Here is a 118,833-nt window from a genome sequence, read left to right as displayed (position 1 = left end):
TACACAGTTATGCTATTAGGTCTAAATATGTTCATACGGAATTAGCTCTAAGACAATTTAGTAATTAAATAGCTTACTAATTTAAATAGTAGAAATATACAAAAAAATCACATGTGATTGTGCTGTAGAGGAAAGTTCATGAAGGAGACCTAAGAAATTGATCAGTGAGGCCAGGCGTGGTGGCTCACACCTGTACTCCCAGCACTTTGGGAGGCTGAGGGGGTGGATCATGAGGTCAAGAGACTGAGACCATCCTGGCCAACATGGTGGAACCCAGTTTCTACTACAGATACAAAAATGAGCTGGGAGTAGGGTGCGCACCTGTAGTCTCAGCTACTCAGGAGGCTGAGACAGGAGAATCGGTTGAACCTGGGAGGTGGAGGTTGCACTGAGCCAAGATCTTACCATTACACTCCAGCCTGGCAACAGAGCGAGACTCCTTCTCAAAGAAAAGAAAAGAACGAAAAAAAAAAAAAAGAATAGAAATTAATCAGTTATGCCTGGAAGAGAGTAGGTAGGAAGGAGCTGAGGGACTAAGAGTTTGATGGGAAGGAGTTACCCTTTTTTTAATAGAACCTATATACATATAGCATTTATAGAACATATGTATATATACATATATATGTAGGGTTTTTTTTTTTTTTTTTTTTTAATCAGAGTCTCACTCTGTTGCCCAGACTGGAATGTACTGTGTGATCTCAGCTCACTACAACCTCTGCCTCCTGGGTTCAAGCGATTCTCATGCCTCAGCCTTGTGAATAGCTGAGACACAAGTGCATGCCACCATGTCTGGCTAATTTTTTGTCTTTTTAGTAGAGATGGGGTTTCGCTATGTTGGCCCAGGCTGGTCTGGTACTCCTGGGCTCAAGTGATCCTCCTGCCTCAACCTCCCAGAGTGCTGGGATTATAGGCATGAGCCACTGTGCCCAGCCTTTAAAATTTTTTTATTGTAGAGATGGAGTCTCGCTATGTTGCCCAGGCTGGTCTCAAACTCCTGACCTCAAGTGATCCTCCGGCCTTGGTTTCCCAAAATGCTGAGGTTACAGGTGTGAGCCACCATGCCTGGCATAATTTCTACTACATTTTGAGAAAAGTAAACATGAGTTACTTATTCTCAACAAACAAACAAATAAGCAAACCCTGTTGCCCACCCCTCACCCCTCTAGACTGAACTCCCAGGTTTGTATTATATGGCTTGGGGACTATTACTTTGTTATGTTTCTTTCTTTCTTTCTTTCTTTCTTTTTTTTTTTTTGAGACAGAGTTCCGCTCTGTTGCCCAGGCTGGAGTACAATGGCATGATCTCACTGCAACCTCTGCCTCCCGGATTCAAGCAATTCTCCTGCCTCAGCCTCCCAAGTAGCTGGGATTACAGGCATGCACCACTACGCCTGGCTTATTTTTAGTAGAGACGGGGTTCCACCATGTTGGCCAGGCTGGTCTCGAACTTCTGACCTCATGATCTACCCGCCTCAACCTTCCAATACTTTGTTCTTTTTCTTTCTTATTTTGTGCAGATGGTGTGTAAACAGAATACTTTGTTATTTTTCTACCACTGATTTCTGAGGTTTGGTGGGAAACTTGGTGAGATCTGGGTTTTGTAATTAATAAAATACAAAGCAAAAAACTGACAAAGCATTCTTGGTCTTTCTCTGTTTTGAGTACACATTCCTTAAGGGCAGGGACATTTGGGGGTTGCCCTTGTCCAGCAGTGGTGAGTTCATGGTGGGTGTGAACAGGTGTTTGCTGAACTAAGCCCAGGGCAGGGAGAAGGGCAAGTGGGTCCCTCACCAGCAAGAGTCCGAGAGGATCTCTTAGCAGTGCTGTCCCTGGCTGCCTGCCCACCTTTTCCAAGAAGCCTTTCCAACTCTCCTACCAGGGCCGGCAGATTCTGTCCCTCCTGGAGCCCACTCGATGGACTTTGGTGAGTGGAGACTTTCCACTCCACGGGAAGTAGTCCAGGCTTGATTAATTATGCCTTCCTGGTCGAGGGATAGAAAACAACATACCCACTCATGTGTGGGCACAGGTGATCCAAGCTGGGGCAAAGACTCTCACAGTTTGCTTCCTGCTTGGTGGTGAGAATGGCCCAGACTCTCAGCCCCGGTGCACACTTGCATGCTCCCCTTGGGGCCACATGGGGTGGGCTGGGGAATCCCAGGAATGTGTCGAAACTGCTGACAGCACTTCATGCCTGTGTGTGATCGGCCCATGTGACTTCCTCAGGGAACTGTGGACCTGGTGGGCTCCCGCACCCCTATCCTGAATCTGCTAGGTCTTCTGAACCCCAGCTTTGGTGCCGAAGAGCAGGATGGGGTTGGGGGGTGATGCAGAGATAAAATTTAATGGGCAAATCGGCTTGGCCGTAGCGACCCCACTTTGTTCTTCATCCAGGGAGGGGTGGCCTAGGCATGGTGGCCAGGGCTTGGCTCTGCACAGGAAGCAGGAAGCCTTGAACGGGAGTGGCCAGGGAAGCGGGTGGCACTCACTGCCTACAGCCGGTATGGCCATGGTGCTGACAGGTCCAGCTTATCAGGGCTGGAGGCCCAGGCTCCAGACGTGCAGGCTGCGGGGCTTTATCAGCCGTTAGAGCGACAGAGTTTGTGGCAATCCTGCCAGCCATGGGTGCTGACAGCCAGGAGCCAGGTGGAGCACAGCTTCCTCCCTTGGCCTCCCTGCTCCCAGTCTCGAGGCCAGGGTGCACATTGCAAGGACATTTGAAGAGAGGAGAGATGGCAGGGAGGAGAGGGAGGAAGAGATGGGCCCAGAAGCTTGTTTCTCCTTCAGAGAGTTTACTTTGATTTATTTTATTTTTTAAGAAAATGTCTCTGAGTCATATATATATAGTTTTTTTGTTTGTTTCATTTTGTTTTTAAAGACAAGGTCTCGCTCTGTCTCCCAGGCTAGAGGGCAGTGGTGCAATCACAGCTCACTGCAGCCTCGACCTCCGGCAAGATTTTAAAACGAGTTTATACTTTTACAAAAGCTGACACTTGCTTACTGCAACAAGTTAAATTATTGTAAAAGGGCTGAGGAGCTTTACAGGGAGAAAGGAGGAGGTGAGTGAGAGCGGGATGGAGGAGTCCTAAAAACAAAATCCGGCCCCTTCTCGCTTTCCCCAGCAGCCTCCTAAGCTGTCTCGAGCTCTCCTGCCTCCGTGTAAGTTTCCTGCAGCTGCTGTGTCAAACTGCTAACATCTCGATGGCATAAAACAAGGCAGATGTATTCTCTTACAGCTCCAGAGGCCAGAAGTCTAAAATCAGTGTCACTGGCTGAAGTCAAGTGTGGCGCCCCCCTGCACCCCGGAGGCTCTCAGGGGAAACCTTTCTGGCCTCTTCCAGCCTCTCGTGGCTCCAGGTGTTCTTTGGCTTGTGGCCGCATCACCGCACTCTCTGCCTCCGTGGTCACAATGCCTTCTTTGCTTCTGTGTGTGGTGGTGTCTCCCTCTGCCTCCCTCTTGTATAAGAAGAACACTTAGCACGCCGCGCCTGCCTCCCAGTGCAGCTATGCTCACAGCCTGCAAGCCCAACATGGTGCTTTAAAAAAAAAAAAAAAAAAAAAAAGAAGGAACACTTAGCCAGGTGTAGTGGCTCACGCCTGTAATCCCAGCACTTTGGGAGGCTGAGGCGGGCAGATCATGAGGTCAGGAGATCGAGACCAGCCTGGCTAATATGGTGAAACCCCATCTCCACTAAAAATACACACACACACACACACACACACACACAATTAGCCAGGCACGGTGGTGCACACTTGTAGTTCCAGCTACTTGGGATGCTGAGGCAGGAGAATCACTTGAACCTGGGAGGTGGAGGTTGCAGTGAGCCAAGATCGTGCCACTGTACTCCAGCCTGGGTGACAGTGTGAGATTCTGTCTCAAAACAAAACAAAACAAAACAACACGCTGTGATCACATTTAGGGTCTATAGCATAATCCAGGATGATCTCCCCATCTCGAGAGCCTTCATTTAGTCACCTCTGCAAAGTCTGTTTATTGCCATGAGGTTCGCAGGTTGCAGGAATTAGGGAGTGGACGTCTTTGCAAGGGCATTAATTAGCCCACCCTACCCTCCCTGCTCCAGCTCCACCGGCCTGCCAGGACTCCTCAAACTGCCTACATTCCTTCCACCTCTGCCTCCTTAAGCCCTGGCTTTGGCTCTGGCCTCTGCTGGGATGCTCTTCCCTGAATTCTGGCTCTTCCTCATTCCCCCCGAGCTCAGTTTAAACATTACCTTTTTAAAGACAACCTCTGGCCCATTCCAAGAAAAGAGGTGTGCCCAGTTACCCTTTGCGACTGGCACATAGTAGTTGCTCAATGCAAAAGTGTTGGTGACTGAGAGGCATAGAAACCCTTTGAACACTCGACATCCCTGCAATGGAGGCCAGGCTCCCTGATGCCTGGAGTATTCCTTGAGCCCTTCCTGGCCCTTTGTTCTCCCACACCTGGGAAAGAGCCTTTGTTGACAGTCCCTGTGCCTCCAGATACCGGTGACACCCATCCATGTTGGACAGAGCTCGAGGTTTATGTCTGTACTGGCCTAGGCCTCAGGGGATGGAGCCTTGGTTTTTTCCCCACCAAAGACTATAGAATGGAATGGGGTGGGGAGGGGAGGTGAAGAGTAGGAAGGGAGGGGAGAGGAGGGACAGGAAAGGTCACTGAAGGGACAGAGTCTCGGGGCCCAGCCCAGCAGCGTCTGTGGCTCATGGCCTGTCTTCCCAGTATGTCCCAGAGGCCCTGAAGGACAGAGTGGCAGGTGACAGCACTGACATTAGTGCCAGACTTCCTGGGCCACTGCCACCCACCGGGAGGGGCTTTGGGGAAGGCATCTGGCTTTTCTGTGTCCCAGTATAATAAAAATAAGAGCCGACTTTGATGGAGCACTCAGCTCCAGGCTCTGCTCGTTCAGTCTTCGCAGCCACTGAGATAATGCCCTTCAGTGTATAGAACCATTCGTGGCAGCAGATACATGCCTAAGAAACACTCTGGGGCACGATCAGCAGCCCCAGTAGCTGCAGCAGATGGGTACAGGGGTGCACTGGAGAAATGCTAAAGGGCTTTGGCCTGGCCCAGGCTGCAGCTCAGGGTCACATGCTCCAAGGGCTTCAGGGTTGAGAATGGGGTCAGCGTGCCGAGGTCCGGCTCTTCCGACACTGAGATCTCGTCCTCCTGGTCCTCAGGGGGCAGCTGGCCCTGATACTCCCAGCTCGGGGGGTCATGCTTCTTGAGAGTGACATGCTGCCGCCCGATGGTCTCCTTGGTGTTCTTGACCAGGTTCCGGGACAGGATTCTGAGGGAAGGACCCTTGTCCTTGGTGAATTGGGGTGGCCGGCCAGGTGTGTGTCAGAGCCCAGGGTGAATGTGAAGGTAGCTCTGATGTCCAACAGGTACCACGGCTCATGCAGCTGTTTGCGGAAGTTGCTCTGGATGATTTTTAAAGTTGCTTTGGCCAGGCACAGTGTCTCATGCCTGTTATCCCAGCACATTGGGAGGCTGAGGCAGGAGGAGCCCTTGAGCCCAGGAGTTCAAGACCATCTTGGGCAACATAGGGAGACCCCATCTCTAAAAAAAAGAAAAGTGAGCTGGGTGTGGTGGTGCACGCCTGTAGTCCTGGCTACTTGGGAGGCTGAGGTAGGAGGATCACTACTTGGGAGGCTGAGGTGGGAGCCCAGGAGTTTGAGGCTGCAGCAAGTTGTGATCATGCCACTGCCCTCCACCCTGGGTGACAGAGCAAAATGCTGTCTCTGAAACAAACAAACAAATAAATAGTGCCCTTCATTCTTGTTTGTTTGTTTGTTTTTGAAACTGAGAACAGTTGAGCTGTCTTGGTGACAGGGACCAGCCCATGGGCATGAAACTTAAAAACTCACCCAGACAGAAGGGTAGGGCCCAGACAGCTCTGCCAGAACTAGGATCTAAGTCAGGCAGGGAGTCGTGTGGTTCTTGAAGGAAAGGCTTGAGTATGACCCTCACCCCCAGAGTCAGAGACAGCAAAGCAGACTGATGGGCTCCTGAGAACGGGAGTCATCTGTTACTTACGATGAATAAATTATACACACATGTGTGTGTGTGTGTGTGTGTGTGTGTGTGTGTGTGTGTATTTGAAACGGAGTCTTGCTCTGTTGCCCATGCTGGAGTGCAGTGGCGTGAACTCGGCTCATTGCAATCTCTACCTCCCGGGTTCAAGCCATTCTCCTGCTTCAGCCTCTTGAGTAGCTGGGACTACAGGTGTGCGCAACCATGCCTGACTAATTTTGGCATTTTTAGTAGAGATGAGGTTTCATAGTGTTGGCCAGGCTGGTCTTGAACTCCTGACCTCAAGTGATCCACTCGCCTCAGCCTCCCAGAGTGCTGGGATTACAGGTGTGAGCCACCACGCCCAGCCTAAAATAGTATTTGAAATGATCTCTACAAGATTTGGAATTCTGTCCGAAACTACTTCACATGCTAGAAAAGTGATCTGATTAAGATAAGCACAGTAGCCGGGTATGGTGGTGCATACCTGTGGTCCCAGCTACTCGGGAGTCTGAGGCAGGGAATTGCTTAATCATGGAAGGCGGAGATTGCAGTGAGCTGAGATTGCACCACTGCACTCCAGCCTGGTGATGGAGCAAGACTCCATCTCAAAAAAAAAAAAAAAAGATAAACACAGTATGTGCTGAGGAGGGAGAAAAAAAGCTCTAACTCAGTTTTATTCCCCAAGTGCTCACAACCCTGGGACATTCCCACCACTCTCCTTGCCCTCCAGAGCTTCCTCTGGGAGCCCAAGCGCTGGACTCTAACCCCCAACGGTGCAGACAAGCTGGGTAAGAGACAAGGATTCAGCCTCGGAGGAATTTCTTTGTAGGGTGAGAAAGCCCTGGGTGTCAGGATCACAGAATTAGAGATTAAAGTTCACCCATTACTGAGCCTGTGTCTTGTGCTCCATAAATGAGAGGTCCTGTATCCTTGTTTCTGCTGTGGTCCCAGTGTCCAGACAGTGCTTGGCATACAGCAAGCACTCAATAAATAGTTGAATGGATGAATAAATGCCTCACTTTCCTCATTTATACCTCCCCCGCCCCCCGCCTTTTTACTGTCTGTTGCTATGTAACAAATTAACTCCAAACTACTTGGTGGTAAAACAACAATCATTTTATTCTCACTCATGATTTCCATGAGTCAGGAATTTGGGATTTTTTTTTTTAACAGAGTCTTCCTCTGTCACCCAGGCTGGAGTGCAGTGGTGTGGTCTTGGCTCGCTGCAACCTCCGCCTCCTGGGTTCAAGCGATTCTCCTGCCTTGGCCTCCTCAGTAGCTGGGATACAGGTGTGTGCCAACATACCCAGCTAATCTTTTGTATTTTTAGTGGAGATGGGGTTTTGTCATGTTGCCCAGGCTGGTCTCAAACTCCTGACCTCAAGTGATCTGCCCGCCTTGGCCTCCCAAAGTGCTGGGATTACAGGTGTGAGCCACCATGCCCGGCCTGCATTTGGGATTTTGTGTGGCTCTGTCTCAGGGTCTTTCATGCCACTGTAGTCAGACGGTGGCTGGAGCTGGAACAGGAGGGGACTGGCCAGGCAGTTCTCCCTCTTCATGGAGTCTCAGGGCTCCTCCAGTGGTGGTGGGGGCGGGGGCTGGGCTTCCTCACACAGTAGTTGACTCATGGTTCCCAGGCAAGTGCTCTGGTGAGGAGAGTGGAAGCTCCTTCAGTGTTATGACCTAGTCTGAGAAGTCACAGAGCGTCACTTATGACAGAGGCCCAAGACCATCCGGAGTGGACTCTGTTTCTGGTGGGAGGAGTGTCAGTGTTCCGTGGTAGGAGCTCATGGGGTGGGGGAGCCATCTTTGGAGATTCAATCTGCTGCCGCTAGTAGGGGGCTGACCTGACATTGGAACCCAGGCAGGCCAAATGCAGTCCCTGACCTCTGCATCACTGCTGCACGGGTGCCCCTGGACAGGCTGAGTCTCCCAAAGACCTAAAGCCAAAATAAGGATGCAGTGAGGCCCACAGCAAACACCCTTTGTAAATACGAGATGGCTGGACTTGCTTACTGTGACTGTCCTAAGGAAGCACCACAGGGTTTAAACAACAGAAATGGTCTTATGATTCCAGAGGCCAAATGCCTGACACCACGGTGTGGACCAGGCCAGGCCTTCGCTGAGGCTCTAGGGGCAGGGCCTTCCTTGCCTCTCCCAGCCTCCAGGGTTCCTGGGAATCGGGGGTGCTTGTTGGCTTGTTGATGCATTGCTCTAGCCTCTGCCTCGGCTTCTACTTGGCCTCACCTGCAGGTCTGTGTCTGTGTCTCTCCTCTTCTTACAAGGACATCAATCGTAGTGGACCAGGACCAACCCTAATCCGGTGTGATCTCATCCTAATGAATGACGTCGGCACAGCTCCTATTTCCAAAAACAGTCACACATGGAGGCTCTGGGAGGACATGAATTGTGGGGACATGATTCAACTCACAAAGCCCCTGTCTGATTTTCCAGTCTGCCCTGCCTATGTTCCCAGCCCCTCATGAGGCTCCGCACAGCCCTTTAAATGGGGGGACGTGGCTCCTGGGATGTATCCAGCCTCGGAGGGCCAGAACGCTGAGGCTGCATGGTAGTGGCCACCTTCACTGGAGAGTAAGGTCAGGAAGGAGAGACAGCCAGAGGGCCTTTGGTGGCCTGCCAGTGCTCCCCTCACTTCTCACATGTCACGGGACTTCTTTCAGTCCAGCCAGCTCTGCTCCTCTGTCATCCCTCCCAAGCACAGTGCGTCCACTCCCGGGACGGCTCTATTAATAACCCTCATGAGGATGTTCTGGGATGGCCATTCATGCTTCCCGTCGTCACGTGTGGCCCCCACTCCACGCCATTCATGAGGGTGACCCCCCAGGCATGGCTGGCTCCCTCCCTTTCTTCCCTGCCAGCACTTCGGCAGGATCCAAGGTGCCGTGTGTTTGCTGTTCACAGTGACCCATGAGTGAGAGGCAGCGGCATTCACACCGTAGTTTAAGTGAGCAACGACTGGCTGGGATGTAAGTGGTGTGGCCCTCCTCGGGGACTACAGTGTGGCAGAAAAAAAACCCTGAGCTCCCTCTATTCTCTTTCTCCCTCTGATATTTTGCTGCCGCTGCAACATTCATTGAATCCAACATAAGCCGTAAAAGTCAGTCTCATGAGTGCTGAGCAGGGGAGGGAAGGATGGAGAAGGGTCTGCAGGGGGGACTAAAGATTCCCAGCACAAAAGGCAACCGCCTGCCACCTATCAAGGATATTCATCCACCAAATGGGAATAATAATGAACCAAAGGGCTTTTGCTAAGGCTGAGCTAATACAGCTAAAGTGTACTAGCAAGGTTAATATCGCCCACCTGAGTTCAAATCTTTGCACACAACCTCACCTAAATGTATAAAGTCAACAAAGAACGCAAGTCAGCAAAGAATGCCTTGACTCAATCCTTCAACATTACTAGGAGGCAGAACACGCCAAACTTCAAATAATCTGCAGGTAGAAAAAAGCCACCAAATTCCAGCAGACTTCCTGCTGCCATTGTAGGTCATGAGCAAGGTCAACAGGGCAAGGGAGGCTTAAAGGACTCAGTACAGGCTGGGTGCAGGGGGACGTGCCCATAATCCAAGCTCTTTGGGAGGCTGAAATGGGAGGATCACTTGAGCTCAGGAGTTCGAGACCAGCCTGGGCAACACAGTGAAACCCCATTTCTACAAAAAAAAAAAAAAGAAAGAAAAAAAGAAAGAAACAAAACCCCTAAAAGCCTGGGTGCGATGGCTCATGCCTGTAATCCCAGCACTTTGGGAGGCAGAGGTGGGTGGATCATCTGAGGTCAGGAGTTCCAGACCAGCCTGGCCAACATGGGGAAACCTCATATCTACTAAAAATACAAAAATTAACCGGGTGTGGTGGCAGGCGCCGATAATCCTAGCTACTCAGGAGGCTAAGGCAGGATAATCGCTTGAATCCAGGGAGGCGGAGGTTATGGTGAACCGAGATCGCACCATTGCCCTCCAGCCTGTCAGACAAGAGTGAGACTGTTTTTTTTTTTTTTTTTCTTAAAAAAAAAATTCCTTCCTGTCTCTGATGTTAAGCACAATTGTCAGCACAAAAGAGGTTTTTAATAACTACTTTTAGATTGCATTCCAGCCTGGGCAATAGAGCAAGACTTCTGTTCTCCCCCTTTTCTCTTTCTCTTTCTTTCATGAAATTAATAAATAAATAAATTCCAATAGTTTCATAAATGTCAAAAAAATTTTTTTACAAGTTTTTCTTTGAGTTGGTATCCAAATAAAGTCTACACTTTGTTATTGATGGCTATGTAAAAAAAAAAGAAAAGAAAAAAAAATTAGCCAGGCATGGTGGTGCATGCCTGTAGTCCCAGCTACTTGGGAGCCTCGTGGGGGAGGATTGCTTGAGCCCAGGAGGTCAAGGCTGCAATGAGCTGTGATCACACCACTGCACTCCAGCCTGGGTGACAGAGCAAGACCCTGTCTCAAAACAACAACAACAACAGCAAAACCTGAACATGGATTTTTAAAACATGGATTAAAATATGTAAATGCCAATATGTGAACATAGTAAGCATTGCTCGGTCAGCACACCTGTGGTATGCTGACACAGCTCCTTCCCTGTGTCCAGTTCTCCACCAGCCGGTCCAAGTACAAAATGGCTCATGCCCTGTGCAGCTTTCATCCCAGAGCAGGAAACAGACAAGCCACTGAATAATGTACTGAACGGTGGCCTCCAAAAAGATATATTCATTTCCCAACTCCTGGAACTTGTGAGTGTGGCCTTATTTGGAACAAAAGTCATTGCAGATGTCATTAAATTAAAGATCTCGAGAAGAGATCGTCCTGGATATAGGGTGGGTCCTAAGCCCAATGACAGGGGTCCTTATAAAAGAAAGGGAGAGACATTTGGGACACAGAGACGCAGAGAAGGCCATGTGAAGACAGAGGCAGAGACAGGAGCAGTGCATTTTTGAGCTGTGGAATGTCTGCAGCTGTCAGGAGCTGGAGGGGCCAGGGAAGATCTCCCCTACAGCCCCAGAAGCAGCGCAGCCTGGACGGCATCTTGATTTTGGATTTCTGGCTTCCTGAATGATGAAAGATGCTTTTCTGTTGTTTTAAGCTGCTGAGTTGGTGGCCATTTATTATAGCAGCCCTGGCCATTTGTTATATGCAGGGGTGAACATGAGGGAAGGCTTTTTCCTTGCAACCAACTTCAACATCATTGCTTAAGGCTAGAGTGAGGACTGATACCAGTAATCCCAGCACTTTGGGAGGCTGGAAGCAGGAGGATTATTTGAGGCCAGGAGTTTGAGACCAGCCTGAGCAATACAGTGAGATCTCATCTCTAACTGCCTCTACCCAAAAAAGACAGAAATTAGCCAGATGTGGTGGCACCTACCTGTAAGTCCCAGCTGCTCGGGAGGCTGAGGTTGGAGGATGGCATAAGCCATGATCACGCCACTGTACTCCAGCCTGGGTGACCGACTGAGTCCTAGAGACAACGTCTTGTTCACAGTTGAAGGTCTACCACTGAGCATGCAGCCAGGGTCCAACAGAAACTATGCTAGTTATTCTAATAGGGAGAACTTAGTATATAAAAGTGTTTACTAGATATCGAAAACAACTTGAAAAGGCAAAGAGAAAATACTAGTGTCGAGGAGAGAGAAACTGCAGTAACTGGCTACTCAATCCTTGGACAAGGGCACTGAAGGGAAGAGGCTGAAGTTATGAAAACTTAGAAGCTTGGAGGAGGAGTCCATGGAGCTGGGACACAGTCCTTTGAAGAGGATGGAAAGAACCAGAAGAAGCCAAATATTGGGGCCAGCTCTCCAGACAGGCATGGCCACACTTAACCAAAGTCAGATCATATTTCTCTTTGGCTCAAAACACTCCATGGGTCCCATCTGACTTGGGGTAAAGGCATGGCGTACCTGCCTGTAGTCCAACTACTCAGGAGGCTGAGGTAGAAGAATTGCTTAAGCCTGGGAGGTCAAGGCTGCAGAGAAACATGATTGCACCACTACCCTCAGGCCTGGGCGACAGGGTGAGGTCCTATCTCAAAAAAAGTTAGGGCCGGGCGTGGTGGCTCACGTCTGTAATCCCAGCACTTTGGGAGGTCAAGGAGGGCGGATCACGAGGTCAGGAGTTCAAGAACAGCCTGACTAACATGGTGAAACCCTGTTTCTACTAAAAACACAAAAATTAGCCAGCCGTGGAGGTGCACACCTGTAATTCCAGCTACTCAGGAGGCTGAGGCAGGAGAATGGCTTGAACCCAGGAGGCGGAGGTTGCAGTGAGCCAAGATTGCGCCATTACACTGCAACCTGGGTGACAGAGTGAGACTGCATCTCAAAAAAAAAAAAAAGAAAAGTTAACGTTAGTATCTCAGAATGTGACTATCAGGCTGGAGTGCAGTGGTGCAATCTTGACTCACTGCTCCAAACTCTACCTCCTGGGCTCAAGTGATTTTCCTGCTTTAGCCTCCCAAGTAGCTGGGACTACAGGGCATGCCACCAGGCCCAGCTGATTTTTATATATTTTGGTAGAAATGGGGTTTCACTGTGTTGCTGAGGCTGGCCTTGAACTCCTGGGTTCAAGTGATCTGCCAGCTTTGGCCTCCCAAAGTGCTGGGATGAGCCACTGAGCCTGGCCTGTTTCCTTAAATATATTTTAACTCTTTGCTCCAAGGTCACCTCCCTAGTGAGCTCTTCCCGGACCTTCCTGCTAAAAACCAAACTCCCAGCAACCCCTTCTTTCACTCTGCTTCATTCTCCTCCTTAGCAAGCATGGTCACCTTCTTTTTTTTTTGTCTTGGCTCTGTCGCCCAGGCTGGGGTGCAGTGGTGCCATCTTGGCTCACTGCAACCTCCTCCTCCCAAGTTCAAGCCATTCTCTTGCCTCAGCTACCTGAGTAGCTGGGATTACAGGCACCCACAATGATGCCCATCTAGTTTTTGTATTTTTAGTAGAGATAGGTCTTTGCCATGCTGGCCAGGCTGGTCTCGAACTCCTGACTTCAGGTGATGTACCTGCCTCCGCCTCCCAAAGTGCTGGGATTACAGGCATGAGCCATTGCACCTGGCCAGCGTGGTCACCTTCTAAGATACAAGACGGGGATTTTATCTCTTTTGTTCATTGCTGTATCCTCAGTATCTAAAGCAGAGTAGACATTCAATAAATCTCTGTGGAATGAATGAGTGAAAATAGGCCTTTCCAAGGTTAAATGAAGCTACTAGGAAAAGAGAGTTTGTTGGGTGCCACCTCTGAGTGGCCCTGCCTGCCCTCCCTCTCCCTGTCAGAACATAGGCCACGAGGGCTGTTCTGTCCTGGAGAGAACTGGAGGCTGGCCAGCTGATCCCTGGTTCAGGGCTATCTAGAGCCTCTGAGCCCGCTCCGGTCCCTCCAGCAGGAAGAAGGTGTGGGGTCCTGATGGCCCAGCGCCAGTGCCACAGGCCAGAGCAGCCAGGCCAGGAAGGAGATCTCGGTGGAAAGGTAAGTGGGAGTCATCCCCCTGATGACTGTTCTGGGACGCTTATGGGAGACCAGCCTGGCCAACACAGTGAGACACCATCTCTACTAAAAATAAAAACAAAAATTAGCCAGGCATGGTAGCCCATGCCTGTAGTCCCTGGAAAACTAAGGTGTGAGGATCACCTGCACTCCAGCCTGGATAACAAAATGAGACCCTGTAACAAAATAAAAAATAAGTAGTCACAGGCAAACCCAGATATAAGAGAGCCGAGGAGTGGATTCTACCTTCAGTGGGGGAACTAACTGGAACTACCTGCGTCTGTAGAAAATGAGAGGACTGGTGGTGACCATCCCGAAGGTGAATCATCAGATTCTCTCCCAGAGGCGATGCGTGACTGAGGCTGTTGGTTTTGAGCCATTCACTTCCAAGCTTCCTTCTTGTAGCTGGCGCTGTGCTGAGGGCCCCCAAGAGCTACCTTAAAATAAGTCCCTAGCAGAGCCATCCTGTGACCATCCTGGCTTCCTCCCGCCCCATTTTTGGGCCTGGGATGCTCCCTTTTTCCCCACCCAGAGGGCTCAGCTCAACCTGACCTGCCCCGACAAACTATGAGAATTGTCCAAACATCAGGCACAGAAAATATAACCAGGAGGAACAGCCACCAAGCTCAAGCTTGAAAACATGGTGGAGGTCATGTTGTTGGTCATGATGATGATGATGATGATGATAAAGGTATCAGTGAGGGTCCTAGCAAAAAACCAGTAGCACACTCACGTTAGAATAGTTCGAGAGAAGTTAATAAAGGGGCTGTTTACAAAGCTGTGGGCATAGTGTATAAAGGTGTGCAGAGGCCAGGCAAAGAAGCTCATGCCTGCTATCCTAGCATTTTGGGAGGCCGAGATGGGAGGATCCCTTGAGCCCTCAAGTTTGAGACCAGCCTGGGCAACACAGTGAGACCCCAACTCTTAAAAGAATAAAAAATTAGTCAGCTATGTTGGTGCATGCCTGTGGTCCCACCTACTTGAGAGGCTGAGGCAGGAGGATCACCTAAGCCCAGGAAATTGGAGGCTGCAATGAGCCAGGATCATAACACCACATTCCAAGCTGGGCGACAGAGGGAGACCCTGTTAAAAAATATATTAAAAATAAAAATAAATAAAAGCATACAGAGAAACCACTAGAAATTGTGCCCAGGGAAAGCAGCAACAGCCCGATTGCCACTCCTAAGTCTGCAGAATTCTGACACAGAAAGAGCTGGGGAAGTGGTAGGTGCCAGTGCTAGGTGGCACAGCAAGGCAGAGCTGGCAGAAAAAACACCCTAAGCTCCCTCTCTTCTCTTTTGCTCATACTTTGCTGCTCACTGTCATTCACTGAATCCAACATAAGCCATAAAAGTCAGCCTCATGAGTGCTGAGGAGGGGAGGGGAGGATGGAGAGGGGTCTGCAGAGGTGACTAAAGATTCCCAGCATGAAAGGCAACTGCCATCTATCAAGGATATTCATCCACCCAATGGGGATAATCATTTATCCTAGGGCTGAGCTAAAGTGTACTAGCAAGGTTAATGGCACCCACCTAAGTTCAAGTCTTTGCACACGTCCTCACTTAAATGTATAAGGTCAACAAATAATACAAATGAAGCCATGACTCATTCCTTCAACATGGCTAGGAGACAGAACACACCAAACTTCAAATAACCCGCAAGTAGAAAAAAGCCACCAAATTCCAGTAGACCTCCTACTGCCACTGTAGGTCATGAGCAGGGTCAACAGGGCAAGGGAGACTTAGAAGGCTCACACCTGTAATCCCAGCACTTTGGGAGACTGAGATGGGAGGATTGCTTGAGCTCAGGAGTTTGAGACCAGCCTGGGCAACCTGGCAAAATCCCGTCTCTACAAAAAATACAAAAAAAATTAGCTGGGCGTGGTGGCACATGCCTGTGGTGCCAGCTACTTGGGAGGCTGAAGCGGGAGGATCACTTGAGCCCAAGAAATGGAGGCTGCAATGTGCAGATAATTGAGCCACTGCCTTCCAGCCTGGGCAACAGAGTAAGACTCTGTGTCAAAATAAATAAATAAATAAATAAAGGTGCAGTATCAAGAGGAAGGAGAAAGGAGCAGAGTTAATAAATGAAGCACAGACAGAGAAAGAGAAAGGCGAGCACGGAGTGTCCAGACACTGAACTCGGGTTTGGGACTCAATGGTTTGCAGCTCCAGCTACAAGAAGGAAGCTTGGAAGTGAATGGCTCAAAGCCAACAGCCTCAGTCACGCATCGCCTCTGGGAGAGAATCTGATGATTCACCTTCGGGATGGTCACCACCAGTCCTCTCATTTTCTACAGACGCAGGTAGTTCCAATTAGTTCCCCCACTAGAGGTAGAATCCACTCCTCGGCTCTCTTATACCTGGGTTGGCCTATGACTACTTGTTTTTTGTTTTGTTACAGGGTCTCATTTTGTTATCCAGGCTGGAGTGCAGGTGATCCTCACACCTCAGCCTTCCAGGGACTACAGGTGTGGGCCACCATGCCTGGCTAATATTTTTGTTTTCATTTTTAGTAGAGATGGTGTCTCACTGTGTTGGCCAGGCTGGTCTCAAACTCCTGGGCCCAAGCAATCCTCCTGTCTTGGCTTCCCAAAGTGCTAGGACTACCAGTGTGAGCCACAGCACCCGGCCCCTTGACTGTTTTAACCAATAGAAAATGATGGAGACGTCAGGCCAGTTCCTAGAAGAGGACTGGCAGCTTCCACTGTGGACCACTTGCTGTGGGGAAGTTCACGACCATTGAAGAACTCAGGCTGGCCACACAAGGCGGCTGCATGGAGACAGACACAAGGGACCACCCTCCATCTGTCCTCACCATTGCAGCCCAGGTAAGAGGCGTGGGGGAAATCTTCAGGTGAGCCAGGTGTGGTGGCTCATGCCTGTAATCCCAGCACTTTGTGAGGCCAGTAGTTCGAGACCAGCCTAGCCAAAATGGTGAAACCCCATCTCTACTAAAAACACAAATATTATCTGGGTGTGGTGGTGGGTGCCTGTAATCCCAGCTACTCGGGAGGCTGAGGCAGGAGAATTGTTTGAACCCGGGAGGCAGAGGTTGCGGTGAGCAAAGATGTGCCACTGCACTGCAGCCTGGGTGACAAGGTGTGAGACTACATTTCAAGAAAAAAAATAAAAAAAGGAAAGAAGGAAAAGAAACCTTCAGGTGACTCAGCCGCCATCTAACTACAACCATATGGAGGACCCCAAGTGACAGTCACGCAGCTGAGCCTCATCCATCCCTAGGACCATGAGATTCAATCAAATGATTTTCTTTTAAGCCACTAAGTTTGGGGTGGTTTGTTGGACATCAAAAATCATCAAAACAATAGAGAGTGTTGGCGCCCCTTGGAGATGTGGCAATGAACAGAAATGAAGAATGAGGAAGTAAGGGGTGTCGTGGACTGAATTGTGTTCCCCCAAACTTGTATGTTGAAATCTGGCTGGGTGTGGTGGCTCATGCCTGTAATCCCAGCACTCTGGGAGGCAGAGACAAGAGGATCACTTGAGCCCAGGACTTCGAGACCAGCCTGGGCAACATAGTGAGACCCTGTCTCTACAAAAATCTAAAAATTGGCTGGGCATGGTGATGCATACCTGTAGTCCAGCTACTCAGGAGGCTGAGGTGGAAGAATTGTTTGAGGCTGGGAGGTCAAGCCTGCAGTGAAACATGATTGCACCACTGCACCTCTGGCCTGGGCAAGGGAAACATAGTGAGATCCTATCTCAAAAAAAGGCCAGGTGTGGTGGCTCACACCTGTAATCTCAGCACTTTGGGAGGCTGAGGAGGGCGGATCATGAGGTCAGGAGTTCAAGACCAGCCTGAATAACATGGTGAGACCCCCCATCTCTACTAACAATACAAAAATTAGCTGGGTGTGGTGGCACATGTCTGTAATCCCAGCTACTCAGGAGGCTGAGGATGAGAATCGCTTGAACCTGGGAGGCGGTGGTTGGTGGCAGTGAGGGGAGATTGTACCACTCACTCCTGCCTGGGTGACAAGGCGAGATTCTGAGATGGACCTCTCTCTCCTCCTTTCCCTGGCAGACTCACACCTGCTGAGCCATGCCTACTTTTGAGAGATGTGAGGAAAGCCAGGCTTCTGATTTTTCTCTCCAGCTCCTCAAAGTTATTGAACACATTTTCTGCTTTTTGTGTGATGACAGGGGACTAACTCACATTACAAAGGGAGAGTTAAATCAGTGTTCAGGACATTCGTTTTCAAAGACTCTGAGATCCCAGCTGTTATCAAGGACTGAAATGTCTTGTTCTCAAATGATTCTAAGAAAAAGGCAGGCAGTTTCTTTTAGAGACTGTCAGTTAAGAATCTTTAGAATGGAAGTGACAGAAATCTAACTTAAGTTGCTTTGGACAAAAAGAGGTAAAAGGGGCAGATTTATTAGCTCACATAACTGAGAAGTCCAAAGTAGATTGACATCAGGCATTGCTAGATCCGGGGACTTTAACGCTGTCACCAGAATGCCAGCTATGGGGATAATATGGGTGCAGCACCATTCTTTCTGGCATTGGTAGGAAGGACAGCGTGGCCCTTTCAGAGTCTCTTGTTCTTTATGAGGCTATAGCAATGAGGGGGAGGGAGGGAGGCAGAGAGGGAGGAAGTGGAGGGGAAAGACAGAGAGAGTGAGCGAATACCTGGTAACACGCAGTCATTTCTATGCTCAGAAATTGCTGGTAAAGCTGGACATGGAGGGTTGGAAATTTTTGGTTTTGTTGTTGTTATTGTTGTTTTAAAGACAAAGTCTCACTCTGTCGCCCAGGCTGGAGTGCAGTGGGGTGATCCTGGGCTCCTGTGCTTAGGTGATCCTCCCATTTCAGCCTTCCAAGTAGCTAGGACTATAGGTGACACCACCATACCTGGCTAATGTTGTATTTTACTTAATTAACTAATTTATTTTCCAGCTAATTATTATTATTTTGGTAGAGATAGGGTCTCACGATGTGGCCCAGGCTGGCCTCCAACTTCTGGGCTCAAGCAACCCACCCGGGCCTTCCAAAGTGCTGGAATTACAGGTGTGAGCCATCACAGCAGACTGAGTGGTGGGAATTAATAACTATTTTATTCCAGGCTGCCAAGCTCAGCCCCCTCTGTTAACCATCAGTCTGGAGATTTACTTCAAGAGCAGAGAAGGTCTACACACCCATGCTGGTTTCCAAAGCACTCCCTAACACACACACACACACACACACACACACCACACTTGCACACATACCTGCATGTCTGCCACAGCTGTGAAGGATCCAATGGGCCTATGCAGTGGTTTCTGGCTTTCAGAGGAAGTCTAAGGGTCACAGCAGAAGACAGAGGTACTACTGGGGGAGTGGGAGCTAGCAAACTGATGTATGAATTGGGGTAAGCTGGCCGGCTGTGATGGCTCACAGCAGTAATCACAGCACTTGGGGAGGCCAAGACAAGAGGATTGCTTGAGCTTAGGAATTCAAGACCAGCCCAGGCAACATGGCGAAACCCCATCTCCACACAAAAATCCTAAAAATTAGCTGGGTGTGGTGGTGCATGCCTGTAGTCTTAGCTACTCAGGGGGCTGAGGCAGGAGAATTGCTTTAGCTTGGCGGGGGGTCAAGACTGCAGGTGAGACCCTGTCTCAAAAAAAACAAACAAAAAAAAAAAGAATAGAATGAGTTGATTTATTACAGTTAGGGATTTTGTGGCTGGCAGAAACCTTAGTCTAATCCTTTCATTCTGCACAAAGGGAAACCATCCCAGAACAGAGAAGCAACCCGAGCAGAATCCCCGGAACAGAGCCACGCAGTGCGTCAGCCGCGGGCAGAGATGAGCCTGCCTCCTGCCTCCTGAGTCCGTGTTCCTCTGCTTCTTCCTTCACCTTCCCCCAGGTGCTCAGTGCTCACATACCACTCACTTTGGCTGCCCAAGACTGGGCTGGAGACTGAGGCCAGAGGGAAGCTACAGAAAAATCTTGCAGCTGGAGTCGTGCTCACTGACCAGTCAAACCTTGTGTTCTGCACAGTTTCTTCTTTCTGCAGAGAACCTAGTGGTGGTAGCCGATCCATTAAGCAGCCCTTCCAGCCTCTGCTTGTGCATCTGCTCTGCCCAGAGTGCACTCCCCATCTTCTGTCTTCCTTCTTTTGGCTAACTCATTCTTATCCTTCAAAGCCTTAGCCCAGTCCCACCTTCTCCAGCAAGCTCCCTTCTCTGCTGCACACTCCTGCTGTGCTCACAGGGCAACCAGGACTCACTGCTGCTGTATCTGTCACTCACTGTGTCAGCCTGGGGAGCCTGTGATGTGCCTACCTTTCCCCCTGCACTGTAAGCTTCTCAAGAGCAGGGACTTTCTTGTCCTTTATGCATCCCCAGCTTCCAGCAGAAATATTAAATTTTCACCTGTGCAGTCTCATTTTATGCTCACAACAACCCTGAGGTAGAGAAATGAGAAAACAAGGAGAGACAGGAAACAACTTGCCCAAGAACACAGAGGTAGCAAGAAATTGATGTGAAATGGAGCCCCAGACTCTGACTTCAGTCTTGGCTGTGGACTACTTTGACCCCAGGCTCTTGATGAAAGTTTGTTGAATGACTTAAGGGTCTTATTTTTTTTCTCTATGGCTAGATTAAGCACTTAGGGTTGGACACTGGTGGGGAACAAATTCTACTACCACAACAACATTTACTGAAGGCTTACCATGGGCTGGACCCTATGCCTGGCATTTGACATATACTATATTAATTTCCCATTGCTGCTGAAACAAAGTCGCACAAGCTTGTTGGCTTAAAAGAACATGATTTTCTTTTCTTCTAATTGCAGACATTAGAAATCTGAAATCTGTTTCACTGGACTAAAACTGAGGTGTTAGCAGGCCCATGTTCCTTCCAGAAGCTCTAGGGAAAAATCCATTTATTTGCCCTTTCCAGCTCCTAGAGGGTGACTATATTCCTTGGCTTGCAGCCCCTTCCTCTATCTTCAAAACCAGCAGTGTAGCTTCTTCCTTCCTCTCTGACCTCTATTTCCACCTAACATTTTTTCCCTCTGACCTTGATCCTCTGGCCTCCCTCTTATAAGGACCCTTGTGATGACATTGAGCCCTCCTGAATAATCCAGGAGAATCTCTCTACCTTGAGATCCTTAACATGACCACACCTGGGAAGTCCTTTTACCATGTACAGTAACATATTCGCAGGTTCTGGGGATTAGGATGTGGACATCTTTTGGGGACTATTATTCACCTTACCAATGAAATCATCAAGTTTAATCCTTGCACATTAATGCTGTGACAGAGGTGGTATGATTAGCTTCATTGAAGAGACATGGAAAACACATAGCACATGTCAGGACCTCTGTAGTGTTGATGGGGCTGATCTGGTGTGAGAGTTGATTGACAACTTGTCTCCTCCCGGGACAGCAGGCCTTGGAGGATTTGTCTAGTCCTATGCCTTCCCTCAAGTCTTCTTCCACAATTCCCTCCACTGGGGTTATATAGAAACTCTGTCAGAGTGTACAACACTTAAACATTTAATTGTCCCACCTGGGGTCACTGTGTCTCCCCAATGAGATCACAATCTCCTTCAGTATAAAGACCAACTCTCATGTATTCTTGATTATTTGGCCCTTTCTGCAGTGCTACGGGCTTTTGCAGAAATTATGTTCTTCCTTTTGGTCCTCGCAAGGACTGTCCATTTTGCTGAAGAGCAAAGTGAGACTCCAGCGAGATGCAGAGTCAGTTTTTGATGGTGCTGGTTGATGAATCCTGCCTTGCTCCCAACCCTTTATATGAGGGGTTCTCTGCAGCCTCACACTCACTGACTCAGCTCTGCACTTGGATGAATTTTCTTACCCCTTTGACTTCCTCTTAGCCTTTTGAGACTCTCCCTGTGGTATGCCCATGCATACACACACACACACACACACACACACACACACACAACTACCCCAGCCCCCAGAACATTTCCAGCACTGGTGTCTTTACACAGCCCTTACCCACCCACCCCCATTTTCATTTCATCTTCAAAATCTCATCTGAGCCACTTCCCATCCTTTCTCCTGCACATACAGTCACCAGACTTGCACATCCCCCACAGCACAGCTCTCAGAGCCTTCACAGATGACCGGGGATTCATCTAAGCTTGCTTTTTGTAGAAACACCTTGTGATCACTCTGGCAGAGATTATAAGCTTCAGGTCTGGAATCAGACTGCCTGGGGTTGGAATCCGGGCTTTATCATGTGCCAGTTGGGTGACTTTTAGAAAGTAGATGTATTCATGAGCGCCATTTTCTGGTCTGAAATGAGGAATATAATGATACTTTTCTCACTTGAGGGGCAGATGCTACTTTTTAGGCAAGATTTGCTTGGAGGTCCCAGTTTCTTATTGCTGTCCTTCTCTGCCATAACCATCTCTCCTCCTAGACAGCGCCACTCCTCCACCCTGCTACTTGTTGGCACAGATTCTCTGGAAGGGGAGTAACATTGGTCATATATGCTTTAGGTGGGTATTTAAGCTGCTGTGATTTTTCCCAGGACCATTTCTCTTCAGAGTCTCATTTCAAATCACAGACAGGAGGCCCAGATCACCTGCTAATGAGAATTAGTTCATGGGTGATCAGATGAAGAAGGCATTGGGGCAGGGAAGCTCTGAATATCTCTGGTGTCCCAGCAAACAGATAACCATCTTTCCAGCCATCCTTCTGTTTCTATCCAGTGTTGGCTTGGTCGGGGAGAGGAGGTGTTGACACCTGAAAGAGACACATATGAGGCATTCCTGGATCACTTCATCATTACTGGGTCCTGTCTCTCAAAATTCCAGTGAAATCTGCTCTTCCCTTTCAGGGGTGAAAGAAGGGTCAGCATTCCAGAAGTTCCTGGTCATACCCAGGCTTTTAATGCATTGCCATTCGGGAATCAGCGTCCCGTTGCTGTAAAGGTTATGGGATGGGGGGTTGTGAGATCATAGGGAAGGGTCTTAGAGGTCTCTTGTTCCTGCTCCATTCAGATCTTTCTGGCCTGGAAATTCGGTTGAAGAGAGCAGCTCTTGAGAGTTTGCACAGAGCACCCTCGGGACTATCAGCACCACGGACAGCGGCCAGGGCGCCCCGGGGACCAGCAGCGGCGAGCAGGTGCTGCGCTACGTGCGGGCCAGGGAACTCTTGAGGGGAGGGGAGACGCGCCGTGGGTGGCGGGGTGTTGGCCCGGGCTGTTTTCGCTCTGAGTCACCCTGTGAGCCCCGCGCTCACGTCTGGCCTCGGAACGCCGGGGTTCTCCCTGCCTTTTCCAGCCACGGTGGGGTGTGGAGGCAAGACGAAAGCGCCAACCTAGGACACCTGGACTTTTGCAGGAAAGGAAGAAGCGTGAGGCTGGGACTTGTCAGTGTCTCCAGGGCGCTCCCGCCCCCGGCCCGGCCTGGCCCACTTCTATACAAGGCCTGCTCTGCCGGATCTCCACCTCCCGCGTGGCAGGCGCAGAGGGGCGCATTCCCGGGCCCTGATCTCAGCGGCCAGGAATGTGGCTGATAAATCAGAGATAACCCTGCAGGGCAGGGCCAGCCGGACAATCAGCTCCAGGATAAAAGTCCACAGTGTCCCGAGGAGCCAGGAGGAGCCACGAGGAGCAGGCTGAGGGTAGGTGGGAAGCAAACTCAGACGCATCGCAGCAGCAGCCTCTGCCAGTCCCTCCAGAGATATGGATCTCCAGACAGCATCTTCCCGGGTGCTCCTGCTCCTGCTCTTCTTGCACCTGGCTCTCCCTGGAGGTCATTCCCACCCGTTGGGTAGCCCCACTTTGCCCTCGGACTTGGAAACGTCCAGGTTACAGGTGAGAGCAGAGGGCAACTCAGGGAGATTGGACAGCAGCAGTGAAAGGGTCCCCACCTGCTGTCCCAAGAGACCCTCACCGTCCCTTTGGAATTAGTGATAAAGGAATCAGAAAATGGAGAGACTGGGTGCCAGGACCCAAGGCAGTCAGTTCACTTGGGTGCCATGAAGGGCTGGTGAGCCCAGGGGTGGGACCCTGAGTCTTGGACTCCCCCATCCATTGCAGGAGCAGCAAGGCCATTTGCAGGACAAACTCTCAGAGCTGCAGGCAGAGCAGACATCCCTGGAGCCTCTCCAGAAGAGCCCTCATCCCACAGCTGTCTGGAAGGCCCGTGAGGTAGCCACGGAGGGCATCTTTGGGCTCCGCAAACTGGTTCTCTCCACCCTGCGGGGACCACGAAGCCTCAAGCCAATGCGAGACACTGGCTGCTTTGGGCGAAGGATGGACCGGATCAGCTTCTCCAGTGGCCTGGGCTGTAAAAGTGAGCACCCCCTTGCCATCTCTCCCGCCTGCCCCCATTCCAGTGTGTGATGCTGTTAGAGTCACTTCAGGGTTTGTTGTCTCTAGGCACCACACTCTTTGAGAAAAGGACACCTGGACATCACTTCCTCTTGTTAACAGCCTGCAGGGCCAAGGGTTGTCTTTGTGGAGTTAGTAAATGTGGGCCTCATTCATTAATATGCCTGCAATACCTTCTCCCCACCTCCTACCTCTCTTATCAAAGGGGCAGAATCTCCCTTGGGGTCTGTTTATCATTTGGCAGCCTCTCAGTGGTGCAGAAAAAGAACCAAACATTTCCTCCTGGTTTCCTCTAAACTGTCTATAGTCTCAAAGGCAGAGAGCAGGATCACCAGAGTGATGATAATCCCCGATTTACAGATGAGGAAACTGAGGCTCAGAGAGTTGGATTAAGCCTCAAACGTCTGATGACTAAAAAGCGTGGCGGGTGGCACACAGTGAGGGAAGCTCAGCCCCTGCCTCCTTTTCTCACCCTAACCATCATCACTTTCTCTTTCCTTGGCAGGGCTGAGGTGGTAGTAAGAGGAAGTCCTGGCTGCAGCTACTGGCTTCTGATTCCACAAAGGGCTCTTTCCTCAACCCTGCAACCACCTTTGAAGTGACTCCTATTTATTTTTATGTATTTATGTATTTATTTGATTGTTTTATATAAGATGGTTTCTTAACTTTGAGCACAAAATTTCCATGGTGAAATAAAGTCAACATCATAAGCTTTATCTTTTGAAACTGACTTGTCTCTGTGCATTACAACGAATCCCTCATTTCAAAGAAACCAACCAAACAAAAACCACAAAGCCCTGTGATCTCAAGGCATGTTCATGGTCGGATGGGGACACGGCCCCGGGAGTAGCAGGCTTTCTTTTCTTTCAGGGTTTTTAATGCTCTGAAATGTTCATATATATTGCAAACACTTGAGGCACTTGGGAGAAATGGCTTTTCAAAGCAGGACAGTTTCTTCCTGGGTGTGCAATGGCCCTGATGTATTTGAGCAACCTGAGGGCAGGTGCCCAGCCATTTTCTCCACTCTTTTTTGCTCTTCCTGGAATCCCACCATTAAAGCACTTACCCTGGGGATTATTGTTTTCGTGTCTCAGCTAAAATGTCAGTGATTGGGGGCAGTGTGTGCGTGTGTCTCTGTGTGTGGCTTATCTGCATTCCTCTATGGGGGTGAGCCCTCCATCCTGCCCCAAATCTCAGCTTTAAACTCCAATTCCTGGTGTCATCCTGCAAAGGAGCCTTCAAAACTCCAACCCACAAAGTGAGAGGGTCTGGCGATTGGCCCAGCTTTCCAGGGTGCTCCTCCCCAGGGCTGTATCAGTTCTTCTCTTTGCCTTAACCAGTGGGGGGCAATCTCCTCTTATGGGTCCTCTTCCCACACACCCTGCAATCCAGGCTTCCCACAGTGCTGAGTTCCTCTGCTTTCAGATTCCTGGGAAGGGTCTCATGCCATTCCCTTTCTCACAATGCCATTTATAATTCCAGCTCAGCTGAGGGGTAAGGCACCATGAGGTCCACTATTATTATGCCCATTTTCCAAATGGGAAAACAAAGACCCAGGAAAAGCAAGCATCCTACCCAAGAGCACACAGCCACTAAGCGCTGGTGCTGGGGACTGAGCAGAGATCCAGGTGACTCTTGAGCCTGTGCTCTCTGACTCTTCAGCCCCACACTCCTGGCCTCGAATTTCACTCTCAAGTCCTTTCTGATGTTCTCATTGGATGTTTCTTTGAATGAAAGGGAACTAGAGGGTGGGTTTTTGTGTTATTTATCATTTTAACTCAGGGTGCAACTGAGGATTTATGAATAGCTAATGACACAAATTAAGATTGTTTAGACCAGGCGTGGTGGTTCCTGCCTGTAATCCCAGCACTTTGGGAGGCTCAGGCCAGTGGATCACCTGAGGTCAGGAGTTCGAGTCCAGCCTCCTGAACATGGTGAAACCCTGTCTCTACTAAAAATACAAAAATTAGCTGGGCGTGGTGCTGTGTGCCTGTAATCCCAGCTACTCGAGTGGCTGAAGCAAGAGAATCAGTTGAACCTGGGAGGCAGAGCTTGCAGTGAGCTGAGATTATGCCATTGCACTCCAGCCTGTGTGATAAGAGTGAAAATCCATCATCTCAAAAAAAAAATTGTTCAAAAATGAGGTTTTAGGCTAAACACAGTGGCTCACACTATAATCCCAGCACTTTGGGAGGTCGAGGCGGAAGGATGGCTTGAACCCGGGAGTTCAAGACCAGTCTGGGCAACATAGTGGGACCCCATATCTTCAAAAAACGAAAACGAAAAAAATTATCTGGGTGTGGTGGTGCATATCTGTGGTCCCAGGTACTCAGGATGCTGAGGTGGGAGGATCGCTTAAGCCTGGAAGCAGGGAGGCTGCAGTGAGCTGTGATTGTACCACTGTAATCCAGCTTGGGTGACAGAGGGAGATCCTGTATCGGAAAACAAACAAAAAAGAGAATAAAATAAATAAAAGTGAGGTTTTAGGGGCAGCTTATTTTTTCACCAACTGTGAGTCATGTCTAATTTTTCACCAACTGTGAGTCATGTCTAACGACCCAGGGAAAGCAATGAATAATTAGAATAGTTAATATTCATAAAGTCCTCATTCATGTACCAGGCATAGTCAGATAGTCCTTACAAAAACTCCTTTTTTTTTTTTGAAACAGGTCACACTCTGTCACCCAGGCTGAAGTGCAGTGGTGCAATCTTGGCTCACTGCAACCTTTGACTCCTGGTTCAAGCGATTCTCCCACCTCAACTTCTGGAGTAGCTGGGAGTAAAGGTGTGTAACACGCCCAGCTAAGTTTTGTATTTTTCGTAGAGATGGGGTTTCACCATATTGGCCAGGCTGGTCTCGAACTCCTGGCCTCAAGTGATCAGCCTGCCTTGGCCTCCCAAAGTGCTGGGATTATAGGTGTGTGCCACCGTGCCCGGCCTCTTGTTATTTTAATCTTTCTAGAAAGTTGTGTCGGTGAATGCAGATCAAGGAGATTTAGTCCCTGGCTTCAGAGATGGAAGAAGTTTCAACAGAGCATGAACTGGCTTTTTCAGGTCTCTAGCACTGAGGTCACAGACATCAGGACCACGTTGGGCCTGAATGCTTCATCTCATGTCAGTGATTTTGCACCTGGGACAGTCTCAAGGAACGCTGAGCCCTTCTCCCTCCCTCTTATGGCTGCTTTGACCCTTCTGAGAATGATTTATGGCAAGGAAAAAAACTGCATTTCTCTTCCTGCAGAGCTGGGTCTAAACCAAGTCATGAACTTGGTCATTTGTCCTCGTTCATGTTGTAGTTCTCAGCCTCTCTCTAGGATTTTTCATCTACTGCCTTAGCTTAAATAATCAATCTTATTCCACCAAGTGATCCATTTCTCCCTTGGATCTGGAGCCTGCCGTGTACAGCTCCTCAGAGCGTTTCTAGAACCAAGCTCAGCATCTGCCCTCGGATGCTGGCCCCCACTCTCCTGCCTCTAGCTCCCCCGTCTCTGCCTCGGCAGAGGCCCACAGCCCCTGACCTCACTGCCTCAACACACATCATTCCTTTCATCCAGCAGCACCACACTTTTCTGCTAAGGACTTTCTCTGGCAGCTGAAGCCCACTCAGCTCCTTGGGGTCGGCAGGAAGCGCAGTGCCCAACCAACATCTGGCAGGAGTCAGCATTTTCTTTCTCTTTCTTTCTTTCTTTCTTTTTTTTTTTTAATAGATACAGAGTCTTGCTCTGTCACCAAGGGTGGAGTGCAGTGGCATGATCACAGTTCACCACAACCTCAAACTCCTGGGCTCAAGCTATCCTCCCACATCAGCCTCCCAAGTAGCTGGGACTACAGTAGCATGCTATGTCTGGCTAATTAAAAGAAATTATTTTTCTGTAGAGATGGAGCGTCCCACTACATTTCCAAGGCTGATCTTGAACACATGGCCTCAAGCAATCCTCCCACCTTAGCCTCCCAAAGTGCTGGGATTACAGGTTTGAGCCCCTGCACCTGGCCAGGAGTTGGCATTTAAAGACCCAGCTTGTACCTGGTGCATCAGCTCACGCCTGTAATCCCAGCACTTTGGGAGGCTGAGGTGGGAGGATCCATTGAGTTCAGATGTTCGAGATCAGCCTGGGCAACACAGAGAGATCTCGTCTTTACTAAAAATCAAAGAAAAAAAATTAGTCAGGTGTGGCGGCGAACATCTGTGGTACTTGTTACTCGGCAGGCCAAGGTGGGAGGATCACTTCAGCCTGGGAAGTCAAGGTTGCAGTGGGTTGAAATTGCCACTTCACTCCAGCCTGGGTGACAGAGCAAGATCTTGTCTCAAAAAAATATAATATGATAAAATAAGTTTAAAAAATGAAAGTAATAATAACAAAATAAAACAGAGCCCCATCTCACTCGAATCACAGGTGGCATATGTCTTATACGTGTTCTGAGTTCTCTGTGGGAGGAGGATTAAGCGCTCTTTCTTGATGGTCACTTCTACTTTTTTGTGGCTGTACCACTCCCAACCCGGTCTCCAACATCATGTGGCCATCTTCCCGCTCTGTGTCTCTCCTCCTCCTCCCACAAGGACCTATAAGGTAATGACTTCTACTTTTCCTGTGTCACTTCTCCACTCTCCACTGACATTTCCTGTGATTGTCTCCGAGATTTGTCACTAATACTGGAATCCTTGTCTCCGGTTCAAGAGAACTTAATCTAAGACACTCCCAAGTAAGCCCACCTTCCTGCAGGGCCCCACCCTTGATGAATGGAGGCCTTGAAATCTTCCTTGATTCTGTTCTCTGGCTGGACCACCCAAAGCAGGCACTATGCCCACCACCTCCTACCTCGTAGCATCTCCTGCACCCCAGCCTTCCCTTCCTGGGTTTGGCCCTCACCACTCCTGCCCACATTGCAGCACCAGATTCCTGACTGTCCTTCCCACTCCAGGCTTCCCACTCTGGCTCTTTCTGCCTCAGGGGACAGAGAAGAACCCATGTGCTTCTCAGAGCATAGCTCTGCCTCCTTGCAAGGGCCTGGGGAGGGCAAAGTGCAGTGATGGGCACTCAGATAGCTATGGAGGAAGGCAAACTCATTGATTCAGTCATTCAGAAAACGTTTTCTTTTTTTATTTTGCAGAGGGAATCTCACTCACTCTGTTGCCCAGGCTAGAGTACAGTGGTGCAATCTTGGCTCATTGCAAACTCTACCTCCTGGGTTCAAGCGATTCCTCTGTCTCAGCCTCCTGAGTAGCTGAGATTACAGGCATGTGCCACCATGCTCTGCTAATTTTTGTGTTTTTAGTGGAGATAGAGTTTTTCCATGTTGGCTAGGCTGGTCTCGAACTCCTGGCCTCAAGTGAGAGTGTTAGTGGGACCCAGAGACTCACTTCTTTTTTTTTTTTGAGATGGAGTCTTGGAGTCTTGCTCTGTCACCCAGGCTGGAGTGCAGTGGCACAATCTTGGTTCACTGCAACCTCCGTCTCCTGGCTTCAAGTGATTCTCCTGCCTCAGCCTTCTGAGTAGCTGGGACTAGAGGCACCTGCCACCATGCCCAGCTACTTTTTGTGTTTTTAGTAGAGACAGGGTTTCACCATATTGGCCAGGTTGGCCTCAAACTCCTGCCCTTGTGATCTGCCCACCTTGGCCTCCCAAAGTGCTGGGATTACAGGTGTGAGACACCATGACCAGCCCCAAGACTCACTTCTAAGGGCCACAGAACAGCACGACATGAAGAATGGGATGTCACTTCTGAGATTAGGTTACAAAGAGACTGTGGCTTCTTCATAACCTCCCTCTCTTTCTTGATGGACCTAATAGAAGACAGTTGCATCTCCATGGAGAGACCCATGTGGCAAGAAACTGATGTTGGCATCAGTCACCAACCAGCGAGGACTTGCGGTGTCTGCAACAGCTGCAGGAGTGAGCCTGAAAGCACATCCTCCCCCAGCCAAGCCTTGAGACCGCTGCAGCCCCAGCCAATGCCTTAATTGCCCACAGGCCTCAGGCCAAGCAGGGCCAGATCCCTGACCCACAGAGCACAGAGACAATGAGGGAATAGATGCGCATCGTGTGAAGTTGCTAAGGTTTGGGGTGACTTGGAACTCCTGGGCTCAAGAGAGCTTCCTGCTCAGCCTCCCAAAGTGCTAGTGTTACAGGTATGAGCCACCATGCCTGGCTTTTGTTTTTTTGAGACAGGTTTTTACTCTGTCACCCAGGCTGGAGTGCAGTGGCTTGGTCATGGCTCACTGCAGCCTCAACCTCTCAGGTTTGGGTGATCCTCCCACCTCAGCGCCCAGGGTAGCTGGGACAACAGGCACGCACCACCTCACCTGGCTAACTTTTTGTATTTTTAGTAGACATAGGGTTTTGCCAAGTTGCTCAGGGTAGTCTTGAACTCCTGGGCTCAAGTGATCCTCCCTCTTCAGCCTCCCAAAGTGTTGGAATGACAGGCCTGAGCCATGGTGCTGAGTCTGGGGTGACTTATCACTCAGCAGAAGTTTACTAAAACATTCTCACTCTTTTCCCCCTCACTCTTGCTTCCTTTGAATAGAAACCCCACAAAACTTCAGCAAGTGACCTTTTGCCTTGGGCTTTGTTTCTAGGGAAACCGTCCCCAAGATTCAGCCCCTAGTGACCTCCATATTATACCAAAGAAACAAAATTTCATTTTCAAAGTCAGCAGTGATCATCCCTAAATATGCACCAATTTCTCCCAACGGGGGCTTCTGCTTTGGACCATCTGGGTCTCAGAGGATCATGCCATGAATGCGTTGGGGTTGTCGTGCCAGCTCTGCACACGGCTGACACTGCACACTCTGGGTTTCCCTGCAGCAGCCCACGGCATAACCCCAGAGAATCATGAAGCCAAACTCTGGGCCGGAAGCTGGTGACACCCGGATTCTGAATTCTCCCACCCATTTGCAGTGCTCCACCCATCATATGACTAAGATGACATCTTTCCAGTGATGAGGAAATAAAGGGCTTTTGAGTTTTCAGTCAGTGGGAGAGGTGGGGATGGGGTGGGCCTGGCTTTCTGTGCCTGTTACTTTTCCTCTCTCTCACTCCCACAAGCTGCTTCTAACCACCTTATTAAATACTAGATCCCCCCACACTCATCCCCCGAGGCTGAGCGGGAGCATAGAAATGAAGAGAAATTTTACATCAAGCCACTTTCTGGTTTGCGCTTTAATAAGATCTGGGGTAATAAGTGCTGTTGAGGATGTTTGTGTTTTTGTGGGGCTCTGTTAGTGCAGGAGATGATGGTTCTATTCAAAGCCCTCAGGGCAGCACAACTGAATGTCCATTTCCTCCCTGCACCCTGCAAAAAAGCCTGGCTAATAGAGACTCAACAGATGACACTCATGTCCCACTCCAGTTTCACTCTGCAAAAGGACAAGTGATTTTAATAAAAGGAGGTGGACAAATTCTGAAATTCTCTTTCTGGAATCTGGGATGGGACTTCCGCTTCTCCTTGGGCTACCTACAGTCTTCAGCAGTGGCTCAGGACAGAGGAGCAGCATCGCCACGGAAGTCCCTGCTCATATCAAAGGCCCATCTCAAAGGGCATCTCCAGGAGACAGGCGGTATGACGCACGCAGCACCAGCATGTGCTTCCCCCACTGAGGGTGCTCGCTGGATCCTCTTCGCTAATAATAACCCTGCCAATCGAGCAATTCAGCTGCGAGCACATTCCAGGGGCTCGTCAGGATATGAGAGGTTTTTGTCCTGCAAGCTCTTGCTTAGAATTGCACCCATTTCAGGCTGGGTGCAGTGGCTCACTCCTGTAATCCCAGCACTATGAAAGGCCAAAGCAGGAGGAATACTTAAGCCCAAGAGTTCAAAACCAGCCTGGGCAATATAGCAAGACCCTGTCTTTATTTAAAAAAAAAAAAAAAAGGATTGCACCCACTTCAGATTTCAAGTTGAGCTTGGCTGACCCAAATCAATTGCCAAATCTGTGTCTGTTACTTTTCTTCTCTCTCACTCCTACAGGCTGCTTCTAACCACGCCGTGAAATATTAGATCCCCCCAAACACACATCCCCCAAGGCTTGCCAAAGAGGGCCTCTTTTATCTTGTCTTAGAATAATATTACCCTGGATACCTCTTGTGACCTCCGGCCACTTGCTGCCCTGATTTCCAACTTTACGGCTGCACAACGCCCTGACCACCTAGTCAAGCATGAGGTCAACACAGCTAGGGACAGATCTGGCCAGGACAGAGCTGGTCACTCAACACATGTTTTCTGAGCTTCCGAAGAGTGGATTAAAACACATTCGGTATAGAAATAGATCAGAAGAGCAGCCGAACAGAAACAGACTTGGTAAGCGCACAGAAAGCTATAGTCCCAGGGACACAGGGAAGGTGAAGGACTTCCCTTGGGGCATCTGAAAGATAAGGAATGAGGGTTTAATTGGGGAATGCAGCTAAGGGATGAGGAGGCTGTACTCTATGTGAAATAAACTAAGATACGGACATCAATGTCAGACCTGGAGTTCCAGTCTTGGTTCGGCCACTTAGGCACTTGGCGGCCTTGGGCAAGTGGCATAGCCTCTCAGGCTCAGTTCTGTGCCTTTGTAAGTAAGGACAATGATATCTATTGCCTGGGGATGGTGATCAAAATAAAATCATTTCCATAAAGCTCTCAGTCATGTGCCGGGCATGTTATAAGCAATCAATAAAGACAACTATCATGGCCATCTTGCAGGGACTCAGCACTGCACACTTGATACGTGTTTACACTTTTTCAGCTGACTTGGGCTCCACAACAACCCTGCCAACCCAAGGTAGGCAGGGAAGGTTTCTACTTTATTTATTTATATTTTTTGAGACCAAGTCTTACTCTGTTGCCCAGGCTGGAGTGCAGTGGTGCCATCTTGGTTCACTACAACCTCTGCTTCCAACAGTCAAGCAATTCTTTTACCTCAGCTTCCTTAGTAGTTGGGATTACAGGCACGTGCCACCGTGCCCAACTGATTTTTAAATTTTTAGTAGAGACAGAGTTTTGTCATGTTGGCCAGGCTGGTCTCGAACTCCTGGCTTCAGGTGATCCACCCACCTTGGCCTCCCAAAGTGCTGGGATTATAGGCATGAGCCACTGCGCCCAGCCGGTTTTTACATTCTTTTTCATTTTACACACAGGAAAATAAGGCCATGAAGATGTAAGCAACTGGTTTGTTTTGGGCTGAAGTGCAGGTCTCTCAACCCTTCAAATTTAGTGTTTTCCCCAAGTATACATTGCATTGAATGGTAAGGGCTAACACTGAGTTCCGTGCTTAGCAAACAGGCCATTCATTAGACATAGCTGGACTTGGCCGGGTGCAGTGGCTCATGCCTGTAATCCCAGCACTTTGGGAGGCTGAGCGGGTGGACCATGAGGTCAAGAGATGGAGACCATCCTGGCCAACATGGAGAAAGCCCATCTCCACTAAAAATACAAAAATTAGCTTGGCATGGTGGTGTGTGCCTGTAGTCCCAGCTACTCAGAAGGCTGAGGCAGGAGAATCGCTTGAACCCGAGAGGTGGAGGTTGCAATGAGCCAAGATCATGCCACTGCACTCCAGCCTGGTGACAGAGTGAGACTCTGTCTCAAAAAAAAAAAACCCTAAAAACAAAAAACAAACACCATAGACAGACTCGCTGCCTGTTATTTCTCTTTTGGGGGTCAGGAAGATTGTGACCTTGGTGGCTCAGTCACTTTCCTAGCCTCAGGGAATGAGGTGGAGGGCACTGAGGGAAACTGACTATACCTCCTTCATTCCCACCTCCCTCCCTTCATTGACCAAGTGGCCATGGGCACAAGTCCAGGAAGGGCAGGGAGCCGTACAAGTCTGAGTGTCTATAAATTGCAAGAGATGAAATGAAATTGGCTGTGTTCTCAAAGCCTATCCCCACTGCAGGTTGGAGGAGGGTCACGGGGGATGTGGAGGAGGAGGAGCTTTAGAGAGTGGATGCTTGTGCTCCCCCGGCTTTTCTTGATATTTCTGTTTGGGGGTTGAATTCTTGGGAGCTTCATCACATTTGGTTCTTGGCTGACTTCATATTCTAACAAATAACTCCTTTTCACCTGACCATGGAGAGGGACAGACGGCCAGGGGTGAGGGCGGCCTTGTTTTAGGCCACGTGGCAGATGAGGCAGGTGTGAGGCCAGCTTGAGCCTCTGGACCCATTTGTCTCAGGCTGCTGGCTGCTTGCCATTTTCTCCTCTCCACCCTTATTTGGAGGCCCTGACAGCTGAGCCACAGACAAGCCTGGGGGAGCTGGGCACCAGCCAAATATCACCCTCTGTTTCCCTGCATGGGTACCAGTGTTGAGGAGAAAGAATCCTGAGGCATGGCGGTGAGATAACCAAGGACTCTTTTTTGCTCTTCCCACACCTTTGAAGTGGGAGCCTCTTGAGTCAAATCAGCAAGAATTCAGCTCTTGCAGCTGAGGGTCTGGGGGGCTGTTGGGGCTGCCCGAGGCAGAGGGGCTGTGACAAGCCCTGTGGGATGATAACTTTAAAAGGGCATCTCCTGCTGGCTTCTCTCTCGGCTGCTTTATCACTGCAAGTGACAGAATGGGGAGGGTTCTATCTTTCCTGCGTGCTTGAAGAGTTGGGAGGACTATAAAAAGAGGAGGTGCTGGGCAGTTTGGAGACAGGGACGGACGTAGGCCAGGAGAGGGGAACTAGAGAGGAACCAGAGGGGAGAGACAGAGCAGCAAGCAGTCGATCGCTCCTTGACTACACCAGCATGGGCTCCTTCTCCACTGTCACCGTGAGCTTCCTCTTCTTTCTGGCATTCCAGCTTCCAGCTCAGACCAGAGCTAACCCCGTGTACAATGCCATGTCCAACGCAGACCTGATGGATTTCAAGGTAGGACCAGGAAAGTGGGTGCAGTCTGGGGCCAGGGGACTTTTGATGCTGTTCTCGTTCCTCTTGATTTTCTCCAAGTCAATGAGGCTTATCCCTTTCCTTGTATTTTTCTTTTGTAAAGAATTTGCTGGACCATTTGGAAGAAAAGATGCCTTTAGAAGATGAGGTCGTGCCCCCACAAGTGCTCAGTGAGCAGAATGAAGAAGCGGGGGCTGCCCTCAGCCCCCTCCCTGAGGTGCCTCCCTGGACTGGGGATGTCAGCCCAGCCCAGAGAGATGGGGGTGCCTTCGGGCGGGGCCCCTGGGACTCCTCCGATAGATCTGCGCTCCTAAAAAGCAAGCTGAGGGCGTTGCTCACTGCCCCACGGAGCCTGCGGAGATCCAGTTGCTTTGGGGGCAGGATGGACAGAATTGGAGCCCAGAGCGGACTGGGCTGTAACAGCTTCCGGGTAAGAGGAACTGGGGATGGAAATGGAATGGGATGAACACTATTGGGAGACACCTTTAGCAGGAATTATTCCCTCCGAAGTTTCTGCCCCAACACCATGAGTGCCCCATAGGTGTCAGGACACACCATCTATCATCCTCAGCTACAGTCTGCTGAGAAAATGCTAAAAAAAAAAAAAAAAAAAGTGACTGCCACTAGCACTAGGAAATTAAAATATCCATAGGTCCAAGTTATCTTTGCATGGCTGATTAGCAGTTCATGTTCCTCTCCAGAACTGTAAGATCCTGAAGGGCTTAAGTGACATTTACTCTGCTGAGTAACTTGCTTATCAATTCATGAAGCTCAGAGAGTCGTCAGGCAGGATGGGGGCTGGTGGGAAGGTGATCAGTAATCAAGGTCAGAGGATGGGCACATTCATAAATGAAGCTGACATTTCCAGTACAGCCAGGTCACCACGCTAGATATGTCTGTGTTCTCTTTGTAGTACCGAAGATAACAGCCAGGGAGGACAAGGAGGGCTGGGCCCTGGGGCAGATGGCAAGAGACTCTTGTCCCCTGGGGTCTCTCCTGCAACTTCGTGTCATCTCATTGCCCTGGAGTTGTGATCATCCAATCCAAGCTGTGGCTTCCTGTCAACACTTCTCATATTTTATGCTAACTGTAGATGAAGTGGTTTGATTGTGGCTTCCTCGCCTCTCCCACCCCATGCATTAAATTTTAAGGTAGAACCTCACCTGTTACTGAAAGTGATTTGAAAGTGAATAAATTTCAGCACCATGGACAGAAGACAGATGCCCACATTGGTGTGATTTCTTCCGTCTCCGGGCAGAGTTCAGCTTGATTTTCCTTGTCATTTTACTCTTTGTCAGAGAAAAACAAATGCTCAACTTTTCTTTTTCCTTTCATTTCTCCCTCCTTTTCTGTGGGTCGTTGGGGAGGCCTCAAATTCCACCCACAGTGGTTTCTGGTTACACGGGTTTTTATTGTTTTTAGAGGGGGACATTCAGAAAATGAAAGTATTTAATTAGATCCTCTCTGATACATTTCGAGAGAGATGCTACAGATAAGTTAATGGTACTTTTTAGTTTTGAAAAGAATAGGCAGAGTGTTGAGTTTAAAAGCTGAGCAGGCCAGGCATGGTGGCTCACTCCTATAATCCCAGCATTTTGGGAGGCCAAGATGGGCAAATCACTTGAGCCCAGGAGTTTAAGACCAGCCTGAGTAATAGAGTGAGACCCCATCTCTATAAAAAAAAATTAAAAATTAGCCAGGTGTGGTGATGTGCACTTGTAGTTCCAGCTATTTGGGAGGCCAAGGTGGGACGATGGCTTGAGCCTAGGAGGTGGAGGCTGCAGTGAGCTGGTATCATGCCACTGCACTCTAGCCTGAGTGACAGAATGAGACTTGTTTCAAAAATATAATAAAAACTGAGCACAGTGAAGACAGGTTTGCCATGCAGACAAACTGAGTTTATGTGCCTTTGTTGTACTAACAAGTATTTAGAAAATAGCCAAAGTCTTTGACTAATTCGGGTCCAAAGGGCCTGGGCTTGTATTTTACTAAAATAAGAACCACTGGAGAAGATACAGGCTTTTTCTATCTGCTCCTGAAAAGGCTATTGTTCTGAGCACAAAAAACCAGGGTTGAAGTTCACCTTAAACAGAGTGACCTGTCTTCCCACCTGTTACCCATGGACTCCACCCTCTCATCAGATTCTATGGCACTCCAACACCCCACACCCACATGTGCCCTTGTGCCCTTATTTCTGTTTCTTTCACCTGGGTTTCCTTCCTCTGGTCCTCCCGAGGACATTGTACTCATTCCTTAAGGCTCATGTGAGCACCACTTCTTCCCTGATATCTCATGCCCAGTAACGAATCTCTTCACAGGCAGCATTTCACATGTAACAGTAATAGTAGCACACAACATGAGCTGCCAGTGTGCAATTGCTTGTCTACGTCCCTAGACTGCAAGCTCTTTGAGGGCAAATGCCTCTTTGGCACTCTGAGTTGATGCCCCCTAAATGTTGGTCAAATTGCCTTGGTCTTGTCGAGAAATTGGGAAAAGAGGAAAGGAAATGGAAATTTGCTCCTTGCAGAGGAAAGTGGGAGGGTCCCCGTGAACTGCTGACAGCGGGTGAAGGTGGGGAAAAAGCTTCATCTAACCACTTCCAATCAAAATGTTCCCTATCTGGGCTTTACACACTGAAGGGCAGAAACTGGGAGGCAGATAGAGAATGAAAAGGATGAAGCTAAGAGCAACAGGAGACAGTGCTGGCCCAAACCTGGCTCCAGAGGTCTGGCACAGTATTACAGTGTTACGAGTTGTCAGCAGGGGAAGTAGCAGCTGGGCCCATTTCCAAGGCGTCTCCGTAACACAGGGAGTTCTCATCGAATAGACATGACAAATACACACACCCCTGGAGTTCCAGAATACTTGGGGCTAGGTGCTAGGCCTGAATTGACTGCAACTGTTTCTGTCTCTGATGGAATGATGACTCGAAGCAGGTCGGAGGGAGACAGAGGCCATGCTTCTTGCAAAACCGAAAGCAACCAAAACACAATGGCAGATAGCAGCGACAGAAGCTGGCCACGGGTCTCCACCTCTCCAGATCCAGCGCCAGTTTCACTTCTGGTTGGACATTAGGGCATCTGCTTGCGGGAAATATTCCTAATAGAATGGATTCCCCATCTGCTGCTCCAGGACGCTGTTGCTAGCAGGAGGAGATGGTTTCTAGAGGACAGGATCGGGAAGAGTGCTCATCAGGGAGAAACAGATACTGCTGACTTCTACTAAGACCCACAGGATGAAATCCGTTCTTATTAAGGTCGCTGCTTGGTACAGAGAAATGGACTCCCATGGATGAAGAGCCCTGCTGGGCAGCTGCATAGGGAGAGCTCTGAGACTATAAAGCCATGTCCTAGTGTAATTTTCACACATCAGAAACAGGGGGAATAAAATAAAAACCAAGTACCCCTTGAAAGAAAGAGCAGCATGGAGACAAAAGGCTAAAGGAGACAGAAGACATTTTATTCTGACATGTTATGGTTACAATGAGAACTCCCAAGTTCCAAAGGTTCAAATAAAAATAGCATTTTACAAATTAAAAAAAATACAATTTATATACACAGTGGAATTAGCTCACATCATACAAACCAACAGTGCAAACAGAAAAAGGAAGCTGCGACGGTGGCAATGGCCAAGGTCCGCAGAGCCGTGGGGCAATACTGCACGTCAATACTGCGGGGCCGGAGAGGCCTTCCTGTCACCCAGGCTCCTGTCAGTGCCTAATTCTGCAGCACAAATGTCATACACAGGGCTGAGTCCAGAAAGTGTCCCTTCCAGCTGGGAACTGTTAAACAAGGTCATGAGCAAATCATCCCACAGCACAAGGTCCCACAGCCAGGGCCGGGGACCCCTCAGTCCTGCTCACCAATCATCTCGCCTAGGAGCCACGAGACGCCAAGCTGGAGACCAAACACAAACCACCACCTCTAGCCACACGCAGGATCTCCATCCAAGGATCTGTTTGACTGAGGCGCCTTATCACTCGGTGATGGGGCTGCTAATGGGTGAGATGCTGAAAGGCTGGTTTCTAATGAACAGAAATGGAAGGAGCGAGGCTTACAGTTTACTGTCACGAGTGGAGAAGTTGTTGTCTTTGGACTTATCTGGAAAGGGCAGATGCAGAGAGAACAGGAAACCATGTGCCTTTGCATGGGGCCTGGGTTTGGGGCCTCCTTGGCCGCCGCCCAGTAAGTTTAGGGGAGGGAGGCATTTGCATTCTACTGCCTATCTCTGTGCTAAACTCATGGGAACAAAATATCTGGTGACTTAAACACAACAGGATGGGCACGAGGGATGAATTCCAACAACATTCACCAGGTCAGCAAGCGGCTGCTGATCCAACCCTCCAGAGGCCAGGGTCCTCCTGCAGGGCGTTAGCTCTGGTAACTCCAGAAAGGGGCAGGGAGAGGGGATGAAGTGTCTGTGACAGGTGATCACACCATTCTCCTGACTTGGACAATTTTTAGTAAAATGAAGAAATAATGTGATCAAGCTCTGAACACTGCCATAAAGCAGTGGCAGCTGGCCAAACACATTTAAATAAGTATTGCCTTTTTGGTCCTTGTGATTTCCTGTACCATTTCCTAGGAGTATCATCCCCCATTTCACATGTCAGGTGCATTCTGGAAGGCAGAAACATTTAGAAGTCAAAGTAATTTTGGTCAAAGAGATAAGAAAATGGGGAAAATGGAAAGGGCCACAGTCAGCTGGAAAAGAACTCGAAGCAGCCCCCTCTCTGGAGTGGAATTATTCCCCAGTGTGCTGAGTGCAAGACCTGAACTGGCAGAGCCAGGACTGATGCCCACCCCAGGGTGAAAGGTAGCCTTGGCCAAGGAGGTCGCCCAGGGCTGAGCCTGAGAGAGCTGTGCTGCCAGGGCCAGGCACTGAGGCCCGTGGGCAACCTCAACATTAAAAAAAAAAAAAAAAAAACTAAACGTAAATGAAGGCCATCTTGAGCCAAAGCACGTCTGCCCCAGGGATGCCGGATGGGACTGAGATGGCAATGTAGAAGGTAGGGGAAGATAAGCCAATGCCCAGATGCTCACTTTGGGTGCCTAGTCAGAGGGGGTGGCCCGCCTGGAGAAGAATGACAACACTGAATGACAGGGGTGGTTCCCACGCTTCATGCTGGCAGGAAGAACCTCCCCACGCACCCTCCCTGTGGCGTGGGAGACTCTCCTGAAGGGCCTGTGTATGTAAGCTTGGGACGGCTAGTGCAGGGAGGAGAGAGGTGTTTGTGGGGGCGGACATCCTCTTCCTCGAATAGGCCACCCGCTTTATCATAGCACGCACCTTTCGGCAGTCACTGGCTCAGAAGTGCTTCCTTTCTATCAATGGTCCATTCCCCAGAGTTCAGTAAAGCTGTTTCATCTAGGAGTGCCCTGCTTTTAGCTAACTTTGGTGGGTGATGCCAAGATCCTCGGTGCTCTGGCTGCTCCATCATGAAGATGGAGATCAAAACTTAAGGAAACGAAAAGCATCAGGATAGAAACATGTTACTCGGAGACTAGGAAAAATCTGCAAATGGAGATAAAGGGGAAATGTTAAGAACTAGGGTAGATGTAAATCTGATCGTAACATCAGATGTATCACCCAAGGGTTATTAGTGTGATTTTAATGCTTTGTGTTTCTGGTGGGTGGTGGTTCTAAGGAGAGTCAAACCACAGGGGCAAGACGGGAGCCTCTGCTCACACCCAGGAAGCAGAACCTTTCCCTTAAAACAAACCAGTAAAGATATGGTGTTAGGAGTCCCGAATAAGGGAAGGCCTCTCTGAAATATGGAGAATTTCCTCAGCGCCCAATTCCTAAATCTGGTCATTAACTGAATGTTGTAACTGGCGTCTCCCCAGCTTTTGCCTTGGCCAAGTCCCACTCATACATTTAAGGCAATAGCCGGAATCTCGAGGAAGGTAACAAAGATGGCCAGGAACACCGCTCAGAGTGCAGCTCAGGGTCCGCCTGATTCCACCTCTGGTTCAAGCTTGGTGGGGCCAGGGGTGGGCCTGTGCCAACACTGGAGGGTGGGAACACGGGGAGCAGGAAGCAGGAAGATCCTTGCTGGGGAAGTCAGAAAAGTCCAAGCTCTGATGGTTCTAAACCACCCCCAGGACCTCTGACCAGCAAGGTTTCTGATGACTCCGGGCTTTCTGAGAGAGTGGGTGACTGGGAATCTTCCATGCCCTGAACAGCCCCAGCCAGCTGTGCCAGTCGGAGCGAGCACGAGCTGCCTCCCCAGGCAGCCCCAGAAGAGGGCGGGCTGGCCTGTCAGATGGTCTGGTAGTGCTGCCTCAGCCTGGCCTGCAGAAATTCATAGGTCAGGTTGTGCCGTGTGATGATCCCCACGATCTAGGACAAGGAGAAGAAGGCCCAAGTCACCTGCAGGGTAAAACCTGCTGCGAGAACAGGAGGGATAGGAGCCACCCTGTTAAGTTTGTCACAGAATGTGGAGAGACAGCGGACCAGGCCTGGACAGTGTGGGGCCAGACACAGCTTGACTGGGATAAACAGATAATGAGGGCTCACACACTGGAGGCCAAGGGGATAAGGTTGGCTCCAAACAGGGCCTGGGTCAGCTAGCATCTCAACTAAAATGTCCTTCTACAGGGCACGTGCTTAACGCTCAGCTCCCACCATGACCAGCCTGCTGCAGACAGGAGCCTTTGAAGTCTCCTAAGATCATGACCCCTGCCACGCCTCATACTCACCATCTTGTAAAGTGACCTATGAGAGTCACAGTCACAGTCATTTGGTCATTAAGTGGTTCCCACGTGTCACTGTTGTTGGGAACCCCAAAGCCACGTCATAAATGACATTAGGACTCTGTCAGTGTGGTTGGCAATTACATTTCAAAGGACACAATTTGACCTGCTGCAATTAAAACCTGTGTAAGAGCACACTACGGATGCCAGGGTCAGGCTGCATAGAAAAAAGACTGAGACAGGGCATGGTGCCTCACGCTGCAACCCCAGCGCTTTGGGAGGCCGAGGCAGGTGAATCACTTGAGCTCAGGAGTTCAAGACCAGCCTGGGCAACATGGTGAAACACCATCACTACCATAAATACAAAAATTAGCTGGGCATAGTGGCGCACACCTGTGGTCCCAGCTACTCAGGAGGCTGAGGTGGGAGGACTGCTTGAACCTGGGAGGTCGAGGCTGCAATGAGCCGAGATCGTGCCACTGCACTCCAGCCTGGGCCACAGAGCGAGACTGCCTCAAAACAACAACAGCCACAACAAAAGACTGAGAGGGTAGCTTTGAAAAGTTACCACGGCTACCATAGGATAGGGACGACGGTTTGGCTTTCACTTGTTTTTTGCTCCTAAGTGTTTTTGTATTTTCCTACAGTGAAATAATATTTGTGTAATAAGAAAACAAATTTCTAAAAAGAAAAAAGGAAAGTTTGCAGCAATAATTACCAAGTGTTTGATCTTTGTAAAGCTCAAAGTACTTTGCTTGAAATACTCTCATCTAATGCGCGAATCCCCACACAGGTGGAGAACCAAGGAACACGTGGTCTGGAGTGAAGACCATTTCAGGAGGAAGACGCAGCCCAGGGGAGGTGGGGCTCTGGCGGGAAAGGACAGCCAGAAGGACGCTGGTGCCATCTGCTGGCAGGCAGGGGAAAGGGTCCCAAGCGCAGAGAAGCCAAGAGGGGTTCAAAGCCACAGTGCTCGGCCATCTTCCCTCCTGATGGGATGCCTTCACTTATGGTGAGAGCCTGGATGCACAAACAACGCCAGGCTGGGGGATCCTTTCTCGAAGGTGGGGGCAGGGCAGGGGCCACTCACCTCTCCCACGGCATTCACCACGGGCAGGTGGCGCAGGCCCATGGTTCTGAACAGGTTGAAGACTTGGGAGACGTGGGTGTTGGGTGAGATGGTGAAAGGTGAAGGATTCATGTATGGGGTGACATCCTGCAAAGAGACCACACGCGTGTCACTGGCTGCCTGAGATGCCAACAGCACAAAGGGGCAGCTCCGCGTGGGACAGGCCGGGGGGCCCTTCTCACCACGATCATGCGGGGGTTGAGCAGCGTGAGGTCCAGGTCGTGGATGTCGGGGTACCGCGGGTAGTCCTCGGCCATCTCGGCATAGGAGAGGCGCGGCTGGCTGGCGCTCTGCAATTCCAACCAAGACACTGTCAAGCTCGGGCAGCAATGGCCAGCAGGGTCAGCCCGGAGCCCCTCCCTTGGTGCCTGCATCTGCCCAGCCTGGGCCCGAGGGAGGTAGGGCAGCAGCAGACACTCCAGTCTGAGAGCTCTCCAGTCACACCCAGTCCATGGCCAGGTCCTAGCTGTGGCACTGTGGGCAAATCCCCTATCTCTCTGTACTCCCTTCCTTCCTTCATGAGATGCAAATGGGTTACCTGGAAGTTTAAGTAAGAGAAGTGCTAAGTGGCTGGGGCGGGGTGATGAACGTATCCCCCCCGAAAAGGTATGGCCAAGTCCTAATCCCTAGTATCTATGAATGCGACCTTTCCAGAAACAGGGCATCTGGAGATGTGATGGAGCTCAGATAAGCCCATGCTGCATTAGGGTGGGCCCCAAATCCAGTGACAAGTGTCCTTAGGGAAAGGAGAGAAGATTCGTGTGACAACAGAGGTGAGGATGGGGCTGCTTTCGGTCAGGAGCACCAAGGACTGCAGGCAACTCCCATGAATCAGGAAGTGGCGAGGACAGCTCCTCTCCCAGAGCCCAGAGAGCGCCACACTGGTGACACCTAAACTTTGTACTTCTGGTCTTGAACTATGAAGGAATAAACTGCTGCTGTTTCTTGCCACCCGGCTGTGGCGACTCCTCCCCTAACTCCACTCTGCACCGCTTGCCTCACATTCAGCTTTCCCCATGGCACTGTCGATGGCCTGCCGGGCAGCACCCAACCTCATGAGCTTCATCAGGCCTGGCCTGGCCGGTTTCTGCATCAGAGAAACTTACCGACTGGCTCTCAGAGTAACAAACTCCTCGGACAAGCAGGGTGACAAGCTGCGACCGAAGGATCAGGCCGTGGAAGGTCAGAGGGCGGAAGCGCTCCTCCATGGTCCAGTCTTCACTCGGGGACTGGTCAGGGTATAGGTTGGGGTAGGGAGTGTATCTGTTACACAAAAACCAGATGCTGCCTGGGATACCCTCAGCAGGAGTGCTTCTCAACCATGTTCCCAGCCTGCTCCCTATCCAATGTTCCCAGGAAGCTCAGGAGCCACCTTACAACATCTGAGCCAAGGGCTCACTCCACCATGTGCAGCCCTGTGGGCAGCTGGGGCCCCCGCTCTCACCTCCTCTCCAGCATCTGCTGCAGGAGGTCCTCCTTCTCGGCTGGCTCCTCGGAGGTGATGTGCTCATCGCACATGTTCCGCAGCTCGCTGGACGGGTAAGACTTCATGGACTGGCTCCGTTTGCGCTGCTCGCCAGCCCGGGTGAGGATGCTGGATTTCTGTGGGTGGGGAGGCCACAGGCTACTGCGCGTGAGCAAACGAACAGAGCAGCATGGATGGAGCTTAAGGATTTGGGTGACAGGGATGGTCAGAGGCAGATCCAGATGCAGGAACTTAAAGGGGCTGAGGTTCAAAGGAGTGGCTCAGGGGCTGGGGGTTCAAAGGCGCCTGAGCCCTTGGACTTGGCTGCAGTCTCCATGGCTTTCTTTGATCTGGGAAGAGCAGCTTGATTCTCCAGAGGGGAACAACCCATCTCCTACAGCCTGTCTTGGTAGAACTGTCAGTCAACGTGCCTGCCCCCAAAGCCAAGGAGTGGCACCCGACCCAAGTGAGACAAAGGGATGCTCCCTCTCCCTGGATTCTGAATCGGAATCAGGAGGAACCCAAGGCCAGTGTTCATTCCTCCTGGTACCCGAAAGGTGTCCACTAGAGCCTGCACCTGGTCCCACAGCACACAGGTTCTGGTCCTTCAGCTTTCCTGACCTGACAGTCCTGAGGTTTCCTACGGATTTCTTTCTCTTTCTTAAGTAGGTGAAAGTCCATTTCTGTTGCTGGCATCTCTAAATCTCTCCCTGATACTCTTACACAGTAAATTAACCATGAAAGCTGCGGACTTGAAAAATAGATCTGTCCATACGCTTACTGCGGAAAGAACGAGCATAAGTCTTGATGGCCAGATAAAGCCGCCCCTCCTGTCAAATCTGCCCTCCCTGTCGCATGTGATGAGAACAGTGTTGATTTCCCCTGAGAGCCAGTAACTTCACCCCAGCCAGGGTCGGGCAAAGCACTAAGCCATGTGAAAATGGGGGACCGCTGGACTCTCACCCACCTTTCCTCTCATGCCGTTTTCTTTACCTTGAACTTGATGTTGTTACTGATGAGCTGGTTGCCCTTCATGAACTCCTTCTCATTGCCGCGGTTCTCTGTGACCACCGGGAAGGCGTGGTGGACTGTGGTGCGCAGGATGCTCACCAGAGACTGGATGCGGGTGTGCGGGTAGACGTAGGTCAGGTTGGGCTCCATGATGTCACTGGCTCTCAGCCTGGGGGAGGAGGGGAAGCCATCCAGTCTCGTGATAGTGCCTGCAGGCCCGTGGGAGCAGGCTATGCTGGCTCTTCATCCCTGTTCAGACCACGCTGGGGGCTCTTCTGAACTGCCCCAGCTCTTCCTCAAACCCAATGCATTCCTTTGTACTTCCATCCCCTCACACATGCTGTTCCCCGCGCCTGGAATGCCCTGTCCTGCTGTCTCATACTAGTGGGCCCTGGCTCATCCCTTAGCTCAACAGCAACATCCCCTTCCCAAGAAGCCCCTCTGCTGGCCCAGGGGCCGGCCAAGCCCTCGCCAGTGCCCGGCAGCACACTGCTCATACTGCCCCTGAACTGCTCATTGTACTGCAGCATTTACAAACAGCATCTGGGCTGGGCGCGGTGGCTCATGCCTGTAATCCAAGCACTTTGGAAGGCTAAGGCTGGTGGATTGCTTGAGCCCAGGAGTTCGAGACCAGTAGGCAACACAGCAAAACCCCATTTCTATAAAAAAATGTTTAAAATTAGCCAGGCGTGGTGGCAGGCGCCTGTGATCCCAGCTATTCAGGAGGCTGAGGTGGGAGGATCGTTTGAACCTGGGAGGCATAGGTTGCAGTGAGCTATAATCATGCCACCGTACTCCAGCCTAGGCAACAGAGTGAGATCTTGTCTCAAAAAAAACAACAACAACAACAACAACAACAACAACAACAACATTTGGGTCCCCATTCAGATCAGGTCATGGCCCACAGATCAAGTCCATCGTGCTCACTGCTTTCCTGCTGCAATGGCGGACTCCAGTAGTCGTGACGGAGACCATACAGCCTGGAAAGCTGAAAATAGCCTCCTGTCTGGCCCTCCACAGAAATGGCTTGCTGGCCCCTGCATTAGCCGTAAGGGCCTTGCCTGCTCTCTAGACACAGAAAGCCCAGGATACCTATGGATTAGTAGGCGGGTGATGAGGTGATTATGCCCAGAATAATCACGGCTGGCAGCAGGGCATTCTGGTGGGCACATGTGAAACAGGCTATTCTCACTCCTGGGGCTTGGCATACTCTTAGTTGAAACATTCGATCACATCACAACTTGATCCAGAGACCTCACCTCATATCTAACTGGAATGCCATGGGAGCCAAACCACCATGAAGCGGCTCTGCCCACTGCAGTCCCTACAGTGCCCATGTCCCCTTCCCTGTCCCCCAGCCCCCAGTCCATGGGCTGCTCCATGTTCTCACACAGGCTCAGGAATGAATGTGCTACTTTCTTCAGCCCAAGAAATGTGAACTACTGTTTCCTATCCTAATACTAACATTCCTTAGGCCTTAGAGCCTGCACATTCTGAAACTGGGACATGAGCAAAATCATGGCCTTACTTGTCCATTTCCACCTCTGTCTCCCATTCCAGAAGTGGCACGCCTCGCAGGCCCACGTGGATATCATAAATGCCCTTATTGAAAAAGTCCCCTGTCCATTTGGCCACCTGAAACACAAAAGGAAGACCTAAAAATAGGTCTTGTGGGGTGAACTTGGCCCTAAGCCTGACGGAGGCCTGGAGGGAGTGTACTCACCATCAGTGTGACCATGATGGGGAGCCCGTAGGTGATCTCGTTGGTGGACTCGATCAGGATGACCGTAAGGCTGATGGTCATGCGGACCACCCCGCCCAAGAAGGCTGCTGCACCAATCAGGGCAAAGGTCCCCGAATAGATGTGGCCCAATCCAATGTAGCTAGTAAAGGAAAACACCAAGAACGTGGCTTTGAATCACTCTGGCAGGCTGTAGCGGGGACCTAGAGCTCACACTCTTGTGCCTATGCACATTCATGCATGCATAGGCACAGATGCATGAACACACACACGTGCACACACACGTACACACAGAATACCTTTTTAGGACATTGGCAACTAAACGTCCAAAAGCAGCTCCACACAGCAGAGAAGGCACAAAAAGGCCACTTGGAACAGAAATGCCGTAAGTCCAACATGCAAGCAAGAAATAGAGAACGAAGAACAAGGCCAGAGTGACGGGGCTGAAAGTACCTGCAAGAGAAGAACCGACCTGAGTCCCTCTACCAGATGCCTGCCAAGGCCCACCAGACCCCACGCCAGCTCCCCTTCCAACACTGGAGGCAGAAACCGATCTTTTGTCTGGATGGGCACTACAAAGAAGTCCTGGTCTTGCTCAGAATGAAGGGCAAGCCTGGCTGTGTCTGAGATGATAGCAATTGCCCAGGGATGGGCTGTAGTGCAGATACCCACCATCCTGGTGGAAGAGCTGGAGGATGGCAGACTCCTGGGGGTTGAAGAAGAGTGTGGCCATGTCATTGTAGGTGTCATTGGGACAAAAAAATGTCTTGATACTTGAATTCACATCTTCTGATGTGACCTAAGAAGGAATCAGAAAGTCAGCACAAGGACACCTGACTGAGTCTTCAAGTGGGATGTCTCCAGCTGGGCCTGGAACAGGTGGCTAAACAGCCTTCCCTATCAATCAAACAGGGCAAAAACAGATCTCTACCAATGGCAGCCATGCATGCAAGTGTGTTCTTTACATTCAAATGCATAGATGAAAGAATTGGGATGAGGGTCTTTGTTCAACCACACTCATGATGAAAATGTCACTATGACTGATTCACCATGAGTTTGGCTCTGCTTCCTTTCCCGGTGCTAACTTTGTAAGTGATGCTGCTGGAAGCCTGTCCTGAGAGCCTTCGACTGGAGGGAAGATGAGGCAGGTGAAAGCGAGTGACTGAGAGTCGATAGGGATCTGAGGAGGAAAATCCAGGGCACCCCTTGACCGAAAGCCCCAACTCTGTTTCCAAATGGAAAAAGCCTTTGATTTTGCTAACAAAAAAAAAAAAAAAAAAAAAAGCACCCAAATTTGCTGAAAAAGAAAACCCACCAATGCCTGGAGAGTAGACCCAGTCCTCCAGTCTGCCTCTCCTCCTAAGCCCCATCTGGGGAACAGAACCCAAACAGAAAAACAGACTATGCCTACTTCTACAGATTTCAGACCTCATTTTCTTGCCATCATTCCATCATTCTGTGTGGGAAGATGGGATCCTGGTTCTACCTGACTTGCTAGAGGGCAAGGGTGGTTCAAGTGTGCTGTTTTATTTTCTAGTTGACAGTATACAACGGTACAAAGCTCTACTTCACACCTATCGCTGTGCCTCCAAATAGGGAGTGTTAGTACAAAGGTTAATCAAGACTATCGGTTTCTCCTGGATGACATTCTATTGAGGATGCTATGGAGATGCTCTTATATGGATGTACTGACAATACCAGTGGGTGGTTTGTATGACCCCGCCAGGTGAAGTGGGCTGGGCAATAAGGGATGCAGGATGCTTTGGAAACAGCACGGCATGGCTGACTGGCAGCACCTGGCACAGGTGAGCCATATGCAGAGCCCCAGCGTCGTGGAGTGCACAGGGGATGAGCTGAGCTGATGGCTTCATCGCATGCAGTGCTTCCCAAACTGTCTGGAGGAAGTTCAGTCCTGGAGGCTTTCTGGAAAGAGTCCTGTGGTCAACTGTATTAAGAAACATCCTAGCAATTCTTGGAAATCAGTGTGTCTGCTAAAAGCTGAGCACAGACTCCAAACTCAGGTGGCTTTGTCTCCAACTCTGCCACTCTCTAGTGACTTGGAGAAGTATTTCATGTTGTGACAGTTTCTTCATCTATAAAATGGCAACAATACCTACCCTCTCACTATATATGACTGGCTGAAGGTTGTTGGTCAAGACCACACTGTGCCTCAGTCTCCTCATCTATCAAATGGGGGTACAGCTACTGGCCACCACAGTGCTGGTAAGAATTAAATGAAATCATGTAAAGTACTCAGTGGAGTATCTGGTACACAATAAAGACATCAAACACTTATAACACTTACTGGAATAAGGCCTTAGAAGTTCTGTACTAAAGGAACATATTTAGGTTGGGTGCTGTAGCTTTCGCCTGTAATTCCAGCACTATGGGAGGCCAAAGCCGGAGATCATTTTAGGCCAGAAGTTTGAGACCAGCCCAGGAAACATAGCGAGATCCTGTCTCTATGAAACAAGCTGGATGTGGTGGCATGTACCTGTAGTCCCAGCTACTTGGGAGGCTGAGATGGGAAGATAGCTTGAGCCCAGAAATTTGAGGTTATAGAAAGCTATGATCATAGCACTGTACTCCAGTCTGGGTGACAGAATAAGATCCTGTCTCTAAAAAGATAAAGAAGCAAATTTAATTTTTAGCTCATCTGAGCACAGAATCAGTTTTTGTATGTTTTTAATCACATGCATCAAGGTATCTGTCTGGTAACGAGCTGGGCTTGGGAATAACTAGTAATAGGGGTCGGCAAACTTTTCCATAATGAGCCAGACAGTAAATATTTTAGAGTTTGTCAGTGACATACAGTCTCTGTGGCAAATTCTTTTTTTTCCCTCGACCGTTTCAAAATATATAAACCAGGATGGGGGCGGTGGCTCACACTTGTAATCCCAGCACTTTGGGAGGCCAAGGCAGGTGGATCACTTGAGGTCAGGCGTTCAAGACCAGCCTGGCCAACTTGGTAAAACCCTGTCTCTACCAAAAATACAAAATTAGCTGGCTGTGGCGGGTGCCTGTAATCCCAACTACTCAGGAGGCTGAGGCAGAAGAATTGCTTGAACCTGGGAAGCGGAGGTTGCAGTGAGCCAAGATTGTATCACTGCACTCTAGCCTGGGTGACAAAGTAAGACTCCCTCCCAAAAAGAAACCAAAGGAAAAAAAAAGAAAAAGCAAAAACATATACAAATAATTTACACACACATATATACTGTGTGTATACGTGTGTGTGTGTGTGTATACATATATATATATAAAACTGGGGACACTGAAGAGGCTGTTCTCCAAGTAAGGGCCCCAATAGGGATCTGAGAGATTCAAGTGGTTACCCTCAGTATTCACCAGGGATAGGGTCCACACTCCTGATGGATACCAAAATCCAAAATCCAGGATGCTCAAGTCCCAGACACAAAATGGTGTATATCTGCATATAATCTATGGAGGCCCTCCTATACAGTTTAAAATCATCTCTAGATTATTTACAATACCCTAGGACAACGTAAATGCTCTGTGAATAACTTATACTGTACTATTTCTTATTTGCATTGTTTTTTACTGTTGTCTTATTTTTTATTTTTTGCATCCTGAATATATGTGATCCACAGTTGGCTGACCCCAAGTAATTCCATGGATGCGGGACCCACGGATGTGGAAGGCCGACGGCACTTACAGAACACTCACCTGTTTGCATCCAAGACCTGGAATCATACATCTAGCTGACTCACTGAGCCACAGGTATAGTTCTCAGAGCCACTGGCTTGGACCAAAAAAAACAGGGTGGATTAAGCTCCCTGGACTACCTTATGAGACCTGCTCCTCAGGGAAAGCCTCTGGAAAATACCGCACCCGCCGAAGAAGAAAAAGGAGACGTGCAGAAGGGCTTCTTCTGCACTTTTTCTCTCAACAGGCAAGCCTATTCTCTCAATAGCATTGAGAGATAAAGGACCCAATGCCAGGAAGAGGCAGAGGATGCTGGGAAGAGAGGAGCCTCCTTGCCCTAATGCAGACATTTTTTCCTCTCATCTCAACAATGACTGGCATAGCCATAGAGGCAATGAGGTGAGTGCTAAGCCTCTGGGCCATGGCCCCTTCAGGTGAGGGGAGGTAGAAGAGTAACTGGAGCTCGGAAAGCACCTTGCTGTCTGCTTCCTGAGTGGCTGTTTCCCATGAATTTTGTTCAACAGAGAGGAGTTCCCCTCTATGATGCCAGAGTCATTAACAGAAGTGGCAAAGACAGAGGGCATTTGGGGTGCACCTTCTCTTGAGTAAAAAGATGTCGACAAATTCCTGTATCTCTTAGCTTCGGGTATGGGTATGGGAGGGGAACCCAATACATCGATTAGTTCTCAACAGAGGAAAGTCACGCATTTCGGGATTCTTCCTCGTGGGTATGGGATAAAGGTAGCAGGTGCACTGGGGTTACCTGGAGCTGGAATGAGTCATTACCGATTTGACTCGAAGAGGATATCTGTCGGCATTCTCCTAACACCATCGAGGCCACAAACACCACCACAGTGGTTACCAGAGACACCAGGAGGCTCTCTAAGACTCTAGGAGGCAAAGCACAGCTATTATAATGCCACAGAAAGAAGCTCTGATCTCAGGAATTCAGAATATAACCCTGCCTACCCCCAACCCCAACTTCCCCCAAAAGCATTCACAGCAGCCCCGGTCAGTCCACACGTGTGCAGAATTTATCAGTGATTTGCTGTATTCCAGCTATTTGTTTCTAAAAAGTGGGCAAAGTGGGCTGCTACGTCCACATCATCTCTCTCCAAGGAATGAAATGGTTTCCATTATAAGTCCTGGGACAAGAAGTCTTCTGAGAACATGCCACTCGGCAGGACCACGGTGACCCTTCTGACCTTGTCATGTGTCTCAGTGGCAAGTCAGGACAGGCTGGGAGTCAACCAGAAACCCTGACATAAATTAAACTGGGTCAGCCCTTTGGCCTGTCAAGTAGAACAAACGCATGGCCATGTTTAGATTCTCGATCTTAGATGAGAAACCAAAACGATGGAGGCAGGGTCTGCTCCTCGGGAGAGATGGCTCAGCCCACACCAAGCTCAGGGAGCCACCGCAGGCTTGGGGGAGGCGACTGCGCAGATACCTGACGAGCTTAGGTTTCGGGTGCACGTTGCGCATACGGTACTTTGCAAGCCTCTTGTTCAGACAGTTGAATGTGGCTCCCAGGAGGCCCCCAATGACCCCCATCACGATGAAGAAACCCAAATCCATAGCTGTCCAGAGATGGCATTTTTTATCAGAATCAGAGCACTGAGAGAAGGGGAAATGGAGAGGGAGAGAAAAACCATAGCAGCCATGAGCACCTGAAGAGACAGAAGAGAAGACAGAAGCAAGAGTGGGGCTGCCTTCCCGCATGCGGAGGCTAAAGGGCGAGACGCACCCTGGAAGCTGTACCTAGCCCTCTGCTCACTTCTCTCTGGTCCTTCACTTAAGAGGAAATTCTCATGGGTCAAATTAGAAATCCTGGGAGAAAGGACAAAACATACCTTAAACTCGCCAAAGTTCAGCAATCCAGGGAGCTGGAAGGAACCCCAGCTTCCAAACTGAATCCCAGAACGGAAGAAGTTGAGAGTGAAGGTAGCAGACATGGAACAAAAGAGCTAGGGGAAAGGTGACAAAAGACAAGAAGGTTCAGGAGTGGCATGCCATACTCTCCCAACCCTTCCTCTTGGTACCCACTGCTCTACGTAGACACCTGCAGAATCCACATCAGGGTACAGGGATCTGGTAACCCCTGCAGTAGATACACCCAAGTGTGACCAACTCTAGATCGGGCTTTACGAAGTTTCCATTCCAGCAGCCTACTCTACCATGAGAGCCTATTTAGAGCCTTTACAGAGCAGACCTTGCACCAAAAGGATCAATGCACAGGGAAGGACGCCCTGCTCCCAGGGAGGAGACGGGCTCCAGTCCAGGCCCCGTCACTTCCTGCTTTAGGACAACAGCCAGTTTCACATTTTCATATCAGGTGGTTCATCAAGACAGGGTAACAAGGCTGGGCGCAGTAGTTCACGCCTGTAATCCCAGCATTTTGGGAGGCTGAGGCAGGCGGATCATCTGATGTCAGGAGTTCAAGACTGGCTTTGGCCAACATGGTGAAACTGTCTCTACTAAAAATAAGAAAATTAGCTGGGCACAGTAGTACATGCCTATAATCCCAGCTACTCGGGAGGCTGAGGCAGGAGAATTGCTTAAACCCGGGAGACAGAGGCTGCAGTGAGCCAAGATTGTGTCACTGCCCTCCAGCTTGGGCAATAGAGTGAGACTCCATCTCAAAAAAAAAAGGGAAAACAGCAGTTTGATTTGGGGTTTATTGTTTGGGGATGGGGAGGGTACTGAAATGAGAAGTATAGAGAGTAGAGCTCATGTACACAAGAGCAAAGCTGTTTCTGATCCAGTTGACCCCCCCCAGTCTTATCAAAACGACCATTCCATGTACCGAATAAGGGACACCCAGTGTAACTTGGGGGCTGTGTGGTTAAGTCTGGGAAGTGGCTTTCACTGAAGGTCCTCCTCACCACTTTCCATGTGAGCCCCTGGTTCCAGAAGGACGAACCCTCCTCCAGACTGAACAAGGTACCCCCAATCGGGGCCCCGAAAGCTGCAGCAACTCCAGCAGCTGCTCCTGCTGATACAAAGTCTCTCTTGTCTCTGAGGAGAGGAGAGAAAGAGATGAGTTATCCAATAAAGGGCTCTCAGCCCACAGAAGGTGGTTTCTGACTTCCTTATCATGAACATTTTCTTTCACGCCTATGAATGAATGGGCAGGGATCCTGGAAGGGCAGGTCCCTGGTGAGGCAGCCTCTGCCACGAGCGTGCTCACCTGAGAGTCACACATCTCGGCACCAGAGTCCCCTCTGGCACGGCAGCTACTCCACCTGGGAACAGGAGCTCCTGACATCTGTGTTTTCTGTGATCACAGAACCTTAGCCCCAGCTCAGGGGGAAGATCAAAGATCGGTGAGATCACTGCGGCACCATGTTCCCACCGGATCTTCCTTCCAGAAAACCCCAGCATCAGTAAAAACATCAAGGTGCCTGCTGGGTATGTGCAGAAGTTGGAGGACTACCACGAGAAGGTGGTCCATGACTCTAAACCGGGCCTCTGATTGAAAGAGCTTTATTACAAGGTGTGCATGTCAGTAACACACACATCTCACACAGGGCTAAAAAGTCTAAGAGCACCTTCTGACCCAGGAAGGTCGCTGACCAGGTGACTCACGGGAATACAAAATGCCTTCCTGTGAAGATGCCTGTCTGTGGCCTTTCTGGGTTGGGTTTTCAATCTGGGACCATCTTCATTTGCCTGAGATGCTTCTAGGCCTTATGCCATGACAAAATAAAAGTCACAGTGCCAGCCTGATGCTTTGGCTTCTTATTTCCAGAAGAAAAGTTAAAATCCCACCCCCTTCTCCCACAGAAGGGTGTTTCATGCAGCGTTCCGGCAGGGGACACTGTGCCAGGCTAGAGCAAGATTGAGTCTGAGCAGCGGTGCATGAACATGTTGCTCCCAAAAAAAACCCCAATTTCTAACCTTTCCATACCTGTCGCTTCGGAAATAGGGGAAGTTAAACTGGATCTTCCGTAAGGAGATGCTCTGAAACTAAAGCAAAAGAAAAGAGCCACTAAGGAACCTACTCATTAACCAAACACCACCTGTACCCAGTAACTTACAGAAAAGAGAGAGAAAAGAGAGCCACTAAGGAACCTACTGATTAACCAAACACCACCTGTACCCAGTAACTTACAGAAAAGAGAGAGAAAAGAGAGCCACTAAGGAACCTACTCATTAACCAAACACCACCTGTACCCAGTAACTTACAGAAAAGAGAGAGAAAAGAGAGCCACTAAGGAACCTACTCATTAACCAAACACCACCTGTACCCAGTAACTTACAGAAAAGAGAGAGAAAAGAGAGCCACTAAGGAACATACTCATTAACCAAACACCACCTGTACCCAGTAACCTACAGAAAAGAGAGAGAAAAGAGAGCCACTAAGGAACATACTCATTAACCAAACACCACCTGTACCCAGTAACCTACAGAAAAGAGAGAGAAAAGAGAGCCACTAAGGAACCTACTCATTAACCAAACACCACCTGTACCCAGTAACCTACAGAAAAGAGATAGAAAAGAGAGCCACTAAGGAACCTACTCATTAACCAAACACCACCAGTACCCCAGTGACTTACGGAAAAGAGAGAGAAAAGAGAGCCACTAAGGAACCTACTCATTAACCAAACACCACCTGTACCCAGTAACTTACAGAAAAGAGAGAGAAAAGAGAGCCACTAAGGAACCTACTCATTAACCAAACACCACCTGTACCCAGTAACTTACAGAAAAGAGAGAGAAAAGAGAGCCACTAAGGAACCTACTCATTAACCAAACACCACCAGTACCCAGTAACCTACAGAAAAGAGATAGAAAAGAGAGTCACTAAGGAACCTACTCATTAACCAAACACCACCAGTACCCCAGTGACTTATGGAAAAAAGAGAGAAAAGAGAGCCACTAAGGAACCTACTCATTAACCAAACACCACCTGTACCCAGTAACTTACAGAAAAGAGAGCCACTAAGGAACCTACTCATAACCAAACACCACCTGTACCCAGTAACTTACAGAAAAGAGATAGAAAAGAGAGCCACTAAGGAACCTACTCATAACCAAACACCACCTGTAACCAGTAACTTACAGAAAAGAGAGCCACTAAGGAACCTACTCATTAACCAAACACCACCAGTACCCAGTAACTTACAGCACTTTGGGAGGCTGAGGCGGGTGGATCACCTAAGGTCAGAAGTTGGAGACCAGCCTGGCCAACACGGCAAAACCCCATCTCTACTAAAAATACAAAATTTAGCTGGGAGTGATGGGCGCCCGTAATCCCTACTAGTCGGGAGGCTGAGGCAGGAGAGTTGCTTGAACCCGGAGACAGAGGCTGTAGGGAGCCCGGATCACGCCTTTGCGCTGCAGCCTGGGGCAATAAAGGGAGACTCCATCTTGAAAAATAACATTTAAAAACTTGGAAAAAAAGATTACCCCTCACCCTTGAGATGAGCTTATTTTTCCTGCCCCCAAATTTCTAGGACCTTCTAAAATCTCATTTTGTGCAGAGTCAGCAAGTCAGAAAAAATGGGAAATGGCTGAGCCAAAGGAAGGGGACGTGGAATCTGCTGCAGAAGACCAAGCCCACCCTGCTCAGCAGCACCAGGGGAGAAGGGGCCAGAGCTGTCCGCAGTCGGCTCCACAATGGTGCACGCTGATGCCCACTCCACGCCTGGCCTCCTTCCACCACTTGGCTTATTTCTGCCAGGGCTGCTGCTTGAGGCAGTGGCAGGAGAGAGACCAAAAGATGAGCTCTGGAACAAAGAATCACCTTAGAGGCTCCCAACCACAATAACTTTTTTTTAAGAGAGTCTCGTTCTGTCGCCAGGCTGGAGTGCAGTGGCACTATGTTGGCTCACTGCAACCTCCGCCTCCCAGGTTCAAATGATTCTCCTGCCTTAACCTCCTGAGTAGCTGGGATTACAGGAGCGTGCCACCACACCTGGCTAATTTTGTATTTTTCATAGAGATGGGGTTTCACTATGTTGGTCAGGCTGGTCTCAAACTCCTGGCCTCAAATGATCCGCCCGCCTCGGCTTCCCAAAGTGCTGGGATTACAGGCGTGAGCCACTGTACCCGACCATAAGTCCCTCTTCTCAGGACTGGAGAGGGAAATGACTCCGAGTGATGGTTCACAAGGAACTGAGACTTCTGCAACCCGCAGCCCCTAAGAATGGGAGCTTTGGGATCTTAAGCTAGTTCCTCAACCTCTCTAAGCCTCAGTTTCCCCATCTGAGAATGGGGGTAATGATAAAAAAGAATCATTTAAAGTGGCCATAAGGAGAAAGAATTTAGTATATGCAGCGTCTGGCACACAGACCACTTAACTAGCAGCTGTCATTATGACTGTGCCACGCCAACTAGAATCAGCATGGAACTGTGCCTGAAACCATCGTCGTTGATGCTTCACGCCTCTTGGATCTGACAGCACTCAGATGATCCACCCAGCCACCCCACATGGAGGTGCCCTGCAATGGCTGCAGAAGCATCCAGTGACTTTCATCCGCCTGTGTCATCGTTTTTCTCTATGTCCCATTTCTGGTCCTAGGACTCAGCAGGGCATCATTAAAACTTCCAAGTATAAGTTATGCCCTTTCCTGAGAGATAAGACACATCGTTTTCACATCAAACCAGAATGGCACCAGGTTCCAACATGATGCCAAAGTGTCCCAATGGATTTGGCCCAGTGCACCCACAGACCTCCCACTTGGCCTGCCCAGGAGGCCCATACCCTCCCCAGCCCATCTTACCTGAGGCAGGCCAGCTCCCACCACCGAACCACTGTGGATCATGGGACCTTCTTTCCCCACAAAGAGCCCTGGGTAGGGTGAAAAAGGGAAGACTGCCAGTCAGCGCAGAAATGCCCCTGGGTCAGGGGACCTAGGCTACAAAAATCTCTCTAGTGACAACGAAACAGGGATGATTCTAAGACTTTATAAGAGAAAGCCAAATTCCCACTAAACAAGCTCCATTTAAAGTCTTGCTAGAAAACACTCTACATTCTAAACTGTGTGTCAGCAAACAACAGCCCATGGGCCAGGACCACTAGCTCCCTGCCTGTTTTTGCACAGCCTGAGAACTAAGAATGGGTTTTACGTTCATAAGTGGACACATGTAAATAGTTATATAAGCACCTACATAAGAGCTTCCATTCTGATTCTTGGCCCACAAAGCCTTAAATATTTACTTTCTGGCTGTTGACACAAAAACCTTGCTAATTTTGCCAAAAGCGAATTCCACAAACTAACAAGATGGCCACTTCAAAACTGAAGGGTGTGTGTCAGGTTTCTGAATGGTAACATACAGCGTCTCCATTTAAAAAATAGCCCATCAACAAAAACTACAGACATCAGCTGTTTGAGGCTGGGCCCTGAAGTCCAAATCTAGTAATTGAAATACATCTTGCTTCATATCATCTCTGCCCCTTGAGTATTTGAAGGATACAAGTTGGACCCTTCTTACCTCCAGCTACACTGAACAGCACTCCAAGGATCTTGCAGAGCAGGGTCCGGAGACGGACAATTCCTGGCACCTTCACGCCATTCAGATAGCATTTGACCTCAGGTATCCCAGAACCTGCTGCCACCGGCTGACGGGAGAGAGCAGGCATAGCCATAAACCCAAAATCCACTGGTTCTCCAGCTTACCCTCAACAACCTGAGCAGTAGAAGAGGGAGAGCTGGCTACCTTCATCAGTAGCATCAGCATCACCTAGAGGGCTTGCTAACCCACAGCTGCTGGGCCCTACTCCAGAGGATCTGACTCAGGTCTGAGGGGCAATGGGAGGACTTGCACTCTTTTTTTTTTTTGAGATGTTTGCTCTTGTTGACCAGGCTGGAGTGTAATGGTGTGATCTCGGCTCACTGCAACCTCTTCCTCCCGGGTTCAAGTGATTCTCCTGCCTCAGCCTCCCGAGTAGCTGGGATTATAAGTGAGCGCCACCACACCTGGCTAATTTTGTATTTTTAGTACAGATGGGGTTTCTCCATGTTAGTCACATTGGCCTCAAACTCCCGACCTCAGGCGATCTGCCTGCCTCAGCCTCCCAAAGTGCTCATTACAGGCATGAGCCACCGTGCCCAGCTGGACTTGCATTTTTTCAAAGAAAAATAATTTCAACTTTTCTTTTAGATTCAGGGAGTGCATGTGCAGGTCTGTTACAACGGTACACTGTCTGATGCTGAGTTTGGGATATGAATAATCTTGTTACCCAGGTAGTGAGCATGGCGCCCAACAGTTTTGTTTCCAACCCTTATACCCTTTTTCCTCCCACCAGAATCTGCACAATTCCCTGTGAGTCAGCATCACCTGGGAGCCTCTCAACAATCAATGCAGTCACCTCAATTTCAGAGGTTCTCATATGTTAGAGCTGGGGCTCAGTTTAAGTATGTTTTTGAAAAAGTTCTCCAGAGCATTCTAATGTACTCCCAAGGTTGAGACCCACCATCCTAATCTGGATTTTTCCTCTTTAATCTCCCTAGAGAGTGAAACCTTTACCTTTAGTGAACAAGAAGCCACTTTCTGCAGGAATCTACATTCTGTTTCCTGACATTCTGAAAGGAGGTGGGAAAAAGGAGTGCAGGACTCTAAAACCTCATAAATGAGCAGGTGAATCCAAACCACCTCACCTCAATGAGAACAAGGAGGCTTGCCAGGAAGACAAAGGTCAGGTTAAAACCCAGGAGTTCAAGGAGAGACAGGGCGAGGCAGCCTTTCTGGCTGCACTCCTCCACCGCTGCAGAAACTGGGTTAAGGAAACTGTGTTCATCAGCTGAGGGGTGTCCCTTTCACCACTTCTCCTTTGGATCATGCTGGCTGCTGAGTGCACTTTTTCTTCATATATAAAAATTTTTTTTAATTGCCTGAGATGGCCGGGTGTGATGGCTCATGCCTGTAATCCCAACACTCTGGGAGGCTGAGGCAGGAGCATTACTGGAGCCTAAGAGTTGGAGGCCAAGTCTGGGCAACATAGTGAGACAATGTCCCTAGAAAAACAAAAATTAGCTTGACATGGTGGTTCAAGTAGCTGCACATGCCTGTGGTCCCAGCTACTCAATAGGCTGAGGTGGGAGGATCACTTGAGCTTGGGAGGCTGAGGCTGCAGTGAGTTGTCACTGCACCACTGCACTCCAGCGTAGGTGACAGTGTGAGACCTCATCTCTAAAAAAAACATTGTTTGAGATGTCTTCAACATTAGGAAATACTTCAAACATTATAAAAAGCAAAAAGCACCCATACCCTCACAACCTTAGCTTTAACAAATCTCAACAATATGCCATATGTGCTCCAGGTATTTTTTTTTTTAAATAAAACTTTCAAAACCATTTTAAGAAACAAAACAAAACAGAACCTTCCTCTCTCCCCTGGGAGACACCACTAACTTGAAATTATTACGCATATTTCAGAAGTGTCTATACTGCCCTGCACAGCACTTGGATATTCTATAACTTCCTTTTTCTCAACATTAGTTTTTGAGAATTAGCCATGTTGATACACACAGCTCTGTGATTCGTTCACTTTCACTTCTGCCCAAAACTATTTGTTTTACAACCTACAGAAATGACATGATGTCTCAAATGATACCATATGAATGCACCACAATTTTTCCATTCTCCCTTTTGGTGATTCTAGCTTTTTGCTATCACAAAGCTATAATTATCACCCTTGTACATGTCTAAGGTTCACATCTGTAAGAGGAATCTGTAAGTCATAGGAATGTGTACCTTGGTTTTTCCAGAGGTTTACTGGCCACTCAGTTTTCATCTTTGGAGAATTACAGTTCACAACCTTTGCTCGTTTTCCTCCTATTGGACCATCTGCTGTTTTTCTTATTGAGTTGCACAGTTCTTCCTGTATTTTATTTTTTTTTTGAGTTGGAGTCTCGCTCTGTCACCCAGGCTGGAGTGCAGTAGTGTGCAACCTCGGCTCACTGCAACCTCCCCAGCTCAGGTTCAAGGGACTCTCCTGGCTCAGCCTCCTGAGTAGCTGGGACTACAGGTGTGTGCCACCATGCCCGGCTGATTTTATATTTTTAGTAGAGACAGGGTTTCACCATGTTGGCCAGGCTGGTCTCAAACTCCTGACCTCATGATCTATCTGCCTGCCTCAGCCTCCCAAAGTGCTGGGATTACAGGCATGAGCCACCGTGCCCACCCTCTTCCCGTATTCTGGATACTAATTATCTGCCTCTTAAATGCATAGTAAATAATTTCTCTTAAGCTGTGAACTTGTTTTTCACTTATTTATGGTGTTTTATTGTTGTTATTTGGAGTTTTTGTCTTTGTAAATATGTACTTTGATGTGATCGAGTTGATTTTTTTGTTTTGTTTCGTTTCGCTTTTGAGACAGAGTTTTGCTCTTGTCATCCAGGCTGGAGTGCAAAGGTGTGATCTCAGCTCACTGTAACCTCCACCTCCCAGTTTCAAGTGATTCTCCCATCTCAGCCTCCCCAGTAGTTGGGATTACAGGCACCTGCTGCCATGTCCAGCTAATTTTTTTGTATTTTTAGTAGAGATGCGGTTTCACTATGTGAGTCAGGCTGGTCTTGAACTCCTGACCACAGGTGATTCTCCTGCCTCAGTCTCCCAAAATGCTGGAATTACAGGTGGGAGCCCCTGCACTCGGCCACTGATGTTTTTTCTTAGAGTCTGTGCCTTCTGGAGTTTTAAGAAATTATTCCCTACTCTTGACAACACAGAGTCTCCTAAAGTTTTGTTTGGCATATTTATATCTTCATCTGGAATTTATCTTTATTTATAGTACGAAATAGGAATAGAACTCTTTTTCCATTTGGATCACCAATGTTCCAGCATCTTTTTTTTTTTAAGACAGAGTCTTGCTATTTTGCCCAGGCACAATCATGGCGCACTACAGCCTCAAACTCCTGGGCTCACCTCCTAAGTAGCTGGGACTACAGAGATGTGTTACCTTGTATTTATTAAATAACACAGCTTCTTTTCTTAAATCATTCATCACTCCCTCACTGATTTGTAACTTTCACCAAAGTTCCACGAATTGAGGAGCAGTTTTGGCTTCTCTACTCTTTTCCACTGCCTAGGTACTCCTGCACCAATATGACCAATTTCAATGACTATATATTTTATGATTTTTTTTCCCTAACTCCCCAAACTTCTTAATTTTATCAGACTTGATATCTGGCAGGGTCAAGTCCACTTTCTCGTTGTTCAGGACTGTATTAACTACTTTTGGCCCTTTACTTTTCTATAAAAATTTAGAAAGAACTTTTGAGTTCCACAATAAATTCTACTGGTACTTTGATTGAAACTGGAAGTAAATTTACAGATTGGAAGTACAGGCATCTCTGTAGCATTTGCAGTCTTATCAACCACGAACATGGGTATGTGTCTTTGTTTATTAAAGTCTTTCTTTTGTGTCCTTCAGTGATAATTAAAAATATTAAAGCTGAGTAAGTGGCCCTTCTAATTTCACTGTTACTGTTAAACCCATTTTTACACAAGAAAGCATCTTGCCGACCACTGAAGTCCATGAACACCAGGAACTGTGAAAAGGATACACGTCTGCACCACTGCAAACTTGAGCTGGGTGAAGAGTCGCACAAAAAAGTCCACAAAGAGACCCACCTGTGAAGAGCAAGAGATCCATGACACAGCCTTATTTCCAAGGGCAGTACAGGTATAGTACAGGTATAGTACAGGTGTGCTTCTCTTGAAAGCACTTCCTCCCCTACTGCAGGGACGGAGGCTGGTCACCAGCCAGCAGCAAGTGAATGTGCAGCAGAAAAGCACAGGAAGAGGAGATTCCTTCTCCAGCCTGGCCCCACTGCCCCTCCAAAGAACAAAGGCAGAGGGTACAGCTAAGTTGAGTAAAGCTACGGAAAACAAGGAGGGAAGCAGATGCAGAAAAAGATGTGAGACCAAGAAGGACTACAGACACAGGTGTGTCAATCTTTTGGCTTCGCTGGACCACACTGGAAGAAGAATTGTCTTGGGCCATACATAAAATACACTAACGACAGCTGATGAGCTAAAAAATTGCAAATCTCAAAAAAATCTCATAATGTTTTAAGAAAGTGCACAAATCTGTGTTGGGCCAAGAGTTGGACAAGCTTGCTTTAAAACACAACATGCATTTAGGTGTATGTGCTTTTTGCACGTTTGTTAGTAGCAGGTTCTATTTTATAATTCATTATTTTGACTTAAAAATCTTTTTTTTATATGGGGTCTTAGTCTTGCTATATTGCCCAGGCTGCCCTCGAACACCAGGGCTCAAGAGATCCTCCTGCCTCAGCCTCCCAAATAGCTGGGACTACAGGCACAGTCCATTGTGCCAGGCTTGACTTAAAACCATCTTATAGGCCGGGCGCGGTGGCTCAAGCCTGTAATCCCAGCACTTTGGGAGGCTGAGGCGGGTGGATCACGAGGTCAAGAGATCGAGACCATCCTGGTCAACATGGTGAAACCCTGTCTCTACTAAAAAAACAAAAAATTGGCTGGACATGGTGGTGCGTGCCTGTAATCCCAGCTGCTTGGGAGGCTGAGGCAGGAGAATTGCTTGAACCCAGGAGGTGGAGGCTGCGGTGAGCTGAGATTGCGCCATTGCACTCCAGCCTGGGTAACAAGAGCAAAACGCCGTCTCAAAAAAAAAAAAACCATCTTATAGTCCATGGTTACTCTGGGTAGAGAAAACAACCGAATTCCACCATTCCGCTCTCCAAAGTGCTCAGGGCTTCAAGGAGAACTAGAAATACTTCTAATTTTATGAATTTAGGATCAAAGACTTCTTGTCTTTAACTCTGGCCTTCCCTCAAGCCAATGCCTGGAGGCTTTTTAATACTGAAGTCATAAGTGGCCATGCATCAATGGGCAAGAGTGAGGAGTGCTATGTCATAAAGGCGGATCTGCCTTCCTAAAATACAAGGGTAGGAGCTAAATTTGCTTCGGCTTGAGTATCCCTTAAATGAAATGCTTGGGATCAGAAGTGTTTTGGATTTTAGATTTAAAAAAAAAAAAAAATTTATATTACACTGGTTAAACATCCTAAATTCAAAAATCTGAAATTCAAAATCTGAATGCTTCAATGAGTATTTCCCGCAAGCATGTTGTCGGCATTCAAAAAGTTTTGAATTTTGGAGCATTTTGGATTTTCTGATAAGGGACACTCAACCTGTAGTGGACAAATGTGGTAGTTCAAAAGAGTTTGTTATAAACGAAGCATAAACACTAACAACTAGAGGCCTAATGATTAAGCTTATTATAGAGAAATTCACAACCAGAAACATATAGCTAGGATGGCCTCGATCTCCTGACCTTGTGATCCACCTGCCTTGGCCTCCCAAAGTGCTGGGATTACAGGTGTGAGCCACCGCACCCAGCCTCTTTTTTTTTTATTTTTTAATTTTTAAGGAGACAGGGTCTCCCTATGTTGCCCAGGCTGGTCTCAAACTCCTGGGATCAAGCAAACCTCCTGTGTTGGCCTCTCAAAATGCTGGCATTACAGGTGTGAGCCACTGTGCCTGGCATAACACCCTGAGATTTAAATAAAACAAGAAATCAACCCAAGTTTCCCAAAAATGGTTTCCATCAGAAAGTCACCGAAGAGGGCTTCTGAAGGCCGTCAGTCTTGCCTAGTAAGATGCTCCTTTACTTGTCAATTTACCACAATAAAAATTTGATGCATGCCATAAAAAACTGTGGTTAGCACCTGTAGCTATATATACTAAACACATATGTACATTTTCCAGGCATATCATGTCAAGTCAAGCAGGAGGCTTGTGGCCAGGTCAAAAGAAAGGAGGTAAACAGGCTGCTACTGAGGACAGATACCCTATCCCAATACTGTACGGACCAGAATCAGATTTGACATGGATCATTTTGACTGATGCTGACTCTTCCAGCTTCTCTTCTTCATATTTAACAATGTAAGTCAGCAGTTCTGGTTCCAGACTTTTTGCTCTCTTCATCTTGCCCACGTTTCCAATCTTGCCCTGCCTGTGATTCACCTGTGAATTTGCTGCCTCCATGAACTCTGTTCACTCGGGCATACCTCTCCACTCACAGCTGCTGGCTCTACCTTCTAGATAACATTAGCAACGTGCAGGGAGGATCCCAGGACAGCACAATAAACTCCCCACGTGAGATCAGGATCTGTGGTGTACCACCTTGTTCACTGGCACACTGTGCTAAACGAAGGGCGCCATGTTCACAGTTCCGTACCCATGATTTTGCTTTTTCCCTAAGATCAATCTCATGCACGTCTATAGTCTTAACCACTCAGGAGGCTGAGATGGGAGGATCACCTGAGCCCAGGAGGTCAAGGCTGCAGTGAGCTATGATCATGCCACTGTGCTCCAGCCAGGGTGACAAAGCGAGACCCTGTCTCTATTTAAATTTTTTTTAAAAAGTGACTTTAACATCCATTATGTACTCTATCCAATACGTTACCTACCCACTAGGGAGCTATGTTAACTAGTTTATTATGTAGATTACAGATTATGATCCATAATCATATCATAAAAGATAAGTCCTGCCCAAACCTTTGAGCGCCTAAAGGGCACCGTAGCCACATGTCTCACTTTCATTTCACAGAGCAAAAGCAGGGGAATTGTGAAAAACTGCAAAAAAAAAAAAGAAAGAAAGAAAGAAAGAAAGAAAAGGCACTCTTGATGATAACGACAAATGTTATTATAATGACCAATGACAACGTTATTCACCAGGCCAGCGCTTTCCCTGTAAGCCCATCTATCCCTATGGCCCACCATCCCTCCAGGCCCTGCCTCCTCACCAGGCCAGTGCAGACTCCAATGGCAAACACCACCATCCACTTCACCGCCTCATACCTTCGACCTTTCTGTACACACAGGAAAAGAATGATTCAGTTTACAGGGTTATGATGGCAGCGGGGAAGGAACACATCTTGGCTCGCCAGTTTTAAACTAAATTCCACGTGGAGAGCAGGCACAGCAAAGATGATGTTGGCATTTCAGGTGCTTCAGAGTGCAAAAATGATGAGCTCTTAAGAGGCTGGGCAAGGTGCACTGATAGGGTAGTCTGGTTGGCAGGATAAAGGTCTAGGTAATAAATGTCAACAAAAGCCTGCCGTGGAGATAGCCTGGGCGTGGTTCCAGACCACCATAATAAAGCAAATATCACAATAAAGTGAGTCACATGAGTGTTTTGCTTTCTCAATGCATATAAAAGTTATGCTGACACTATATTGTAATCTATTAAGTGTGCAATAGCCTATGCCTAAAAAAAAGTACATACCTTGATTAAAAAGCACTTTATGGCTAAAAAATGCAAACAAAATGCATGCTATTACAAAAATGGCACCTTGCTCAACACAGGATTGCCACCAGCCTCCAATCTGTAAAAACTGCATCATCTGGGAAGGGCAATTAAGCAAAGCGCATAAAGTGAGGTCTGCCTAGGTCACATGAAAAGGTTCAAAAAACAAGGGGTAAAGATATTTACTGGGGCTTTTAGAAGAGAAAAAAATGCTGTGTTAAGACTGATTTGATCCCCAGAGATGAAGAATTGTGAGACTCACCTTATTATCCATGGTCTCCAAAACTTCCAGGTAAGGGTCATTGATACAGCGATCATAATCCAAACTCTGAAAAGATGCAAAGGTAGAGTCAGAAAGTCACGTCAGGTGCAAAGATCTGCAAAGGGACAAACCTCTGGGTTGCTGCTACTCTGGGTTCCTGTGGGTGGGCAGAGCAGTGGTACCTGCAGCACCCAGGAGCTCGTTGAAAATGCAGAATCTGGCCAGGCGAGATTATAGCTCATGCCTATAATCCCAGCACTTTGGGAGGTCAAGGCAGGTGGATCACCTGAGGTCAGGAGTTCAAGACCAGTCTGTCCAACATGGTGAAACCCAATCTCTACCAAAAATGCAAAATTAGCCAGGTGTGGTGGCATGCACCTGTAGTCCCAGCTACTCAGGAGGCTGAGGCAGGAGAATCGCTGGAACCTGGGAGGTGGAGGTTGCAGTGAGCTGAGTTCACGCCACTGCACTCCAGCCCGGGTGACAGAACAAGACTTCGTCTCAAAAACAAAACAAAATGCAGCATCTTAGACTCTGCTGACCTGCAGCCCCAGGTGACACATTAAAATTTGAGCAGTGCTGCTTTAGGTTCATACTTCATTCTGTAAGATAATTTTTTAATTACCTTTTTTTTTTTTTGAGACGGAGTCTTGCTGTGTCGCCAGGCTGGAGTGCTGTGGCGAGATCTCAGCTCACTGCAACCTCCGCCTCCCAGGTTCAAGTGATTTTCCTGCTTCAGCCTCCTGAGTAGCTGGGACTACAGGTGCCCACCACCACACCCAGATAATTTTTATATTTTTAGTAGAGCCAGGGTTTCACCATGTTGGCCAGGCTGGTCTTGAACTCCTGACCTCAGGTGATCCGCCTGCCTTGTCCTCCCAAAGTGCTGGGATTACAGGCGTGAGCCACCAAGCCCGGCCTAATCACCTATTTTTAAACTTCCTGTTCTGGCAAAATACTTAAAGACCTTCAGCTATCATCAGCCTTTTATGAAACTTACTCCATCAAATGTGAACAAAAGTTTCAGCCAGAACCAAATTAATTTAGAATGTCAATTGGTTATAGTTATCTTTTGTAGTAAGTGCCTATGAAAATGAGGTTAGTCACAAAACAAACTAATATGGAAACTACTTTTAAAAGCAATTTCACCTTTATGTTAGGAAGAGGCACAGATTCAGCTCGGCTCCTAAAACTTCTCCATCTAAAGCAGAATCCTTTACAACATGTACTGCAGAACACAGAAATCCTGCAAGCAAGTTGCAGGTACACCAAGACATTTAGAGAAACAATTCAAAGGAAATAATTTTAGTTCTGTCTTGTTAGAGAAGCAACAGTCTGGGCTGGGTGCAGTGACTCATGCCTGTAATCCCAGAACTTTGGGAGGCTGAGGCAGGAAGATCACTTGAGGCCAGAAGTTGAAGACCAGCCTGGGCAAGATGGTGAAACCCAGTCTTTACCAAAAATACAAAAGTTAGCTGAGAGTGTTGGAGCACGCCTGTAATCCCAGCTACTTGGGAGGATAGGGCAGGAGAATTGCTTGAACCTGGGAGGCGAAGGTTGCAGTGACCCAAGATTGTGCCACTGCACTCCACCCTGGGCAACAGAGCGAGACACGATCTCAAAAAAAAAAAAGACAGTTTGGCAACAAAGAAAAATGGTCAGCCATGAGCTCTCCTTTCCACAACCTGTTCCTACCCACGTCAGCTGGACATGGGCTGGGTGGCGGCCACACTCCCAGGAAATAGTTTCACATCAGCCAAACATGTGATGAGTGACAATTTATTCCATCTATATGACTTTCTAGAGTTAGTCAAAATTCCTTTTTTATGAGTTCTGAAGTACCAACAGGTGACTGAGTAAATCAATTATCATACATTCAAATATAGAAAACTATATACCAATAAAATGATTATAGTTAAGTCTTACAGAAAGATACAGAAAATGTCCAAAAATTATTCAGCAAAAGAGCAGGATGCAATTTAAAAATAAAGCAAGATGGAGAATTAAAAGTATAATACCCCTTTTTGATTAAACAAAATTAGGATTATGTGTATGTTAGCATTTGCAGTGGGAAAACATCCATGGGGTAGTGTTTAGGGAGATGATCATTTCTGGGTGTTGTCTGAAATTCTCACAGCACACATGGTGTGCTTTTTTACATTAAAAAAAAATTATCGCGGTCCTAGGAGCTTCAGGAACCGCGGCTTGGACACGGCCAAGTCCAAGAACCACACCACACACAACCAGTCCCGAAAATGGCACAGAAATGGTATCAAGAAACCCCGATCACAAAGATACGAGTCTCTTAAGGGGGTGGACCCCAAGTTCCTGAGGAACATGCGCTTTGCCAAGAAGCACAACAAGAAGGGCCTAAAGAAGATGCAGGCCAACAATGCCAAGGCCATGAGTGCATGTGCCAAGGCCATCAAGGCCCTCGGAAAGCCCAAGGAGGTTAAGCCCAAGATCCCAAAGGGTATCAGCCGCAAGCTCGATCGACTTGCCTACATTGCCCACCCCAAGCTTGGGAAGCGTGCTCGGGCACGCATTACCAAGGGGCTCAGGCTCTGCCGGCCAAAGGTCAAGGTCAAGGCCAAGGCCAAGGATCAAACCAAGGCCCAGACTTCAGCTCCAGTTTCAGTTCCAGCTCAGGCTCTCAAAGGTGCCCAGGTCCCTACAAAGGCTTCAGAATAGATATCTTTGTCTGCCAATATGAGGACAGAAGGACTGGTGTGACTCCCCTGGGGCTGCCATCTGCATGGGGCTGGGGTCCTCCTGTGCTATTTGTACAAATAAACCTGAGGCAGGATTAAAAAAAAAAAAAAAATTATCGGCTGGGTGCGATGGCTCACATCTGTAATTCCAGCACTTTGGAAGGCTGAGGCAGATGGATCACTTGAGGCCAGGAGTTTGAAACCAGGTTGGACAACATGGTGAAAACCTGTCTCTACCAAAAATACACAAATTAGTCAGGCATGGTGGTGCACACCTGTAATCCCAGCTACTAGAGTGGCTGAGGCAGGAGAATCGTTTGAACCCAGGAGGCGGAGGTTGCAGTGAGCCGAGATTGTGCCACTGCACACCAGCCTGGGTGACAGAGTGAGACTCCATCCCCCCGTCCTAAAAAAAAAATCATCTTTTTGACTGATCGGAAAACAAAAAAAAAAAAACAACACAGTAAACTAGATTCATCCATAAATGATTAAACATGTATGTATAGATGCACATATATAGTAGCAGCAAAGAAGAAAAGCTTCCCCTTCCACCCTCTGAAGGTCTGCTGAAAGTGAAATGACAAACGCAGATTAATGGGAGCAAAGGCATACAGACTTATTTAGCATGCATTGCACAGGGGAACTGCAGAATGATCACCCAACAACCCCAGTGAGGCACAGATGCTTCTATGCTCTTCTTCACAGGGGAAGGGGATTTGGGGATGTGGGAGGAAATAATTTCTAGTGGGGAATGAGTGGATCTGGGAGGCAGACATTATCTTGTGAAAGATTCTCTTTGGAAATTGAATGGGACAGTGAACAGATGACGGTTTGGAACAGTTTGTCTGGGATCTAGGTATGTTGTCTGGTCTTCACTCTCCTCTGTGAGATGAGTTTTATTGTTCTCTGGTTAACAACATTTCAGGGAAGGAATCAAAGACAACTGTGTTCCTCTTTGCTGGGTCCAGTTTCTAGCAGATAAGGGAACTGCAGAAAAGAGCCTCATCCTGTGCTCTGGGAGAGACAAAGGGTGAGGGTGGAGAGGGTCAGAGAGACCCCAGAGGCTGCTGCTTTCATTCAGTGTATCAAAGCACCATATTTCCAGGTATCATTTTCTAAGCCCCAGCGATACACATACACATACATACTTTGTCTTTTTTCCTTTTTTTTGAGATCGTGTATCTTTTGTTTGCTCATGAGTTGAGTGGTGGGTGGGGGCCCTTAGATAGCTTCAGAAAAGGGGCTGGTCACCAGAAAGACCAAGGCAGGATTATCGGGGCTAGACACCCACCCCTCCAGGGAGGAGACAGAAGCTGAAGGTTAAGCTCATAACCAAGGGCTGATGATGTCATCAATCACACCCGCATAAAAAAGCTTTCATAAAACTCCAAAAGGACAAGGTTCAGAGAGCTTCCAGATAGCTGACCATTTCGAGGTTCCTGGAGGGTACCGGGCCTGGAGAGAGCATGGAAGCTCCGCACCCCCTCCCACGTTCATTGATTCTCTCCATCTGGCTGTTCTTCTGTATCCTTTGTGATATCCTTTATTAATAAACTAGCAAACATAAGTAGCGTTTCTGTGTTTTCTGACCCGCTCTAGCAAATTAATCACACTGGAGGAAGGAGTCCTATGAACCTTCAATTCACTGCCAGTTGCTGAGAAATACAGGTGACAACCTACTTCTTTCTTTCCCCTTTCTCTCCTTCCTTCCTTCCCTCCTTCCTTTTCTTTTTTCCTTCCTTCCTCCCTCCCTCTCTCTTCTCTTCCTTTCTTTCTCTATCACCTAGGATGGAGTGCAGTGGCACAATCTCAGTACACTGCAACCTCCAATTCCTGGGTTTAAGCCATCCTCCCACCTCAGCCTCCTGAGTAGCTGGGACTACAGGTGCACACCACCAGGCCTGGCTAATTCTTTTTTTTTTTGAGATGGAGTCTCACTGTGTCATTGTGCAGTGGCACAATCTCGGCTCACTGCAACCTCCACCTCCCAGGTTCCAGCAATTCTCCTGCCTCAGCCTCCCGAGTAGCTGGGACTACAGGTGCGCTCCACCATGCCCAGCTAATATTTGTATTTTTAGTAGAGACGGGGTTTCATCATGTTGGCCAAGATGGTCTTGATCTCTTGACCTCGTGAGCCACCTGTCTTGGCCTCCCAAAGCACTGGAAGTACAGGCATGAGCCACTGCACCCAGCCTAATTTTTTTAACTTTTTGTGGGGATGGGTTTTACCATGTTGCCCAGGCTGGTCTCAAATTCCTGGGCTCAAGCAACCTGCTTACCTCAGCCTCCCAAAGTGCTGGGATTACAGGCATGAGCCACCACATCTGGCCTGCCTGTCTGCTACTTTTAACTAGCATCTGAAGTGGAAACAGTATCTTAGGACAGAGTCCTCAGCCTGATCTGACATCATCAGGTAGACAGTGTTGGCACTGAACTAGAGGATACCCAGCAGGTGTCCGCTGGAGGCTGCTTGCTAGGTGCATGGGAAAACAGCCTCCACACATCAGTGTCAGCGGGGTTGCGTGAGTGGCGTCTGAGGGCAGAGGAGAAACAATACTTGGTTTGTCCTTATCTCTTGCCTTCATCCCAGATATGTATAGAAATTACTGGTCAATTACTTGATTGTTAGTTCTAATAACACTATGATTCCATAAGTATTTAGAAGGTTTTTAGATATCCAAAACAGGCAAATCTACAGACAGAAAGGAGATCAGTGGTTGCTTGGAGTCAGGGGCAAGGGGAATGCGCAGACTGCTAACAAGTGCAGGGTTTGCTCTCAGGTGATGAAAATATTCACAACTAATTTAAAAAACCCATTGAATCATATACTCTGAATGGGTGAATTGAATAGCATGCAACTTAAAGTGCAATGAAACTGCTAGGAAGGGCATTTAGAAACAACCGAAACAATAGAACACCACAATCCTTTTTTTTTGAGTCAGGGTCTCGCTCTGTCACCCAGGCTGGAGTGCAGTGGTGTAATCATGGCTCTCTGCAACCTCTGTCTCCTGGACTCAAGCAATTCTCCCACTTCAATTTCCTGAGTAGGTGGGATCACAGGCATGCCACCGTACCTGGTTAATTTTTTTTGTACTTTTTGTTGAGATGGAGTCTCGCTATGTTGCCAGGCTGGTCTGAAGTCCTGGGCGCAAGTGATCCACCTGCCTCAGCCTCCTCAAGTGCTGGGGTAATAGGTGTGAGCCACTGTGCCTGGCCTTTCTTTCTTTTTTAAAATAAATCAGTTGAGTTTGGCATTTCACAAATACAGACCAATGGAATATATGACCTATTATTAAAACCAGGCCAGGTGTGGTGGCTCACACCTGTAATCCCAGCATTTTGGGAGGCTGAGGTGGGCAGATCACGAGGTAAGAGATTGAGACCATCCTGGCCAATATGGTGAAGCCCCGTCTCTACTAAAAATACAAAAATTAGCTGGGGGTGGTGATGCATGCCTGAAGTCCCAGCTCCTCAGGAGGCTGAGTCAGGAGAATTGCTTGAACCCAGGAGGCAGAGGTTACAGTGAGCCAAGATTGCGCCACTGAACTCCAGCCTGGCGACAGAGCGAGACTCCATCTCAAAAAACAAAACAAAACAAAAAAACCCAGATACGGTTACTTCTCCTTTGCTATGACTAACTTATTTTTTATTTCTGCAGTCTATGTTGCTCTTTGGTTTAGGGGACTAACAACTTTTTTAAAAAATAAAATTTTATAGGTGTCTTGCAGGGCTATTACAGGGGGTTATGAGCAAAATGGCAGCTGGCAGGCTGGGGAGGAAGGTGGAGGCTCAACCAGCCCCAATTCAACCAGGAAGGAGCACTGTAGTGTTCACACCAAAACCACCTTCCACTGGCTGTGAGCTAGGGGTGCTGCTATGGCCGGTGGGGGAGGCCTTTAATTCTAAGTCTCACATCCTGAGGGTGCCTCTTTCTAATTCAAAGGTACAACATAGACTGTGACCTGCGTGAAAACATTCCTGTTTGTAACGGCACATCTCACAGAAAGTTATTATTATTCAAACCACCTATAATCAGAATGGATGTCAAAATGGGATTCTAACATAAGCCCCCAATTTATCAAAGAAAGAGTGAAATATGTGCAATGAACTCTTCCTGAGACAGGAAGGAGAAGGGGCACTTTTTAGAAAGATATTCAACAGAAGGGTTTTCTAGTTGACTGACTATCAAACAAGGTAGTGAAAAGCCTATAACCCCATTCATAAAAATATGGCTATTAATACCTTACTAAATATCTTTCTACGTCCTTATCCATGGTTTATATACATGCTTTTAATACATGTTTTTTTAAGTAACAAAAATGAGATTCCACTAAATCAATTCTTTTTGTCCCACTCACCCCCTCTTTATTATACTTTATTTAATAAATCAACAAAAAATAAAGTTGATTTATTTCATAAATAAAATCCAGACTTTTCTGATTAAGTGCCTGAATGAATTTGCTCTTACACAAAGCAAATGCCCTCAAGAAGCTCATACTTGAAGATGGTTGAGAAATATTAATGACTAACATGAAAATAACATTAACCCGTGAAATGTACATGAATATAGCTGGGTGCAGTGGCTCACACCTGTAATCCCAGCACTCTTGGGAGGCTGAGGTGGGTGATCACCTGAGGTCAGGAGTTTGAGACTAGCCTGGCCAACATGGTAAAACCCTGTCTCTACTAAAATACAAAAATTAGCCATGAGTGGTGGTGCATGCCTGTAGTCCCAGCTACTAGAGAGGCTGAGGTAGGAGAATAGCTTGAACTCATGGGGGTGGAGGTTAGCTGAGACTGCACCACCACTGCATTCCAGCCTGGGCGATAGAGTAAGACTCCATCTCGAAAAACAACAACAACAACAACAAAAATTTACATGAATATGAATATCAGCTGAAGGCACGTGCATTACAAATGTACGTGCAATTTAGTAGAAGGAGTGAAGGAGCCTGGGTAACAGTATGGTCAATGGGGAAGCCTTGGTGAGCTCCTAGAAATAGGATAAAGACTGTGAGACAGTCTCAGTCCTGGTAATACAGTCACAATGATATAAAAGGGTTCAGTGAGGGAGCACAAGGTGACAGAACAATACAGATTATCTTATACAAATTCCTGCAAACCTCCCAACTCTGTACAAGGAAACAAATACTTGTGAAAAAGAAAATGGCCAGGCATGGTGGCTCAGGCCTGTAATCCCAGCACTTTGGGAGGCCAAAGCAGGCAGACTGCCTGAGGTCAGGAGTTCAAGACCAGCCTGGCCAACATGGTGAAACCCCATCTCTACTAAAAATACAAAAATTAGCCGGGCGTGGTGGCAGGCACCAGTAATCCCAGCTACTTGGGAGGCTGAGGCAAGAGAATTGCTTGAACCTGAGGCAAGGTGGAAGTTGCAGTGAGCCGAGATTGAGCCACTGCACTCCAGCCTGGGCAACAGAGTGAGACCCCATCTCAAAAACAAAAAGAAGAAAGAAATAGAAGAAAACATAGCAGTAGATACAGTGCTTTTTGGTTCATTCAAAGCAGTCCCATCATGGTAGCACATTCAACTGTACAAACAGGTCCAAATGGCAAAATCCAGACAGTAGAAAATCCCAGGGTCCTAATTATGTTGTCAAATAACTTACAAAGAAAAAAAAAAAAGAAGTAAGAACCCACAGATGAAAAGAGATTTAACAAATCTATTAAACAAATACAAAAGGATCATTTTGGAACCTGATTCAAACAAAATTAAAATACATATAACATTTACAAGAAAACTGGAAAATCTGGACAGTAGATATTTGATGAAAAGAAATTGCTATTTTTTTTAGAAGTGGTAATAATAGTATTGGGAAATGCTTTTTAAAAGTCCATATCCATTAGAGATGCATATTGAATTATGGGTGAAATAATATGATGTACAGAATTTCTTTCAAAATAAAATGGGAAGGGAAGCCAGGTATGGTAGGTCATTATTGTAATCCCAGAATTTTGGTAGGCTGACATGGGAGGATTGCTGGTGTCAAGGATTTTGACACCAGCCTGGGCAACATAGGGAGACTGTCTTTACTTTAAAATACACACACGCATGCACACATACACACATATAATCAAAATGTAATAATAATATGGGAAGGGAGAAGTGAATAATGAAAGCAGAGACAAAAGAAGACCGGGCTTGAGCTGAATCACTGTGGAAGGTGTGTGATGAGGACAAGGGGTTTGAATAGATTATTCTCTCTGTTTTTGCATATAGTTGAAATCCTCCATAATAAAAGTTAAAAAAAAGCGCTACACCACAAATCCTAATGTTGACATTAAATTCTACAGCAAAAATAAAATGAAATATTAGAAAGAAAGTTAGCCTGGGTATGTTATTGTCTAGTATATTGGGTTTTTTAAGTCCATATGACGTTTTTTTGAGACAGAATTTTGCTCTGTTGCCAAGGTTGGAGTGCAGTGGCACAATCTCAGCTTACGGCAACCTGGGCCTCCCGGATTCAAGCAATTCTCCCACCTCGGCCTCCTTAGTAGCTGGGATTACTGACGCATGCCACCACGCCCACCTAATTTTTGTATTTTTTGTACAGATGGGGTTTTGCCATGTTTGCCAGGCTGTTCCTGACCTCAGGTGATCCACCAGCCTTGGCCTCCCAAAGTGCTGGGACTACAGGTGTGAGCCACTGCACCTAGCCCCATATGGCATTTTTAAAAGGCATTAGACATACACATGATTAGTTCCAAGAACTGGAAGCAATTAAGCATGGGCAGGAAAGGATGGGTAGATAGATGGATGCCCACCACTACGCAGTTCATGACACAGAAAAGTCAGAAGAAACTCAAGACAGAGTAAATAAATTGTGGCACAATAAAATACTATTCCTGTTTAAAAAGACTGTGGAAAATTACCTAGTGATACAAAAAGTGTAATAAAGGGAGCGAGTGGGACAAGTTAGAATAGTTGATTTAGTGGAATCTCATTTTTGTTACTTAAAAACAGCATGCATTTAAAAAAGCATGTGTATCAAAACATGGCTAAGGATTTAAAAAGATATTTAGTAAGGTGTTAATAGTCATCTTTTCAGGAATGGGGTCATAGGCTTCTCTCTACCTTCTTTAAGTACACAGTTTAAGAATTGAAGGCTGGGCGCAATGGCTCACATCTGTAATCCCAGTACTTTGGGAGGCCGAGGCAAGTGGATCACGAGGTCAGGAGTTTGAGACCAGTCTGATCAACACAGTGAAACCCCATCTCCATTAAAAATACAAAAATGAGCTAGGCATGGTGGCGTGTGTCTATAATCCCAGCTACTCAAGGCTGAGGAAGAATGGCTTGAACTCAGGAGGCAGAGGATGCAGTGAGCTGAGATTGTGCCATTGTACTCCAGCCTGGGTGACAGAGCAAGACTCTATCTCAAAACAAAAAAAAAAGAATGATAAAAAGTCATGCATGTTGTTTTACCCCAGCAGTGCTGGCTTTACTAAAAACACACACTCTAAGAATCCCATACATGAAAGTTGGAACTTCAATCGGGAACAGTCACAGAGAAGCTGCTTGAGCAAGAAAATAATCTGAAAAGTTGGACAAGTGCAGTGGCTCACGCCTGTAATCTCAGCACTTTGGGATGCTGAGACGGGCGGATCACCTGAGGTCAAGAGTTTGAGACCAGCCTGGTCAACATGGTGAAACCCCACCTCTACTAAAAATATAAAAACCAGTCAGGTGTGGTGGTGCCACCTGTAATCCCAGCTACTCAGGAGGCTGAGGCAGGAGAATCGCTTGACCTGGGAGGTGAAGGTTGCAGTAAGCAGAGACTGCACCATTGCACTCCAGCCTGGGTGGCAGAGCAAGACTCTTGTCTCAAAAACAAAAAACATAAACAAAAGGCCAGGCAAGGTAGCTTACACCTGTAATCCCAGCACTTTGGGAGGCCGAGGTGGGCAGATCACCTGAGGTTGGGAGTTCGAGACCAGCCTGACTAACATGGAGAAACCCCATCTCTACTAAAAATACAAAATTAGCCGGACAAGGTGGCACATGCCTTTAAACCTGCTACTCAGGAGTCTGAGGCAGGAGAATCGCATGAACCCAGAGGCGGAGGTTGTGGTTAGCTGAGATTGCGCCATTGCAGTCCAACCTGGGCAACAAGAGTGAAACTCTGTTTCAAAGAAAAAGAAAGAAAATATCTAAAAAGCAAGCTCTTTTAGAAGAGAAGCAAGGCCTCCTTAACAGTTTATGAGCACACACCTGTTAGGAGCACATACTGTCAGTGCCTTTCACTCTAGGTCTCTCTGTAAGCTATAAAAGCAGTTTAATGGCAAATACATACTCTCTCCAGGTTAAGATGCCACAGATTCATAAATGTGTAAAAACAGTGGACCTTGTTTAGGGGTTAAGGTGAGAAAAAGGCTTGTTAAACAGTCTCTTTCCCAGAAGGAATTATCCCTTACCCATTCACTCCCTAGGATAGAAGGTCAAAGCGCATCTCTAGTTGGAATCATAATGTTTCGGCTAAAATGACCAGGCCACTTTTTGGAACCTGCTACGTTAGTCACCCAAGCAGTATCAAAGGAGCTCACCTCATAGTCTTTCCTTGGAAGAATCTCATCCTCCTCCTCCTGTGTTTCTCCAAGGATGGTCTAGAAAAACAGATCCGAAGAAGGAGCCCTTTTTAGTGGTTAAGAATGAAACAACGTGTTTACTGAACTCAGTAGCTAGCTTCTAAATCATCTGGAGCCATTACGAAATAGGAACCAGCCCTCAAAAAAACCTTTGAGGGGTGAGGATCTACAGCCATCAGCTGAGCTCTTCATTTCCACTGATAGAGTCTCCCACCAAACAGCCACCCTCCTCTTCAGGACACCTCAAAGATGTCCGATGTCAGCTGAAGAAAAGGGAAAAACTCACGTTCCATCTGACAGTGTGACATATGTGAAATCAGAAGGGACTTGTCAACTCTGAGAACACAACTCAAGTTTTCCCAGGATGCTTTGCAGTGGGAAGCTGGGCTGTCAGTGACCCAGAAAGGGTGATGGATATAGTGAGAAGGGGCTGGAGAAGCTAAAACAGCCGCAGGATAAGCACAAAGTCCTGTGAAGAAGCTCATTCTGAAAACGCTTGTTTCCTTCAAAACTCTTTTCAGATGAAAGAAAAAGAAACACGGGTGGGATTAACTGGAGCTGACCTGGATTCTCCCTCAGATTCCAGGAGGGGTTATGAGAAAAGACCCCAGAATTGGGCACGTCAAGCAGGGCAGACGCTTCGAGAGCCCCGGCTGCAGTCCCCAGGCCCCACCGGCTGCCACCAGCGGGCCCAAATCGTCCCGGCCCCACCCCCGGCAACGCCTCTCTCAGTCCCTTAGCAACCGCCCCCTCCCCAGCCCGGCTCCGCCCGCTCCTTACCAGCTCCTCGGGGGTGCGGGTCTCACGCTCACCGCAGCAGCAGCACCACCTGCAGCAGCAGCACAGAGACCCCCTGCACCCCGCCATCTTCCTCCTTTACTGCCACTCTGGACCCCTGTGCCAACCCCCTCCCACCCAGGATCCGCGCCTCACGTGACTGGCCCCGGGACGGTCACGTGGCCCTCTCGAGCTCTGAGACTGAGACCGGGAGTGGCTGCAGACGGGTGGGGCGAGGGCTCGCGTCACATGACGGTAAAGGCACGGCCTCCAACGAGACCCGTGGGCGCGGCCATGTTGGAGGTGGGGCTTCCGGTCGCCCGCAAGGGTGGTTTCCGCCCTGTAGTCCCGCCTCTCCAGCAACCCGACCCCTGTGCCGCTCCCCTCCACTGCGTTCCCCGCCTCTCAACGGCCACCCTGCTGCGGCCGGCGGGCGAGAGTTCCGAGTCACCCGGGACTGGAGGGTGAGTGACCGCGAGGCTCGGGTAGCCGGGAGGGAGATCCTGGAGCCGGCGAACACCCTTTCAGGGGCCGGGACATGCTTGTGGGCGGGGAGCGCTGGAGGCCGGCCCGCCCCTCTTCTTGCGGAGGCCGCCCCCTCCGCGCACTCTTTGCTTGACTAGTGTAATCAGTGACCTCCAACCCCTAGGCGATGATTCACTTTGGCTCCTGCCTGGATTGAGGGGCCCTTGAGCCAGGGGTGACGATCCCGCCTCGCTGACCGGCCAGAGCCCGTGTCCCCACCCCTATTGGTGACCCAGTGACCTGGTTACTCGATTCTCGGCCACCCGGGCGCCGAGACGGCTTCTGGCTCCTGCTTTTTAAACCTGTTTCTCCGACGAGTACCTGGAGAAGAGCGCTGGGCCTAGGGCACTGCGGTCCCTGACGCCCACTGCGTCCCGCTGTGCCCGGGATTCCGCCAGGACCCTTCTGGGAGTCGTGGGTGCTTAGCACAGACTAGGATGGCAGAGGCTTATTTTGAGAGTGGCAGCACCTGGCCTGTTGGCGCTCAGTGAATGTTGGCTATCACCGTGTGCCAAACCCTGGGGATACCCCAGGCAGGACACGGTCCTGGTCTCAAGGAACTAGGGGGAGAGACGAGACAGGCCTGTTAACCCGCAGTTACAACCTAGGGTGCTATGGGAGTCCAGCTGGAAACGGATAAATCGTGGGTGTTGGCTTACAAATGTGGCACGTGCCTAGCATGTACAGGAATGCAATAAGTCTTTGAAGATCAGAGGTTTTGCAGGTGGTTCAGCCTCCTCCCACTGTAGGTTCTGTTCCAGCAGGCAGTTAATGAGGCACTCCTTCAAGCGCTGGAGAAAGACCAACTGGCTGCTCTCGCTGTTATCCGCGTTCCTCACTCCCCACCGCCATCCCCATTGAGAATCTGGAGTTAGAGGTCAGAATCAGAGAGAAGCTCTAGGGGAAGAAAGCATTGGCCCAGGGTTCTCAGTCAGGAATCAACTCCTTGTCTTTGGATGTGTCCATGTGTAGTCTGTGCACCTGTGTGTGTGTGTTTCAGGGGAGGGGAGCAGTGAATTTAATCCGATTCTCAAAAGAGTCTAAGACCCCAAATGGTTAGGTACAGGGGCTTAGTGGTGGACAGTCTGAAAGAAATGAACCTGACCTGGTCGTCTCTGTCACGCCATGTCACCACACACCGATTTCATACTGTGTGTGCCCCTTGCTGTGCACGTTTTGAAGTGTTTATTTTCTTTACCAAACTGCCAGATGGCACTATGCCCTCTGTTGGTCTGGCTTTCGCTGCCCTGGCGGCTGTGATTGTTTCTGTTTTTTTTTTTGAGACGGAGTTTCGCTCTTGTTGCCCAGGCTGGAGTGCAGTGGCGCAGTCTCAGCTCACTGTAACCTCTGCCTCCCAGGTTCAAACGATTCTCCTGCCTCAGCCTCCTGAGCAGCTCGGATTACAGGCACCCACCACCACACCTGGCTAATTTTTATGTTTTTAGTAGAGCCGGGGTTTTACCATGTTGACCAGGCTGGTGTTGAACTCTTGACCTCAGGTGACCGCCCCCCACACCCCGCCTTGGCCTCCCAAAGTGCCGGGCTTACAGGTGTGTTTTTTTGTTTTTTAAGAGAATGAGTCTCATTATGTTGCCCAGGCTGGCATCGAACTCCTAGGCTCAGGTGATCCTTCTGCCTCAGCCTCCCCGGAAACTGGATCACTGTGGTGATTTTAATTGAATTCAGTGGTGTGTAAGAAAACCAGCTTGCCAGGCAAGCACAGATGGGGCAGCTTTTGTTCTGAGTTGGACATAAATTCGTGCCCTTAACTGAACTGGGGTCTGGCTATTTTTGAAACACGACCAGTGTCCAGTTCTAACCCATGACATGGTCTTTTTGGAGTAGCATGAACTCAGGAGAAATTTGGCTGCATAGTCAAGCCCTCACCCCTTCCATCCTGCACACAAACCTTTTCAAGTAACAGATGTTCCAGGCAAAGCCAGCCAGCACGAGCAGTTCCTTCTTGGGAGGGTGATCTGGTATCCCTGAAAGCCTGTTGGCCTCATCTCCACCAACCCCTGCAGTCTCTGCCCCTCCTTCCCCCTCCTTCCTCCTCCTTCCCCCTGCCTTCCCCTACTAGAACCCAGCCCTCCCTCCTTGCCTGGAAGCCTTACTCCACCCCCTTTCGCTGGCTCAGAGCTCAAGCTTCTTCCTTTGTCACAGCTCCGCCCAGTTGAACACACCCGCTGGGGAAGGTGCCTCTGTTCCCTCCCCACTCACTGTGGGCCTGAGCTGGCAGAGATGGACCATCGAAAAGCCAGGGTCCTCCCAGCTGGGCACTACTGCCCCTCGCTAGGAATACGGGCCTCGCAGGCCGGCAGCGTGAGGTTCTCTGTGCCACCTTCTATCAGGTAGCTGTCATTGAGGAGTATGTTGTAGTACCGGGTGGGGGCTGCCTTGCATGCAAGGAGCCTGGCAGCAGCCGAGAGCAAGGCTTTGAGTAAGGCGGCCCCAACAGCTGTAGCCTGCAGAGCATGGAACCACTGGGAGGGGGCAGTGTCACCTTTTTTGGCCTTCTTCCTGTATGGAAATACAGCACCTCCTGCTTGAACCTGGCACTCAGGTACCTTGATGTGCCTGGGGTGTGCCTGCCCACCCCCTGATGCTCCCTGCCCCACCCCGTGTAGCAGGAACCCAGCAATGGTGAACGAAGCCAGAGGAAACGGCAGCCTGAACCCCTGCTTGGAGGGGAATGCCAGCAGTGGCAGCGAGAGCTCCAAAGACAGTTCGAGATGTTCCACCCCGGGCCTGGACCCTGATCGGCATGAGAGACTCCGGGAGAAGATGAGGCGGCGCATGGAATCTGGTGACAAGTGGTTCTCCTTGGAATTCTTCCCTCCTCGAACTGCTGAGGGAGCTGTCAACCTCATCTCAAGGTAAATTGATGCAAGGTTAAGGTGGGGGGGAACAGAAGGGTGGTGGTGCCTGCGGAGTGAACTGTCAGCCCTGAGGCTGGGCTGTCCTTTAACCTGGCAGAGAAAAGCAGCCAGAGGGGGCAGGAAGGAGAAGGCAGAGTGGGTCATCTGATCTGCAACTTCTCCATTGCCTGTAAAAGTCCCTCCACAGTGTCAAGGGTATTTTAGACACATTCTTCAATGGGTTAAAAATGATTCTCAAACTAGATTCTTTGGTGGAACTTTGGGGGCTAGATCACGAGTGCAGTTTAGGAAGTCACAAAGCAGTGAGCATGTTTTCAGCAAGTTAGGAATTTGGATTATGTTTCTTGAAATCTAGAAATGCCAACCAAATTAAGTTAGCACTTCACAACTTTCAATTCCTTTTTAAAAGTTTATGCCTTTTACTGTTTGCACTTTTCACGTGTCACTCCCGAGATTTTGAAGTTTAAATGCACAAGACTGTTTAAACACACTGCGATAGCTTATACTACAGACATCCAGGCTTTCGAGTCTTGTTTCAGAACTTGGCCTTGGTCTGCACAACTGTGAGCTGCTGCACAGGGCTGGGTGGGGCGGTGGCATGAAAGAAACGTGAGTCTGCCGGCCATCTTTCTAACTGTTCCTACAGCGAGGCTGTGCTTGACGCAGTTAGGATTCCCCTCTCAACTATGATGTCTTAATTCACCCGAGATAATAAACAGGCGAGCACTGGGAAGAGTCTGAAGTGCTGCTCTCACACAAAATGGTGGCGCTGTTGTTGTGTCTTACCTCCGTAATAGGGATCATAACAGCACCTCACATTTACTGAGTGTTTGTACACCAGGCACTGTTCTAAGTGCTGTGGAACTAGCTGCTGTCATATTCTCCTGCCGTTATCATGGTTTTTGTTGTCACTGCTGCTTTGTTTGTTTGTTTGTTTTTGAGATCTCTGTGGCCCAGGCTGGAGTACAGTGGTGTGATTTCGGCTCATTACAACCTCTGCCTCCCAATTCGAGTGATTCTCCTGCCTCAGCCTCCTAAGTAGTTGTGATTACAGGTGCCCGCCACCACACCCAGCTATTTTTTGTATTTTTAGTAGAGTTGGGATTTCACCATGTTGGCCAGGCTGGTCTTGAACTCCTGACCTCAAGTGATCTGCCCTCCTTGGCCTCCCAAAGTGTAGTCCCAGTGGCTCACGCCTATGCTGGGACTGCAGGCGTAAGCCACTGTGCTTAGCCTCCTAGTGTTATTATGAAGTGGGTGCTGTTATCTGCTGCATCTTATAAATAAAGAAACAGAACTCACAGAGATTAAGTAATTTACCCAAGATAACACATCTGTGTGTAGCAAAGCCAGAATATGAACACTGATTGGTCTGTCTCCAACCTTCATTTATGCTTCTCTAACTCCCGGGCCTCATGGGAAGGCAGTGAGGGGTGGTATATTCCCTGGAACCTCTCTTCAGAAACAAACCCCCTACAGGTTTGACCGGATGGCGGCAGGCGGCCCCCTCTTCATAGATGTGACCTGGCATCCAGCAGGTGACCCTGGCTCAGACAAGGAGACCTCCTCCATGATGATCGCCAGCACCGCTGTGAACTACTGTGGCCTGGAGACCATCCTGCACATGACCTGCTGCCATCAGCGCCTGGAGGAGATCACGGGCCATCTGCACAAAGCCAAGCAGCTGGGCCTGAAGAACATCTTGGCGCTGCGGGGAGGTATGGAAACAGCACTGCCCCACACACTGGGTTCTGGTTTTCCCAAAAGCCACTTGGGTCCCTGAAACGTCCTTTACTTCTCCCTGGGCCCCCACTGAGGATGCACAGGATCCCATCCCCACCAGTAGTGTCAGTAGGCATCGTGGGGAGTGAGTCACCCTGGGCACCATACAGCAGCAGCCACCTCTTCCACCTCTTGACCCCGTTCCGTCTCAAATGCAGTCACTGCCTGATAACCCTCTGCCCTGCCTACACAGCTTCATCGATTGCTGGCTGCACCCAGCGCTTGGCCCAATTGCAGAGTGCCATTCTGGCTTTTGTCCAGGAGTGAGAATAGCTGGTTATCCCTCTGGTGCCTGCTGTCATCAGGCCACCCAAGAGTGGGAAGAGGGAGCCTGAAGGGTGGGAGCCTGTGGCTTTAGGCTCCCACCACAAGACCCCTTCACTTGAGATGAGTAGAAAATTCTCCCAGGAGGCAGGAGCCCCAAGGCCATGGGATGGGAGAGGGTAACAAGCATGCCCAGGTGGAAGTAGGGAAGGGCTCTCCAATCTTCCAGGCACAGCGAGGAGCAGCGGTGGTCTCCTGTTCTCCACCTGCACAGGTCAGCGTGCAGGGAATATTGCAGTGGTGGGCCGCTGTCTTCCCTCCTGCTGTCTACCAAGTGCTAGAAAGAGAAGAGACCAACTTAAATAATAGGAAGTTTCTGCCTTCCGGGGACTCACAGTCCTGGGTGCCGGGGCTAGGTAGAGGGAACAGAAAGGCTCTCTGTTGAGACCCAGTGACCATGACCTCCACCAACCCTGCAGACCCCACAGGTGACCAGTGGGAAGAGGAGGAGGGAGGCTTCAACCACGCGGTGGACCTGGTGAAGCACATCCGAAGTGAGTTTGGTGACTACTTTGACATCTGTGTGGCAGGTGAGTGGCTGGATCATCCTGGTACGGGGATGGAATGAGGGAGGCTGAGATGCCCAGAGAGCCTGTCAGTGTTCAGTTCAGGTGCACCTACAGGGCCATGCCTGATGAGGGACATGCAGAGGGAAATGCACCATGTCCTTGCCCTTGTATCACCCACCCCCCTCCTGGGCCTGCCACCACCGATAGATTTTTTTTTGTTCCTCTGCCTGGCTGTGCCCATAGCCTGCTTCTCAGCCCTGTTCTTTTCTTTAAAACAAAAGAGGGGGCCGGGTGCAGTGACTCATTCCTGTAATCCCAGCACTATGGGAGGCGAAGGCAGGCAGATCACCTGAGGTCAGAAGTTTGAGACCTGCCGGGCCAACATGGCAAAACCCCATCTCTACTAAAAATACAAAAGTTAGCTGGGCCTGGTGGTGCACACTTGTAGTCCCAGCTACTCGGGAGGCTGAGGCAGGAGAATCTCTTGGACCCAGGAGGCGGAGGTTGCCTTATATGGAGATCATGCCACTGAACTCCAGCCTCAGTGACAGAGCAAGACTCCATCTCAAAGAAAAGAAAAGAAATCCACAAAAGAGGAATATTTACTAACAGGACTCCAGAGGGCAGGGAACCCAAGGTCAGGAAATGGCCCCAGGCCTCACAAGGCACTGGAAGAGGTCAGAAAGCAGGGCCCCCCTCATTCCCCTGGGGACCACAGGGTCCCTCATCTCCACTTCCCATTACACATCTGTGCTTCGTCTGGGAGACCTGATGCCCATGCTTTTCCGCACAGTTGGCCTGCTCCTGAATGTACAGTATCCGTTCCAGCCAGTCCCCCAGGCTAATGGATGGGCATCCGTTCTAAATTCCCAAGAGAGGGAATTCATGGGCTCCACTCTGGTTCCATTGGCCACTGCCACAAGGCCAGGTTCACTGACAGAAATGGGTGGGTTGGACTTCCCTCCCATTCTTGAAACTGAAGGCTGGGACTGAGCCCTCAGCGTCTCAGATGGGGCCCAGGTATGGTGAGGCAGGCAGTGTGCACCAGGGACAGGAAGTCCCGGGATTGGCACATCTTCTGGAATGACAGTGTTCCGCCAATATTTTGGGAGAAATCCTACCATTTTTATGTTAAACATGGCTGCATTATGGAGTAGCATCTCAAGTGAGGTGAATTAAAAAAAAAAACCACTTGGCTTCAAGAAAATTAACTTGTTGTGGGTGACTTTGGCCTTGTCCCTAACCCCCCATGGACATGTCCATTCTTGTGTCAACAGGGCTGTTTATGTGCTAAGTCTGGGAAGCACTGATACAGAGTCAGAGAACAGGCATGTCTTACTGTTCAGTTGTCATCAGTTGTATCAGCCGTAATACAGTCAGTTATCGGGGAATGTGCACCAGTGATGTGTGTTAGTCGATCCTGATTGGAAACTAGCAAAGCTGTGCGCTTACAGTTGCTGATTGCTTTCGTGCTTTGCTTATAAAGTGGGTAATGAAGATCAGTGGATTAGAACACACCAGCCTGTTGGGCATGGTAACTCATGCCTGTGATCCCAGGGCTTTGGGAGACTGAGGCAGGGGGATTGCTTGAGGCCAGGAGATCAAGACCAGCCTGGGCAACAGAGTGAGACCCCATCTTTACAAAAACTTAAAAAAATTTTTTTAAAAGAAAGCACCCAGCTGTTCATGATAGAAAAACATAATAAATAGCAAAATCTATATGTAATCAAATGCTAGATTTGTTCGGTGATAGTTTGGTAGTACAGCCATAGTTTCAGCTGTTAAAAAGCCTTGTTGTTTCTGACACTCCTACTGGAAAAACAGCTTTGTTATTGACAGCGTGAGCCCAGGTGCTTTATCACCCACTCCCTTACCCCTTGAAACAATAGTTCATATATTCATTTTTGTTGCCTCTGGGTTTCGGAGTTTTGATGACTCTTTTTTTTTCAGAACTGCCTTATCAGAGCAAAGCAGCTTGGCTTCCCGCCTGGCTCAGGGTTCTGCCCTGGGCTTGGGCTGGTGAAAACAACCCTCTCCGTGTAGTTTCAGGAAGGCCTATGGTCTTCTTCCTTGCCCCTGACCAAGCAAGGGTACCAGTAAGTTTAGTCATTTAGGGAAGCTGTCAGAGTTCACAGAGCCAGTAAGGAGCCTACAGGACATCTGGTCCCACCTCCCAGGCAATTCCGGAATCCTGTCCTCAGCCTCCCCAGCACATGGGAAGCCACTGCCCCTGTGTTTTCAGGCTCCAGGAGCTCATTGTTTTGTCGGTGGCTTGTACTCTAGACAGCTCTCTGAACCGGATGCTGGTTCTGCCATCAGAAGCAACACAGAATATGACTAATAAAGAACCAGACTGGGGGCTGGGTGCAGTGGCTCATGTCTGTAATCTCAGCACTTTGGGAGGCCCAGGTGGAAGGATTGCTGGATCCCAGAAGTTCCAGAAAAGCCTGGGCCAGATGGCAAGACCCCATCTTTTAAAACATAAATAATTAATTTTTGAAAATTTTAATTAGCTGGATGTGGTAGCATGTATCTGTAGTCCTAGCTACTCAGGAGGCTGAAGTGGGACGATCACTTGTGCTCAGGAGTTAAGGCTGCCGTGAGCTGTGATCGTACCACTGCACTCTAGCCTGGGCGACAGAGCACTCTGTCTCTGAAAAAACAAACAAAAAAACTCACCTATGGTGGATCTTTTCTTTCTCCCCAGGACAGACCTTTGGATATTTGAAAGGACTGTCTGCATTCTTGTCATTCTTTTCTTTTTTTTTTTGAGACAGAGTTTCACTCTCCTTGCGCAGGCTAGAGTGCAATGGTGCGATCTTGGCTTACTGTAACCTCTACCTCCCGCGTTCAAGCAATTCTCCTGCCTCAGCATCCTGAGTAGCTGAGAGATTACAGGTGCCTGCCACTATGCCTGGCTAATTTTTGTACATTTATTAGAGACCAGGTTTCACCATGTTGGCCAGGCTGGTCTTGAACTTCTGACCTCAGGTCATTTTCCCGCCTTGGCCCCCCAAAGTGCTGAGATTACAGGTGTGAGCCACCGTACCCGGCCATCCACTCTTTTATTTGAACAAAACATCACTTTCTTCAGTTCTTCCTTATATGACTTGGTTTCTAGCTTTTCACTATCTTGGACCCCTGAGTTTTAATGTTATATTAAAACCAATGTTTTAATCCAGTGCGTAGAGAAAAGTGAAGCTTAGCAGATGCTGTCCACCAGTGCTAACTGTAGCATTTTCTCTTTTCCATGGTCACCAAGTGCAGGCCTGAATTGCTTGGCTGCTCAAGGCAGGACAGTGTGGGAGTTTGGAGCAATCCACCCCCACTCTGGGAAAGGGGGCTCTGAGCCACTGCCCCCAAGAGTCATCTCCAGGGTTGGAAGCATATCAGTCATGAGCCCAGCCACCCACTGTTTTAGTTGAAGCCATGCTGTGCTGTTGGAAGGTGTAAGATTGGAGCACCCAAAGCAGAGGACTCTCTGCTTAGTCCCTCTGACCTCTCCATCCCTCGCCTTGAACAGGTGGAGGCCAGCCTCACCCAACTGTCACCCCTATTGGCAGGGTACCCCAAAGGCCACCCTGATGCAGAGAGCTTTGAGGCTGACGTGAAGCACTTGAAGGAGAAGGTGTCTGCCGGAGCCGATTTCGTCATCACGCAGCTTTTCTTTGAGGCTGACACATTCTTCCACTTTGTGAAGGCGTGCACTGACGTAGGCATCACTTGCCCTATCCTCCCTGGGATCTTTCCCATCCAGGTGAGGGGCCCAGGAGGGCTCATCAGCCCCCTCCACCCCACTCCCGCCGCGCCATCCTCGCACAGGCTGGGGGCTCTGGGTGGAGTGCTGAGTTCGCTGAGTTCTTCCCGGATCTCCTGTCAGGTCCAGCACTTGCACAGCATTGCTTGGCTACCCCGTTTCAGTTACTTCTAATTTTCCCCCCAAATCCCAGCAACAGTGTCTTTTGAGAGATTTGTTGTACTTTGGCTAATAAGCGTCACCAAAAGGGATTCTAACTCTCTTTGTTTTTGTTTGTTTGTTTTGAGATGGAGTCTCACTCTGTAGCCCAGGCTGGAGTGCAGTGGCACGATGCGATCTCAGCTCACTGCAACCTCTGCCTTCCAGGTTCAAGCAATTTTCCTGCCTCAGCTTCCCAAGTAGCTGGGATTACAGGTGCCCGCCACTGTGCCCGGCTAATTTTTTTATTTTTAGTAGAGGCGGGGTTTCACCATGTTGGCCAGGTTTGTCTCAAACTCCTGACCTTGTGATCCACCCGCCTCGGCCTCCCAAAGTGTTGGGACTACGAGTGTGAGCCACTGCACCCAGCCAGGGATTCTAACTCTCATTGCAAATCCTGGTTAAATCGGCGTTTCCCAAATGTGGCTGTCATCAGAACCACTTGATAAGTTTTTTCAAAAAATGGATCTCCATGTCCCACCCCTGGAAGTTCCTCAGAACTTCCAGGAAATCTGAGGGAGGTCCTGGGAATTTGTATTTTACTTCTTGAGTTTGGCAGGTGATTCTGATGCTCAGTGCAGCATGGGAACAACTGGGTTAGATGACAGCATGTTATCAATAGAGACATCTAGAGCTAAAAGGCTGGCTCAGCCCAAGGCTGGAATGCTTAGGGAAGCTGCTGTACTCTGTGAAAAGTGGGAAGGCTGGGCTTAGTGGCATGTGCCTATAGTCCCAGCTACTTGAGAGGCTGAGGCGGGAGGATGGCTTGAGCCCAGGCATTTGAAAGCAGTGAGACATGTCTCTAAAAAAAGAGAAAGGGGGAGAAAACAGCAGGCCAAGCCCAGGTGTGCTCCTGGAATATGATCAGATTTCCTGGGTCTCTCTGCCTGACACTGTGGTTGGCATGGAGGATGGAAGGGGGAGAAGTATTTAGGGTGGGAGGTGGGCTGGCTGACAGCCGCCACAGCCCCTCATGTCTTGGACAGGGCTACCACTCCCTTAGGCAGCTTGTGAAGCTGTCCAAGCTGGAGTTGCCACAGGAAATTAAGGACGTGATCGAGCCCATCAAAGACAACGATGCTGCCATCCGCAACTATGGCATCGAGCTGGCCGTGAGCCTGTGCCGGGAGCTTCTGGCCAGCGGCTTGGTGCCAGGCCTCCACTTCTACACCCTCAACCGCGAGGTGGCCACCACAGAGGTGCTGAAGCGCCTGGGCCTGTGGACTGAGGACCCCAGGTGAGGATGGTGGCCCAGCGATCCCCAGAGGGGGGTCCAAGAGCAGTCCCAGCTATGGTGTTGGCTCCCCATGGTGGTACAGATGTGTGTCTGTGCCATGGTTAGCCAGGCACACCGAGGGCGCCAGTCTCAGAGGGCGTGAGAGGGAGGAACCCAGCCTCCCTGGTCCTCCCCTGCTTCCAGCTCCCTCTAGCCAATCCCTTGTCTCAATTCTCTGTCTCCATCCTCACCCAGGCGTCCCCTGCCCTGGGCTCTCAGCGCCCACCCCAAGCGCCGAGAGGAAGATGTACGTCCCATCTTCTGGGCCTCCAGACCAAAGAGTTATATCTACCGCACCCAGGAATGGGATGAGTTCCCCAACGGCCGCTGGTGAGGGCCTGCAGACCTTCCTTGTAAATACGTCTTCGTTCTTGGGAAGAGGAGGGCAGAAGGAGTTTGCATGCTTGTGGTTGACTTGGGAGGAGTCAGGGCAGGATTTACAGGAATGGCCTCCTGGGCATGTGGTGGCACTGCCTTCTGTCATGAGCCCCAGGTCAGGCGTGTGCCGTGACCTCTGGGCACCCCTCTGCCAGGGGCAATTCCTCCTCCCCTGCCTTTGGGGAGCTGAAGAACTACTACCTCTTCTACCTGAAGAGCAAGTCTCCCAGGGAGGAGCTGCTGAAGATGTGGGGGGAGGAGCTGCCCAGTGAAGAAAGCGTCTTCGAAGTCTTTGTACACTACCTCTCTGGAGAGCCAAACCGGAATGGCCACAAAGTGAGTGATGCTGGGGTGGGGTCCCTGGTTCATCCCCCACCCCTGGCCCAACCCCAGCTGCAGGCCAGGCTCCAGGGCTGTGACTCCCCCACCCTGTGCCCTCCTCTCCATGCTGTGGATGGCACCTTGGCAAAGGGAGAAGGGTGAGTTGGGGGTCCCCAACCTGGAAGGGCTTAGGTAGGCAAAGACAGGCTGGGTCTTTGTCGGGGGCCATGAGAAGGACTCAAGGTACCAAACGTGATCATCACCTCGGCCAGCTGACCCTCTCTCCCAGGTGACTTGCCTGCCCTGGAACGATGAGCCACTGGCGGCCGAGACCAGCCTGCTGAAGGAGGAGCTGCTGCGGGTGAACCGGCAGGGTGTCCTCACCATCAACTCGCAGCCCAACATCAACGGGAAGCCGTCCTCCGACCCCATCGTGGGCTGGGGCCCCAGCGGGGGCTATGTCTTCCAGAAGGTGTGGTAGGGAGGCAGAGGGGTGACCCCACTTGACCAGCGCCCAGGAGTTTCTCAGAGCTTAGGGCAGAGCAGCCTGTCTCTCTTGGGCTCTTAATTTTGAATGAGCTGGACCAGACCAGATGGGAGCTGATACTTTAAGTCAGATAGACCTGGCCGGGCTCCATGCCTGGCCAGTACTTTGGAAGCCAAGGCGAGTGGATCACTTGAGCCTAGGAGTTCGAGACCAGCCTAGGCAACATAGTGAAACAAAAAATGCCCTCAACAAAATACATCTCTACAAAAAGTACCGGGCATGGTGGTACATGCCTGTAGTCCCAGGTGCCTGGGCTGAATGAGAAGATCGCTTGAGCCCGAGAGGTGGAGGCTGCAGTAAGCCAGATTTCTACCACTGCACTCCAGCCTGGCCCACAAAGTGAGACCTTGTCTCAAAAAAAAAAAAAAAAAAATCAGACCTGTGGAGGCAAGTCACCCAACCTCTCTGAGCCTGATTTTCTTGTCTGTAAAATGGGATGTAGCTTGTGTTCTGGGCGTGAAACCTAACAAAGCATATAAAGTACTTGGCACATGGGAAGAGCAGGAAGCACTCCCTGAAAGGCAGCTGCTGCTACTGTCCTGAGCTGACACCTTTCTCCCAGGGCTGCTGGAGTTAAAAAATTATGTTCTGAACCAAGGCCCGTGGGCTCTGGAGTCAGAAAGCCCTGAGTTGAAGGACCAGCTCTGCTGTTTCCTGTCAGAGTAACCAACGTGCTCAGCTTCCCCCAACCCACTTTTCGTCTGGGATTGCTGTGCCCAGCCTCCAGTATTAGGAGCATTCTAGCAAATGAGTTGGAGTAAACCCAGCTCAATTCCTGATAGACACTGGTCCTAGAGAGGACCTCCATGTCCTTGTCACCTTGCAGTGATTGGGGAGGATGGAATGTGTCAGGCTTCTCTCCCATGACTCAACTTGTCACACCATTTGCCGCTGTTCAGAAATGGCTTCTCCATGGAACCTTCCCTGCCTGATTGGGAGAGGGGTGGCCGATAGCCCTGAGACCTGTCCAGACTGAGAAACTCACCTCCCCACTCACCTCACCCTTTGCCTATGTACCTGTTAATAATGACGCCACGGTTCATTATTCTGCCCACATGGCCACCACTAGTCCTGATACCTTAGGTGTCTGCAAAAGGGCATCTGGCAGGGGTGGGGTTGGTGACAGGCACCTCTCGCCCCCACAGGCCTACTTAGAGTTCTTCACTTCCCGTGAGACAGCGGAAGCGCTTCTACAGGTGCTGAAGAAGTACGAGCTCCGGGTTAATTACCACCTTGTCAATGTGAAGGTAGGTCAGGCCCCGGGTGTCCCACAGAGCACCAGGCTCTTCATTCAGCAAACACCCAGCACCTAGCCTGGGCTAGGCGTCATGCAAGACTGACACAGGCAGAACCGGGCCCTGCTCTTAAGGAGCTCCCAGCCTAGTGAGGGAGGCAGATCACTGTGTGAGCACCAGCCAGTGTGAGTGGGACCGTCAAGTTCAGGAGGGGATGCTGTTGGATCCAGAGGAGGGATATCTCACCTGGGAGGCCAGGCCAGGCTTCTCGGAGGGGTCATGTGTGGGAATTGCTAAGGAAAAAGAGGAGTCGGGCAACAGGAAAGAAGGGTATTCCTGGGACAGGGCAGAGGACAGGCAGGGGCAGTGAGCTCTGGGGTTTCTGGGAAACGGAACAAGGCCCCGAAGAGGCTGGAGTGTTACGCAGGGGCCGGGCCTGCAGAGGTCATGGTGTCCTGCTTGGAATTTGAGTTTTCCCTAAATGCAAGGGGAGCTTTCTCTAGCAGTGGGGTTGGTTCCTGCTTTATTTTAGGCAAATCACAGTGGACAGGCAGACAGGTGATAGGAACTGGGGAAGGACAGAGCCAGGAAGGCTGGAGAAGAGGCCCCTGTAGTGACCCAAGCCAAATACAGTCCTAGCAGCGGGCTAGACAAAAGGGAATGGATAAGACAGTGAGCAGGGGGTGCTCAGGGAGGAGAGGGGATGCAGCCAGGATGGCCTCTAGGTCCAGGCTTGTGTGGGGAGAGATGTCATTCACAGATGCAGGTAGAGGAGGCTGGGAGTGAAGGCACAGGGAGAGTGGAGGCTGGGAGTAGAGGCACAAGGAGAGTAGAGGCCAGGAGTGGAGGCACAGATGGCCCCAGTGACTCAAGACTGTCCAAGCAGTGGGACTCCAGTTGTCCTTGGCCCGGGTCTTACCCCCACCCCACATGCCCTCAGGGTGAAAACATCACCAACGCCCCTGAGCTACAGCCGAACGCGGTCACTTGGGGCATCTTTCCTGGGCGAGAGATCATCCAGCCCACCGTAGTGGATCCTGTCAGTTTCATGTTCTGGAAGGTAAAAGAGCCAGGAGCAAGTTTGTCCTCCCCACTTGGGAAACCTGGGGCAGGGATTGGGGCCAAGTCCCAAGGTGTGCTGAAGGCCCCACTTGGGGCTAGTGGACCCAGCCTTCAGGCACACCCAGCTCTGACTCACTCACCCGTGTTACTGCTGACCCATGGTGTTTATTTCTGGGCAGGGGTGGGAAGTGATACTGGCAGTGGACCTTGCTCTATTCCGGGAAATGTCCTGTTGAGTCCTTGGAGAGCCCAGCGTGGAGGCTATGCAGAGGCAGCCCTGTTAATCTCACCTCTGTGTGTGTGTGTGTGTGTGTGTGTGTGTGTGTGTCTGCGTGTGCACGTGGGGTGTGTGTGTGTGCGGTACGTATGTGTAGGACGAGGCCTTCGCCCTGTGGATCGAGCAGTGGGGCAAGCTGTATGAGGAGGGGTCCCCATCCCGCGCGATCATCCAATACATCCACGACAACTACTTCCTGGTCAACCTGGTGGACAATGACTTCCCACTGGACAACTGCCTGTGGCAGGTAGTGGAAGACACACTGGAGCTTCTCAACAGGCCCACCCAGAATGAGAGGGAGGCGGAGACTCCGTGAGCCTGCATCCTGACGCCCTGCGCTGGAGCCACTCCTGTCCCACCTGCCTCCTCTACAGGGCTGCTTCTCTTGGGAACCCACTTCCCTGCATGTCTCCCAACACCTGGCCTCCACTCCCCCACCTGACGAGCGCAGCTGGACTGGAGTGAGGCTTCCAGGATCTGGCTGGACCGGAGTCGGCCTCACATGGGACCCTGGTATTCCCTGCTCTAGTTGGGAGTCTGTGTTCTTTGGATGGGAGCACTTCTGTCCTGCAGAGGACCACAGTGGGTGGCACCCCCTGAGAAGGGGAGGAGAATGGTTGTTGCCAGCCAAGCCCTCGAACCAAGGCAGCCTCCAGAGCCAGCCTGGGACTCCCAGTGAACTTACGTGGGGTGGCGCAGTGCAGGCAAAACATACACGGGCACCAGGTGTTGGGAGCATAGTAGAGAAGATGTGGCAAAGGGCTGCAAGCTTCAACCTCCTAGAGGTGGGCAGCTGGGCCCCACCTACTTGTGACTGAAGGGGCACACCACTGCCCTGCCTGCCTGCTTAGCCGTCTCTGGCACCAGCCCCCTGGATGGGTGTTGGGCTGACACCTAATGATGTAGGCATTTCTTGCTGCATTCTAAGAGCTCAGCTGGGTTCCTCTCGTTCCTACCATGCTGCTTTTTGGCACAGTTGTCTATTCTGAGCCTTGAGAGAAAAAGTACCCCTTAAGGGTTGAAGGCAGTCAACCTTGTGCTCGGTGGGGGCCGTGGCCTTCCTGTTCTCCCTGGCTGTGGAGGCCTAATGCTGCCCTGTTTGCTATCAAAGGCCAGGATGAGATTCTCCAGCACAGGGGCCCCAGATCTGCCTGGGGCTGTGCAGCAGCCCGGCTTCCTGGCTTATTTTTCAGGTAAGCCCTCTTCCTGCCAGCTGCCCTTGCCATCCCCTCGTCCTGTCCCAGAGGCTGTCTGCCTGGCACGGCTCCCCAGGAGTCCTGCAAGCCCCATGGCCCGCGGGCAGTGACTGCCAGGTGCAGATGGGCTGTTCCCTGTCTTGGATCCCAGCATGCCCAGTGGAGTGGGGTGGTCCAGAGCAGCCTGATGGCAGAGGGGGTGGGCACAGTTGGGGGACTCCCTTCTTGGCCTCACTGCCTGGGGCAGAGGGGCAGCCGCTAGGAGAGAGAGAACGCTGGGTGCTTTTTATTATGCCTCTGCTTTTTATTCTATGGGAACAAGTAACAGCTGCAGCTGGGCCCTGTGCTCTGCCCAAGCCCCCAACCCCACGGGACTCCGGCGGCTTCCTGTCTGCTCTCAGGGCGTTATGACCTGGCTTGCTCCAGGGTCTCGGGCTGCTGGCATGTCCCCTCCTTGGGCTCCTGGCTGCCAGGTGCTGGTGCCACTTCTCAAAGGCCTGGAAGTGGGGAGGGGAGGAAGTGCTGCTGTTGTGGGTTCCCTCCAGGATCTGTGCTCTGCCTGTTAGAGCATCCCCTGTGCCCAGCTCCTTTTGTCCCCAGGGCCCCTCCCTCTGCCTCAAGCAGCCAGGCAGTCTTGCCCAGGCCAAATGCACAAGCTCAGAATAGATCTGATTGTGACATGGGAAGCTGTGCTCAGAGTGGAACAAATGAGGGAGGGGCACTCAGGACCCAGTGTGGGTGGCAGCTATGCCTCATGCCAAGCCTTCTTCCCAAACTGAGGGACCGGGTGAGGCTGGCCTGAGCTGGGGCCACAAGTCAAATCAAGGGCTACAGCATTCAGCCTGTGTGTTCTGTAATGGAACTGACCCCTCCCCCTGAAAATGAAGGGGCCCTGGGGCTGGCAAACAGGGAGACATGCGTTGGTGGCACAGGCCTTTGGGAGGGCTGACTGGGTGGAGTGAAGAAGGCAGTACCTGGGAAAGGACCCAGCCATCTTCTTGCCACTGTAACCGCTAAGCCACTCCCAGTCACAGTATCCGCTGCTGTCATGTCCGCCAGGCCCATCTCAGGTGCCACTCCCTGAGCTGTGGGGATAGTTCGTAGAGAAGACCTCTTGTGCCCATGCTCCCCCACAGTCCCTAGCCCTTCTGCCTTTCTCCTCCTGCACCTCTGTGGTCCCAGAGTAAAAGGCTGTGACAAGGGGGTATCATCTGAGGACTATTCACAATGCAGATTCTGGGGCCTGTCCCCCAGGGTTTCGGAGTCAGTAGGTCAAAGGCCATACTTTGAGAGACTGTCTCTAGGGTTTAGGGCTGAGTATGAGGTGAAACGGGAGATGGTAAGTGTGGAGAGGGGCTGCACCTGCTCACCAGGGTCCGTGTCAGTTGCTCTGCCCCCTGGGCATCTACCCAGTGCTGCCATCCCACTGTCAGGCACCTGACCTGCTGGGAACCCTGCAGCCCACAAAGCAGTGCCTCAAGGTACCAGTGCCTCAGATACTTCCTCCTGAAAGCCAAGAGCATCGTGACCCTTCAGGGCCAGAAGGGCAGAGCCCTGGACCTGGGCCACTCCTCCAGGATCCTGCAGAAATGAGCACTGGCCAGAGGGTCCAGCTCCAGCCCTGGCTCAGGCAAGCCCCTTGGCCCCTGCCCCCAACCCTCGGACCCCCCAAACTGCACACACACAGCTCCTCTCACCCCAGCCTTCTTTTATGGGCCTCGCCTTGGGCTTTGAGGGGGTGGGGCTCAGGGCTGGGGTGCCGTCTTAGTCCCTGGTCCCTCGTCCACGGGGGAAGTTCTGGGACTGAGCTACTCTGTCCAGGCCACTGCAGCCAGAGTTGAGTCGAAAGAGGTTACTGTGGGTCCAGGAAGGCAGCTGCCCTCAGTGCCAGCCTGGGAGTTGAGTACAGTGTGAAGGGCGGAGGAGGCGCTGAGCTCAGCCTCGTGCCCTGCCCCGGATCTCCCCAGGCCTCCAGCTGCTCTGGGCTGCTGTCCAAAGGGAAATCATGGGGGCGGGGCAGGAATGTGAAGTGTTTTCTCAGAACAGCTGAAACATTCCCGAGAGGGAATGGATGAGGAAAACAGTCAATACATGTAAGGCTGTGTCCCAAGGAGCTGATTTCCAGGCCCTTGAGGAATGGAGACCAACCACTTTGTCCCTGTGCTTCAGGCACCATCCATCCCACCACTTTACCCCCTGCACTTCAGACACTGCCCATCCCACTGCTTCACCCCTGTACTTCAGACATGGTTTGTCCCCAGGGACAACGTCTCCTTAAGGCCCAGGCCGTTCTTGGCTTCCTCTGTCCACCCAGGCTGCAGTGCAGTTATAGCCCAGGCAGCACTGGCTCTGTGGCCTGCGTCCAGCAGCTGCGGGTCTGAAGGAACAGCCAGAGAGCAACACCTGAACCCCATGGGCTTGGACCTCCTGGGGCCCCGCTGGGATTTCTTTGCTGCTCTGGCTGGCAGGACACATCCTGCCTTTTATTCCACCCACTCCCCCATGTGGCCGAAGACATTAAACAGTGGGGTGGGACCATAATAGCTGCCCGTCGGTACCTGGAATACAGCCCTGGGAAGTGAGTGTTTCTCTCCTCACTTAAGACTGTTTGAAGCTGAGTTACTTATCTGAGGCCTTACCCCTCAGAAGTGGTCCAGAGCCCCCAGCTAGTACTCTCTACAGAGAAGGGGCTCTCCAAGGGGGCTGTTGGGGCATGTGTGCCTGTGGCAGAAAAGAGGGGTCCTGGAATTAAGCACCCCAGGTGCCATTCTCAGCATTTAGTTTTTAGAAGCCTCAGTTTCTCCATCAATATGTGAGATTCTTGTCTTTACTGACAAGAATGGAATAAAAGTACTCGGAAAAGCATTTGCCCTGTAACTTATCTAGAAAGAAAATACCCTGAGAGCCCAGAATCTGCTGTTGCCTTTGCTGCATGTGTGAATTCTGCAACTAGCCAAGGCTACTCCCTTTCAATTCCACTTAAAAAACAGAAACCAGGGCCAGGCGCGATGGCTCACGCCTATAATCCCAGCACTTTGGAAGGCCAAGGCGGGTGGATCACAAGGTCAAGAGATCGAGACCATCCTGGTTAACATGGTGAAACCCCATCTCTACTAAAAATACAAAAATTAGCTGGGCATGGTGGCGTGTGTCTGTAATCCCAGCTACTCAGGAGGCTGAGGCAGGAGAATTGCTTGAACCCAGGAGGCAGAGATTGTGCCATTGCACTCCAGCCTGGGTAACAAGAGTGAAACTCCATCTCAAAAAAAAAAACAAAAACAAAAAACAGCAAGCATGGTGGCTCATGGCGGTATGGGCCTGCCCAACACTTGGGAAGGTCAGGATGGGCAGATTGCTTGAGCCCAGGAGTTCAAGACCAGCCTCGGCAACATAGTGAGACCCCACTTCTACAAAAAAAAATTAGCTGGGTGTGGTGGCAGACCCCTGTAGTCTCAGCTACTCAGGAGGCTGAGGTGGAAGGATCCCTTGAGCCCTGGAGGTTGAGGCTGCAGTGAGCTGTGATTGCACCACTGCACTCTGGCCTTGGAGACAGTGAGAGACACTGTCTGAAAACAAAAAATGACCAAAAAAAAAAAATCACTTTAGCTTTTTTTCTTGGAATCTTTTCTAAAATGTATTCTTTGTGGCATTCTGAAATAGGATTCATGATGATCTGAGGGACACTACCTTGCCTGCCAGTATCTCTGGGCTGTGTCCTTCAAGGACATGTCCCCAGACTTCTGTGCAGGGTCATTTTTTTGTGCTTGGCTTTTGTGGAGGCTTCTTCCTTCTTGCTAGGCCATCAACCTTTTATAACCATTTGTTGGTGTCCGAACTAATTCCTTCTGGTCTAGAGAGGGACTGATGGATGCCTTTGGGTAGAGAGAATTAGGAAAGAAATTTTGATATTTTTCTACTTTATATTTTCTGATTTTTCTGTAATGAGCATATTTCACTTTTCTAATAAGAAAAACAAAAACTTGGCCAGGTGCAGTGGCTCACACCTGTAATCTCAGCACTTTGGGAGGTCGAGGTGGGAAGATCACTTGAGGTCAGGAGTTTGAGACCAGCTTGGACAACATGGTGAAACCCCATCTACTAAAAATATAAAAATTAGCCAGGCATGGTGGTGCACACCTGTAGTGCCAGCTATTCAGGAGGCTGAGGCGGGAGAATTGCTTGAACCCACGAGGCAGAGGTTGCAGTGAGCCAAGATTCAGTGAGCCACTGCTTCAGCCTGGTCAACTGAGCCAGACTTTGTCTCAAAAATAAACAAAAAAACTTGCGACCATCTTTGTGTGCCTATCCTGATCCTCGACTGCACCTTGAGAAACGTGCATTTCAGTGTCCACCTAACAGGCTGTGACCCAACACGCTGGTCAGAACTGCAGTGGGCTGGCGCTCAGGAGGTGCTGGGTTCATCTTTGCTACTGGATTCAGAGTTGCTTGTCAGAGGCTGCCCGAGAACTGGGGAGAGGAGGTATGTACGAGGCTGCTGGGGCCCTGGGGAGGCATCCAACCACGCTGCCACCGTGGGCTCAATCTGAGCCGATTCTAAGACCAGTAGTCCGAGGATCGTTTTTAGACCTTCCGCCCCGCCTGGTCTCCCCTCACCTCCTTCCAAGGGGCTGGAGCATCCAGCAGCAGGCGCCCCCTGCTGGCCATCCGGGGCCAGAGCGTGAGGTCAGCCTGGGCCTGGGCTGACCTTACCGGTCCCTGGGGCCTCAACCCGCAATCCCAGCCACACCCTGAGCTGCGCCGTCCGCAGGAAGCCCCTGAGCCCGGCCTGCCGGAGCTGGGTGAAGATCGCTCTTGGACACCAATGCGCGCTGCTAACTGCAAAGCGGCCTCTAGGACCCTGCGGGAGAGGGAGGAGTCTGCAGCCTGGGCCATCAGAGCCGGGTCTCTGGGAAGCTCTGCAGGAAGCCCTCCCCGTGCCCTGCGGGAGGGGGCCCTCCAGGCCAAGCCCCGAGCCGGGGCCCACCCACCTCCCACTCCCTCTTCTGGAGGGAGAATCTGGGTAAACAGGATGGAGAACAGCCTGGAAGGAGAAAATCACAGGAAGGAACAAGCATCATCCTGTTTAGGGTCAGAGAGGGGACAGTCCTGCCAGGGCCGCTTTGCAGCCCCTTCCCTGGCAAGAGCGCATTTATGGCTGGCTGTGCTGGTGACTTCAAGGCAGGATCATTAGAGACTGCCCCAAGGAGGGGACACACAGGAAGTATCGGTGCCAGGATGTGACCCAGGACTAGATGGCCAGGACGGCCTCTCCCTGTCACCCCCAACCACCCTCTTGAGCCTTAGCCCTGCCACCCAGGCACTAATTACACTCTATCCCTGCAAAAAACAGGCTTGAGGCCTGAGCTAGGAGCACAGAGTGGGGCTGCCCTTAGACCATGTGCACTCACCAGGCTCCTGGCTTCCAGGAAGCATGGACTCAGCTGACCTGGCCCTGACAGGACTCAGGCACCCACAGAGTCTAGCATCAGATCGCCTAGGCCCGAGTGCTCCCTCCTGCCTGTTGCTGGGCCTCATGGTGCATGCCCAGGGCCACTGGCATTGCTACGAAGGCTTGTGACACCTGGCCCTTCTTCAGCTGCCCGTATTCCTGGCCTTGCTGCAAGCAGTTTCTCCAGTGGGCAAGGGAAGCCTGTGTCCCATGTTGCTCCTGTGCCTTGTGCTGCTCCTGTGCCCCAGCTACAGCTGCCTGGGCTTCCCACCATTTGGCAAACCCAGTCAGTGCTCTTCTTCTCAGGCCATCCTGGAAGGCTTGATGCTGGGCCCTGCGCACCCCTGTGTCTCTTACAACCTCACATCTGGCCTGAAAGTAGCTGCAAAACAGACACATGGGGCTGAGCACAGTGGCTCACGCCTGTAATCCCAGCACTCTGGGAGCCTGCAGCAAGTGGATCACCTGAGGTCAGGAGTTCGAGACCAGCCTGACCAGCATGGTGAAATCCCATCCCTTACTTAAAATACAAAAATTAGCCAGTCGTGGTGGTGGGCACCTGTAATCCCGGCTACTTGGGAGGCTGAGGCAGGAGAATTACTTGAACCCAGGAGACAGAGGTTGCAGTAAGCCAATATCATGCCACTGCACTCCAGCCTGGGTGACCAGAGTGAAACTCCAGCTCAAAAAACAAACAAGCAAACAAAAAAACCAGATGTATGGGAGGGCTTGTCTGGCTTTCAGAGTCAAAAGTCACATTATTCAAAGTTACGCCGGCAAATCTCCCGTAAAGCAGTGAATGACCAGTAATGGCAAAGTACCGGCTTTCCATCTTAGAACCTCAGCCTCAGAGCACAGGGGCTGCCCTGCCTGGGCATGGGAGCCAGCAGTATGGGTTCAAGTCCCACACCAGCCATGCCCTGCCTCCCCTCATACTCCCAGGTGGTTGGTGAGGAGGAAGAACTCGATCTCCCATTCACTAAGAAGCCAGGAAAAAAACCATCTACACCCTCAGATGCAAAAGCACAGACGTCAGCCATTCTGTAGGCAACAGTTCACTGCCCCTATGGGGACACTGAACATTCACACATTTGTACTAAACTGTGGGAGGAGCCATTCTGTGCCCCTCTGCTTGGTTTTACAGCATGCACTCATGAACCGTGTGTGCGTGTTCCACCAGAACATCTTTAGTTAAGTGAAGATTTCACTCTCTTCTCTTAGAGGTGGTGTACAGCAGAGTTCCCCTTGCTGTAACTCCTCACACCCGGGGTTATGGGCATTCACTCGGGTTCCAGCCACCCCTGTAGAGCTCTGTGTCTGCATCCCAGGCAGCCCCTGCAGCCCTCTGCTCAATTCAGTGTCCCTAGGCCACCTCCCAGGGCCTGGTATTGGCTGGACACCACAGTGTGCCAGGTCCCATGCAGGGCCCCGGGGAGGAGTGGGATGCAGCTCGTGGCCTATAGGACATTCCTCCATTTTCCTCCCGGTGCTGAGCACTGCTCACGTGCCCACCCCACAGCCCCCAGGCCCAACCCAGGTCACAAGCTCAGGGACACCTACTTGGCCCACTGGCACCGGAAAAGCCACCTCTTCCACAGCAGCAGCGCCCAGTGGAGGGCCAGTGTCTGGCAGGCATCCTGCAGGGAGCCTCGGCCCTGCTCCTGCAGCCCCTGGGCCTGACCCACTGAACCCAGGCCACTGGCTCCGGGTCCTGTGCCGTAGAGAGCCTCGCATCCTGAGAAACGGTCAAGAGGCCAGTCAGCTGCCTCCCCCCGGATCTCACTCTACCCACAGCCATTGATAGCTGCTGCCTCAAGCCCCTTTTGGGATCTCTCCCCTCTTGTCCCCTCCACCACCTCCAAGCCCTCCCCTCCAGGTCACCTCAAAGATCCCATCTTCCCTAGTTATTTATTTATTTTGTGTGTGTGTGTGTGTGTGTGTGTGTGAGAGAGAGAGAGAGACGGAGAAGAGAGAGAGTGAGTTTCACGCATGCACTCGAGAGAGAACTCTTGTCACCCAGGCTAGAGTGCAATGGTGTGATCTTGGCTCACTGCAACCTCCACCTCCTGGTTTCAAGCAATTCTCCTGCCTCAGCCTCCTGAGTAGCTGGGATTACAGGTGTGCACCACCATGCCCGGCTAATTTTTGTATTTTTAGGAGAGATGGGGTTTCACCATGTTGGCCAGTCTGGTCTTGAACTCCTGACCTCAGGTGATCCTCCCTCCTCAGCCTCCCAAAGTGCTGGGATTAGAGGCATGAGCCACCACACCTGGCCCCCAGTTGAGTTTTGGGGTGGGGGTTAGGGCTGTGTGTCCCCCACAGGAGCTTCCCAAGAGCAGAGCCCACAATCCCTTTGGGGCAGGATCTGGGGTAGCCAGCACTGGGAGCCTGCAGTGTGAGGAGCAGAACCAAGTCTCTCACCCAGAACAGCCCGCGATGGGACATAGGAATGTGGCCCAGTCGGAGTCTGCCCACTCTGGGACCCCTCCCGCACCCTCCCAGGCCTACAGGCTGCCCTCCTAGAAAGCTCCCAGTTCTACCACCTCCCACAAGAATCCACACATTCAACTGGGGCCCATTGACAAAGGGGCTTAAGTGACACGGTTTGCTGGGGTGGAAACCAACACTAGCTCACCTGCTTTCTGCCGGCAGAGGGACAGCTGGGTCGCCTTTGCCCGATCTGAGACCCTTAGCTGCTTCATCTGCACCCACTGTTCCAGGCATGTCCTCAGGGTCCCGGCCCGGCGGTCAGCCAGGGGGTCTCGGTACCGGGACCCTCTTTGAGCAAACCGCTGCCAGGCCCCAAAGCATCTGGGAGAGCAGAAGGAAAGTGCCCGTGTCAATTGCAAGGACTGATGACTGCAGCTGCCGCTGCCTGCCGTTGCCAGACACGCTACCCAGGCCGTGGGCAAGCCGCTTCATCTCTCCGAGCCTCTGTGGTTTTCTGTTGTTGTGGTTTGTAGTCGGAGTTTCGCTCTTGTCGCCCGACAGCAATACGTGGACTTCACAACAAACTCTAACACGATATATACTTGCAAAACAATTGGAAATGTGAGTATCTATGAATACTGGCCAGATATTCATGAGTGTTAAGGAATGGTTGTTCTTTTTTTTTTTTTTTTTGGTGTGAGAGTGGTATTGTGGTTATGTTTTTATTATTTATTCATTTCTAGCCCCTCCTGATCACTATCCTCCCCTCACACACAGCCTTTCTGGGCTCTGAATCCCAGCAGTGACCATCTTGTGTGGAGGCAGCACCAAGGTCTTGTCACAGGACCTTCTTGCTCCTGACTCCCACTGGGATTTAGAGCAAGCTGCTCCAGCCCTCTGAGCCTCAGTTTCTCTAGTTGTGTAATGAAGCAGAAGCAGGAGGAGATAAGAGCTTGATCCCTGGCTCCTGCCCTTGTTCCTTTATGGTATTTATTCCGTGTCTGCAACATTCCTGCAGGAGCTGGGAGCCAGCGGTGACAGCCAGACAGACATGGTTCCTGCCACCAGGGGAAACGCACTTGGCAGGGAGATGGGCATTCACTCGGGTTCCAGCCACCCCTGTAGAGCTCTATGGCCCCAATGGCCTGCTGCTCAATTCAGTGTCCCTAGGTCACCTCCCAGGGCATGGCATTGGCTGGATACCACAGTGTGCCAGGTCCTGTGCAGGGCCAGGGGGAGGAGTGGGATGCCCGTTCCTTCTGATGGATTCTTACTCTGGAGTGCAGTGGCACGATCTCAGCTCACTGCAACCTCTGCCTCCCGGGTTCAAGCAATTCTCATCTGCTTCTCGAGTAGCTGTGATTATAGGTGTCCACCATCATGCTCAATGAATTTTTGTATTTTTAGTAGACATGGGGTTTCACCATGTTGGCCAGGCTGGTCTCGAACTCCTGACCTCAAGTGATCAACCTGCCTCCACCTCCCAAAGTGTTGGGATTACAGGTGTGAGCCACTGTGCCTGGCCAGTGGTTATGTTTCTAAAGAGTCCTTATCTTTTACAGAGGCATACAAAAATATTTATGGCTTAAATAGTATAATACATGGGATTTGTCTCAAAATAATTTGGAGGGGGCATGTATATGGGGTACACATGAAACAAGCTTCCAGAAAGGTTGATTTTGTTGAAGCTGAGTGATTGTGGTGCCGGGGTTTTAACTGCTCTACTTTTGAGTAAGATAAAAATGCCCCCTGGGCCGGGCACCATGGCTCATGCCTGTAATCCCAGCACTTTGGGAGGCCAAGGCAGGTGGATCACCTGAGGTCAGGAGTTTGAGACCAGCCTGACCAATATGGTGAAACCCCATCTCTACTAAAATTACAAAAATATTAGCCAGGTGTGGTGGCATGCGCCTATAATCTCAGCTACTCAGGAGGCTGAGACAGGAGAATCGCTTGAACCCAGGAGGCAGAGGTTGCAGTGAGCCAAGATCGCACCACTGGACTCCAGCCGGGGAGAGAGCTAGACACTGTCTCAAAAAAAAAAAAAAAAAAAAAGGCCTATAATAAAGAGTTAACCAGTTAACCACCAAGGAGCAAAAAATAAACTCATAGATCTGTGTTCCTTCTCTTCACGACACTTAAGCCAGGTGGTATTGACACACCTGTCTGTTCCCTCACCAGCCACGGTTCCACTGTGATGGTGGGCAGAAGTAGGAGGCTGGGACTAAGCTTTGCTTATAACCAAACCCCAGCCAGTGGGGCGGCCTAGCGCGTTTAAGGCATGCTCAGTCGATGGCTGCTTTCATTTCCTATTTGCATCCTTGCCTCCCAACACTAGAACTCAAGAGCTGACTTAAAGGGAAGTTGGCGCCAGGCATGCTGGCTCACCCCTGTAATCTCAGCACTTTGGGAGGCCAAGGTGGGCAGATCACTGGAGTTCAGGAGTTTGAAACCAGGCTGGACAACATGGTGGAGCCCTGTGTCTACTAAAAATTCAAAAAGTCAGCTGGGCATGGTGGCACGTGCCTATGGTCCCAGCTACTCAGGAGGCTGAGATGGGAGGATCGCTTGAGCCAGGGAGATGGAGGGTGCAGTGAGCCAAGATGGTACCACTGTATTCCAGCCTGGGTGACAGAGTGAGACCCCAGCTCAAAAAAAAAGAAAGGACATCCTACCTGCACAGCCAAGCTCTCTGGTGCTGAGGGCTCAGTGGGGCCCCCCAGGCTGCATCTGCAGCAGTGGAGTGCCAGGCCTGGGGGAAGCTCCCCGTCCTCTGTGTGGCTGTGTGATCCTCCCTCTCCTGCCTGGCCCGTTCCTTCTGTTGGCACCACAAGAAGAAGTCTAAGGAGAGAGAGAGGAGGAGAGAAAAGAGTAAGCAGATGGGAGGATCTGAGCCAGGAGGGACCCCTGACACCTGGGGTGCTTGTCACCACCATCTCTGAGTAAAGTGATGTCTAGTTCCAATACTCTAGCCTCTGGCGTGGGTCTGCATCAGCCCATCAGCCCATGAGTGCAGGCTGTGCTCCTCTCATGCTGTGTGTCCTCAAACTAGTCGCTTAACTTCTCTGTACCTCAGTTCTCCATCCATAAAATGGGCACAATTCCTCTTGGGGAGTCACTGGGAGGCTCAAATGGGATTGTCTTTGGGAGGGTGCCAAAGCAGATGTACAATAGATGTTCATTCACCCAGGGGTCCCCCACCCCAGCCCGTCCAGTGTGGAGCGCAGGCCCTGGGTGGCCAGGCTCTGTCTCCCCACTTTCCCAGCACCCCACATCTCACCAGCCAGTTGCAGGGCCTGCAGGATCTGGGCTCTCTCCTCTCTGCCGTCTGTTCTCTGTCCAGGATTAGACAGAAGCCACCGAGCTCTCTTCTTCTCCTTCAGACTTCCTGGACTAAAAGCGAAGTTGCCCAGAGAGAAGCTGATGACCCGGGAGGGAGGCACACAGTCCCAGCCTGTCCACCCCACCCCAGCCAGGTGTGCTCTGGCTGAGGGAGCAGGGGATGCTGAGTCCCCTACTCTCTTCTGGACAGTTCATTTTATGCCTGATTTAAAAGCTATTGCTGGGGGCAGGTTCTGCTCTTGATTTATTCTCTTCAATACGGTTTGGATTTCTTCTTAACAACAAACATGTATTAAATATCATTTAAATAATTCTTTAAATACATTTGTTCAATTTAAAAATAAGAACATGGCCAGGCGTGGTGGCTCATACCTGAAATCCCAGGACTTTAGGAGGCTGAGGCAGGCAGATCACTTAAAGCCAGGAGTTTGAGACCAGCATGGTCAACACAGCAAATCTACCAAACATACATACACACACACACACACACACACACACACACACAATCAGCCAGTGCGGTGGCACACACACACACACACACAATCAGCCAGTGCGGTGGCACACACACACACACAATCAGCCAGTGCGGTGGCACACACACACACACACAATCAGCCAGTGCGGTGGCACACACACACACAATCAGCCAGTGCAGTGACACACACACACACACACACACACAATCAGCCAGTGCGGTGGCACACACACACACACACACACAATCAGCCAGTGCGGTGGCGCGCGCACACACACACACACACACAATCAGCCAGTGCGGTGGCACACACACACACACACACACAATCAGCCAGTGCGGTGGCACACACACACACACACAATCAGCCAGTGCGGTGGCACACACACACACACACAATCAGCCAGTGCGGTGGCACACACACACACAATCAGCCAGTGCAGTGGCACACACACACACACACACACACAATCAGCCAGTGCGGTGGCACACACACACACACACAATCAGCCAGTGCGGTGGCACACACACACACAATCAGCCAGTGCAGTGGCACACACACACACACACACAATCAGCCAGTGCGGTGGCACACACACACACACACAATCAGCCAGTGCGGTGGCACACACACACACAATCAGCCAGTGCAGTGGCACACACACACACACACACACACAATCAGCCAGTGCGGTGGCACACACACACACACACACACAATCAGCCAGTGCGGTGGCGCGCGCACACACACACACACACACAATCAGCCAGTGCGGTGGCACACACACACACACACACACAATCAGCCAGTGCGGTGGCACACACACACACACACAATCAGCCAGTGCGGTGGCACACACACACACAATCAGCCAGTGCAGTGGCACACACACACACACACACACACACAATCAGCCAGTGCGGTGGCACACACACACACACACACACAATCAGCCAGTGCGGTGGCGCGCGCACACACACACACACACACAATCAGCCAGTGCGGTGGCACACACTTGAAGTCCCAACTACTTGGGAGGCTGAGGCATGAGAATTGCTTGAACCTAGGAGGCAGAGGTTGCATTGAGCAGAGATCACACTCTGTACTCCAGCCTGGGTGACAGAGTGAGGCTCTGTTTCGAAAGAAAACAAAAACAAAAACAAATGTAGTAGAAAATTGGAGAAATAAAGAAAAAAATAGCCAGAGGCCGGGCGCAGTGGCTCACCCCTGTAATCCCAGCACTTTGGGAGGCTGAGGTGGGCAGATCACTTGAGGCCCAGAGTTCAAGATCAGCCTACGCAACATGGTGAAACCCCATCTCTATTAAAAATACAAAAAAGTCAGCCGGGTGGGGTGGCGTGAGCCTGTAATACCAGCTACTTGGGAGGCTGAGGCAGGAGAATCGCTTGAACCTGGGAGGCAGAGGTTGCAGTGAGTCAAGATAACGCCACTGCACTCCAGCCTGGGCAACAGAGCGAGACTCCGCCTCAAAAAGTAATCATAATAAGTAAAATAAAATTTAAAAAGTCTTTCTAAACATCATATTGGATGGCTTAAACCATCATTTACTCACTTACCACTGGGCATTTAGGCTGCTTTTCAGTTTGCTTTTTTGAGACAGAGTCTTGCTGTGTTGCCTAGGCTGGAGTGCAGTGGCATGATCATAGTTCACTGCAGCCTTGATTTCCTGGGCTCAAGCGATCCTCCCGCCTCAGTCTCTAGAGTGGCTGGGACTACAAGCATGCCCCCACACCTGGCTAAATGTTTACTTTTTTTTCTCTAGAGATGGGGTCTCGATATGTTGCCCAGGCTGGTGTCTAACTCCTGGCCTCAAGTGATACGTCTGCCTCGGTCTCCCAAAGTGTTGGGGTTACAGGCGTGAACCACCATGCCCGGCTGTTTTGAAGTTTTTACAATTATACTCTTTTTTTCTTTTTTCAGGTATTAGGCAACGAAGATCAGGTAGTTTTTACAATGATAAACGATGCCATGATGGACATCTTTTTTCCATACATCTTTGCCCACATTTGCTTATTTCATTTCCATTCTTTTTGGGGATGAGAAGTAGGGGTGGCAAGACAGAAAGTGAGGGGAGGGAGGCCACCAGCTGCCCCGGCCACATGGACCAAATGGTGTGTTCCAGCCTGCTTCTCTGGGCGGGGTTTGCCACTGTGCTTCTTCCCAAGGATGGGCCTTGGCCCTGGGCTCTCCTGGAAGGCGGGGACCCTGACCCATCCCGTGTGTGGGGCTGTCCTTGTTTCTGCTGCAGAGCCAGGTTTCTCCACTGGGTCAAGAGAGAAGGAGAAAGGAGATGTTGGCCTTGACTCTTCCTCCCAAGGGAGCACTAGGCAGGGACACACCTATCAGACTCCACAGCCTGTGGTCTTAACTATAACTCTGCCTAGTCATTCCTTCTTTGAGAATGAAGGAATGAATGAATGAACAAATAGAGAGAGGTGCGTCCCAAGAGGCGACGCCTTCCTTAGAAGACGAAAGCTGGGGCCAGGTGCAGTGGCTCATGCCTGTAATCGCAGGGCTTTGGGAGCCTGAGGCAGGCAGATCTTGAGGTCAAGAGATTGATACCAGCCGGGCACCATGGCTCATGCCTATAATCCTAGCACTTTGGGAGACCAAGGTGGGAGGATCATGAGGTCAAGAGATTGAGACCATCCTGGTCAACATAGTGAAACTCTGTCTCTACTAAAAAATACAAAAATTAGCTGGGCATGATGACACATGCCTGTAGTCCCAGCTACTCAGGAGGCTGAGGCAAGAGAATCACTTCAACCTGGGAGGCAGAGATTGCAGTGACTGAGATCACGCCACTGCACTCCAGCCTGGTGACAGAGCAAGATTCCATCTCAAAAAAAAAAAGAGATCAAGACCATCCTGGCCAACATGGTGAAACCCCATCTCTAGTAAAAACACAAAAATTAGCTGGGCGTGGTGGCGCGTGCCTGTAGTCCCAGCTACTCGGGAGGCTAAGGCAGGAGAATCTCTTGAACAACCTCCAGGATGTAGAGGTTGCAGTGAGCTGGGATCATGCCACTGCACCCCAGCCTGGCGACAGAGCAAGACTCTGTCTTAAACAAACAAAACACGAAAGCTGGGACTGGATCCTCTCAGAGTACCCCTTTCCCAAGGAGGGAAGGACACAGATGTTCCCTCCCAACCCTGGCTGGCAAACCACCAATTAAAAATAGCAACCATTTATCTAGTAGCTTGCTATGTGCTAAGCAGAGTTCTGAATCGCTTACTAATTTAATCTCACTGTAACCCTGAGAGAGGTATGTACTACTATCATCATAATCCCATTTTAGAGATAAAGAGACAGGGGCACAGAGAGGTTAGGTAACTTGCCCAAAGTCACACAGCTAGAAAGTAGTACAGGGGGCAGGATTTGAACTCAGGCAGAGCTGAGTCAGGCGTGCTGACTCATAACTACACGCTCTACTGCTGATCGTTGCATGAGGTGCAACCTATGCCCAGTGGGTGCCCTCTCTGTGACTGAGCGTCCTCCCTAGACACCAGTGCTTCATACCTCCCCCTGGCCCAACCTGGAGACCCCTGACATCTTGGAAGCTCCTGCCAAGCAGGGCCTTTGTGTATCACCCCCAAGCTGCCTCCAGCTGAGCCTCCCGGAGCCACAGGGCCTGAAGGCCCTTTTGCAACAGCTGCTGGTAGCCCAGTGCCACTGCCGCCGCCACTGCCACCGGCTGCATTTTCACCAAGTGCCTCCAGGCTTGAAAATATCTGGACAGCAGCTGCCAGCTGGGGACAGACCAGGGCTGATCAGGGGTGGACTGCCCTCCTGTCCCCAGGGAGTGCCTAGCGGCTGGGTACCCTTCGAGATGTCTTTCCAGGAATCAGTAGGGTGATAACCCTCAACAGGAGCCTCACACTGCCGACTGGGAGAACTTCCCTAGTATTGATGGATGGACCTGGAAATCCCACACAAACAAGGCCCTGGGGGTGGAAGAAGGCCTTCTTTATTTCTTTTGAATTAATGTATACATTTTTTGAGACAGGAGCTTGCTCTGTCACCCAGGTTGGAGTGCACTGGCTTGATAATGGCTCACTCCTGGGCTCAGGTGATCCTCCCACCTCAGCCTCCCGAGTAGCTGAGACTACAGACGTGTACCACCACACCCAGCTAATTTTTGTACCGTGTTTGTAGAGACAGGCTTTTGCCACCTTGCTCAGACTGGTCCTGAGCTCCCGAGCTCAAGCAGTCTGCCTGCCTCAGTCTCCCAGTGTTGCGATTACAGGCACGAGCCACCGCATCCGGCCAGAGGCTGCCCTCTTTGCCAAAAACTCAGGGTGGCCTCAGACGTTCAGGACACTCAGTGCTCCAAACCCACAGGCATCAGTCCCCTCATTCTTGTGCGTGGGCCCAGGAGGCTCCCTTCGTTCCCCAGCAGGGACAGGTAAGAAGTTCCCTTTCCTTGACCTCTGCCTCGTCTCCAGCAGGCCCCTGTCTCCGTTTGCTCAGGCAAATGGGAGCGGGGAGTCCTGGCTTCATCTCTATCAGGCCCTTGTCTCTGTTCACTCAGGCAAATGGGAGCAGGAGTCCTGAGCATGTGTGCCCCAACTCTAACCCCTATCCCTACCCAGTCATGCATGGCCTCACCAGGTTGCCTTGGACTCCGGGGCCAAGATATTTTGTGCCTTGTTCTGGGAAAGCAAGAGTAAGCAACACAGTTCTCAGCCCAAGGAGCAGGCGGGTCATGGCACCCCCTGCCAAGCCTCCCAGTCCTGGAGCAACACCCCCTCCCCCACCCACCTCCAGCCTCCTTTACCTGTGAGGCACTGCTCACTGGGGCTGTGTCTGGCAGATGTGAAGCCGTCCTCGCCTCCTCCCTGCGGACCTGCTCCCTCGGGCCCCCTCCTCTCCTTTCTGCTTGGGTGGGACTCCCCAGGCTGTGTTGGAGAAGGCTGAGGAACAGGGGCCGGCCTCCCTGCTCCCCACTCCTCAACCCCTCTGTTCCCTGTCACGTGGAGACCCAGGGGAATAGCTGTCTCCTGACCCTAGGGGATGGGCGGGAGGGAGCCCCTGTTCAGGATTAAGGAAATCCCCAGTCAATGTCCCCACAGTGGTCTCAAGTGACATTAGCTTACTTTGAGCCCAAGAGTCTGAGGGAGCAGCCAGAGTCTGCAGGAAAGCTGCAGTTTCCCTGTGGCCTCTGAGTTGTCTTCTCTCATCCCAGGAAGTAAGGACAGGCTGGCCGGGCTGAGGGTGGGTGGAGAGTGGCTGGCTGTCGCTGGTCCACAGGTCCTGCTGCACAGCACCGGGGGGTTCCTGGGATGCCTGGCAGCTGAGTTGGGCTGCCTCCGGCGCCAGGCGATGTACAGAGGCCAGAAGCTGGTGGACAGCAGCATGGGACTGGGCCCGAGCCGGGTTCTGACTGGGGTCAGCCAGGTCCTCCAGGGTGAGAGGTTCCCCCACCAGCCTGGACGTCCAGCTCCCCAGGTCACCCCAGGATCTGAGGCCTGGCCATGGGTGCCCATCGAGAGGGGCAAAGGCTGCAGCGGGCCTGAAGTCCCGGCTAGGGGTGCCTGGGGCTGGCAGTCTGGACTGCCTCCGATAGGGGGATGGGCAAGCCAATGCCCCTTGGGAGAGGAGATATCTCTGGAGCAGCTCATGGGGCCTAAAGCTCCCCACCGGCTCTGGGCAGAGGAGGGGGCTGCTGGTCTCACTTATGCTCAGGTTGCTCTGCTGGATGGCAAATTTTTGGGCCTTCCCTTGGCACCTCCTGGTCGGGGGCTGCAGGTTGCTCTGTTGCCAGAAGCTTGAATTGACTAGTCGGCCAGTCGTGTCCTTCAGGGCTAGGCCCAGACAGGGGCCAGAGCTGGCCAGGTTGGTCTGGACTCGGCAGGGCTCCTGGTCTAGCACTGCCCCTGGGGAGGGTGTGGCAGCAGGCTCTCCCCTCTCCACCTGGCACCTGGGCACCCACCGGTCATGGCTACTGCTCAGGCCAATGCCCAGGCTCCTCCAGAATCTCCGTTGCTCTAAAGAGAGGAGAGACAGTCAGCTGGGCGTGGTGGCTCACGGCCTGTAATCCCAGCACTTTAGGAGGCTGAGGAGGGCAGATCACAAGATCAGGAGTTCAAGACCAGGCTGGCCAATATGGTGAAACCCCATCTCTACTAAAAATACAAAAATTAGCCAGGTGTGGTGGTGCGCGCCTATAGTACCAACTACTCAGGAGGCTGAGGCAGGAGAATTGCTTGAACCCGGGAGCTAGAGGTTGCAGTGAGCCAAGATTGAGCCACAGTGAGACTCCATCTCAATTAAAAAAAAGAGGAGGGACAGTCATGGCCTGGGGGAGAACTTGGATGGGCTGGCACTCAGGGGACAGGTGGAGCCGTCCAGGTCTTGGATCAAGGGAGGGGACAGGGCCCAGCAGCGGGAGGGAGCTAAGATTTCCGGGGTCTGCTGCCAGCTCTGCCTCCCTGGGTGAAGCAATGGGCAGACCCTGGGGGTCTTGGAGCCGGACAGAGGGAAGCAGAGAGACATGTAGGAGGCTGTTGAGGGGGTCCCAAGAGAGAGATGATGGCGGCTGGGATCAGACTAGCAGGTGGGTAGAGAGAAGATTCAGATAAGCTTCAGAGGTGGAGCCAACGGGCTTGGAAATCGGTAAAGGGGAAAAAAAAGAATCAAGGGGGACTACTTGATTTCTGGGAGCAAAGAGGTGGCAGGGGCAGCGGGCTGGGATGAAAGCGAGACCCCATAGAGCAATGGCTAAAGGTGAGCTGCTCTGGGAACATGGAGGGGGGCTTTGAAGCCCCTCCCCAGCCCTCACACCCACTTCACAGCCACAGAGTCCTCGTGGGGATGGAAGAGGTGCTGGGAGGCTCTGGGCTCAGGGCCTGGCAGGTTGAGTGGGCCATAAAAGTTGCTGCCTTTGTGGATAGGAACTAAAGCTCAGAGAGGTTAAGCAACTTGCCCCAGGGTCACACAGCTGGAACACAAAGAAACTGGGATGTTAATTCAAGAATCTGCATTTGTTCTTGGGCTGTTCCCCTTGTTGGCTGGCCCAGCTCTGTGGCTTCCTTAAAGCTCAGTAGCCTGAGTAGGGACGTTCCCCAGCCCCCCACCCCTGGCACAGACTGACCTGTGGGGACCCCGTCTTAGCTGGGGTACCAGCCAGGCCTACTTCTGTTCCTCTCTCTTCCTAATCTCACTCTCCCAAGAACCCCCCTCCTTTGGCCCCAGGCTGGGAAGACTCTGTCCTTTGCCCAGTCGACCATGGATGGCTGATCTCTGGAACTAGCCAGGCCTTAGGCTTGCCTGCCTGGGAGGGGGGCTCTGGGTGGATATCTAAAGGGGGCCCTGCTCCTGTAAGCACCCGTTCAGGCCCACCAAGCCTCTTGCCTGGCTTCAGAGGCACTGCAGGCTTTGGGGACACATTCTCCTTGTGGCTGGCATCAGACCTTAGCTCCATGGGCTCGGGTACAGGGGCGTCCTGGGTCCACCCCACAGTCAGTGGCCTGGTCCGTGTGATCAGATGGGCCCTGCGGGGAGAGGACAGGTTGACCTGGCTCTCATTCAGCCCCACCCCATTCTCATCCTTACCCCCTCCCTTTAGCAGCACTCCTGGCTGCCCTGACCTGGTCCCAGCTGCCCAGGGCCTGTTCCTCACTGCTCTGGTCTCTCAGGGTCTCCTCTCCCTGCCCTACCCATCGGTCTCCCTTTCCATGGTAAGTGACCAGGTCAAATGCTGCCTAATCCTGTCCCCCAGACCTCTTGGCTGATCTGCATACAGGTCTGACCATGCAGGTCCAGTGACCTCCTCCAAGCCTACCCGATGTCTAACAGGCAGTTCAGTGTTAATGTGTCCAAAACTGTTGGGAGGCTGAGGCACGTGGATCACGTGGTCAGGAGTTTGAGACCAGCCTGACCAACATGATGAAACCCCATCTCTACTAAAAATACAAAAATTAGCCAGGTGTGGTGATGTGTGCCTATAATCCTAGCTACTCAGGAGGCTGAGGCAGAATTGCTTGAACCAGGGAGGCGGAGGTTGCAGTGAGCCAAAATCGCACCAATGCACTCTAGCCTGGGCAACAGAGCAAGACTCTGTCTAAAAAAAAAAAAAAAAGTCAAAAACTGAACTCTAGCCATCCTCAAAACCAGCTCTCCCCCATCAGTGCCCTCCTTGTCCACAGATGGCAGCTCCAGCCTTCTGATGGCTCAAACAAAAATCCTGGAGCCACCCCCAACTCCCCTTCTCCCTCACACCAGTGGCTGCTCTGATAGGCTCTGCCTCCCAAACACATCCAGGATCTGACCCTGGTGCACTGGGCCAAGTGGCCCTCACCTGCCACCTCCCAACTAGTAACTCTTATTCTGCCCTCGTCCTCACGCCCGAGAGCTTCCTCCTCACGCAGCAGCAGGGTGATCCTGTGAACACTTAAATCAGATCATGCCCTGCCTCAACTCAAATGCCACAAAGGCTCTCCAGCCCACTCAGTGCTCCTGTAAGCCTTCAAGGCATAGGTCAGGGGCTAGCAAACTACTGCCTGGGCCAGTGGTCCCTTATGTGAATAAAGTTATATTGGAACAAAGCCCATTTGTTTACAGACTGTCTGCTTTCCAGCTGCAAGATACCTTAGGCTGCAAAACGGTTTTTTTTTTTTTTTTTTTGAGATGGGGTCTTAGGCTGCAAAATGGTTTTGTTTTGTTTTGTTTTTTTTTTGAGATGGAGTCTCACTCTGTTGCCCAGGCTGGAGTGCAGTAGCACAATCTTGGCTTACTGCAACCTCCGCCTTCCGGGTTCAAGTGATTCTCCTGCTTCAGCCTCCTGAGTAGCTGGGATTACAGGCACATGTCACCATGCCTGGCTAATTTTTGTATTTTTAGTAAAGACAGAGTTTCACCATGTTGGTCAGGCTGCTCTTGAACTCTTGACCTTGTGATCTGCCCACCTTGGCTTCCCAAAGTGCTGGGATTACAGGTGTGAGCCACCACGCCTGGCTAAAACCGTTTTTGTTTTTTTTGAGATGGAGTGTCACTTTGTCACCCAGCCTCGTACAACGGCGTGATCCCGGCTCACTGCAACCTCCACCTGCCTCCCTGGGCTCAAGGGATCCTCCTGCCTCAGCCTCTAAGAAACTGGGACCACAGGCGCATGCCACAACACCCGGCTAATTTTTGCATTTTTTGGTAGAGATGGCATTTCACGATGATGGCCAGGCTGGTCTTGACCCACCTGCCTCAGCCTCTGAAAGTGCTGGGATTACAGGCGTGAGCCACCACACTTAACCCTGCAAAGTCTTTAAAATCTGGCTCCCAGTTACTTTACAATCCTCCCCACTGTCCACACACACCAGCCCCCTGGCTGCTCCTCCAAACACCACACATGCCCTCACCTGTGCTGCTGCTCCCTCTGCCTTCAAGTTCTGCCTCCCATATCACAGTGAGCCCTCCCTACCCACTCTCTCTCTAACTGCAGCACCCTGGCCTCTCCTCACTCTCTTGCCCTGCACTTGTGGCCACCTAATAGTGAAGAAATTGGTGTATTTCTCCCTCCAGTGGCCTAGGAGCCACATGAGGACAGGCTGGTTTTGTTTCTGTTTTTTTCCCTGCTGGATTTGCAGCCCATAGAACAATGCCTGACACCCAGCAGGGGCTTGGAAACATGCACTGAATAAATGACAGCTAGGCACTGTGCAGCCTTCAACAGGCGTCCTGATGTTTAATCTGCACAGCAGCCCTAGGATTTAAGTTCCCTGTTTTAGAGATGAGGACACGAGATTATAAGGGCTGTCTGCTCCCACCCCCAAGGCCTCAGAGGGGCCACCCCAGGGCTGGCTCCACAGCGCCGGCTCCTAACCAGGACCACCACACCATCACCTCTTGCCCAAGTGAACTTGAGGCCGCTTAAGCCACAGGAGCCCTTCCTACACCCTCGCCCCTCACGTCGGGGCTTTTCTGTCCATTTCTCTGCTCCCTGTCCCCATCCCTCCGACTTCCCCCTCGCACTCCACCCCCACCCCATCCACTTAAGGACGCTCACAACCTCCCTCCTTTTCCCACCAAAAGACCCTGAGGTCAGTTTCCTGCCCTCCTGGACCTGCCCTGAGTGCGTGGGTCCTCCTCGGGTCCTCCTTCACCCAGTCGGATTTGAATCTAGAGGGGGCTCGGGGCTGGGACCGCTAACGACCCCTGCAGGTGGCTGGCGGGTGGGGACGTAGGCGAGCAGAGCGTGCTGTCCCGCGCTTGGCCCCGCCCAGCCCTGAGTCATGGGCGTGGCCACCGACGTCCAGGCACAGCGTGGGGTCCTCCGCAGTCAAAGCACGTGGCCTCACGGCAACTTTTGCACGTGCAAGACCGGCGACATTCTCCTGACCTTCAGATCGCTGGGAACCTCCACGCTCTGCCGGGAATCCTGTGGGGTCTGGGCTTCCTCCACCAGGCGTGCCTCCTCCTGGCTCCAGCTGGCTCCTACAGCTGCCTCCCCGAGCCCCCCCACTGGGGATACCCCCAGCCGTGCCCCCACCACCTATGCTTCCTGGAGCTGCAGGATATGCTCCCGGCCCCCATCGGCAGGAACCCCAGGCGCAGGACATCCAGGTCATGAACACTCACATCCTCACCTGTTCCGAACAGGTGCGGTGCCCCATCTGGGGATGTCTCAGATGCAGCTGGCACACCATGGTCCTCATGGCTGAGGACACCCCCGTGCTGGGCCCCCAGGATCTGGGGGGCAGTCACCACCCTGACCACCTGGAATGCCTCATCCTGGACCTCCTCCAATGGGCATTCCCCCCAGGGGCCCTCAGTCTGGATCTCCCATGGGTCACGAGGTCCTATGCCTCCATGGTATGCATGAGCCTCCTCCACTGATGCACAGGGATACACAGGCCCTCCACAACCCGCACCCTACGGCTTCCAGTAGGGGCCTCTCTCTCCACCCAGCCTACTCCCTGGCCTCCAGTTCCCCTTCACAGCCCACTTCGGGGCCCTCTCCCTCAGTAAATTCACATTCTTCTTCCTCCTGTTATGTCTTCCCAATATCTTTTTGATACCTTGGACCAGAGATGCTGCAGCTCCTTGCAACTAAAGCACTAATCCCTTTCAGCCTTCCCACCTCCCTTTTCAGTGTCATTTTTCCACACAGAACGTATTTCTTTTTCATGTTGGTCCTAAATATTTTCCAAATGCAGAGAAAATAAAACTATAATAAATTCCTTGTTAAAAAAAAGAAAGAAGAAAGAAAGAAAAAGAAAGAAAGAAAGAAAAGGCCAGACACGGCAGCTCATGCCTGTAATCCCAACACTTTGGGAGGCCAAGGCAGCTGGATCACTTGAGGTCAGGAGTTTGAGACCAGCCTGGCCAACATGGCAAAACCCCATCTCTACTAAAAATGCAAAAATTAGCTGGCGTGATGGTGTGCACCCATAATCCCAGCTATTCAGGAGGCTGTCGCAGGAGACTCGCTTGGACCTGGGAGGCGGAGGTTACAGTGAGCTGTGATCATGCCACTGCACTCCAGCCTGGGTGACAGAGTGAGATTCCTTCTCAAAAACAATCAAAAGAAAACAAAAGAAAACAAAAAAACTCTTCCACCTTCAGGTACCTCAGAACCTGGCTGGACTCCCCGCTATTACCCAGGCTTCGCCACGCCATCAGCCAAGCTTGATCACACTTGCTTCAAGACTGCAAATGTCCTTCCATTTCCACCAGACAAGCCTTTGCCCTCATTGTTCCCCACCATGCTCAGCCATCCCTTTCCTTCCTCTCTCCAGATTGTATGTTTATCCTTTGTAAGCTCCTGCTGGGAGAGGAAAGAGCACTCAGTCAGAAGACCTGTGATGAACTCCTTCTGCTGACCAGGCGCAGTGGCTTACACTTGCAATCCCAGCACTTGGGCAGGCTGAGGCAGGAGGATCTCTGGAGCCCAGGAATTCAGGACCAGCCTGGGCAGCATTGCAAGACCTCGTCGCTACGAGAAAAAATACAACAATTAGCCAGGTGTGGTGATGCACGCCTGTGGTCCCACCTACTTGGGAGGCTGAGGCAGGAAGATTATTTGAATCTAGGAGTTCAAAGCTTCAGTGAGCCACAATCATGGCACTGTACTCCAGCCTGGGCAACAGAGTGAGACTCTGTCTCAAAAATAAAAAAGAACCTTCTGGAGACCATCCTGGTCAACAAGGTGAAACCCCGTCTCTACTAAAAAAAAAAGAAAAAAAAAAAGAACCTTCTGCTGCTGTGTGACCTTAGGCAAGTCCCTAACCTCTCTAAACATAAGGCTCCTTGTCTGTAAAAGGGGGGTGGTGACATCTACCTCCCCTACCTCTTTGGCTTGATGTGAGTGTTGGATATTTACCAAATAAATGCCAAAGAACTTTTTAAACACAAAAGCAATTCTTGAAGAAGGAGGGGGTGATGACTGCTCCCTTCATAGGTCTTCATGTCCAATGTCTCCTAAACCTGATAGATGAAAGCTTTTGTTTTTTAGATTTATTTATTTATTATTTATTTATTTTTATTTTTTTGAGACAGAGTTTCACTGTTGTTGCCCAGGCTGGAGTGCAATGGCACACTCTCGGCTCACTGCAACCTCTGCCCCCAGGTTCAAGCAGTTTTCCTGTTTCAGCCTCCCAAGTAGCTGGGATTACAGGCACCCGCCACCATGCCTGGCTAATTTTTGCATTTTTAGTAGAGATGGGGTTTCACCACGTTGGCCAGGCTGGTCTTGAACTCCAGACCTCAGGTGATCCACCTGCCTCAGCCTCCCAAAGTGTTGGGATTACAGGCGTGAGCCAATGTACCTGGCCTATTTATTTATTTTTTGAGAAGGAGTTTCACTCTTGTCACCCAGGCTGGAGTGCAGCGGTGCAACTTTGACTCACTGTAACCTCCGCCTCCAGGGTTCAAGCAATTCTCCTGCCTCAGCCTCCTGA

The 118,833-nt window shown here is 50.3% G+C and overlaps 5 protein-coding genes and 1 pseudogene across 13 annotated transcripts; 4 read left to right on the top strand and 2 right to left on the bottom strand.

Annotated features, from left to right (window-relative positions):
* The first annotated feature begins 23,073 nt into the window (after positions 1–23,073).
* On the top strand, positions 23,074–24,539 carry NPPB (natriuretic peptide B). Its single transcript, XM_002750307.7, has 3 exons — positions 23,074–23,294; positions 23,520–23,775; positions 24,319–24,539. The coding sequence occupies exons 1-3, from the start codon at positions 23,163–23,165 to the stop codon at positions 24,330–24,332; spliced, it is 402 nt and encodes a 133-aa protein (XP_002750353.4). The 5' UTR covers positions 23,074–23,162; the 3' UTR covers positions 24,333–24,539.
* A 9,879-nt stretch (positions 24,540–34,418) lies between these two features.
* NPPA (natriuretic peptide A) lies at positions 34,419–35,873 on the top strand. Its single transcript, XM_002750306.7, has 3 exons — positions 34,419–34,640; positions 34,762–35,088; positions 35,572–35,873. Exons 1-3 carry the CDS (start codon positions 34,518–34,520, stop codon positions 35,581–35,583), a joined length of 462 nt encoding a protein of 153 aa, XP_002750352.4. The 5' UTR covers positions 34,419–34,517; the 3' UTR covers positions 35,584–35,873.
* A 2,223-nt stretch (positions 35,874–38,096) lies between these two features.
* Positions 38,097–78,120, bottom strand: CLCN6 (chloride voltage-gated channel 6). 4 transcript variants are annotated; one of them, XR_621562.5, is made up of 23 exons: positions 77,962–78,120; positions 77,140–77,199; positions 65,867–65,932; positions 65,102–65,167; positions 61,875–61,941; positions 58,969–59,075; positions 57,803–57,929; positions 57,091–57,158; positions 54,273–54,331; positions 53,248–53,380; positions 52,216–52,329; positions 51,813–51,979; positions 51,126–51,252; positions 47,372–47,498; positions 46,999–47,152; positions 46,682–46,841; positions 46,487–46,593; positions 44,941–45,127; positions 43,927–44,084; positions 43,589–43,711; positions 42,665–42,772; positions 42,444–42,569; positions 38,097–41,000 (listed from the first exon to the last, which is right to left on the bottom strand). XR_621562.5 is itself a non-coding variant. In XM_009000411.5 (23 exons), exons 1-23 carry the CDS (start codon positions 78,046–78,048, stop codon positions 40,920–40,922), a joined length of 2,613 nt encoding a protein of 870 aa, XP_008998659.1. In that variant the 5' UTR covers positions 78,049–78,120; the 3' UTR covers positions 38,097–40,919. The 4 variants fall into 4 exon arrangements, 3 of the variants coding, with proteins under 3 accessions (XP_008998659.1, XP_035163641.1, XP_078186512.1); XM_009000411.5 differs by having other exon boundaries at positions 43,589–43,745; XM_035307750.3 differs by lacking the exon at positions 77,962–78,120 and adding an exon at positions 77,745–77,890 and having other exon boundaries at positions 43,589–43,745.
* A 175-nt stretch (positions 78,121–78,295) lies between these two features.
* Positions 78,296–98,515, top strand: MTHFR (methylenetetrahydrofolate reductase). Of its 6 annotated transcripts, none has more exons than XM_035307747.3 (14): positions 78,296–78,422; positions 79,248–79,360; positions 80,647–80,834; positions 81,114–81,359; positions 82,842–83,080; positions 83,888–83,998; positions 87,541–87,734; positions 88,919–89,169; positions 89,404–89,538; positions 89,742–89,922; positions 90,197–90,379; positions 91,600–91,701; positions 92,630–92,749; positions 93,126–98,515. In XM_035307747.3, exons 3-14 carry the CDS (start codon positions 80,725–80,727, stop codon positions 93,342–93,344), a joined length of 2,091 nt encoding a protein of 696 aa, XP_035163638.3. In that variant the 5' UTR covers positions 78,296–78,422; positions 79,248–79,360; positions 80,647–80,724; the 3' UTR covers positions 93,345–98,515. The 6 variants fall into 6 exon arrangements, with proteins under 6 accessions (XP_035163638.3, XP_035163636.3, XP_035163640.3 ...); XM_035307745.3 differs by having other exon boundaries at positions 81,111–81,359; XM_035307749.3 differs by lacking the exon at positions 80,647–80,834.
* C7H1orf167 (chromosome 7 C1orf167 homolog) lies at positions 94,529–116,055 on the bottom strand. The gene is given in 22 exon segments (XM_078333102.1): positions 94,529–94,575; positions 94,578–94,628; positions 94,631–94,722; positions 95,216–95,309; positions 95,595–95,792; positions 95,795–95,820; positions 95,922–96,099; positions 96,490–96,846; positions 98,935–99,039; positions 99,042–99,082; positions 99,633–100,055; positions 101,234–101,408; positions 102,309–102,484; positions 104,779–104,944; positions 105,384–105,496; positions 108,048–108,205; positions 109,494–109,692; positions 110,552–110,595; positions 110,721–110,803; positions 110,806–111,930; positions 113,297–113,436; positions 116,002–116,055. Coding segments are annotated over 21 exon segments (3,921 nt in total). The 5' UTR covers positions 113,367–113,436; positions 116,002–116,055.
* Positions 116,056–116,166: 111 nt separating this feature from the next.
* LOC100389914 (uncharacterized) lies at positions 116,167–116,902 on the top strand (annotated as a pseudogene).
* Positions 116,903–118,833: the final 1,931 nt, after the last annotated feature.

This window comes from Callithrix jacchus, chromosome 7 (genome assembly GCF_049354715.1).
Source record: "Callithrix jacchus isolate 240 chromosome 7, calJac240_pri, whole genome shotgun sequence".
NCBI lineage: Eukaryota > Metazoa > Chordata > Mammalia > Primates > Cebidae > Callithrix > Callithrix jacchus.
Note: the sequence above shows the minus strand (reverse complement) of the source record. Positions and strands in the feature narration are given on the sequence as shown.

Excerpts from the sequence above, each read along its gene's own strand:
- NPPB (XM_002750307.7), top strand. The coding sequence starts at position 23,163 with ATGGATCTCCAGACAGCATCTTCCCGGGTGCTCCTGCTCCTGCTCTTC. Across the intron at positions 23,295-23,519 it reads TGGAAACGTCCAGGTTACAG|GAGCAGCAAGGCCATTTGCA; the intron begins GTGAGAGCAGAG and ends CATCCATTGCAG.
- NPPA (XM_002750306.7), top strand. The coding sequence starts at position 34,518 with ATGGGCTCCTTCTCCACTGTCACCGTGAGCTTCCTCTTCTTTCTGGCA. Across the intron at positions 34,641-34,761 it reads CAGACCTGATGGATTTCAAG|AATTTGCTGGACCATTTGGA; the intron begins GTAGGACCAGGA and ends TCTTTTGTAAAG.
- CLCN6 (XM_009000411.5), bottom strand. The coding sequence starts at position 78,048 with ATGGCGGGGTGCAGGGGGTCTCTGTGCTGCTGCTGCAGGTGGTGCTGC. Across the intron at positions 65,168-65,866 it reads TGGAGACCATGGATAATAAG|AAAGGTCGAAGGTATGAGGC; the intron begins GTGAGTCTCACA and ends CTGTGTGTACAG. Across the intron at positions 44,085-44,940 it reads GTAACAACATCAAGTTCAAG|AAATCCAGCATCCTCACCCG; the intron begins GTAAAGAAAACG and ends CCCCACCCACAG.
- MTHFR (XM_035307745.3), top strand. The coding sequence starts at position 80,725 with ATGGACCATCGAAAAGCCAGGGTCCTCCCAGCTGGGCACTACTGCCCC. Across the intron at positions 87,735-88,918 it reads CTGGGATCTTTCCCATCCAG|GGCTACCACTCCCTTAGGCA; the intron begins GTGAGGGGCCCA and ends TGTCTTGGACAG. Across the intron at positions 90,380-91,599 it reads GGGGCTATGTCTTCCAGAAG|GCCTACTTAGAGTTCTTCAC; the intron begins GTGTGGTAGGGA and ends TCGCCCCCACAG.